We start from the raw sequence: 144,179 nt of genomic DNA on the forward strand, positions 1-144,179 counted from the left end.
AAGACCATTCTGTTTTGAAAATACAAGTGCTGTACCCCGCCCTCCCCCAAATCCATTGCATTAGGAAAAACTCAGGCATTGCATTTTGAGGAAAAAGATCTTTTGTGGAATGGATTTGCATTGACCCGAGAAGCAAGGTGGAGAAATCCTAAAAGCCCAACCTCATCATATGATCTGGGAATAAACCTGTGATAATCTCTTTATTCACCTAATTCCCACCAGTGTGTGGCAGAGAATTTCCCGCTGTTCTAAAGTGGAAGATTTCTTCTAACTTGTACCTGCACTTCAAAGTAGGGTTCAGCTGCCTCCGAAGCTGAATGGAGGGATATAAAAGCAATTCTCAAATAGTTTGAACTATGTTCTTACCTATTTGTCACAGAATGACTGTGGGTTCTTTTCAGTGGTGGGTTTTAATTTTTTTTAGAACCTCTTCTGTAGGTGTGGCCTGCTTTGTGGGAGTGGCTTGCTGGCCATGTGACCGGATGGGAGTGGCTTGCCAGCCATGCGACTGGATGGGCATGGCTAACTTGTAAAATGTGGTGAAACTCACTTAACAACGCTCTTGCTTAGCAACCAAAATGTTGGCTCAGAAACTCTGGCATTTGAAGCATGCAAGTCTTAAAGCTGTCAAGTTACAAGACCCTTGCACCCCTAACCCTTTAGAAAAAAACCCCAGGGGTGTTCAAACTTGACAGATTTAAGACTTGTGGACTTCAACTCCCAGAATTCCTCCTCCAGTCATGTTGGTTCAGGAACTATGGCATTGAAGTGTGCAAGTCTTAAAGCTGTCAAGTTACAAGACCCTTGCACCCCTAACCCTTTAGAAAAAAAAAACCAGGGGTGTTCAAACTTGACAACTTTAAGACTTGTGGACTTCAACTCCCAGAATTCCTCCTCTCACTCTTCATCTTGATGATGTGCAGACAGGTGGGGGGAGGGAGCTGGAACCGGTTCTAAATGGCACTGTAGATTTGTGGAACCTCTTCTGTAGAAGAGGTTAGAACTGGCAGGAACCCACCCCTGGTTCTTTTACAACTCTATGCGTGTATCATTAAGTAGGACAATGGTTTCACAGACAATGTGTCAACTCGCAATGCATCCCTTGCCTGCTCGTGAGTTGCCATAGAAAGGGGGATGGGAAACCGATGAAACACTGCAGCAAAAGACAGATGCACATTCCAGACTTCTCTCTCTCAAGGCTGTATCCCAGGATTAATTGAAGCAGCTGGAGGGAGTGATCTCTACAACCTGAGAAGTTGCCCCGTTGTCAAATGTGATTGATGATACACCCTGGGGGGGAAGGGGGAAACAGGGTCATGATTGGAGCTGTAAATTACATGGGGTCAGAGCTGGCTTCACTTGGGAACATGTAGACATGAAGCTCCTAATAAATAACTGGATTTCTTTTGAAGCTTGGCTTGAGGCTGATGATTTAATTAGTAGGAACTCTGACACAACGGTTTGACAGAGATAGAGGAGTCTTTTTTGGTGGGAGGGGTTGTTTCCTTTACTACATTCATCTATATTTTCAAAACCATGGCCAGCAGTGTCCAAGCTTTTCAGTTTTTACTTTTTGTAGCTCTTTCTCTCTCCACATGGTTCTTGCTAGCAAAGCTACCCCCATTTCTTCTTTTCATTCTCTCTCTGTGAGAGGGAGGGAGGAGGGGAATTGGCTGAGTCCAGTGTGGCTTCAAGCCTTTGACACTGGTCTCTCTGCTAGGATCTTGTGTGGAGCACCTCCCTCTTGACCTTCCCTAAATGCTCCAGATATCCGATTGCAGGCCTCTCTCCACCCCCTATCTGTCTTGGGTTTTGGGTGAAGCATGTCTGGGTCTTCACTGCCGAAGGAAGCCTCCAGCTGATGTCTTCATCCTCAGAGAGTCGGAATCTCCACTAAACCCTCAGCGTACAGCCAGCAGTCTGCCGCTTTGGTTTCTCCAAAGGCACATTTTACCTGCATGCCTCAATGTAGCACAGGCTCAAACACATCTCTCTATACCAGGACTCTCCAACCTTGGCAACTTTAAGCCTGGAGGATTTCAACTCCCAGAATTCCCCAGGAATTGAAGTTGAAGTCCGCCAAGCTTAAAGTTGCCAAGGTTAGAGACCCCTGCTCTTTACTACTTCCTTGCTCTCCTTTGTGGCTCAAACCAGCAGTCTCCCCCAGCAATTGAGGAGGTGGACATTTCCCCAGGGCTATAGTCCCCAGCTCCCTATGTACAAGGCTGAACTAATGGGAATATTGTCTCTGTCTCTCTGACCCCCAACAGCCCTGGCTAGCAGCTAAGTCAACCCATCAGCCCTTGGGAAAGGACATATCCCAAAGGGGAGTTCCCACTCCCATGTTACTAATAAAGGAGAATATTTGTAGCTCAGGGTTCAAATGATTCATTTCATTACCCAAACAAGGTAACATCATCAGTGCTAGTAAGAAGTGGAGTTTGCTCTTAGTTTATATTCTAGTGCCTTGTCCAGTCAGTGTTAATCAAAGAACCTCTAAGACTATCCTTACCAACACTGACAGGGCAAGTCACTAGAATATAAACTGTGAGCAAAACCCATTTCTTACTAGTACTGATGATGTTACCTAGTTTGGGTACTCAAAACATCTGCAAATAAACCACCAAACCCAGCAAGCACCAAGGACCAGAGGTGGTATTCCGCAGGTTCTGACCAGTTCTGAAGAACCGGTAGCGGAAATTTTGAGTAATTCGGACAACCGGCAAATGCCACCTCTGACTAGCCCCGCCCCCATCTATTCTCTGCCTCCAGAGTCCCAGCTGATCGGGAGGGAATGGGGATTTTGCAGTATCCTTCCCCTGCCATGCCCACTAAGCCACGGCCACAGAACTGGTAGTAGAAAAAATTGAATCCAACCACTGTCAAGGACCCTTCATTCCCCATGTTGCCGTCTCTCCTTCTGCTGACACGCACCACCACAGGGCACCACCACACCAACCTGGCCATAAAACCCATGTGCCACAGTATTTAGCAAGTAAAAAAAGAGCACTGCATTCACAAATCACACAGAGGACTATCTCCAAAAGTGATCAACACTGCATTTTAATACTATAAATAGGCCAGAATTTGGAGGGAGAGACAACAGCAAATTGCATATGATTTACATACATGTACCTATACATATTTGGCTAAACACATACTTACATGAAGATAATTGGTGTAGTAGTATAAAGGCAGTAAGGACCAGAGAGAAAGTTCACAAAAATTATAAATAGGATTCACTGAGCCAAAGGATCTCAATACATTAAGGCCACAAAGAGAACAAGCCACTTGGAATTTCCTTTCTTACAGGGAAAGGAATGGAAATCGACTTCTTTGCATCCCTCACGCGCTTCCAAACTAGGGAAGAGAGGAAGTAGTGCTATTAAGGATGCATCCAGGTACCAGTTGAAAGGTATGTCGGAAGGATTGCATGGTAAGAAATGAGAGAGAACGAGGGAAGGAGGGAGAGAGAGAGAGAGAGAGGAGAGGCTGGATGTAGCTATTTCCTTTTCCTGTATTAAGCACAGGTGCAACGACTTGAACTTTCCAGAGCAATCAAAGTCATTGGCTTCTCCCAACTTCACAGTGCAATTTTAGACCTTTGAGACATTACAGTGCAATTTGTAAAATAACCTAGAGGGACGTAGTGTACAAATCAAGAGATGTTTAGGCTCAAAACTTTAGTTAAGCCAGGCAGTTGCTTTGAATCTCCCAAACAATAAAATGGGGGGGGGGGAGGATCCAGATGTGCTTCTTGAAGGAAAGACAAGATCTGGCAAACGAAGAACATTTTTGCAAATCTCTACGTGTTTCTGTGACTGATCCATAAGAAAATTAAATAGAGCCTTTGTTGGATGAATCCAAAGCATCTCCCTAGTCCAAGGGTGGACAACCTTTTTTAAAAGCCTGGCAATTATGCTGTAGTGTCCTTCTGTCACTGGGGACCACAGAGAATTTGGTTAATGGTGTTGTAACCTCACCAGTGTCTATAGTGGTGGATTTTTTTTCATGATTTGGGGGAATTGGCAATTTAAGAAGGAAAGCCTTACAGCATCCATTTTGCCTTGTAAGGATCTCTCCAAAACAGGGACATTGGCTGGATCCTAGGAGAAGCCAAATTTGAAAGGATGCAAGAGGTACTTTAAACCTGTGCATTTGCCTCAAAAAAAAAACCAACAGCCAATTCCATCCCCACCACCCAAAAACCCCTTAAATATTGGCTCTGCCAATGCTGCAAAATTCTGTCCATCACCTCAGCAGTGTCCACAATTTGGGGGTGGCAAAATCTGCAAGATCCTTGCCATTTTGTATGTGAATGCACCAACCCATATGCAAAAGCGACAATATTTGGGTTGTGATACTACATCTGTCATCATGCGGTTTTTGACCTACATCGCCTCCATCCTTGCTTCCCAATGTTGCTAATCAAAAGAACCAACAAGGAAAACGGGAAGCAGGAAACGCCTCCCTCTTGTTTCAACCAGGTCTTGCTAACAAGGCAGCCTTGCCCAATGGATAAAGTGAAATGAGCATCTCACAGAAAGGTGTGGGTCTGATCCCATCTTTCTCTAATTAGAGTGGTTATAAAACTTCCTTTAATGTGTTTTCCATTCAGAAGGCAATTATTGAGATCAGTTCCAGTAAGCGGCTTTTCATGACATTCCAGTTACACAAGAGGGAAAAGGGAGCTTGACCTACTTTGGGCACTACAAAACGTATTTGTAGAAACCAGGGTTGCTGTGCTCCCATGTAAACCCTTTCTCAAGCTCTCGTCTGCTGAGGACTTTACGGTGAAGGAAGAAAATGACCAAAACCAGAATTACTTATTTATTTCAGAAATGGGCAACTTTTGCTGGCCAATATTATATTTAAGACTGTGATGAGGCTTAGGAGCAAAAAACGAGTGGGGTTATATATCTTAACTTTATCTTAACTTTATTCAATTTCTAGACCACCCCTCTCTCAAAAGAGACTGGAATCTCATGGAAGAGTAGGGAGATGTAGGGAAATATGCCTATTTTAGGGCTTGTATAGCAGTTTTTATGTATCCTGTATCAAATTGCAGGAGATTTTGTCTTCATGTTTAACCAACATGGCCAGGGAGCTCTAAGTCATAAACAAGAAATCAGGTGCCTGCAACTGTAGGTTGCCGATCCTGGGTTTAGGAAGAGGCCTATAACTGAAATGTGGAAATGAAATAATGCGCACTTCCCTAGAAGGCAGCATTTGTTAGAAAGGCATCATTGGCTGTAGTTTCTGCATGCTTTAAATACCCTTGCAAATCTGGGTATCCTGCCATGGATCCAACAGAAACCCATTTAAGAATTGCGTGTTGAAGTCTATTCCGGGACCGTTTGAATTAATGAAGCAAAGAAATACTTGCAAACTAAGCAATGGATGATGACATCCCCCAAAACCCAAAGGGAGCCTGAACAAAACATCCGGAAATAAGGAACTCTGTGCCATACACACCTCCTTTTCTCCTACTATGACTGAGCAAATTGTAATAATCATTGTCTAAGAACATGGAATTCTGGATGTTGATTTGGTAAGCCTGAATTCGGCTGAGCATTTTGGCATTTTCATGGGCAGAACTGAGGCAGATCCTTCAAAGTCCTTCACACAAACAACAGAACCCACCGGAGCTGCGCAGACTGTCCACTTCATGATCTAAATGTCTGATTTACCCTCCCGATGATGGGAACTCGCCAAGGGCCACAGGATGAGAGAGAGCAGTTGCTAACTCTGCCAAGGAAACAGACTCTATCATATTATCTAGTACCCAGGAGGGGATCAGGAAGGCGAAACTCTGGGTTTTTCCAGAGATCCTCGTTTCTTTTCTTTTTTTTTCTCCACCTAATTTTAACTTACAAAATCACTTCTGAACAGCAAAATGACAAATAGAAAAACTGAAGACAAATAAGGAATTGGCTGTTAAATACAGCTTTGCTGGCTGAGGAATTCTGAGAGTTGAAGTCCTCCAGGCTTAAAGTTGCCAAGACTGGAGATCCCTGCTCTGAAACAAGGAACAGGAATGAACGATTGCACAAACGAATGAATGCCTAATCATATGGGAAGGAAGTAACGCCCTCTCTTTAACATCTAGAATATGAAAAAGCCTCTAATTCCTTTGTCCGTCTTTCTTGACCTTGAAAAAGGATGAAGAAATTTGCTGGACATCAGGGCAAAGGGTTTCTCTGTCTCAGTGGGGATAAGTCCTTCAGCACTTCAGATGACTTTGACAAGAACAACCTGACTAAGCCCACACAAAAACACATAGCCACTGCATGACATTGGCCTTAAAACAGTCACATAACATAGAGTGAGAAAATATTTCCAGGACCTTTATGCTCCAATGACACAAGGAAACATATGAACAAAGAAACTACATGTTGGAACTTGCCACCAACACAGTAAAACTTCAGACATGTTAAAGTGACTGTTACTTTTCCAAAAAGAGAAGGAGCAACACAAACAGCAGAAGATTCAACATCAATGCTAGAGAAGACAGTCCAGGAAGGAAAATCGATGGCATGTTTTTAGCTACGGATGAGTGCCAAAAATTCTTCACGTGTCTTTGGGTCTTCTCGGAATACTCCAAGCATGGTGCTGGTTACAGTCTTACTGTTCATTTTCTGAACCCCTCGCATCACCATACACATGTGCCTGCAGAAGGAAAAGACAGAGAAAAAAAGTCCAGTGGAACTATTTTTGCTGGGAAAAAAACAGCCTGTCTCTTTCTGCTCCAAAAAACAGCAGAAGTAGGATAGAAAGCTTTAGTGACAGAATTGAAATCCGACTGTTAGATTGGGTAATGGATAGGCACACACAGGCTTAACAGTAACAACAGCTCTTTATTAAATACAAGTGAGAACAATCCAGCGAAGGTTGAGTCTGACAGCAGCCCTTTTATAGGGAGCTGTCAGATCCTTCGACTAATAGGATTAAACCTCTGTTCCCGCCGGAACAGAGGACCTTGGTGGAAACTACTGCAGTTAGAACAAGTATCTAACAGACTCGATCTTGATTTCAGTATAATAGCTTGCCAATTAATCTTTTTTTAAATCAAATCTTCAATATTTTCACTCTCATGTACACTTTTATTCATGATTAAGCCATGGCATTCACTGAGGTGATGAAACTATATATTCTCCATTAGTGGAGATGATATAGATCAGGGATGTCAAACTGAAGGCCCGGGGCCAGATCCAGCCTGCAGGGTCCTTAGATCTGGCCCATGGAGCCGCCCTGGAAACAGCAAAGGACCAGCCTGTGGTGCCTCTGCCAGCAAAAACTCTCCAAAGCTCTGTTTTCACTGCAGAGGGCTGCAGGAGGCTGTTGCAGCCAAAAGTGGGGCCGGAGGAGGCCGCATGCACCCCCCGAAGCTCCATTTTCAGTGGCAGAAGGCCAGCAAAACAAACTAAAAGCAAAATGAAATGAAAGGTGAAAAGACACAGAAGGCACAGAAAAGGAGAAAGGGAAAGAGGAAGACAAAGAAAAAGAAGGGAAGAGAGCAAGGAAGGAAGAATAAGGAAAGAAGGGAAGGAAGAAGAAAGGAGAATGAAGAGGGAAGGAAAAAGAAGAAAAGGAATGAATGAATGAATGAATGAATGAAGGAAGGAAGGAAGGAAGGAAGGAAGGAAGGAAGGAAGGAAGGAAGGAAGGTTATAATGAGAGAGAGAGAGAGAGAAGGTCTGAGGGAAGTCCTGCCTTAGCACTTGGCTACCACAGGCACCCTCGACAGGAGAGACATCGAGCTGGCCACGTCCACCCTGCCCACGCCCACCCCTGCCCCCCGAGGTCAAACACCTGATGCAGCCCCCAATGAAATCGAGTTTGACACCCCTGAGACAGATAGATGATAGATATAGGTAGATAGGTGGATAGATAGATAGATAGATAATTATATGTAGTTCTCAATTTACGCCAACAGTTGAGACCAACAGTTCAGTTGCTAAGCAAGACAATTGTGAGGTTTGTCCCTTTTTACAACCTTTCTTGTCACAATTGTTAATTGAACCACTGTAGCTGTAAAGTTAGTGACACCGGCTGTTAAGTGAATCTGGGTTCCCCATTGACTTTGCTTGTCGGAAGTTTACAAAAGGTGATCACATGACACCCCCCCCCCCAGGACATTGCAACTGTCATAAACACATGCCAGTTGCCAAGCTTCTGAATGTTGATCACATGACTGGGGGGGGATGCTGCAACAGTCATTAAACAAATGGACTACCTGTATAGAAACTGAACCCAGAAAATGCCCTCTCTCTCCCTCCCTCTCTCTCTCCCCTCCTCTCTCTCCCTCCCTCCCTCTCTCTATTCCTCCCTCTCCCTTCTCTCTCCCTTCCTCCCCCTCTCTCTCCCCTCTCTCCCCCTCCCTCTCTCTATTCCTCCCTCTCCCTTCTCTCTCCCTTCCTCCCCCCCTCTCTCCCCTCTCTCTCCCTTCCTCTCTCCCCCTCCCTCTCTCTATTCCTCCCTCTCCCTTCTCTCTCCCTTCCTCCCCCTCTCTCTCCCCTCTCTCCCCCTCCCTCTCTCTATTCCTCCCTCTCCCTTCTCTCTCCCTTCCTCCCCCCCTCTCTCCCCTCTCTCTCCCTTCCTCTCTCCCCCTCCCTCTCTCTATTCCTCCCTCTCCCTTCTCTCTCCCTTCCTCCCCCTCTCTCTCCCCCTCTCCCACTCGTTTCTTACCATACAATCCTTCTGTCCCTCCCCTCCTTTCAATTCCCTCACTCTTTGGACACATTACAAAGTTTGCGTCAACTTACGTTGCCTCAATCACCACTCCAACTCCAGCAGGCTGCAAGGCTTCTGTGATGGCAACAGCAATTTGTTTTGTAAGGCGCTCCTGAACTGCAATGAAAAAGGAGGGAGAAGAAAAATGAATGTCCTCTTCAGGAGAGAATTTCTTAAAGCCACAGCTCATTAAAAATCGTCAGTTTTAATCATATTTTCATGGCCCGCAAAGTCGACGGATGAAGAAAGCGCTGGAAGCCTGCTTAATGGAAGGAAGCCTGTCCAGAGAAGAAGCAACTCTTTCCCACTTACTCCTTTTAAAAGCAGGTGCTGACCTCGGTATATGGGATACCACAGCCCAGGTGGTCCTCGACTTACAACTGGGACAGGATTTGCAATCATACACCGTCGTTGTCAGGTGACCATGGGACACTGCAACCGGTTATAAAGACGAACCAGTTGCCAAGCAGCCGAAATGTGGTCACGTGATTGGGTGGATGGTGGTGGTACATCTTACAACAGCCAGGGAGTGCTTTACAAGCCATAAAGCATCTGTTCCAGGTCTGTCATAACGTCAAACAGTTGTTAAGCGATCGGTCATAACTTAAGGACTACCTACATCTGGAGACAGCCCTCCCTCCCTCTCCCCCCTCTCCCCTCCCGAAAAGCAAAGCAGAAAAAAATCCTGGAGAATGCAACGCCACCTTGTGGTGAGAGGTTGGTCAGCAGATTTGTTATTGGCTTCCATTCAGGCCTCTCCATCAATATTTACTCTGCTTGTATAATTATACATTATGAAATGCAGGGGAATATATTTATTGGCTGGCTGTGCTATCAAGTCAAAATATATATTTCTGTAGATAATGTATATTTACAAATTGTTCCACGTAGAAATTTAGCTTATCTAGAAGCTAGGATAGAATGCTCCTCATTGATGAACATGTAGGTATCCTGCATGGTTTTTATTCTCTTTGGTATTGTTTGCTGTCCAAAGTAACTTCCTGAGATGAGTAGCTGAATGAATGAATGAATGAATGAATGAATGAATGAATGAATGAATGAATGAATGAATGAATGAACGAACAAACTCCATGACTACGGAACTTCCTGTGTAGTGGGATAAATTGTTCACAGCACAAATCAATGCCTTCTTTTTTTAATTGCCACAGCTGATTAATAGCCCTTTGATATTGCATGGCAAATTCTATTAGAATGGCAAAACATACATTTCATTAGGTGAGGCACAAAAGATTGTTACTTGCCTTGTAATCGTCTACTGTATATTTCCACAATCCTAGAAGGAAAAAAAATAAATTCCATTAAGATTACTCTGGAAACAAATTAATGATAAGCCTAGGACAGTACTTTCAAATGTTTTCCTTTATTACCCAAAACCACATTTAGTGAACTTTGAGGACCAGCTGTAGATCCTTTCTTTCAGCACTGTTGGAACTCCAAATGGATACTGTACGAATGGTTGTAATTAGATGACACTCTGCATTATAAAAACAGTATCACTGAGTGATCTTTATGTCATTTGTACAAATTACTATTGGTAATTTCATCAATTTTCTTAATAGAAATATTTGGGAAGTTTTTTGAATATATTTTAGCATTCACAGCAACCCTTAAGTCAATTTAAATGTGCCTCTTGTGATGGGCATGCATTTGTGTATCATTACCCAAAGGGGAAAGCAACACATTTACTCAATTTTAGGTAATTCACCAACATTTTGAGTTAGCGAATCCCTGGTCTTCAACAGTGCATTTTAACACAGAGATGTAATCCTCCACTTTTCAAGCATCTTCTTTCATCGCTGTATCACTTCCTGGGATTTGCAGGGTTTAGCAACACAGGATGAGCCCCCTTACTCTGCTCTATTATACTGTTCAGTAGATGTTCTGGCCCTGTAGTTCTGAAAAGTACTTCTTAAGATGGAAATCTCTGAGAAGCCACTCCAATCACCAATTCAGCCTCTTTGATCTGCCACAATCCAGCCTGCATTTGCACAGAGAGATTCTGGGGTGACCCAAAAAAACAGGAGGATATGAAAATAAACAATACGTTTCACTGTTACAGTTTAAACAAATGGAATGGGCAAGATGCTGTTGTTTTATGCTAATGTTCACTCTTTTTTTCAAGACCTGCAAACTACACTATCGTTGTCATGAGACATTTTAGCACTAGTAGTAACGTATCCTGAGATAGAATGGCAGAACTGGCCATGCAAGTCTCAACATGGGGTGTGATGCTCCCAGACATAATCTCTTCTAAGTCCTGATTCTTGTAATAGAAGAATTAAGGTCATGCTTCAGGCCACCTGTGAAATACAGTAGATGCAATTGGCTTTCTTGATCTGGGAGATTATGTTTGGCCAACAGCCACAATAAGAAGTGCTCCTTGGTGGGTTGGCCAAGTTTGCTTCCAGAGCAATCTCTTCTAGCTTATTTGCCCATCTAGCAAAACAAGGCTATCAAAGAACAGTTCTTAACAACTAAGTGTGGGAAGACAACTGCTTTGCTCTAGGTTTCCAGTAGGCTTCACTTGCTTGGTGGTACAAACTTCTCAGAATAATTCTGTCCTGCTTTCTACAGCCCTTTAGATGTTAGGAAGATACCTATTATGGATATCATGGCTCCCTCCAGTCTTCACTTCTCTGAGCTAACTATACTCAATGCTTCCAAAAATTCCCATAAGCTTTTCTTATAAGCTTTTCTTATCGTCTTAGTTGCTGTCCTCTGGACACATTAGTTCATCAATATCCTTTCTAAAATACAGTGTCCAGAACTGAATACAATATTCTAGAGGCAAACGTACCAATACTGAATAGATAAAAATAATAACTTTTCATCTTGATATTACTTGTGTTGACGTAGCCTAATGTTGCTTCTGCTTCTTTCGCAGCTGGGTCATACTATTAGCTGGTGTAAGGCTTACGATCTGCGAAGTTACTCAAATGCCTTTCACATGTATGTCAGCCCAATAAAATCCCTACCAATTTATTTTACGCCCTGGACTACTAAAGCACTTAACTTTTGTTCCTGTTGAAATACTACAGGACCTCAATATCTACAGTATGCGCGCTTCCTTCACACGCAGTGTCACTTTTTGGTCTATTCTTATTCTATAACTTATACTCTTCAACTCTTGTATTTCATTCTTGAGTTTCATCTCCCCAAGAAAAAGTGCATTCTTCCAAAAAGCTGCTGATGCATAATCATTAATAACAACGAAATCCGAAAAGTGACAAAATCGGGATGGACCGTGTCCGTCTGTCCAACTTTATAGGAGACAGTCCTCAATATATAAGAAAAGTTAACAAAAATGCCTATCAATTGGTCACAACCCCTAGACTGAAGACTGAGCACACAGTGCAAAATTATTTCAACCCTGTTTTTCTCAGTTTGGTTAGATATATTGCTAATAAAATCAAAGCAATGGTTTCTAAATGAAAATTGTACACAAATCTTATCTTCTCGGTCTAGAGATAAAGTTTCTACCTTTTTGGCAATAGAATAAGTACAAACTTTATTTATATGCAAACGTTTAGCCTCCTCTACTGATACAAGATAAGCAGCTCCTCACAGAAATTCAACTTCCTTTACCATTAATTTCAGTAGTGCATTGATTTGTAAACAGGGAAAGGAAACGGTGCTTGCCGTGATTCACAGACAGAAAGAAAATCATCAGATGTGAATGACAAATCAACATGGAAGTCCTTACTCGGCTGCTACAATTTAGAGATAATTGGGGGGGGGGGGCACCCTAGCAATACTAATCCATTGATTTGTCCTGCCAAAGCTATCAAAAAAAAAAAGGCTGGTAACAGATTTCAAATAAATCCTCCCAGATGAAAAACAAATTAAGATGGATGAAGCACCATGTAATATTTTCAACATTTACTAACGCAGGCAGATAAAAGACGCCAATTATTACACAAGCAGCCCTTGTGTGTGTCAATAGATGTGAGGCAAGTGAATCACAAATGTCAAGAGTGCCAGGTTTCCATTGATGTAAGAAGCAGCAGATCTTCAACCGATCCCATGGTCAACATTCAGGTGGATGGCCACAGGCAGGTATTTACAATGGTTGCAACATTCTGGGGTCACATGATCGCCACTTCCAACCCTCCCAGGGGCTACCAACAAGCAAAGCCAATGGGATTAGCTGGATTTGTTTAACAACTGTGTGTTTGCTTAACAACAGTGGCAAAAAAAAAATGGTTGTAAAATCAGGTGCAACTCACTTAAAATCTTATTGCTTAATGAGGCAGCCTGGCTGGATCAGCCAATATAGTCCAAGTTCATCTTAACAACATGGTGATAAATGTAGCTCATTCTTTCTGTACTATATCATGGTCATACGTTGAGGACGTATTCATTTAGTGAAGTGGCAGTAAGTGATTGCTTTTTGCAGCATCTATGATGTCCAGAACTTGTTATTCGGGAGTCAAAAACTGTCACCCTCAAGGAATCTGTCTTGAACATTAAATCAGGGTTCAAAATAGATGGGATGATGAGATGGTCATGGGGAGATCTCTGTTTTTCTTATTAATAGAAAATGTGTGTGTGTACAAGGATAGGGGAAAATAAGATAGATTAGCCTCTTTTAGAATGGCTAAAAGAGTTCAGGGAGAAAAGGGAATCTGAGATTGTCCTTAAATCTGCTGCTTTTTCTTCTTTCTTATCAGAGGAGATGGGAGATTCACAACCAGCAAAAAGGAACTGCAAAATCCCTTGCCAAGTTTCTTACAATTGTATGGTAGCAAATGGGTGGATCATCCCTTGATAACCCACCTAGGTATACAAACTGCTCACTCCACAGTGGTGGATCTGCAACTTGTCTCTAAGACACGCACCAGTGTGGAGTTGTGATTAAGATGTTGGACTAGGAGCAAAGAGACCAAATTGTAGTTTACTTTCAGCCACAAAACCTCACTGTGTGACCTTGGAACTTCATCTCAACCCAATTATCGTAGTTATGGGAAGAAAATAGGTCTTGTAGTTAAGTACATTAGGGAACTTAATTTTCCAATAAAATGGCCCTTACAATACAATAGCAGAGTTGGAAGGGACCTTGGAGGTCTTCTAGTCCAACCCCCTGCCTAGGCAGAAAACCCTATACTGTTTCAGACAAATGGCTATCCAACATCTTCTTAAAGACTTCCGGCATTGGGGCATTCATAACTTCTGGAGGCAAGCTGTTCTAAAAACTATATTTTAATTATTACGATTAAAATGTAGTTTTTGCCTCCAAGCTACCGTGTATGTGATATTTATGAGACAGATAAATACTTCCAAAAAACTGAATCATAACTGCTTACGCTTGTCTAGTTCTTGATCCCTGCAGGATACCATGAAGCACATATGGTCAAATTTAACTGAGACGATTAAAACAGAAGGTCATTGTAGAGAGGAAACAAATTTTGTCAGACTAAACTGTGAATGGAAGATTTAGTATTTAAAAAATGACTTCCCCACTTATCATCTGGATGCTAAGAAACATGATTTTATATTCTTCTGTAAGAATTATCTTATTTTTACTCCCATGTTAAACCTGACCACCTAGCTTTATAAACAGAGAAGCTAAAATCATCTCTGAAATGCCCAAGAATTTCTGTAATTCAGTGTTATCAACATTGGACTAGGTAGTATGAATTGTAATAAGGAAGTTTCTTATTTTTATAAACTGATAAACAACCACGGAGAATGTTTTTAATTAGAACTTTTCCTGCTTGAGCAGGAACTGGGTATGTCTAGTTTAATAGAAAGAAGGACTAGGGGAGACATGATAGCAGTGTTCCAATATCTCAGGGGTTGCCATAAAGAAGAGGGAGTCAAACTATTTTTCAAGGCACCTGAGGGTAGGACAAGAAGCAATGGGTGGAAACTAATCAAGGAGAGAAGCAACTTAGAACTGAGGAGAAATTTCCTGACAGATAGAACAATTAATCAGTGGAACAGCTTGCCTCCAGAAGTTGTGAATGCCCCAACACTGGAAGTCTTTAAGAAGATGTTGGATAGCCATTTGTCTGAAATGGTATAGGATTTCCTGCCTAGGCAGGGGGTTGGACTAGAAGACCTCCAAGGTCCCTTCCAACTCTGCTATTGTATTGTATTGTATTGTATTGTATTGTATTGTATAATCATGGCATATTTAGCAAGGAGGTGAAGAAGTGATGGTTAGTTTAGCTCCATTTTAGATATCTGGACCAATTTAGCTGGGCTGTGGGGTCCTTAGTGCTCTCTGAGCTTGGTGGCTTCCTTGCAGCTGTTTCATTACCAAACTAACCAAAGCTAGAGCTGATTTACCCCAGACAAAGTTAAACATCAGATCTTGGATTGACAGGTTAAGGCTCTATTTCTTCCATTTCCAAGGCTTTAAGCAAATCACTGTCCCAAGGATTTTCATAAAGACTAGCAAAGCTCTGCTACCTCAAATGCGAACCCCCTCTGATATGAAGTCATTGTAATTGGCCCAAAATCACTCAGTTGATTTGTATGTGTAAGGCAGAAGTAGAACTCACAGCCTACACTTTCTAGCTTGCGTCCTTCAACCACTGCATCAAACTGACTCTTTAATGGTTATTACTTAGATCATTTCTATTTACTGGTATGGGCTGTCTAGACCAGGGGTGTCAAACTCAAGGCCCAGGGGCCAGATCTGGCCCACGGGGTGTTTAGATCTGGCCCGTGGAGCTGCCCTGGAAACAGTAAAGGACCAGCCTGTGGTGCCTCTGCCAGTGAAAATGTAGCTCAGGAGGATTGCGGGTGGCCTTCTCTAGCTCCGTTTTTGCTGGCAGAGGTTTGCAGGAGGCCGTTGCATCCAAAAATGGAACTCGGGAGCCTGTTTTCGCTGGCAGAGCGCTTGGGCCATCATAGGCACCCCTGACACAAGTGAAGGTGGGGCCACACCCACCTTCCCCCCCCCCCAAGCACCCCCCCCCCAGGTCAAACACAACCCTGATCCGGCCCTCAATGAAATCAGGTTTGACACCCCTGATCTAGACACATATTGTATATAGATAGATTACCATTGGCCCGAAGACACATCAGTATCACGTAGCATATTGGAGGCATTTTGTAAAATTAAATGGAACCAAGGCCCATTTTGGCAAGGAGTTTAAGAATGAAATTCTTCTTATTTACCTCTCTTCCCCTCCCCCCTCCCCCAGGCTTCTTCCTCAACTAGGTGCTAATCAAGGATTTTCTGCCTCTCCTCCTAAAGCTTCTATCTGTGGTGAGGAGATTCCTCCTCTCCAGGGTAAAACAGCAGTGGATCCACCTGCAGTTTATTACCAATCTTGGGAATCAAACATGAGGTTTGGGTTTTCTCATGTGAGGCCCTTAAAAGGTACTGGCCCTCAATTCACAATTCTAATAGAGCTGAAATCTAAAATCCCCACAATTACAGCTCTTTACCCAAAACCCAATTTGATTTGGTTTTTTTTAACATCTGTGTCAATCATCTTCAGCCATTGATGGTCCAAAACCCCAACCCCCCTCACTCTCTTTTAGATTATAACCCTTCCCCCTCACTTCTGGTGAGACTACCTTACTAGAACCTAAAGAACAACTGAATTAAATTGCTCAACATTTTGCATATAGTTGAATCTGGGAATCATTCCCCTTTTCTCTACCCTTTATCTCTACCTCTGTCTCTATATCTTTATCTCCTTCAAGTCAGTTTAGATTCCTGGTGACTATATGAGCAAAATCATGCCCTTTTCTTGGCAACACCATTGGAAGTGAATTGCTGTGGTCATTACCTAATTAATAATAGGGTTAAAAAATGACTCTCCCAAAATCACACAGCTGGCTTTGTGCCTAAAGCAAGATTAGAACTCACCACCTCCTGCTCTCTAGCCTAATGCTTTTAACCAGGCCAACCATGCCCTCTGCTTTTAACCATGCCATACTAGTTTTACTTTGGTTACCTGCAGTTAAATTTTTTAAGCATTTGTTTTTCTTACCTTGCAAGCTTGCTGAGCCCAAGGACTTGTTTGTTGGGAAGGTAACCTATATGCACCTAGACAGAAGGAGAACAAGTCATTAAACAAGGCTCAGGACTTACTGACCTGGGAGATTCATGCATGTGCACCCATGCCATGTCACGCATGACCCAGAAAGTGACTTTTTAAAAATTGGTGAGTAAGTGGAGCAAACATGCATGCAGTTGCATAAGTTTTAAAAGGTCAAGGATAAAAGAGAAATCCAACATGCTTGTGAACTCACTTCCCACTTTTTTCCTTTCTTTCCTGTAAAGAATAGAAGATGAAATCAGAAATCTTTTACAGTTTAGTATCTATTAAACTTATTGAAAAAAAACCAAGAATGGACTACGTAAGTCTGTGAAAGTATGGAAAGATTTCCTGACTTGATATCTATTTGTTGAAAATCTGCTAAATCAGAAATAAGTGGGATACATTACTATTCACTTCCTATCAAACGAGGCACGTCTGAGCTTGTAGCCCAGGAAAAGATGTTTTCTTTAGTAGTTCAGTACATTTATGGACATGTTAGCAAATCTGATAAAGGCAGGATGCAGAGATGGGCAATGCAGAAGGCAAACAAGCTCAGAAACAACAAATGAAGCAAAGAGATGGCTAAAGGCAGAATTGGGTAGCTTCTGACCTTAGAGCTACCTGCAACCTTTGGACTCTGTTTAGACTTCTAACAAGAACAATCTGTTCCACTGTTCAGCAACCAAGGGGAAAAAAAGATGACTTAAATAAGAGAGAAAGAAGAGTACGCCAAAAAGAGGAAAATGGGTGGCCTTATCCATTTTTGGTTGTGGCCCTAATATTTGTTCTGACTTAGGCTTCCCCAAAAAGCACAAGGCAGAGTCTTGACAAAACCCCTTTTATTAAATGAATGTGAATTCCTCTCATTCACATTCAGCAAGGCCTGACAAACAGTCGTTCAAAGAAATATTTATGACTACAGACCTTATCTATCTTGGAAAGCTGCCATGAAAATATTTTCCGAATGAGGGGCTGTGCAAGGAAAGACTAGGGACAGAGTCTCTGAGATTCACGGACAGATCTTCACACTCCTGAAATGAATCTAACAACCAAATGAATGAATTATTCCTGCAAAAGCCAATTCACCTTTCGCTCCTCTTTTATTTCCTGGGGGGGGGGGCAATCACCTTCCACCTGCGACTTTATTCCCAAGTCTACCCTAATTTCTGAGTTGTTCTTTTCTTCTGGGAACTCTGCACACGCACCCACTGGGGAACAGGCTCTAGCTGTTCCTCTGCCTCACTGCTGTCTAGTTCCGTAGGCACCTGATCGCTGCCAGACAGCCTTGGCCCCATCTCTGCATCTGGCGCAGAGCTCTTGTCCGAGCTTTCTCCAGCCTCCAGGACTGGCCCATACTCTTCCCCAACCTCCTCACTGTCCTGACTCTGCTGCCAACAATGGGGGGGGGCACAACAATACTATTGCTTTTGCCCTATCTGCTATATGATGTGGCCCTTTAATTCTGTAGCCCTGGATAACAAATGATGCTCACCAATAGCTTAGGGGCAAGGCTGATGATTCTCTCCATCTGGCTACAAAGGATTTCAGTTTGCTCAAAACACTGGTCATATATAAGAATAAAGATTCATGGATATCTGCAGCTACAATTAACCCTCCAGGAATTAGGGAGCAACAGAGCAATTTTGGCTGGTTTTAAGTCAGGGGCAAAAGGTCATATTTCTCCAATTTTCCCATATCTAATACCCTGAAACTTTGAGAGATTAACTTCCATTTTCTATGCTTCTCATGGCTAATAGGAAATCTTAGGGCTAAAAAACTGAAGACATTTGGACTTGGTATATGTTTTCCATTCTACCCAGTAAAGAGTATAACAACTTTGATCTATTTAACACAAGAATAAAACTAGAATCCTGTTTATACTTATTGAATTTCTATAGCTTCTTTGCAGGCTGGATCTGGGGAAAATGATGTTGAAAGGGTTAATCTCAGACCATGGTACACTTCTCTAATCCATGGCTGTTCATGTCTAGGGTCCGGACTCCCCAAATTACTAAGGAATTTGGGAATTGAAGCCCCAATTAAAGAGCACCAGTATAAAATCACTACTGTAGACTCCATAGAAATTACTAGTTGGTTTAGCAAAAAACAAGGACAAAGTCAGGTCCAGAAATATTGGGACATCGACACAATTCTAATATCTTTGGCTCTATACACCACCACAATGGAGTTGGAATGAAACAAACACAATGTGCTTTAACTGCAGACTGTCAGCTTTAATTTGAGGGTATGTACATCCAACTCAGGTGAACGGTGTAGGTCTTACAGCAGTTTGCATATGTGCCTCCCACTTGTTAAGGGACCAAACGAAATGGGACAATTGGCTTCTCAGCTGTTCCATGGCCAGGTGTGTGATATTCCCTCATTACCCCAATTACAATGTGCAAATAAAAGGCCCAGAGTTCATTTCAAGTGTGCTATTTGCATTTGGAATCTGTTGCTGTTAACTCTCAAGATGAGATCCAAAGAACTGTCACTATCAGTGAAGCAAGCCATCATTAGGCTGAAGAAACAAAACAAACCCATCAGAGAGATAGCAAGAACATTAGGCGTGGCCAAAACAACTGTTTGGAACAGTCTCAAAAAGAAGGAATGCACCGGTGAGCTCAGCAACACCAAAAGACCCGGGAGACCACGGAAAACAACTGTGGTGGATGACCGAAGAATTCTTTCCCTGGTGAAGAAAACACCCTTCACAACAGTTGGCCAGATCAAGAACACTCTCCAGGAGGTAGGTGTATGTGTGTCAAAGTCAACAATCAAGAGAAGACTTCACCAGAGTGAATACAGAGGGTTCACCACAAGATGTAAACCATTGGTGAATCTCAAAAACAGGAAGGCCAGATTAGAGTTTGCCAAACAACATCTAACAAAGCCTTCACAGTTCTGGAACAAGATCCTATGGACAGATGAGACCAAGATCAACTTGTACCAGAGTGATGGGAAGAGAAGAGTATGGAGAGGAACTGCTCATGATCCTAAGCATACCACCTCATCAGTGAAGCATGGTGGTGGTAGTGTCATGGCGTGGGCATGTATGGCTGCCAATGGAACTGGCTCTCTTGTATTTATTGATGATGTGGCTGCTGACAAAAGCAGCAGGATGAATTCTGAAGTGTTTCAGGCAATATTATCTGCTCACATTCAGCCAAATGCTGCAGAACTCATTGGACGGTGCTTTACAGTGCAGATGGACAATGACCCAAAGCATACTGCAAAAGCAACCAAAGAGTTTTTGAAGGGACAGAAGTGGAATGTTATGCAATGGCCAAGTCAATCACCTGACCTGAATCCCATTGAGCATGCATTTCACTTGCTGAAGACAAAACTGAAGGGAAAATGCCCCAAGGACAAGCAGGAACTGAAGACAGTTGCAGTAGAGGCCTGGCAGAGCATCTCCAGGGATGAAACCCAGCGTCTGGTGATGTCTATGCATTCCAGACTTCAGGTTGTGATTGACTGCAAAGGATTTGCAACCATGTATTAAGAAGGGAAAGTTTGATTTATGATTATTATTCTGTCCCATTACCTTTGGCTCCTTAACAAGTGGGAGGCACATATGCAAACTGCTGTAAGTCCTACACCGTTCACCTGAGTTGGATGTACATACCCTCAAATTAAAGCTGACAGTCTGCAGTTAAAGCACATTGTGTTTGTTTCATTCCAACTCCATTGTGGTGGTGAATAGAGCCAAAGATGTTAGAATTGTGTCGATGTCCCAATATTTCTGGACCCGACTGTATATAGAAGAGCCATATCATGTATTTAGAATGTAGAAAAGTAGATATTGTTAAATTTCATCTAATGAGGGAGGGAAAGTGAAGAGAAAGTGTTTCAGAGTTCGGTTTTGTGACCATTCAATTTAAAGAATGTAAGAAACACAGCCAAGTTTTTTTTTCATAGATTCTAGAATTTTCCCACATGATAACCAACGTGCAACCCAAGGCCACCATGAATCATTTTTCTAAGCAACTTTGAGGAACTCAAATTCAAAATTCCTCTAAATTTTTGGAACATCACAAAGAATTTTGGGAAAGGGTCTTTAGACTAGGAAAGAATTTTCTTCCCAGACCTCAAAATCTACTGGCTGATTTAGCAGATCACAGGAAGCAGCTGTTTAATGAGTATAGTTAAGAATGGATCCTAAGGAGGAGAAAAGCATGAAAGCAAGTTCCAGCACAAACACTGAGAATGACCTTCTCAACCCAAATATGCCAGAAGATACAATGTTGAGCCATTGTGCCAAGTCACACTAGCCCAAGGAAAACCACTGATTAGAAATCTGGCCTATAAATCATGTGTATTTCTTTTAAGTTGACTACCAGTGAGACTGCCTTTGTGATCCTAAAAAAGAGAAATAAGATGCCAAGAAATCAGTTACTTGAGGAGTTGGCATAGAAGGTTGGCATTGTCTGTCTCATAAGAATTCTTTGGAACAATACCAGGAACATCTGGTTTTCTGGAAAGAACAGACTATGTGAAAATAATATGTGAACAATAAATTCTAACACTGTAGGACTAGGATTTTAAGACCAATATCTCACTCAGCAGAATAACAGTAACATAGCAGAACTTATTCCATTTGAAAGAAAAGGAAACAAATCATCACACAATAAGATAATTAAGAAGTAATAATATATATACAGTAGGAGCATGATGGTTCAACAGTTAAGAAGCTGGCGTTGTCGGCTGGAAAGCTGACAGCTCAGATTCAAGACATGAGTGTTGCGTAACAAGGTGAGCTCCCATTACTTGCCCAAGCTCCTGCCAACCTAACAGTTCGAAAGCATGCAAATGCAAGTAGATAAATAGGTACCACTTCGGTGGGAAGATAACAGTGTTCCATGACCATGGAAGCGTCTTCGAACAACATTGGCTGCCTTGGATAAGAAATGAAGATGAGCACCACTCCTTAGAATCAGACATGACTGGACAGAAGAAACCTTTACCTTAATATACTGGTACATTAGTATGCACAGATACTAGTGGCTTTGAAGATCTTTAAATTCAGAATCTGAATTTAAGTGTATTGGCACTTTTTCTCTCTCAGGGCAAGCCACGCCTATGGAATATCTGCCTGTTAATGGCACAATATACAATGACTCGTCTGCACTTTCTATATTATATGCTTCATTTAATGTGTTCACAAATATTTCTCATTGTTTTTATTTAAGAAGGGGAAAAAGCCATTCACAGAATTTAATTTTCTCTACAGAGGAAAACTGGGAGAGAGCAGTATACACTAAAGATCTTATGAAATACAATGCAACAGAGAAAGGGAAACATCAGTTCAAGTCAGTGATGAATGTCTTGAGGTCTTGGACTATGTGGCCTTCAAAAGTCCCTTTGCAACTAGCCTTCAAAGTTTTCTAACTCTTAACTTTTCAGCTTGACTCCTGATACCTAAATGGACACTTGGAATTCCCCAGTAATCTCCCTTCCAAATATCAATCAGTCCCAACCCTGTTTAGCGTCTAAACTAAATTTTGCTGGAGCAAAGTCAGTACAGGAAATTGTTGAAATCCTTTCTGATTATAATTATAAAGAAATGGAACATGGTTTCCTGGCATTTATAAGGTTGGAAATCTATTAAAACTCTAGAGGAAGCTGTAAGATAAGCCAAGCATAATTTTTAAAATCAAAGATGATCTCCAACATCCTCTTCCAAAAAAGCCTGACCCATCCAAGGTGGCCTTTGCCCATTTAACAACTAGCTTCTCCTGGCTTAAAGCATACATACATATTTTTAAACAGTATTTTTAGTAATAAGTGGGGAAGGGACTCCGAGTCAATTCGATCAGACAGTATCAGCATTCAGAATTCTGCATAGCTAGGCTAGGTGGATATGAAAAGGTTCCCCTTTGAAAGGAATGGAGAGGAGAAATAGGGAAAGTAAAGGTAAGTAGTAAAATTGTTCTTACTGTGCTACGATTAAGCCAAGGGCATTTTCAAATGGGTCTCTTGTGACCCAGAAGAAGTCAAAGCTTATGTCTGTGATGATCAAATTTAATGCACGGATCTCTGCCCACAAGGCGTGCCGCCAGGGGTATTACACGAAGGGCTTTGAAATGAAATGTCAGAAACTATTAGGAGGGAAATCCTGGCGGGTGCCGGGTGATCGAAGCAAGAAGAAAACTGACAGGGCTCTTGCTAAAGAAAGGTGAACATTGCGCTTGGAAGGATTGCTGCGGAGGTTAGATAGCCTTGACCCCAGAGCACTCATTCACTAAAAGCCTATAGAGTCCAACAAGCAAGTTGGAGTCTGACTTCAATCCATCCTTGTTTCTCTTTTGTCAACTTCCTGAAAATCGTCCTGGCTCAGTTTCAAAATACTTCTTTTAACATTTCCCATGTCACTAACTGGGAGATCTCCTCATCCACTAAGGGTGAGCTGGAATCATCTAACACCAAGACCTGAGTTGTACCAGATCCAATGCCCAATGAATTCTCGCCCCGTTCTTTAGTCTTTCATAATCTCTGATGTCTGTGAAATACAACATAAAAACTCACTTTCATAAGCTGGTATTTACTTGCTTAAGCACACATTACATCATGTACTAAAAGCTGCTTTAATATCATGATGTAAAGTTTTATTGTAACATTTATTTTGCTACATGATTCATGTGTTTGCTTATTTTAACTAGAAGTATTATAGGCAAATTGAAATTGTAAATGATTATGGGCTCGTTTTGCTAGGAACATGCAAGCCAAAATTTGAAAAAATAAAAAATCCATTCATCCATTTTAAGTGATTCCTGCCATATGCAGCCCCCATTCCCATTTCAATCAGCTCAATAAAAGTAACGTTCTATCAGTTTGGAATTATGTTTTTATGGCCAACGTACTTTTCTTTATTAAGAAAATAAATATGATTGGAATTGGCACTATTTTAGTGCCACAACACAATGTAATTCTTCCAATTCAATTCTACTTTATTTTATTTTTACTTGTTGAAAGAACACAAGAAACCCAGCTTTGCTAAATCTTCCCACTTCCACTGAATAGACAGGCAGACAGTTAAATGAGAAGTTGAATGAGAAGAGCAGATATTGAGATAAAGCGAAGATGAGTGTAGCTATTAGCACTGAGTAATGATCTATAAAATGACTGTTCTAGAGGAGCAAACAAAGTGACATCAATTTTTTAACTAATTCATTCAGCCTTTGTTCCCAACAGCTGTGCTTCCCCCTTCTTTGAGTCACAGGATACAATCAAAATGACCAAAACACTCAATCTGCATTTATGACACAAAAACCCAGACACAATTAATTGACATATCTATTACATATCCATTCGTGGCTGTAAGCGGACTCTCTATTTATTAAACTGGGTAGCATATATGCTTAAAACATTTTGCTGCCTGAATGCAGTAGTAAATAATCCTTTGACGTCACCTCGGTCAAGGTACAGAGCTTTAATAACTGATTAGGGTATTTGGAGAGATGATGCACTAAATGCCAAGAACACCTGCTCCTTTATGAAATAAGGTTATTTATTTCATATAAGTATAAATGAAACATATTTAAAAATTAAATAGCAACAAATAAATTATGGACTGGGTTGCCTATTCACAACTCCCCAAAAGCTGCATTTTGAAACACTATCTTGTGATGTTAACAATTGGGCTTCTTTTGCCCACATACATTTTATACCTTGTTTAATGGCCCTAATATCTGATTTGCTTGCTCTGTATACAACATGTATTTCCTTTAAACATATTTTTGATGATTTTCAAAAGTTTGTCCCACATAGTTTTGCAAATCAAGCATTTAACAATGATTGGCCTATTGATTCTACTGCGGAGAAAAGGAAATTAAAAGTTTACCTTTCCGATAAATGGAACCAGGTGATGTTCACACATTGAAAACATATCAATATCCTTCACAATCACCATCTCATCATGGTCTTCATCAAATATGGCATCATTGAGTACATCTGAAATCAAGACAGGCATATACAATGCAACTATTACTTGTCGTTTTCCTTCTACATTGTTTTATTTGAATGTGTAGGCTATACCATTATCCAAACATGGATTTCAAAGAGGTGTACATTAAACATGGGAAATGAACAAAATTAAAAACATAAAGTGCAAATTCATCATCCAAATTACAATGTTACATTACTGAGAACCAACATTCTCAGGGCAGTTTTGAAGTGTTACTTAAACATTCTTACCCCCAACAACAATTTAAAGCTGTTTTGAAGCTCCTTCCTTCACAGTGACACTTGTGCAACAGGGACACAATATCTTGCACCATTTAATTGTTCTTCCATTGTTTTCTTTTTTGTTATTAAAAAACCTAATACCAGTGTTACAAGATGCTTTGTTGTTTTACACATAGAACATCTAGACATTGTCTTAACTGTAAATTTAACTATGTTTCATTCATTTCCACTTCCTTGGACCATTCTTTAAAATTCTACCACCTCCAAATTGTGGTGGAACATACACAAATATACACAGTTTTACAGTCTTGCTTAAATTTGTAAACCTTTTTGAATATTCAACATTTCTGCATCAATATGACCACAAATATGTAGCTTTGGATCTTTTTCCTTAATAAATAAATGAACAAATGTTATATTTAATGATTCATTGGCTTACATGGTTCTTTTTATCCAGTTTCAAGACTTTTGTGGAGAACAGGTCATAGGTATAAAGAAACACTGAAAATTGAAAAGGCACGAATGTTTAAGAAACACCATATGTATCCAATAGAATAAATTTCCCATTTTATATTTACATTCGTTTTTAAGGGCAAAACATATCCTATGAATCAGTAATTCTGTACAAGAAATATTTTTCAAACTGGCACAGGATTTACTCTTTGAAATTGCAGCTTTTGTTCCCAAATTCTAAAATATCTAGACTTAATTTATAGTAGCCAAACTGGCCCTGGAGTTAGTCAAACCATGTGCAAAGAAAACCAATTAACCACAATTTAAGGTTAAATTATAACGAAGGAGTTCATATGAAATTCATTTGGTCCAAACCAGAGGTGGGTTCCGGCAGGCACTTCTGCCGATTCACTCGTGGGTGCATTGCATGCACATGCGCAGTGCAATAAAAATTGTTCTGCGCATGCACAGAAGCGAAAAGTAAGATGGTGGCACCTATGGTGCTGCCCAGAGGACCGGTTCGGAGGCATGGCAGACCTGGGGCGCTGCCGGTTCCAGCGGCCCAGGCCACCAAACCACTACCAGTTCAGCCGAACTGGTCCGAACCGGTAGGAACCCACCACTGGTCCAAATTAATAACTTCATGGCTTAGTATGTGAACCCAGACTTAAGACATGGATCGTCAAATTTGGAACTCAACTTTGCAAGGATCTTGTTGACTATAATGTAAAGATATCTCTGTATCCATTCTCCTCTATTAAAAATTTGAACAATCATAGCCTATCTCACAAGTACCTTATGGAAACTGACACAACAGCAAGCTGGAAACCTAGTTAATATGGTAGTCATAACATAAAATGCTTCCTATAATTTGTTATATTACCAGTTTATTCATCCATAGCAGTTGGAATAAAAAAGAAAAGGGAATAGAAAGGAAGGCTATAAATAAAAGTGTAACTTGATCTCATGTTACCTTTTTTTTTTCAAACTTCTCAATATTTTAAAGAATTGATCTGAATAAAGGACAAGGGATTTGATGCCATGAAAAGTTTCCTTCTCATCTTCAGGTGACCAAAAAGCTAATATATAAACAAAATCAACATCCATGCCAGCCACTTTTCCTTTTCTGGCTTCTGCTGAGATATATCCCTTCCAGTTATGAACACAAAGACATATATACCAATGAACTGCCCTTTAGGCCAGGCGAGATATGCTATCAGGGGTGGTTTTAATTTCCTGTGTGCTGCCAGACAGACGCAGGTATCCCTGACAACCAGAGTTTAGAGGCACACAACTGTTTTGTTACGTACTGTCCATCATTGGCAAAGGTCTTAAGGAAGCCAGGCATGTAAACAGGGGATGAGGGCAGGGGGGAGAGGAAAGATAAAATATTGTTCCAACAAAGAGGCTCAAAAGAGCAACTGTGACTCAGTTGGCTTTTCAGCACTTCCCTTCCCATAAGTCATTTGCCTCCAGCAAAACCTCTGTGTATTAACAAGTTCTCCTCCAAAGTTCAGCCCAGGCAACAGACTGTGAGGCAACCACTAATCTCAGGAGAGATGCCAGTCCAAGTCATGGGTTGCATGCAACCCAGCAATAATCTGGTTTTTCGGGATAAAAAATAATCTAGTTCGGGATATGCATCTATTATTCCAATAGCACGTGCATGGAGGGATTATCTGGATTAGCTCACCCAACCCACCAAGCAGCTCTACTAATGTTTAGATTTGCTTCCCAGAATAATGCAATCTGTATTGGAGTCCTAGTGGACAACCATTTAAATATGAGCCAGCAGTGTGCAGCAGCTGCCAAAAAAGCCAACGCAGTCCTAGGCTGCATCAACAGAGGGATAGAATCAAGATCACGTGAAGTGTTGATGCCGCTTTATAATGCCTTGGTGAGGCCACACTTGGAATACTGCATTCAGTTCTGGTCGCCACGATGTGGAAAAGATGTGGAGACTCTAGAAAGAGTGCAGAGAAGAGCAACAAAGATGATTAGGGGACTGGAGGCTAAAACATATGAAGAACGGTTGCAGGAACTGGGTATGTCTAGTTTAATGAAAAGAAGGACTAGGGGAGATATGATAGCAGTGTTCCAATATCTCAGGGGTTGCCACAAAGAAGAGGGAGTCAAACTATTCTCCAAGGCACCTGAGGGTAGAACAAGAAGCAATGGGTGGAAACTAATCAAGGAGAGAAGCAACTTAGAACTGAGGAGAAATTTCCTGACAGTTAGAACAATTAATCAGTGGAACAGCTTGCCTCCAGAAGTTGTGAATGCCCCAACACTGGAAGTCTTTAAGAAGATGTTGGATAGTTATTTGTCTGAAACGGTATAGGGTTTCCTGCCTAGGCAGGGGTTGGACTAGAACACCTCCAAGGTCCCTTCCAACTCTACTATTGTATTATTGTATTCACCTGTTTATTCCCATTGCAATGGCTTGTTTCTAGGTTTTTGTAAATGCCTTTTTCAACTATGAGGAAAGGACAATATTGTCAATGCAATGGACCCTTTACGCATGCCAAAGGCTTTGTTTCAAGAATGAGGCTGCTATGGAAAAGTTTCATAGGTTTTAGGTAATAAAACATTTTGCCCCTAAATATTTAGGGGCAAAATGTTTTATTAACTAACACGTATGAAACATTTCAAGTTTGACCCCTGGTTGATTACATCCAGGCAGTTGTCTTGTCTATGTTGGCTGGATGACTATGGAAACTGATGTTCACCACATATGCAGGTAGAGGGAAGGCTGATATAGAGGATCACAGATGCTACAACTATACAACACTTTCCTGAGCATTAATCCCACTGAATTCAATTAGCTTTACACTTCTGAGTAGAAGTCAACAGAACCAGTTCCACTAACCATTGCTATGAGTCTCTATACCAAATTTTAAAAGGAACTGACATTCATCTACTGTATATTGTAAAAAAAAGGCAGTTAAAATATTTCAGATCACCCAGAATATTTGATCTGTTGATTAAATGTCAGCATTTGCCACTTCAAAAAATGATATAGGATCCTGCCTGTGCGGCATAGGTAGTTATGATATTCATGATGAGCTTTTTTCTAAGGCAGGGGTGTCGAACTCGCAGTGTCACGGTGATGTCACATGACATATCATGACTTTTCTCCCTTCACTAAACCGTGCGTGGGCGTGGCCAGCAAGTGACGCATCTGGCCTGTGGGCCACGAGTTTGACAACCCTGTTTTAAGGCGATCCATATCAATTCCCTACTTACTTGCAAACTTCTCCAATTATCTTTGAGCTAGTCATTCTGTCTCCAACCTCAAAACAACATTGAATCAAAGAATTAAAACTCCAGATGAATCAGTCTTCCATGAATTTATCTACCCTCATTTCAAAGCCCTCCAAACTAGCAACCATCTCCACAGCTTTTGGTAATAAATTCCATAGTAATAAGATGAGTTAGAGAGTTAGAGAGCCTCAAAGAACCCTTGGTCCTTTGATTTAAGGGAAGAAGAAAAATCTCTCTCCATTGTCGTTTTCCAAGCTAAAGAATTACAGACATTCCACCTTTTTTTACAAGGTGTTTCAATCCTTTGAGTGCTCTTCTTTGCTTGTTCCATATTCTTTTTCAAATCTGTAAACAGAATTGTACGTGGCACTCCAAATGCACCTTCTCAAACTTATAAAAGGGCATTACAGTGTTGGCATTTTTATTTTCAATTCCTTTCCTAATCATCCTCAGCACAAAAATGCCCTTTCACAACTGTTGTAACTACATCATCACCTTCCTAGTATTATGAACAATAATTCCTAGCTTACTGCTTATCCCTAAATCAAGATCATGTACGAACAAATTAAGAAGCACTGGTCCAAGCACACAGCTTTCAGGCAATTCACTACATATTTCCCATAAAATTGCCCATTTATGCATTGCTTTCTATTTTAACTAGATTGCAATCCACAGAAAGACAAATACTCCCTCATCCCACAACTATTATATATATATTCAAGATCCTTGAGGCAGAACTTAATGAACAGAAAATCCAAGTCTATATGATCAAGGGGATCTCCTCCATCCAGATGCCAGCTGACACTCTCTCTTTCAAAAAAAAAAGGAATTTATTTCCCAGAATCAAGCTGACTTTCCTTCAGCAAGATTTGTGTCTCTATATGATTACTTAATTTTCTTTTGCCATTTCTACCAATATTATGTGAACAGATGTTGGTCTAAGAAGATGACCATTTTGTATGTTGTTGCTACTGTCATTAAAGAAATTTGGCTTCATCTTACATAAAGTTAAGATTGACCAAATTATCACAGATTCAGTCTTTTGCCTTTAATTGCTACATTTACAATTTACTTTACAATCCAAATTTATAATGTATTTCGCAGGAGATTTACTTGTGCCTATGTCTAAGTCTGATAGATAAGGAGAAGAATTTGCCTATCTGACAAAATAGGTGTCACATCTAGGCCAATGGATTCCTCCCAAACCACACAAAAAAAAAACTTTTTTGAAGAGTCGCAAGTCCTTGCTGAGTGTTTAATCCACGTTCAAATCTTTGTAGGGACACAATCTCTTTTAACCCATAACTAAAGGGATGTGGAATCTCCACACCCAGTAATCATATCAGGTGTCTGTCCTTTTGAGTTGAAAGGTTCAGAAGATGCTGGTGGTGGAACATGGTTGCTTGTAGTCAAGGGAAGTGATGCTGGATAAAAGCAAGGAGCACAGCAAGCAAGAAAGAGAGAAAAGATAAAACCTAAATGAAGGGAAACACAGACTGCGTCAGAGATAAGGGAGCCTGTTGCTATAGAAACTATTTGCATGGCTTTAATGTCACTTGGGCAACCTCTCAAAAGCACCGTCGATTTGATACTCAAAAGGCAGGTCAACAAAATACAGAAGACATATTTAATGGTCTCTGAGCAACTGAGAATTTACTTCATTCCTAAAATAAACAGAATCATGAACCTTTTAAACCACAGAGAGGCCTGCAGTATATTAAAGGCTAACAAATTTATTTCAATGCTCAGGAACTAAATTTACTAGTCTTTAAAGTGCCACAAAACTCTTGACTGTCAGAATCAGCCACACAATTAAAAGGCTAAGATGATCACTTTAGGCACCAAATGCTGGGCAGTTGATAACAGCTCAATTCTTTCTTTCTTACCATTGGATAATGCATCATCTGTATCTACCAAATGGCTTTTTTACTGGAGGAGAACAGAGGAAGGATTGCCTGATATCCTACTGTCCATCTCTTGTCTTTATTTCTCTCTGTGTTATGTACGTAGGGCCTAAGGTTAAAGCTGTAATAGCCATTCACTTGTACCTGCTTTGTTGTCATCATTAGTACACCTTTTTAAGAGGGCTGTACTGCTTAATAATGCTTTATTATTATTATTATGTGGTTAATCTTTGGTGAGATTCACAGTCTTTGGGGCTGGTTGGTAGCCTAACAGCTCGAGTCCTAACCAAGGATCTAGGAACTGTTAAAGTAACATTGGAGGATACAAGTTTTCCAAGTAGGGTTGTTTTTTGTAGAGTCAGGATGTTCAAGTCACGTAAATTTAGATTTTTCAAATAGCAAGGTAAGCCCTTTAGGTATTGCTCCAAGGGCTCCAATTACAATTGGGACAACACATGATTTCTTTTTCCACAATCGCTGAACCTCAATTTGCAAGTCCCGGTATTTTGTGATTTTTTTTTCTTGCTGTTTATCTTCAATTCGTGCATCACCAGGTATTGCAATGTCAATGAACCATACTTTTTTCTTTTCAATTATTGTTATGTCAGGTGTGTTGTAGGCCAAGTGCCTGTCAGTCTGGATTCTGAAGTCCCATAAGATCTTGCCTTTCTCATTCTCTAAAACCTTCTCAACCTGATGGTCCCAGTGGTTTTTGCTGTACTCAAATCCAAACTTTTGGCACAATTTCCAGTGAATAATCTTAGCAACGCGGTCATGGCATTGTAGGTAGTCAGTTTGTGAAATTTTGCTGTACCCGCTGATCAAGTGGTCGACTGTCTCATCTTTCTCATTACAGAGGCAACATTTGCTGTTGGTGGTAACATGTTGAATTTTTGCCTTCATGCAGTTTGTGGCTAAGGCTTGTTCTTGAGCTGCAAAAATAAAGCCTTCTGTTTCTTTTTTCAGTACTCCTGATCTTAACCAGTTCCAAGTTACTTTTGGTCAGCTTTGCCTTCAATACTTTTCAAGTATTGGCAATGCATAGCTTTGCTTTTCCAATTTTCAGCTCGCTAAATAATAATAATAATAATAATAATAATAATAATAATAATAATAATAATAATAATAATAATAATAATAATAATAATAATTTGTCTCTGCTTAAAGTGTACATGTAAGAGATGTACTTAGAATGCCAAAGAGGGCTTGCGGGACAGAGAATTCATCAAAAGAGAATCAAATTGGTTTGTTTTTCACTCAACAGGCGATTCCAAGTTAACAAAAAGCAGTTGTGTTCATATAGTTGGGCATGCCCAAAAAAACATTATGGCTTAATCTGATGATTCATATTTCACACAATATGAAAAGACAATGTTTGGGTCCCCACAACAGCCTGAGCCAAAGCTATTTAGCCCCACTTGAATCAAGTCTACTGTGTGCGAATCCAACCCAACTGAAGGAGCTTTTCCCACTCTAGAGGAACCTTCAGATTGTGAACTTCAGCACTCAAAACAAGCAAGGCCATTGTTGAAAATTTTAGGAGTCACCCCCTATTTTCCAAACTTTGGAAGATCTGGGGGTAAATGCGGCTTAAAGTAAATCTGCTTTCTGCCTTATGAAGTTGGTGTAAGGCAAGGCTGTTGAGCAAAGGTTAGGATTTACAATACAATACAATACAATAGTAGAGTTGGAAGGGACCTTGGAGGTCTTCTAGTCCAACCCCCTGCCTAGGCAGGAAACCCTATACCGTTTCAGACAAATAGCTATCCAACATCTTCTTAAAGACTTCCAGTGTTGGGGCATTCACAACTTCTGGAGGCAATTTGTTCCACTGATTAATTGTTCTAACTGTCAGGAAATTTCTTCTCAGTTCTAAGTTGCTTCTCTCCTTGATTAGTTTCCACCCATTGCTTCTTGTTCTACCCTCAGGTGTCTTGGAGAATAGTTTGACTCCCTCTTCTTTGTGGCAACCCCTGAGATATTGGAACACTGCTATCATGTCTCCCCTAGTTCTTCTTTCTCTTAAGCTAGACATACCTAGTTCCTGCAACCGTTCTTCATATATTTTAGTCTCAAGTCCCCTAATCATCTTTGTTGCTCTTCTCTGCACTCTTTCTAGAGTCTCCGCATCTTTTTTACATCGTAGCGACCAGAACTGAATGCAGTATTCCAAGTGTGGCCTTACCAAGGCATTATAAAATGGTATTAACACTTCACGTGATCTTGATTCTATCCCTCTGTTGATGCAGCCTAGAACTGTGTTGGCTTTTTTGGCAGCTGCTGCACACTGCTGGCTCATATTTAAATGGTTGTCCACTAGGACTCCAAGATCCCTTTCACAGTTACTATTACTGAGCAAGGTATCACCTATACTGTACCTGTGCATTCCATTTTTGTCGCCTAAATGTAGAACCTTACTCTTTTCACCATTGAATTTCATTTTATTAGATAGTGCCCAATGTTCAAGTTTGTCAAGATCCTTCTGTATCTTAAGCCTATCTTCTGGAGTGTTGGCTATTCCTGCCAGCTTGGTGTCATCTGCAAATTTGATGAGTTCCCCATTTATTCCCTCATCCAAATCATTGATGAAGATGTTGAAGAGTACTGGGCCTAAAACAGAGCCTTGGGGTACTCCACTGCATACTTCCCTCGATGTAGATGCAGTTCCATTGAGGACTACACGTTGAGTGCGGTTGGTCTGTGTGTTTTGCCTGTGTGTTCTCCTCACCAATTTGGTATTTCCGTCCAGTAGATAAAAATAGTTTAGCAAACAAATAAAGATGCTAAACCACGTAATCTTCTCCAAAGCAATGGTTCCTAGGTATACTGAGACCGCAAAATTCCCTACCAGCATGGTTGACAACTCTGAAAATTGCAATTCACAAGGACCAAATTGGGGAAAGCTGCAATGGAAAGAAGAGATCTCTGAACCAATTGTGGTTCAAGAACCTTAAGCCAAACTCGAGATTGCTGTAACTAAAGTCTGCACTCTCCAACTTATATTTCATATTAATGCAAGACAGGTTTTGGTGTGGATAACTACACCCTAGTTTCATGTTGTATAGTATTAACTCCACTTTAAGATGCATAAGCACAATGACTATTGTGCTATTGCAAAATACTGTACCACAGCCAATATATTTTCACATTCATCTAGTTTACAATATAGTTACAATGACAACAGAAGTTAGGGGGAAGTGAGCGAACATGTACTGTAAATAACCCTGAATCGCTAAACATGAATGAAAGATGGGATAAAGATTTATTAATATATTTCTTAATGGCAAGTTATCTTTTCATTGGCATTGCACTCAGCGACTCCCAAAGAAAAAAATGGGCATATATCAAGAAGTTGAATTAAATTGGCAATATTTCTGAGTTATCACTTGAAATAAAATACTTCTTTGCACCTTTCCTACAGTACCAGAGTCTTCACATGTCAATTTCCTGCTTGTTCATAGTGGAAGAGAACATTTACTGAGGCATTAACATCTTGCATTTTCCACAGTATTCTAACATCCAGAAGAGTGCTTACTATTTATATCAAAAAATTTAAATTCCAAATTTCAAAAATAAGGAATGCGGTTTCAAAAAGAAGCAATTTTTGGAATACAAAATTTTCAGAGATAACATAGGATCCATAAGTGACTTGGTATCAAAATTATTTCTTCATTGCAATTGAATAAACATGGAAACTAAATAAAACAAAATACTATGTGACAACAAGTCCAAGTTGCCGCATCTGTGAAAACAGTATTTCTAAGAGTGACAAATAAAGAGCAACAAAATTTGGCTCTGTAATCACAATCTCTAATTGTCAGATACATCCCTGCCATTCCTAATGATGTAGAATGGAGGAAGGATCGCCTGGTATCCTACTTTCCATCTCCATTGTGTTATTGATATGTACATAAAATGGTTATGGCTGGAAAAACTTAAAGCCACTCCCTTTGAGTTTTTTCCTGCTAATTAGTCTTACTAGAAAGTTCTGTGCATTTTAGTAGAGGTAAAAATGTACATTATTGTCCATTTTTCATGTCTGTCTGCCTTTGCCTGCTTTTCATCCCATTTTGCCAATTAACTGGGGATTTTTAAAAATATTTATTGCTGTTTAATAAATACAAACCAACCAATATATTTGCTCACTGCATGGAATGGCTCTGCTTCTTTGCTCTAATCCGGATGCATGGTATGAATGGGAATGTGCTGGGTGGAAACTAAATAGGAAATTACCCACAGTAATTTTCCAACACTAACAAGGTCTGCAAACGCGTATTGTCTCTTCTCGTCCAAGTGGAATCAATTGTTTGGAAAATATCTAGTAATTTCGTCACCAACAGCAATGAAAAAAAAGGATGATAATTTAACGCATACTATGTTACCAAGGAAAATTCAGACTGAAAGCAGGGGAGGGGTGGAACCTTAGCTTAATTTTGCCACTTTTAAAATGGATTCAGACCAAGCAGTTTTAAAACTATGCAAAACATTTAACACAAGAACAGCCATTAAACGAGAGACAATGGCAGCCTTGCAAAGTTTATAAACCAATGTACTGTACTGAAAACAGCCTGCCCCTCATACAATGACTGTAGCCCGTAGATTCTTTAGATGAGAGGTGTCAAACTCAATTTCATTAAGGGCCGCATCAGGGTTGTGTTTGACCTTGGGGGGAGGAGACAGGGTGTGTGTGGCAGGGTGGGCATGGCCAGCTCGAAGTCACTCATGTTGGGGGCGCCTGTGGTGGCCTGAGCGCTCTGCCAGCGGAACCAGACTCCCAAGTTCCGTTTTTGGTTGCAACAGCCTCCTGCAACCCTCTACTAGCAAAAACGGAGCTCGGGGGGGAGGGATGTACATGGCCCTCACGTGCTCCATTTTCACTGGTAGAGGAACCGCGGGCAGGTCCATCACTGTTTCCAGGGTGGCCCCACGGGCCAGATCTAAGTACCATGCGGGCCGGATGCGGCGCATGGGCCTTGAGTTTGACACCCCTGCTTTAGATTTAGAAAGTTCTGAAGGTAGGAGATACAGAGGGCCAAGATCAATGACATATCAAAGAATGAGTGGAAGGCCAGGCAGAGTTGCTCAGCTTAATAGGTCACTAGTAACTTTTCTGAAGAGACAACAGCTCAATGGAGGAGGTAGGCAGAGCTTTGAAAAGTCCCCATTTTAAGAGATTAGTTGGATGCTCATGGGAGAAAATTGCTGGATAAGATGCAAATTTAATATAATAAGCCAACTCTCAACATGAACTTTAAAAAAAAACTTAAAGAAAAGGTTCCTTCTAGACTAGAGCATGGTAAACTGGTAAGTCCCAGTCTCCACTTCTCTGAATTTGCAATCTGAAGATGGACAATCCTCGCAAATGCATCTCTCCTGCTCTCCTCTTGAGTTTCAAGAACAAATACGATCCCTTTACACTCTTGGACTGCTACAAGGCCCACTTTGGATTTAATAATCGTCTCTTCACAAATAGACATGGGACCCAGGGAAGAAGGTTGTTGTCACAACTGATGGAGTTAAGTGAAAGGATAACACAAAGCTTTGTACTGAGGTTGATGACATTTTATATGTTCAGAAAAGATTTGGAGTTAATAAAGCTTAACCGTTGTATAGTGCTTTTCCGCGTTCAAAGTATTTCCCTTGTTGGCCAGTTATAATATTGCAATAACACTACAAGGTAAGTTAATACAATTGAGACAGACTGAGAGGTGAAATAGCATGTCAGGAAGGAGACTTGCCTGAAGCTGTTTAGCTGCTAGATTCACACTCAGCTAATGTGAACTTATTGTTCAGTATGTTGGCGGTGCCCAATATTAACTTGTGTAGTGTGTTACGTGAACTCAGCCAGCAAGCTCTGTCCAGCTGCCTTTTCCCTAAACCTCATCTCCATCCAGGTTCATTAAATACTTTATCATCTCTACCAGAGGACATCTACTCTTTCTCCATATCCTAGGATTTTTCCTCAATGGAAAATGTGTGTGTGTGTTTAAAAAAAATGCTTGGTGTATTAATAGAGAGGAGCTGAATTACTTCTATAAATGAGATACTTTATTATACAAGTAATTATTATGAAACAATTATTATTGCATTCATTCAGTTCAAATAATTTTTGTTTCCTAGTTCTATCATTTTGGAGGGGACGAGAGAAATACATACACATAACATACATATATAAAATGCAAGTATGTCACACATTCTTCCTAAAATAACTGAATAATGTATGTATACAGTTCAAGTATATTTTGATCATATATTTTTTATGCAATGAATTAGAAGTATGCAAAGAGCTGGAACATCCTATTTTAGCAAAACAATGCAGAAAGGTTTTTAAAATGTTAGAAATGTGTCTCTGGTCTTAAAATGCATTTAACACAACAAAATATTGGGTTTTTAAAATTCTGTTGAACACCTCAAAGGATTTTTAAAGACTGGCTGACAACTTCAGTATGTTGGAAATGTAAATGGTGGAGGAGATATTGATACCTATTTTGGAAATAGTTGTCCTGTTTTGGAGTAATACATGGAAAAAGTTAATATGAAATTGGAAAAAGAAATAAGGATGAAAGATGTTAATGTCATGTTAACATATATTATCAAAAACGTGGGATTTAATGATGTATAAAGAACTCTGGATTTATCGTATATGGACTGTCACTCAAAAAATGGCTTTACCTTGAACCCAAAATCATGGAATTTAAAGATCATTCTTCATCTGGTTTCTTAAAATTTTCCTGACTTTAGCAAATCTTTCCCAAGTTGGTATCCACCAGATTGTAATTCCTATTTTCCTTATTCTGGCTGGGATGACAGTTTATTAAACACACATGAAGGTATCACATGGGAATATTGGCTCTAAGGAAGTGATACCCATAGTCCCTTCATTCTGCCTCAGGATCGCCAATTTATTTATTTATTTTATTAAATTTATGATGGTCGGCCACTCCAATAGATTCCTATATTTATCTTCATATTATTGCTATAGTGCCGGGGTGTCAAACTCGATTTCATTGAGGGCCACATCAGGGTTGACCTTGGAGAGCCAGGTGGTCATGGCCAAATTCGCATCATTCATGTTGGGGGTGCCTGCAGTGGCCCAGGCGGGGCTGGGGGGGGGATCCATTGTCTCCAGCGGAGGAAGGCGAGAGCAGGGAAAGCACCAAACTCTTGTCCTCCAGAGGAGCTTCCCCATCCCTCTCAGGCCACACGGTGATCCCTGGAAGGCAGTGCAGGCACTCCACTGCCCTAGAAAGTAGAGGGCAAGCAAGTTTGTTTTGGTAGTACTCTCCCAACGAAAATGGAGCTTGGGAGGAAATTGGAACTTGCCCCTCATGAGCTCTATTTTCGGTTTCGACGGCCTCCTGCAGCACTCTTCCAACAAAAACAGCTGCCACTTGGTTGTAACCCAAGCACCTGGTCAGCCTGGGCTGGGCTGAGACACCGCAGGCCGGTCCTTCGCTGTTTCCAGGACGGCCCTGCAGGCCAGATTTAAGCACCGGATTCGCCCGCCTTACGTTAGGTACCCCTGCTATAGTGCTTGAATAAAAACGTAAGTCATCCTAAATGCTGGGGGGGAAATGCAGTGCTACATAAGACACGCTATTGTAGCAGCCACTGCATATGAACTTTAAAGAAAATGGAATGGAAACCATCCTTCCAGGCCTGTTGAACTGCAACTCCCACAATTCCTGTGAACCAAATCTCAATGGCTGAATGTGATGGGGGCTGTAGTCCAGTCACCCTGGACTGCAGAATGGGGAAAGCTATCTTCACATTGTTCCTACAAGGCAAATGCTAGAAGTCTGCTACATAAAGATGCAATGGGGGAAGCTTTATCTAAATGATTTCAACCTAGTAAAGCTGCACAACTTTGCATAAACGTCTTGCTCATTTTATGTCTGCAACAGCTTCTGATCACAGGAACTGCTGGACAGAAACTGGCCACCCCATTCTTGTTCTATTGAGATGCTAATTACATGGGAGTTAAAAATACTCAGACATGCTTTTCCATGGAAAAACACCATACACCAATAATAATCAGTGGCATAAAGTCCCTGTTTGATCTAGGACAATCAATCTTGAAATGGATACATCAATTGCAATCTTTTATGTAGAGTTAATGGTATGTCCCTACTCTCCCACAAGGATTGTGAACATGACTGAGACAGAGATAACAAAGCCAACGAAAAGTCTTTGACTCTGTGATTTTCCAGCCGTTCATATCACTATGCCCTGCAATTAATCAGTGGTGAAATACTGCAGGTTGAGACATTTCCTTTAGCGTTTCTGCCTCAAAACTCTTGGTTAAGGGAGAGGGAGCCTAATCTTGTCAACCTAATAGAATAATTCAATGTTTCTGGTTCAAGGTTTCTGAACCTTGGCAACTTTAATATGTGTGGACTTCAACTCCCAGAATTCCCCAGCATACTGGCTGGGGACTTCTGGGAGTTGAAGTCTACACATCATAAAGTTGCCAAAGCTGAGAAAAACTAGAATAGATGACAGGTAGATTCCTTTTCCTAGGCCTGGATATACTGTTAACTATTAGACGGATTGAAATTTTAGCTCAGAACATAAATTTCTTGTCTTTGGTCACATAGAAAAGAGTTTGAGACCTAGTGTCTGTTCATTAAATATGTAAAGTCTTATTTGCTAAGGTAGGAGGACTTTTGTTTCATTCTCAAGAAGGCAGTTTGGTGGAGTGATTAAACTATTAGCCTAAGACCAAAGGGATGCAGATTCAGGTTGACCCTCACTCATGGAAACTCACTGGCTGGCTGAGTTGAGTAAGAATTGGCCCAACCTACCTTCATCAGGCTTCTGTTGTGCAGGAAATATAGGAATACATCAGACATTGTCCATCCCTACAGAAAAGACAGGATCTAAATCTAGAGCTAAATTTAAATCTAAGTGATGTGAGAGAAAGGGAAATAATTAGAGTACTGGTAATTGGAGATGCTAATGAATGCTTTTCTACAGCTGATATTCCTTCTGTTGTACTGGATTATGACTTCTATCATCTCACTATATTTGAAAGCATTAATGCTATTTTTGTGAAGTATCCAGTATTATGAATGCTTTGGCTATGTTCGTACTAGGCAGTAAGCTATGTTTTTGTTTAATCATGTTTAATGTTTATTAGGCAAAGCATCGTTTATTTATAGGAATGCGGTGGCTCAGTGGCTAAGACACTGAACTTGTCAATCAGAAAGGTGTGCAGTTCGGCGGTTCGAATCCCTAGTGCCGCGTAACGGATGGAGCTCCCGTTACTACAGCTTCTGCCAACCTAGCAGTTCGAAAGCATGTAAAAAATGAAAGTGGAAAAATAGGAACCACCTTTGGTGGGAAGGTAACAGTGTTCCATGCGCTTTCGGCATTTAGTCATGCCGGCCACATGACCACGGAGACATCTTTGGACAGCGGTGGCTCTTCGGCTTTGAAACAGAGATGAGCACTGCCCCCTAGAGTCAGAAACAACCAGCACATATGTGCAAGGGAAACCTTTACCGTTTACCTTTATTTATTAGATTGTTATCCTACCTTTATTACTTCATAAGTAACTCAAGGTGGCAAACATATATAATATTCCTTCCCCCTATGCAACATGCTAACCACTGAATAATGCTTTGCATATCACAGGGACTCAGATCATTCAGTACTAAGCCATAAAAAAGCAAATCACACTTTGGGCTAAGGCAAAGGTGCAGCCCAGCCCTTCAGTACTGCTCTATTGGTCAGGATTATGAAAAGCAGAGACACACGTACTATTTATGATGCAACTGAGAGAAAGGATCCTGCTGGTACTCCACCCTTGTTGTTGGTAAAGAGTTAATATTAACATCTAGTGACTACATGGGCAGGTCCACGCAGTTTTCTTGGCAAGATTTTTAAAGGGATTTGCCATGCAAAAGTCCCGATATTTCTTAATTTTCCAGTCTAGGGCTCAGAGCAAATAACCAGCCCGAAATCACTCAGCTGGCTTCTCAGAAGATGAGAACTCTTAGCTTGTCTGCCAGCTCTTAATCCACCACCTTCGAGTATCGTTTATGAAGCAACTGGGCGAAAGCCTTCTGCTGGCATGGCCCCACCTCTTTCAGCTTTGAAAAAGACTACAAAAAAGTTAACATCTAGATGGACAGGAATACTTTTACGTCTTTTACGTCACGTGATTTCACTTGGAAGGAAGCTGGGGGCACCAGCCTCCAACAAGCCTTTGTCCTCCCCAAAATTTCTGACTTCTCTCACAACCATTATCTCCCATAGGCAAAGTGTAGGCATTAGCTAGCTGCCTTGCAAGCAAAGTTGTTAAACTTCTTAACACTCTGTATACCTTAAATGTAAGCAGGGCTCCAGAAACTGTGATCATTGATTCGAACCCCACTGTAAACACCAGCTCATCCTGAGTATCTGCAATAACTGGCCTACCCCACAGGACTGCTGTGAAGATTCCCTATTTCAATGCCTTATAAAACCACGGGTCATGGGTAACCCACCTGTAATGGTCTCCTGATAGCCTTTGGTGAAGTACTGCATGGCCGTGGCCGCCCTCCAGGGCGTCTTGAGCAGCCCCTGGCGCTGCGGGTCCTCGCCCAAGGCCCGCAGGATGGTGGTGTAAGCGGCGGCCAGGCCGGGCAAGTTCATTTCGTTGTCCTCTTCGCTGCGGGTCCGCTCTTCCTTCCAGCTCTCTAAGGGATGCCCGCCAGGCGCGCTCTTCCAGCTACGGGACGGCGCTTCTCCCGAGCGACTCCGCTGAAGGGCCGGCTCCTTCTCGGCCAGCGCGTACCCATTGCAGCTGGCGGTTCGCAGGGGCTGATCCAGCGCGGCCGGCGGCTTCCTTTTCTCCATCTGGTCAAGGCGTGCGCCCAGCCCTGGAGAGCCGGTGCTGCCGGACAGATTCCCGGGCTACGCTGGAAAGGGAGCAGAGGCCAAATGCGGTCAGGAGTTGAAAGTGGGGCTCGGTCACCCACTCCCAAGAAACTATTCGAGCAATAGGGAAGGGTGAGAGAGGTTGGTGTGGGAAGGGGCGTTTCCCACGTGCGCCCAGCCTGGAGCCAAAGGAAACGTCTGGCGGCCTCACTCGCGCGGGTCCCCTGGACGACGTGGGAACTGATAAGACAAGTTTAAAAAAAAACACGTGTCTAAATGCACCGACCTCCGTGTCTGCCGCGCTGTCCGCGGCCAAAAGGCTTCCTGCCCCCTCTGACAAGCAGGGAAATGAGGAGGGAAAGACCGCCGGCGCCGCACCGAGACCCTCGCGATGCGCTCTGGCTCCTTCTTTGCAGGCGGCGCGCCTCACTTTATACATCGCCTGGTTTCGATCCCGGCCACGGCGCGCCTCTTCCATTGGGCACCTCTGCCCGTGCGTCACCCAGCCCGGCAGCCTCTCAGAGGCTCGAGCGCCGGAAGCCGCAGGCGGCGGAAAACTGGACGAGGAGCGCTTCTCTCTGTGGCGAGAACTCGCCGATGGCCGGGAGAAGGAGACGCCCAGTTCTCCCAGCCGCCGCTGCCGCCGGCCGAAGGGGGGTGGGGGTGTTGATGGCAGACGGTTGCCAGAGCTGCTTTAAATTGGCCGGGTTATAGGAAAGCGTGACCGTCGAGCACTTTCCCTTCTGGGAAAGTCCTTAAATAATTACTCAAGCCTTGGGACCGTGTTGTGATGTGACAACACTGGCCCCAACTATTTTGTGAAGAGAAGGACCAGGGGAGACATGGTAGCAGTGTTCCAATAGTTGAGGGGCTGCCACAGAGAGGAAGGGGCTTAAGCTATTTTCCAAAGCACCCGTAGGCCAGACAAGGAACAATGGATGGAATCTGAACAAGGAGAGATTCAACCTGGAAATAAGGAGAATTTTTCTGACAGTGACAACAATCAATGGAACAGAAGCTGCCTTCGGAAATTGTGGGAGCTTAGTCACTGAAAGCTTTTCAAGAAGAGATTGAACTGCCATTTGTCAGAAATGGTGTAAGGTCTCCTGCTTGGGCCGGTTGGACTAGATGACCTACCAGGTCCCTTTCAACTCTGTTAATCTGTAATTGTGTTTGTGGTTTAGTAGGGTGGGTAAATGGAAGCATTAGTTATGCCACTCATACACTGGCATAATTTTGTCTTTACTCTTTTGATTGCTGCCACAGGACACTTGAGGATTCCTTCATCCTATCTATCATTTCTTTCCTATGTGGCTGTAAATTCAGATGTCACCCATTGTATACCTATAATGTAGATTGCAAAACAGTACATATACTGGTATTATTCTATTTACTCATTTTTAGGACCTTCTGACCATTAATCCTGTTCTTAACATCTTAGCTTCTCTCTACTCAAGTGTGGAGCCAACTGCAGATTGAATGAGCATCCCTCTGTATATATAATTTTTAAATAAGTTACAACAGAAAATAACTTCATAGAACCTTCAGTTGTTCTCCCAGTTGACAAAGAGAGAGAGAGAGAGGAGATGGGGGGGAGAGAGAGAGAGAGAGAGAGGAGTGAGAGAGAGAGGACAGAGAAAGAGGGGGGAGAGGGGGGGAGAGAGAGAGAGAGAGAGAGAGAGCTTCCAAAATCTTAACATGAAAACTGCCAGGATTTGTCTAGGCAGTTGTCAGGAGTCAAAATTGAATGGGAGGGACTCAACATTTGTTTTTTTTTAAAGTGCCTTAGCCAAACCTTAACCTGGCAATTGCCACTTAATTGCAATTTTTTTGTAAGAAGTTGCAATTACACTTTCAGTTGAGGTGTCCAGTCTAATTACAGATAGAAAGAAATGCATGTGTAATGTGTACCTGAGATATACTGATTTACCTATATTAGAATAATGAACATACTTTTAAAAATTCTTTTATTTGTAAAATGGTTCTAGATAAATACTTACGCATTTATTTTTTGGGGAAAAAAAGTTCTCTCAGCTGAGGATAGTATGTCAATTACTATTCTGTTTTTATCACATACTCTTTGGCGCACCCAAATTTCATTCTGTGAGAATGCAGGTAGCCCTTGACTTATGACTGGATGCTTAGCAACCATTTGAAATTACAACATACTCCCCAAAATGGACTTACAACCTGATTCAATGTCCCAATGTCCTTTCTCCCCTCCATCATCACATGAACTGCATTTTGGGTCCTCAGGGTTCAATTTGCCTTTACAGTGACTGCAATTTGTGAAAATTTTGCAGAAAACTGGCATTTACTTCTAATTTTATTTGCTTAACGATTGCTGCAAAAAAGGTCATAAAATCAGCGTGGTCACCTGATAACCTGCTTTACGACTGTCATGACTTACGACCAAAATTGTGGGCTCAAATATGGTCATGTCAAAGACGATCTGTATATATACCTTCGCTAAAAACTTTGGAATGGAATGGAATGTGAATTCCACTTGAATGGAAATGTGATGACTCACACTAAAGTTCATTAATATAGTAAATTATAAGCCAAGCAAATCCTAATCTCTTACATCAATATTTCAACTTTAAGATGCTGGTTGAGGAATCCTGAGAATTTAAATCCACACATCTTTAAATTGCTGATGCTTGGGAACACTAACGTACATATCCTATGTCCTGTGAGGACCATTGGAAAAATACCATTGCAAATTATCATCATCATCAATCAACTTGCCTTAGACGGATGTTAGTTTCAGCTGAATGAAATCTAATAATGTTTACAACCTGTTGACATTCTTGGAACTCAACTTATTTCTCCATTGGTCATTTCAATTTTGATGGAATTTACAGACCTTTATTTCTTCTGCTTCTGAGATGACTTCACTTTTTTGCATACAGAATAACAGAGTTGGAAGTGACCTTGGATATCTACTCCAGCCTCCTGCTGGAGATCCTATATTATTCCAGACAAATGACTGTCCAATTTCTTCTTAAAATCCTCCAGTGTTTAAACAGCCACAACTTCTGAAGGCAAGCCATTCCACTGATTAATTGTTCTCACTGACGAGGAAATTTCTTTTTAATTCTTGGTTGTATTTCTCTTTGATAAATTTCAATCTGTTACTTCTTGTCTTGACCTCAGATGCTTTGTCTCCCTCTTTGTGACAGCTTCTCAAATATGTCACAAATCATGTCACCTCTAGTTCTCCTCTTTGTCCATTCTTCAGTACTGGCTTTTCACCAGTTAGTGCCAATATGGTGTATCTAAATAAATGTCTACTTTGAGAGAACAGAATGCCTTGGAGTTCAATTTGTGATGGATGCATTACTTGGTACCTGATACATTGTATCTGATCACATTAGAATTATAATCATCACATTCCTCAGAAACGATAATCACCAATTCAGATAGCTTTAAAAAGAGCAAAAAATCATAGAGAGCATAAGACAATGAATGGGAAATATTCAAAATGATACTAACTTCTATGATCAAAGGAACAAGAACAACCGCACAATTGGACTCATATCCTATTTGTGGGCTTGCCATAAATGTCTAATTGGCCATTATAGCAAATAGGAGTCATTGGATCATCTGTGGATAATAGTTTAATCTAGGGGTGTCCAAACTTGGGAACTTAAAGACTTGTGGACTTCAACTCCCAGAATTTCTGGGAGTTGAAGTCCACAAGTCTTAAAGTTCCCAAGTTTGGACACCCCTGGTTTAATCCAATGTAGAACACTTTCTGTGGCATTAGGGAGGAGGGATGGTGGGTGGGAAGGTTTAAAAAAGTTGAGTTGGTGATTATGGCTGGACGATCAATGCCCCACCACTTTTGAACGTGCATATACAAAAAGACTGAATCACACTGCCACAATCCCTATCTTGCCTTTTTTTTAAAATTTCCCCTACAAATGCCACTAAATACTTTCTCACTACTTAATTTTGAAATATTTTTTCAGTGTTATGTATATCAGAACCCCACAACTTTGATGCATGACTGGATTGTTTTTCACAGAAGCATCATACAAACTTAAAAGAAATAATGACACCTTTAAAAAAAACAACAGTAGAGGATCCTTCTCTCTTTAGCTCCTGCCCATCAATCATGGCCAGCATTATGGGCTGCCACATGGAAGAGCTGAAATTGTAGGCTGTCAAAAAGGCAGAATCAATGAAATGTCACAAATGCATATGAGTGCCCAAGGCTGGTGAGGAAATGAGTCACTAATAGAATTTAAAAAGAAAAAAAAAGAAAATAGCAGCAACTGGCCAGCTTGAGATTCAGGGAAGTTTGTAATCATTCTGCAGCTGAAGTCAATGGTGCTGCAAAGGAATAACAGCTAAGAGAGAGAAAAAGAGTAAAATAATAAGAGCTAGGAATCAAATTGTACATAGAGCTAAGAATCAGACTGTGCATAGTCAAGTTAACAGTCAGAATACCATTGGCTGGCTAAATTATTTTTGCAGGGAAGAAGCAACAGTAATAATGATAACAATGATCACAGTAACAAGCGATTTGATGTCCTACTACCAATGCTCTAAGCCAGAGAGAAACTATATATTTACCTGCTGACTGCCCTCCATCACCAACCTCCAAACTCTCCATTTAAAACTCAGTTCTGCTGCTATCATATTTTTTCCTAGGGGGGAAAAATAGCAAAGTGGACTTAAAAAAAAACATACATGACATGTTCTAGATCAGTGGTTCTCAACCTTCCCAATGCTGCGACCCTTTAATACTGTTCCTCATGTTGTGGTGACCCACAACCATAAAATTGGTGTCTCGGTTCTTAAGACCATCGAAAGTATGTGTTTTCCAATGGTCTTAGGCGGCCCCTGTGAAAGGGCCGTTCGACCAACAGGTTGAGAACCGCTGTTCTAGATGTAAGGGGAAGGATAGCAGAGATAGTACTCCTCGACTTAACAATTAGGCCCAAAATTTCCATTATTCAGCAAGACAATTGTTAATTGAGTTTTGCCCCCTTTGCTTACCTTTCTTGCCACAGTTGTTAAGTGAATCACTGCAGTTGTTAAGCTAGTTACATGGTTGTTAAGTGAATCTGACTTCCCCATTGACTTTGCTGGTCAGAAGGTAGCAAAAGGTGATCACGTGACTCCGGGACACCTCAACCTAACCAATCAATCATAATATTGCCTGTCTCATTCTCCAATCCATGAATGATGAGTCAGGCTGAAATCCCCTTCAGCTGCATTGCTATTAAAGTACTGCTCCTTCTCCTTAATCTCACACTATACTAAAATAGCTTCAAGACTGGTAAACCTCGTCAGCTGGAGAAGTCAAGTGACTGAAAATGACTACAAATTGGACGCAGGGGTGGGATTCTACTGGTTCAGACCGGTTCTGGTGAACCAGTAGCTCCAAACGTCAGCTGGGAGCAAACCAGTTCGCTCCCACGAGTAAGTGGGCCAGCCAGCCCGCCTCTGTGTTTTACCTTATCTTCTCAGCTGAGTCACGCGGCAGAGTGGATTGCTGCGCCTCAGCAGTTTTCCTTCCCAAGCAGCAATCCAGAAGGTAGGTCTTCTCTATACTGCACGCGCTCAGAGAACCAGTTGTTAAACCAGTAGGATCCCACCCCTGAAGAGGAGGCAATAGAAGCAGATTAGGAAATGTCAATGTGGACAACAATTTTCATGCCAGTAGAATTTTCTACTAACTCAGGGGTGTCAGGATGTCCCACATGAATATGTGAACTACGAAGCTTTTAGCCAGAGATTCAAAGGCACATCTCTGATAAGCAACTTCTAATGCAGATACTAGGGAAGTCCTTAATCATGAAGAAAAGCAGCCACTTTGAATTCTGGAATTTAAGGCCTGCATAGAGCAGTCCCCAAGTTAAAAGTCTGCATTACTTTCATCTGCCTTCCTGTCATGAGAGATTGACAGGTTCATTTGTCAGTGGGAGAAGGGGTTGTGACCTGGGCATTGTTATTGTAAGGGACTAGTCTGTTCTCTAGTCCTTTGCTTCTAACCTTGCCAGCACTTGCCCAATAATGGGAAAGTCAATAAGAACTGCAGCTAGATTTCCTCTGAGAAGTATACGTATAGGATTCTAAATAATCTCATTTTTAAAATTAAGCATGTTCTCTCTCCGTCCTCCTCTCACAATGCAGAGAAAGAATGTTCTACAGCAGGAACTGTTGTAGAAATAATTAAAATTGTCCTCGCCCATGATTCTTGTTAGTGATAACATACAATAGCAAAACCCAGCCTGTTCTTCAAAGTTAAAAGGTGTTTGATTACTTTTGCCCTTTTTCTTTCCATCTTCCCCAAATCAAAACTGACTTCTCTCAGCTGTTTTCCCGTTTTCCTAATTGCATTTTCTGTAGTCACAGCTAGTAAGTATGCTAGCTAAAATTTAGAAACAAATTTGGTAGGGGGCCTTAGTAAATTTCCCACCGAAATATCAGTACCTTTATGACTAATTCAGTAAATCTGCAGCATTTATTATTCCCAGGTCATTTACTGAGGTATGGGTTCGGTAAGAATTTTGATATCAATCCTAGATATGTATTTAATTCATTTGTTTCTTAGTTTTTTATCCTACATTTATTGTTTTGTAAGTCAGTCAAGGCAGCAAATATACTTAACACTTCTTTGTTCACGTATTTTCCTCACAATAACAACCCTATGAGGTGGATTGGGCTGGCCCCAAATCTCCCAGCAGACTTTCATGCCTCTGGAAATCATAATCTCCTGGTTTCTAGGCCAGCATCTTAACCACCATATCAACCCAGTGTACTACACTACACCACACTTTTCCTTTTAACTGTTATTTCAAATTGTGAGTTTGACTGCATTATACATTTCTTTATTGATTTATGGGAAACTTGGCATGTTGTGATGTAATAAGATTTTTGACCTTGGGCTGCTTTAAGGTCAAATATTGCTGAACCTTGTTTAATCAATAAACAGAAGGCTCCAGTCCCCAAATATTGAACTTCTCCAAACATTGAGCTTTGCTTTATTTTGAACTTTCCCTCTCCCCCCCCCCCCCTGGAATGGGGAGGGCTACAACTGCTTCTAGCATTCTCAGCCAGCATTGGTCAATAATACCTTTCTCCATGGCCAAATTTCTCCTATAATGTTTATCCAAGGCAAAGGTCATTATCTATTGTTAAAGACTTTTGTTTCTAGATCCAGTGTATCTTATTGCTTCAAGGAAGGAAAATTCCTGATGATCAAATGCTATTCAGAGGGCTGTTGAATTACTAATATCTATTGGTTAAATATAGTCAGTTATAAAAATAGAACATCAATAACCAAATCCAAATTAAACATATATTCTTAAATCCCTCCCCTTAAATGTTGACATCTTACAGGGCCTAGGAAGGGTGTCTTCTATCCCATGGAACTCCCTTTTCTTTGGATTCATCTGGAAAAATAATGATTGTATACTAACAGATGCAAAATATTTATATAGTTTTAATTAAGATCAGAATTTCACTCCCAAAATTAAGACCAGAATTCCACTCCCAACTGAATATTTCAGTTGGCTATAAAATGTTTATATTTGTATAACAAAGTATTCAGCTGCAATCATCCCTGTAACTTTTACATTATCGACGTGAGATATTTTATACCGAGAACTTGCAGCAGGCACAATAGTGGCCTTAAGCGAGTCATTTACAGTGCAGGGGAAATTGGAACTTAACATTTCTGGCATCTGGCAACAGAATCTGTTCAGTTTCACTAAACTGTCAAAGGAGTCCTGCTTTTTTTCAAACAACCGTCTTCTGAAAATTCCTCTGAATAAAGAAAAAAAAAGGAAAGAAATATATATATAAAAAGAAAGGCCTGCTTTGCAATTTATGGATCAATGCAGCTGTGTTCATGCATTTCCCTATTTGTTTATATTTGGACATATTATTTTGGTATTGATGAAGTGATTTATACTTCAATACAGTTTATAACAAATGCCTAGATTACTTCAGTCCAGCTGAAATTGCTGTTAGATATTATCGATTAGGTGAAAGTGATGTTCCATAAGATTGGAGCCTTTCAGCATTAAAAAATATGAGACTAAGGTGTTAAGTCAGGAAGAAAAAGGATGTTAATTTCCATCCTACCTTTAAAGCCTATCTAGATTGGCAGAATTACCAATTAAGGCTCAGACAGAAATCCATATTCCCACATGCTAAAGGTAATACCATACACCAGTGTGATATAGTGGTTTAGATGTTGGCCTAGAAACCAGAAGACTGTCAATTCTAGTTTTTCCTTAGGCACGAAAACTGGCTGGGTGACACTGGGCCAACCACCAGAAAAATGTGAGTTCTAGTCCTCCCTCAGGCATAAAAGCTAGCTGGCTGGGTGACTTTGGGCCAGTCACTCTCTCAGCCTAAGCCACTTCAAAGAGTTGTTTTTTGTGGGGGGAAAGGAGAATATGTATATTCATGACCTTGAGTTACTTATAAAGTAACAAAAGGCAGGATAATATAATAATAAATAAATCTTTTACATATATGCTACTCATTATTCATTTGCCCTAATATGCATCTCCCGTTTTGATGATGCAAAGAATAAACAGAATATTCCCAAACTACTTCTTAAAAGGAACTCATAAAGCTATATTGGTTGCGGTTCATGTGTCAGTTGAAAACTGCCTTCTGTTGAGTTGAAGCACGGATTAATACATGTACTCCACCTTGACTTGGCTGTGGCTGTCCAATACTTAAGGGAATCTTTCCAGTTCCTGCTTGAAAAATCCAAAAATGCTTTTTTCATACATACGTTGCTGAACTCTTTTACTGCAGGCTATTTGCTCTGTATTTCTATTTGGTTAAATTCAAGCCTTCCCAATTAGCTTTATTTAAAAGATGTATATGTCCGCCTAATCTTAAGAAGCCCTGGGAAGTTTACAACCATATAACCAATAAATAAAACAAAGAAATAAGCAAAAACCTTGTGCCATAATTGTGATTCATATGAAACTATTGATTTGAGAGCATTGCACATTCACAGGTGGCATTTTCACTCTTTCGAGCACACGCACTGCTAAATTCCCATGTTTTCCACTCTGTGCAGCCCATCTGATGTTTTTTCCAGTCAGTTCTAGCATAGCTGAAATTATAAAAATGGATGCTCTACAGGCTTGTTGACCGATTATTTCCACATTGATAAACGTTTTTGCCTCATTCTGTCTTCTGTTGCTTGAACTTGTAGATTTCACAATCTTATTTATATAAGGTTTAGATGGCCCAAACCTTAAGCAACTCTGAGATTCACAATCTTGTCATTAAATCCCATGTTAACCCTTCGTCAGTTTCTATACCTATTCATATTTCCTTTTTTAAAACTTGCCAAGGATGAGGGTTGTTATGTGTTTAAGTAGTGAGTAAGTACTGGAATCTTGCCTCAGCCCAGTCACTGAACTGTTTTTATACTATTCTTTGGGTCAGGTGGAGGGACCACCTGGCATTCTCAGCGTTCTCAGGTGGCTAGAAGTAAAGACAATTATATGACTGGTTTAAAAGGTTTTAGAGGAATTTTGAGATTTCAAAGTTTTTGCAACTGTTTTCTTAGTGAGAGAAGGGATACCACTTGAGCACTTTTTCAGTGACAATTATTCTGGGAAAAAATGACTATCTTGTTCCTGACCTCAAAAATGACAATGGTACAATTACTTCTAGCAATGTAGGAAAAAGAAATAAATTACATAAGCTAGCACCTTAGTTCTCTGGAGCAGTCGCAATGCAAGTAGTCCTTGTTCACCAACTGGCTTAATGACCATTTGAAGTTGGAACAGTATAAAAAAAATTGCACCCAATCCCTCACATTTATGAGTCAGGGTCCCTGTTGCATGGTTGCCATTTGGACACTTCACAATTTGCACACATTTACAACCGGCAGTGTCCCACAGACACGTGACTGCCATTTTTGTTCTTCCCAACTGGCTTGTGACAAGCAGAGTTAATGAAGAATATAGAAATAAAGTCATAACTTGTCGTCATGGGATGTTTTTCTTAATGACTGCGCTCACCTACCTAACAACTAAATGGAAAGTGATATTTTAAGTCCATTGCAGCCACTGCACTTATTGAAAAGTGATTTTCAACAAAAAAAGGTTCTTGCTTTATTTAAAATCACCAGTAACATAAAAATAAAACATTATAAGATGTGGAGAACAATGGCATAATAGTCTGAGCCTGGGATTTTTCAGTTTACTACACAGAATTAAAGGATACCTTTTAATGCCCAGGGATTAGGATCCTCCCCCAAACTGGGCTTTGATTTAGCTTCTAGAAAACAATGTTGATTGGGAGTGAAATATGAATAAGGCAGATATCAGTCTGGCGGGAGTCTGAACCAAGGTAACTAAAATCCATTCTTTATGGATTTTTCAAGAATGGAAGTTGAATGACACAAACCACTGGTGGTTTTAACTTGAATGGCAAGGAAATAATGAGCTGGCTCCATTATTAAGTTCAGCTGACAACGAGGCAGAAAAAATATCAATCCTTGTTGTATGCTGGGCATGGAGAAAAGAAATTGGAATTGGAAGTTAGGATGCATTTCAACTCCTGAGTCACAGGTCTCCTTCTCTCCGTAGTCCATTCTGCCTTCTCTTGCTTTAGTATCCAATAAAGCACTACCCACGTGTGGTGTCTGAAGGAGCAATTTAGAGAATACCTGGCTTTAGATCACAAACATACATCAGTTGGAACCCATTCTACAATCACAACGGTAACACCTTGAGACCTATAAAGGCAAATTAGGTTACTAACTATCCTACACAATGTAGATAAGCTACAACTTCAGCCATACAGCCATCAGGGATGTGCTTGCACAGGAACAGAATGTTTCAACTTGCTCGAGTATTGCTGAGCCTCCATTCCTAAATCCATGTATTCTGCATATCTTCACAGCCATGTTTCCACAAATGTCCTTTTCTTGAATGTTCAAAACAGAAGCACATTTCCTTAGGGGAACAGTCTTCATCCATATGTTGGAAAAGTTTTAATATTACAGGCTAATGTCAGCAAGTAAAGTATTTGTTTAACTCCGCTTATATGCAAACGCTGACAGTTTTGCAAAGGTAGACTGGTCAAATCCTTTAGATTTTTTAGCAGAGCCCACATCCTCTTCTGAGTTTTGCTCTTGGCCTTCTTGCTCTTTATTGTTAGCGTCCTCTGGGCGCTTTCGCTTTTTCCCTTCAGATGGATCACTGGTTTCTCTACCTTTCGCTTTCTCCGTCCAAGCCTTATGTTAATAGAAACAAAAACAGAACAGAACAGTAAAACTTCTACAATCACTATTAAATTATAATATTGTCATTAATTAATGTAGTTTCCCCATAAATATTAAGCTCCTATATACACTATATTGCCAAAAGTATTTGCTCACCTGCCTTTACTTGCATATGAACTTACTGTAAGTGACATCCCATTCCTAATCCATAGGGTCCAATATGACGTCGGTCCACCCTTTGCAGCTATAACAGCTTCAACTCTTCTGGGAATGCTGTCCACAAGGTTTAGGAGTGTGTTTATGGGAATTTTTGACCATTCTTCCAGGAGCGCATTTGTGAGATCACACACTGATGTTGGACGGGTTTACGTGGCCTACCACTTCGTGGCTGAGTTGCTGTCGTTCCCAAACACTTCCATGTTTTTATAACACAGCTGACAGTTGACTGTGTAATATTTAGGAGGGAGGAAATTTCACGACTGGATTTGTTGCACAGGTGGCATCCTATCACAGTTCCACGCTGGAATTCACTGAGCTCCTGAGAGCGACCCATTCTTTCACAAATGTGTGTAAAAACAGTCTGCATGCCTAGGTACTTGATTTTATACACCTGTGGCCATGGAAGTGATTGGAACACCTGATTCTGATTATTTGGATGGGTGAGCGAATACTTTTGGCAATATAGTGTATGTGCATAGTGGTGACTATAATTTTGAAGGTCCTTCGTGGATCACTGCCTTGTTGTGGCAAAGGGGCATGAGCAGCTCAAAGAAGTTATGAGCTAAGCTGTGCACTGGGCCACCCAAGATAGACAAGTCAGAGTGGAGACGTCTGACAAAATGTGGTCCATTGGCAAACTATTTTCAGTATCCTTGCCAAGAAAACCCCATGGATAGTATCAGAAGGCTAGTGGAAGACAGGATAGCCAGGCGTGTTATGGTCCATAAGATCGCAAAGAGTCAGAGATGACTTCGTGATTGAACAAAAATAATAATAATTTTGAAGACGCTAGCAATGGAACTACACTGGAATTTGTCAGTTTTGAATCTTTACAAGGGTGACAAAGTTATAATTTCTCAGAAATCAATTATAGAAAGAATAAGACCATGCGGCTGAATGATCTGGCACTAAACAATGGCACAAGACGGCCTTGCACATTTTCATTGCAACATGTTCAAGTACTTCAGCTGAGTGTGATTTCAAAGTTAGTACTAAAGTAGTGTCCTGTTTCCCTGAAAATAAGACCCAACTGGAAAATAAGCCCTAGCATGATTTTTCAGGATGCTTGTAATATAATCCCTTCCCTAAAAATAAGCTCCAGTTAAGATTGTCAGGCAGACAGACGCATTTAGTACCATATTTCCCCCAAAATAAGACCCAACTGGAAAATAAGCCCTAATGTGTCTTTTGGAGGAAAAATTAATATAAGACCTAGCCTTATTTTCAGGGAAACGTGGGTGTTAGAAATAATCAGATTCAATCTTCATTCAGCCATAAATCTCAATGAATTATTTTGGCCAATCACTTCTTTGCTGAATTTCTACGTAGGATCATTGCATTATTGCAATGGGCAAGAAGAAGAAAATTATTGGAGAAGAGGCAAGATAATGTATGAAATGGATTATTAGTCAAACATGCATCCAGAGGAGGAACTCCACACATTATCTCTGCAAAAAAAGAAAAGAAAAAAAAGGACTACATTCTACTTCTTGCTTTTTACCTGCAAAATTGGGTGACTTCCAGAAAAGTGAAACAAAGAATTCATGCAGTCTTCAACTTACAACCACAATTGGGACCAGAATTTCTGTTGATAAGCAAGGCAATAAATACGTCGTGCCTGATTTTATGATATATTTTTTTGGCCACAATTGCTAAGCCAATCACTGCAGTTTTCAAATGAAGCATTCAGTCATTAAGTGAATCTGACTTCCTCACTGACTTTGCTTGTTGGAAGCTGGCTGGGAAAGTCGCAAAGAGCAATCGTGTGAACCCGGGATCATGCAACTGTCATAAATCCATGCTAGCTGCCAACATCCAAATTCTGAACATGTGTCTGTGGGGATGCTACAACAGTTGTTAAGTGTGAGGAGCAGTCATAAGTCACTTCTTCCAGTGATGTCGTAACTTTGAACAATTGTTAAATGAATGGTTGTAAGTTGAGGACTACCTGTACGTTTTTATATGGTAAGCAAAGGCATAATCCTCCAAAAGAAGATCCCATTACCATCCTTTCCTCAGCAGATAGACCTCTGTATCGGGCCATGCCTTCTTTTATTATTTCTGTTTCTTCAAAATGAGGATTATCTGATAAGATACTGCTTCTGTTCTCTTCTAGCCACACCTGGAACCCAGTCTTTGGCCTAAATATGGTACAAGCGAGAACAAGATTTTGAAATAAAACCTTTATGCTACCTGTGAACGCTTTTATTCCCAAAAGGCAGAGTCATCTCACAATAGCAACGTGAGACTCTCTGGCACACTGACCTTTTGTTATCTTTGTTCTCAGTCACAGTTTGAAGTTCAGATGGTACAGTGTCATTTTTGTCCTCTCTATCTTCTCTGGCTTTCTTTTCAGTAGTAAGGGCTCGGGGTTGGAAAAATGCACTTGCTGCAGGCTGAGCAAATATATATATATATATTTCAGTAATTCATTGCAAATGGCTGCTTTATGTATCACATTTCATACTTAGAGAAGCCCTAATTTTGGTAAGCATCCACTTAACTCCCAAGGGAAAATATTTTTGCAGTAATTTTTTACTCAATAGTTTTGGAAGCAGTAATATTAATTACAATGGCAGGAGATAGTGAGATAAAGAAATACATAAAGATTTAAGCAGTGCAACGAACTATGATTTAAATGGAAAGTAAGCATGTTAACTGAATTCTAATTTAATTTAAAATAAAGCAAATGTAATTTTTGCTCTGGGTCCACCCATTTTCTTAATTGCCAACTGTTTAGAGTGCAGCTTCTGTAAAGTCTCTAGGACTAGAATAGATGAGGTCTATTTCTCAATAGACTTCAGATGAGAAATGTAGTAGTTTTAGCTGTTGTGTACCACCTTTATTATTTTTACATATAACTCAAGGTGGCAAACACATCCAACACACCTTCCTCTTCCTATTGTTCCCACAACAACCCTGTGAGGTGGATCGGGCTGAGAGAATGACTGGCCCAAAGTCACCCAGTTGGCTTTCATGACTATGGTGGGACAAGAATTCAGTCTCTCACTTTCTAGCCTGGTGCCCCCCCTACCCCCATTAGACCAAACGGGCTCTAGTAAATATAAGCAGTATATAAGCAGTAGTTGAAAAGCAAAAAATGTATGCTATTCAGAGTGCTTGCATCAGTGGTGAGTTCCAGATCCTGTCGCAACCGGTACGCTGTGATGGGGCTGGGCATCCACCTCGGGTACGGGCGCTGCGCATGCATGTACCCCCACTGCCCTGCGACGCTCCAGCTGCTCCGCGGAGATCGCGCAGGCGCCATACGCTGTGCATGAGTGCGCAAATGGACCGGTTGGCTTAAAAGCAGGTAAGGAACGCGGGCAGGTGGGTGGGCACACCAAAACACTGTTCCGGTACGGTGGCCGCAGCTCCCAGAACCTACCACTGGTTTGCATATACTTAGAATAATCCTGGGGACTGGGGCTGCGGATGGGGGTGATGATCAGGATGAACGAGCCCCAACCCCATTAAATGCCCCAAGTTAAATTATTAAACATCATGTCTGGGCCATTTCCAGCTGTACTATTTCACTCTCTTGACCACCTTTCTTATTCAGCCACTGCATGACAGGAAAAGAAAGGGGGGGGGGAAGAAACACCTTGGCCATCTTATAAACATTTCCTGAGTGGCCATCAAGAGGAAATTTCCTTTTACTACTTAAATACTACGACCATCTATTTTCAACTTGATAGAGAAACGAAAAGAGAGACCTCCATTTGATACCAGCCCCACCTTTTCCAATCTTTTTTCCTGCCAATCAGTCTTTCTGTTTTCATTACATTCCTAAGACCTGCTACACCCGATAACAATAACTTTGCCAAGCTCTGTTTCTACAAAATAAGATAAAGGTCCAGTCCATCACCTGCTTTGACTTGGGTTTGGGAATCAATGGCTTGATGATTTGACTCTTCTTATTTGGAGCTCCTTGACCATTCACTGTGGGATTTTTCTTAGGCAGCCTCGTCAGATTGTCCAGAATATTGGGCGAATGAACAAATGCATCTTTTTGGCTACTTGATACCTACAGCAGCAAGAGATTGAAGAACTCATTTTTCCCCTGCAGGACTTCAACAATATCTTACTTAAAAGTAAAGTAAATTAAAGCCATCCGTTCTCACCTTAAAAGGATTTACTCGTATTGAGTTGCTAGATGCAGGGACAGCTTTCATTAACAAACAAACAAACAAACAAAAAGGAGGGGGGAACAAGAGAAAAAGATTATCAGTGCAAATCTTCCCAAACACTTAATATACTGCCTGCATATTAAGAAATTATACTGAACAATTTTTATTTTATAAGAATTAAGCAGGGCTGTTCATATAGCCCTGCCTCTAATCCTTAAGGCACGAACAGAAACTTGTCTCTAGATGTGAATTTAGCATTCTGACATTTTCAGCTTAAGAAAAGATATTTCCAGATAAAATCTAGCATTGGTTCTTCAGTCTCCCTTCACAATTGCTGCTACTCCAGTGGATCGTGGTGCTCCAGTCCTTCCCATGATTCCCATGGAATCAAAGTGCTTCCTTTTGAACGGTAGTTGAGTTGGAGTCCATGGACGCTCCCAAGTGAGTTGATATCATATCCGCATACGGAAGGTGTTTTGAGTTATGCCCAGGCATTAACATTTATGCTTTATGATTTTTATTTTATTTTTATTTCCCCCCCCCTTTTTTAATTGTGTTGTAAATCTTGATACATTATTTCATGTCAAATGATATAATTACAATTGTTTTTTACATTCTGTTAATTAAATAACTTGAAAATTGGAAATTAAAGGGGAAAAGTAGATATATAAATATAAGCTAAGATTTAAGCTATCAATGTTATGAGCATTAACATTATTTGGCTTTTTCATTTAAATATATTGGAAAGGAAAAAATTAAAAAATGAACACACTGTGACTTGCATTAAGCTATTTATTAGTGGTAGTGCTTGATTTACAACCATTCATTCATTTGAAGCTATAGCACTGAAGAAAATGACTTACAACTGTTTTTTTACATCGATGACTACTGCAGCATCCCCATGGTCACATGATCAAAATCTGAGCACTTTGCAACTTGCAGGTATTCGTGAGTTACGCTGTTCCCAGGGTCATGTGATCACTGCTTGCAATCTTCCCAGATAGCTTCTGACAAGCAAAGTCAGTGGGGAAAGCCAGAGTTGCTTAACGACCACATGATTCACTTAACAACTGTAATGATTTGCTTAACAACTGTGGCAAAAAGGTGGTAAAATGAGGTGCAATTCGGTTAATAACTGCCTTGCTTAACAATGGAAATGTTGGGCTCAATTATGGTCGTAAGTCAAGGACTACCTATAAAGGTTTTGGTCTTAACCTGAATTATTTAATATGTCTCTGTTGCCCTGGTGTTTGTGTGTGTGTGTGTGTGTGTGTGTGTGTGTGTGTGTGTGTGTGAGAGAGAGAGAGAGAGAGAGAGAATATGTGATACACACAACAGACAATAAAAGGAAAAAGTGAGTAAAGAACTTTTAAAAAAAGAATTATGACTTTTTCCTTTTTATACAATCTGCTGATTTGTAATATTTGTACAATTTACGTTACTTTTTGTATCACTAAATACTATGGTCTCTCAGCAATTTACATAACCTTATTACAATGTTGCAAGGAAAAACCTGGTTCTAATGAGGGGCATAAGATTATGCTAAAAGTCACCAAACTAGCATTCTTTTGCATGATAAAAAGTGTTCTGGATAAAAAAAAAAGTCCCTGGGAAAGGGCAGCCCTTGATTTGTGAAACTGAACTGATGCATCACAGTCCAACGGTAAACTATACAACAGCAACATTGGAAGTAATAGAGCTCTCTATTAATCAGGCAGCAAGATTTCAATGGAGGAACTATTGAAGAAAAATGTGAACGATGCATAAATGTTTCCAACTTATTTCATCAGCTTAAAAGATGTTCATGAGAAGAAAAGCATTTAACAAATTGTGTAGGAGTATGGTTGCATAGCTGAAATCTAATATTTGGACAAATGTTTAACAATTAAGGGGTTTTTCCTTGCTTAAAATAAATTCAGTTTGACTCACCAGACTTCAAAGCAGATGCATTTCCATGCAGCGTGGGAGAGCCTTCAGAAGAATTAAAGTAGAGGAAATATTAATATTCCAGTGGAAATACTTAAAACATTCTGCAGTTTAATGGAGTATGACTATTTGTGGTAAATATTGAAACAGAAAGGATGTACAATAGGGCTGCAAATGCATTAGCACAGGGGTGTCCAAACTTGGCAACTTTAAGACTTGTGGACTTCAACTCCCAGAATTCCCCAGCCAGCTCTGCTGGCTGGGGAATTCTGGGAGTTGAAGTCCACAAGTCTTAAAGTTGCCAAGTTTGGACACCCCTGCATTAGCACTTTTGAACTTCTCACTCCACTCTTACCCATTCCTCCTCTTCCTCCTCCTCCTAGCATTTTTACCGCAGGTGCAGGGTCCACTTTTTGGGTCAACAAGCGCCATTTTGTGTGATCAAACACAGCATCCAGATCCAACTGGGCATTTTTCATGTCTGCATTTATTGTATCTTGATTCAGCCTTCCATGTGAGGGCTTCCCTACTCCCCATAACTAGTCATAAACATTTTCACTCTCCTCTTCCAGTGTCCTCACTGTGCTTCCTAAGGGACCCTCCTTTAGCTTGGAAGTCTGAGAAGCTCCCAACTTCTCACAAATTGCCCATCTCTGTTCCATGGGGTGATCCTTCTCTCAAGGGACTACCCGGTATTTAGAGTCTGAATGTATAACCATGAAGCCTTCTGCTTTAATATTCATGGATGAATGCTAAGCTTACTAGATTTCGCCTCATGAAGGACATTCACATTTTCCTCATCCTCGTCGTGGGTCTCCTTAGTTTGCTGGCGTTGAATGTTCTTTTCTCGAGCATCACTCCATTCGGTGGGGCTGTTACTGTATCTGCATAGAGATAAACCAAGTCAGCCAATGACTTCTATTCCTTTGCTTAAACTATCAAGAAAAGGGCAATTGCCAAACATCCCCTACAACAGGGATGGCTAACCTTTTTCTCCTCACGTGCCGAAATCGCATGCATGTGCACAACAGCATGCATGCCCACACCTATGATGCAATGCGTCCCACTCCCCTGTGCATGTGCGCACCACCCCCCGCCCCTGCCCTCTGTGCATGCACGTGACCCCCCGTGCCCCGTTTTGAAGGCCTCCCTGAAGCCTCCTAGAACCAAAAATGGGGCGAGGGGGGGTGTCGTACCCCCAACACTCCCCCACCCACGCATGCACAACCACCTCCCCCCCGTGCATGCGCACGTGTCTCCTGCATGCACGGCAGAGACCTAAAAATCAGCTGGCCGGCGGGACGTGTGCCACATGCGCGGGGGAGCTGAGCTGGGCAAGGTCTTGTGTGCCTGCAGAGAGAGCTCCGCGTGCCATAGGTTCGCTATTATACAGACTATCCTGGTCCTCATGGAATCAATTACTAAGTCATTCCCAATAAAATAATTAGTACTTTTTTACTTTTCGGCAAACTGAAAATGTGATCATCTGTGAAGAGTCACTTCATTACAGGCTACTGTACTTTGTTTCCTTCAATGGCAATAACCACAGTGGGTTTGTCCAGAGCCTTCCTCCTTTCTTAATTTCATCTGTCCCTTTCTCCCATTCTGCTTACAAAGTTTCCTCTTTCCATTTGCCTACAGGCCTTTTAAAGGGCTGGATTGCTGATTTCCCCCATTCTGTCTCCAGCGCAGTTGCACGAGGGCATTGCCTTGGGTTGAAAGTACGCTACTGAATCCAGGTCTTGGGTTTTTGATATTATACAGGAAGTTCTCAACTTATTTATTTATTTATTTATTTATTTATTTATTTATTTGATTTCTAGACCGCCCCCTCTCCCCGAAGGGACTCGGGGCGGTGTACAGGTACCAAATTAAAAACCCTACAGATAACAATAAATATAATTAAAACCGGATTAAACTTTAAACCCCTGTACAAATTTATAAAAATTAAAAACTTAGCTTTAAGACCAACCCGTAAAATTTAAAAATACAGACTGAGGTGGGAGAGCTGGGGTTAAGCCAAGCCGGCTAGATTAAACAGGTGGGTTTTGAGCTTCTTGCGGAAGGAGCGGAGGTCCGTGGTTGTTCTAATATCGAGGGGAAGGTCATTCCAGGGGGTCGGGCCCATCACAGAGAAGGCCCTTCCCCTGGGCGTTTCCTGCTGGCACAGCCTAGTGGACGGTACCCGGAGGAGTCCCTCTCTGTGTGAGCGGATCGGCCGAAGGGATGTGTGGGGCAGGATACGATCCCGCAAGTAACTCGGTCCTGTGCCATGGAGCGCTTTGAAGATGATAATCAGCACCTTGAAACGCACCCGAAAAGTTACAGGTAGCCAGTGCAGCCCGCGCAGGAGAGGTGTTACGTGGGAGTATCTGGTGACTCCCGAAACTGCCCGCGCGGCCGCATTCTGAACCAACTGCAGTCTTCGGGTGCATCTCAAGGGAAGCCCCATGTAGAGAGCATTGCAGTAGTCTAGCCGGGACGTCACAAGCGCATGGGTGACTGTGCGAAGGGCGTTTCGGTCCAATAGGGGATGCAATTGGCGCACCAGGCGAACCTGGTGAAACGCCCCCCTTGCCACGGCTGTCACATGGTCGTCCATTGACAGCCGGGCATCTAGGAGGACGCCCAAATTGCGTACCCGATCCACGGGGGCCAGATGTTCGCCCCCAATGGCCAGTGATGGAATCAGCTGGTTGAACCGGGGTGCTGGTAGCCACAGCCACTCAGTCTTTGACGGGTTGAGCCTGAGTCTGTTACTTCCCATCCAGATCCGTACGGCTTCCAGACATCGGGACATCACTTTGACGGCATCGTTGGGGTGGTTTGGGGTAGAGATGTACAGCTGGGTATCATCCACGTACAGATGGTAGTCTACCCCGAACCCACGAATGATCTCGCCCAGCGGCTTCATATATGTGTTGAACAGGAGAGGCGAGAGGACCGACCCCTGTGGCACCTCACAAGTGAGCGGCCTCGAGGTCGACCTCTGCCCCCCTGCCAACACAAATTGCACTCGGCCAGAGAGGTAGGAGGAGAACCACCGTAGAATGGTGCCCCTCACCCCCAGCCCCTCCAGTCGATGCACTAGGATACCATGGTCGATGGTATCAAAAGCCGCCGAGAGGTCTAATAGGACCAGGATGGAGGAAAAACCCCCATCTCTGGCCCTCCAGAGATCATCCATCAGCGCGACCAATGCTGTCTCCGTTCTGTGACCGGGCCGGAAACCGGACTGGCGCGGGTCCAGATAATCAGTTTCCTCCAAGTGGCGTGGAAACTGTTGTGCCACCACACTCTCTACAACCTTCGCCAGAAAGCAAAGGTTGGAGACAGGACGGTAGTTGGCTAACACAGCTGGGTCCAGGGAAGGCTTCTTGAGTAGGGGCCTCACCACCGCCTCTTTCAGGACGGCTGGCAAGAACCCCTCACTCAAAGAAGCGTTGACTGGAGCCAGCCTCATGTAACCTCCCAGGATGCCAGTACAAGCCAGGAGGGACACGGTTCCAGTAAGCATGTGGTGGCTCGCAGTCGTCTATGCAACCTGTCCATATCGTCGGAAGCAACAGAGTCAAACTCCTCCCAGAGAGGAACCTCAAGACCCACCTCCGACGTCTCCTCCAGACCACCGGTAGGGACCAACTCGCTTCGAATCTGAGCGATTTTGTCCTGCAGATACTCCCCAAATTCCTCTGCTCTACCCTGCAAAGGGGCTTCCCGCGGCCTCTGTTGAAGAAGGGAGCGGGTTACCCCAAACAGGGTGGCAGGGCGGTTATCTGCGGACGCAATAAGAGTGGCACAATACTGACGCTTGGCCACTCTTAACGCCACAAGGTAAGTCCGTAAATGGGCTCTCACCTGTGATCGGTCAGATTCAGAGCGTGACGATCTCCATCTGCCCTCTAGGCGTTTCTTGCGGCGCTTCATCACCCTCAGCTCCTCGGTAAACCAAGGGGCCTGGGTGGTTCGCTGCCGCAAGAGAGGTCGCAAAGGCGCAACCCGGTCCAAGGCCCCGGTGGCCGCACTGTTCCATGCAGCCACTAGGTCCTCCATCCGGGTGCGGGTCAGGGCTACAGGAAATGGCCCAAGCTCCGTCTGGAACCTATCAGGTTCCATCAGGCATCTGGGGCGGAACCATCTTGGACATTTCGGTTCCGCCTCCCCGCGATGGAGAGTAGCGGCTGGGAAGTCGAGCCGGAGAAGTGAGTGATCTGACCATGACAGGGGTGTAATAGCTAAGTCCCCTACTCCCAGATCACTCCTCCACCGGCCAGAGACAAAGATAAGATCCAGTGTGTGACCTCCCTCGTGTGTGGGGCCCTGAATTACTTGGGTCAGGTCCATGGCTGTCATGGAGGCCATGAACTCCTGAGCTACCTCGGATGTCTCCCCTACCGATGGCAAGTTAAAGTCCCCCATGACCAACAGCCTGGGGGTCTCAACTGCCATCTCGGCGATCACCTCGACTTATGACTATTGGAATGAGGCTTTTTGTTGCTATGCATGGCGGTTGTTAAGAGAGTCGCACCCAATTTTATGAACTTTCTGCCACGGTTGTTAAGAAAACCATTGTGATTGCTAAGTGAATCAGGCGGCTGTTAAGCAAATGCTGCTTCCCCCACTGATTTTGCTTCTTGGAAGCTCGCTGGGAAGGTTTCAGATGGTGACCATGTGACCCTGGGATTCTGCAACCATTGTAAATAATGCCCGTTGCCAAGATCCCAAATTTTGATCACATGACCATGGGAATGATAAGCGCGAGGACCAGCTAGTTGTAAGTCACTTTTTTCAGCACTATTGTAACTGAAGTCACTAAATGAATGGTTGTAAGTCGAGCACTATCTGCAATTGAGAGCCTTTGTATAGTTAATCTGACCCAATAGGACAACTGAAACATTTTCCTCCACAGTGACTTAGAAGCACCTGCCTGACTTCAAACACAAACGAAATTATAACAATTTGCTGTGTGTTTGTGTCCCTTTTCAGAGTTCACTTTTACCCAGCATTCAGGTGGTTTCTAAAATCCGGCTGCTGCTTCTCTTCTTCCTCTTCCTGCTCAGCATATTCTTCAGCAGATGCCAGCTCTGAGACCTTCTCAGCGGCAAGTTCACTGAGTTTCTGGGCAAGAATTAGCCTCCGCGAGCGAGAGGCATATTTGATAGCTAAGCTGGTGGCATTTTGTGTCATGAGTTCAGCAAGCTCCATACAGCGAAATTCACGTTCCAGTGTGCAAGATAACTATTTTTAAAGCAAGGGGGGAAAAAGTTTTAACATTTATCAGAGAAATATTTGTCGGGGGAGGAGGGGGAGAGGATAAAAAATGTTCTCTAAGAGACTAGAATATTCAGTTCTCATTCATTCTTTACTAGACAGAAATTCAAGGAATCCTAATACATCCATGATAGAACAGAATGAGTCTCAGCTATTTTCTTATAAAGCCATTTCGTTGCTGTGAAAATAACTCCAATTATGATGCAACAGTTAAAGTGAGAAACCTCAGGAAAACTGCATATGAAACGCCCCCTGAAGAAAAACTATACTTAAGAGAGACAGAGAACATCCCTTATTGTATAGTAGTTTTTTTAATTAAAAAATAGTGAGTTCAAGAGGTCCATGTATCTTTTCTGCTTTTCAAACATCTATTTCATGATGAGCCTTGTTTCCAGTTAGCTATAATATAGTGTGGGTAAGGACTAAACTCTTCACCTGTCTAATAATTAACCTGCACAGTACATAAAAGCCTGAATAAATAGAAATATAGGCTGAAGAAAATTCTCTTAAGGGACTTTCTCTTTCACAGGTTCCTCTCCAAAAATGGTCTCTCCTTTATATTTCAAGGAAGTTGAAACAGGCTTATCTTGAAAAACAAATGGGTTTGGCCAGGATAGGCCATTTTTATTAGGATCCTGGAAAGTACAGATAAGTGTTAAATTCTCAGCCTTCACCCCATAGTTACAAGAATACTCAAGCTTCCTGGGGCTATTTATAAAACATGATAGGATAGCCACACAATTAATTAACTTCATTTCTAGGTTGGCACTAAGAGCCTGGGCTTTGAACATAAATTGCTGGTCAAGGCGACTCATTTCCTGAGCCTGGTTTTCCTTTATCTCTGGATCTGGCCTTTTGCTTCCCAAAGCTCTTGCTGCTCCTGACACAAACGCTTAGGCCCATTCATCTCCTCTAGTTCAAGTTTCTCCTGCCTTAGAGCCTCTCCTTATCTGCGCCTTGCTGCCAGCTTTATGCCAGCGCTTTGGTTCCTCTCTTGCAGCAGCAGCTCAAATTATCTAGGGCCAAGGGAGGAAGGCAAACAATGAAGCAGTATCATGACACAAAACTCACAAAAAGATGCACATTTCACCTCTTAGATGTCATTTCAATGTGCACTTGCAATATTTTTTTCTGTCGACTGGCAAATGTCTACTTATTGTCCAGGATGACTATCTAAATGCCTAGGGAGATTCTCAGTCATCTAGTCATGGTGTCCCTAAAGGGCTTTTTCAAGAGGCCACTGGACAAGAAAGTTCAGTTTCCTCTTGAAAAAGTACCTTTGGGACGATGACTATCTAACTTGCACTGTACAGTAGAACCTCTGGTCACGACCATAATTTGTTCCATAACTTTGGTCATAACCCGATTTGGTCATGACCTGAACCTAATTTTGGAAACTTGGCGCTTACAAAAAAAATGGCACAGAAGGGGAAATCGGCTGCAAAAACATTTTGTTTGCGGTAATTTTTTTGGTCAGAACCAGATTTGGTTGTGGTCAGAAACGTTTGTGACCAGAGGTTCTACTGTATGTACATTAACAAGTTACATTTTGCCTAGTTTTGTGCTTTAAACATTCCTCGTGCATTTCAGAGTTAATAAAAGACAACAACTAGTCACATGAAATAAATGATTGTGTGGAACAGACCATTCAAAAAATGACAAGGAAAAAAAAATAGGATCTTTTAATTAAGCGATATAATAATCAACCGTCTAAGAAATTTTACTCTGATAAATTTGAAATAATTGTCCCCAATGTGGTGCCCTTCTAATGTTTCACCATAACTCCTGTATCAGCTTGGTGGGCTGAGGCTTAATAGAAGCTGATATCTAGTACAACTGGAAGGCATGAGATCACAGAAGACAGAATTATAACTTTATCCACTTACTGCAAACATTTTCATCAGGAGATTCTGCTGCTCTTGGACTGCCTGGCCTTTCACACTTTCATCATATTCATATCCATTTTGGGATAAATAGTCTGAATAGTTGTGGAACAAGACTGAGCGCCAGAATTGCTCCTACGACATGCAGAGAAAGAAAAGAAAAACATAGTTCATAACAACTATTTTATCATGGCTGCAAGGTACATACTGTAATATAAAATTTGGTACTAAACAAGGACAAGTTTATAAATTACTCTGAAATTGTGATAGTTAAAATTCCAAAGGACTGGAAATAGGCAAACAAAATAGACCACATTAACTAGAATCTGAATTAATTTGAAAATGTAAAGGAAACTTTATAAATTCAAAATAATGTAGAGCAAAGCATCCTTTCAATGATGCATGCACTTAAATACATAGCATCAAAAGCTTTGTTCTTAACTATTTTGAGAGATTATTCATTTTCACCTCCTTTTGCTTTCAAGATTTCAGTAGGTGGCATCCATGTGCTTCCAACTGTAACTTTACAATTTTAATGTTTAAAAACTTGCTTGTTTGCTTTATTGGGGAGAAGGGGAACAGCTGAGAAATTAATACATAATGAACACTATGTTTTGTGTAAATACCACAGAATGCATACTATCTTCCTAAAGCAGAGACATACATACACAAATAGGGCTACTACTATATGGTGTGTGTGTGTGTGTTTGTGTGTGTGTGTTTGTGTGGGTGTTTGTGTGTGTGTATACAGATAGTCCTCAACTTACTATCACAATTGAGCCCAAAATTTATGTTGTTAAATAAGAAATTTGTTAAGTGAGTTTTGCTCCATTTTATGTCTTTCCTTGCCGCATTTGTTAAGTGAATCACTGCAGTTATTAAATTAGTAACACGGCTGTTAACTGGATCTGGTTTCCCCACTGGCTTGTCAGAAGGTTGCAAAGGAGATCACATGACTCTGGGACACAGCAGCCGTCATGTGAGTCAGCTATCAAGCATCTGAATATAAATCATGTGACCATGGGGATTCTACAATGGTCATAAGTATCGAAATAAAAGGTAAAAAGATAAGTATGAAAAATTGTCATATCACTTTTTTTAAAGTGCAATTTAACTTCAAACAGTCATTCATACATCCCTGCGGCCAATTCGCTCACACAGGGAGGGGCTTCTCCTGGTGCCGTCCACTAGGCAATGCCAGCGGGCGACACCTGGGAGTAGGGCCTTCTCTGTGATGGGCCCAACCCTCTGGAATGACCTCCCCCCCGACATTAGAACCACCACTGACTTCCGCTCCTTCCGGCAAAAATTGAAGACTCACCTGTTCCGATTAGCGGGCCTGGCATAATTACAACTGTTACCTCCTGGTAGACGTATTATTAACTGGTTATTTTAGGGCTATTGTTTTTAATTTAATTTGTATGTTTCTTAGGGGTTTTAAAATTATATTTATATATACTGGCTAACTGTACAGTTCTTTTTAACTCTATTTTAACCTCCTCCATATTTAACTGTACATATTTAATTTTTCTATTTATTGTATTTTGATGTATTCTTTGCATGGACTGTACACCGCCCCGAGTCCCTTTTGGGAGAGGGGGCGGTCTAGAAGCACAGTAAATAAATAAATTAATTAATTAATTAAACAAACTGCAGTGAGTCCAGGACTACATATAGGGAACTGCAGCTAAATTGCACAAATGATCTTAATTTAATAGGTGACAAACATTTTATCTACATGCATGATATTTAGTACATACTTAATGGGAATGTAAGATAAATTTACTAGATATCTTACATGCAGGGCAGAACTTGCAACCCCTTATTAAGTTTTTCAGAATAGATATAAAAAACTAAATTATAAATTCTGATTACCCACCTCCATTTGACCCTTCTCTGTTGCAGTTTGACAAAAAGGGAGCTTAAATGGAAGCACTGATACCGCAGGACGGGGAAGCGTAGCTGGAAAACGCGCTCCTTTACAAAGAATGCATCTATTCAAGAAAAATACAGAATCAAAAGTGCAATCCTGTTCTCCTTCACAGACCTACCATAGCATAAACAAGTTGTTTACACATTCAGCAGTATACATGTCAAGAAAAGGAAGTTTGCATTTTTCTCATTTTTAAAAAATATCAGGCTAAAAATTAATACGTTTTAGGGGAAAAACCCTAAAGTTTTCTCTAAGCTTTGAATATCTAAATAGTTTATTTGGCATCCAAAGGAGATTTCTCTAAAAATAGCAGATTTATTCATCACTTTAATTCATTTAATATAAGAAGTCATGTTGTTTTATAATTACTTAGCAGAGCTTTTAGTAAAGTGAAAGACACGGAAAGATTCCTCATACAGAGGGCATAATAATGTCACAGTCATCTTAACCATGTACTGGCCTAATTATATGCTGCCACTTTAGGCAAACCAGTGAGTAACTTAAATCAGCTTCTTTGCAAGGCTGAGCCAAGATAAAACTTTGCTTTATCAAGATGCCAAATTCTCTGAAGTGCATCAAATGAGACTAGAAGCTTGTGAGCATAAATGCGGTAAAAATGGTATTTCTTACCATTTCTTACAAGTCTACTAGTGCCATTCTACTAATTATATTTCATTGTCTAATGTTTTGAAATATATTGCATTAGGGATTAAAGGAATGAAGCCAAATAAATATTATAAAGTAAATGCATCATTCTGATTCAATTAATTAATTAAAAATATTAGCCGGAAAGTGTTTTCACAATCTAAACATCTAACCTCATCAGCCATTCTTTTAAAACCAAGCCTTCAATCAAGGTAACACTTTTGTAGACATCGTTTTTTAACTGTGTTTAAATTATATGTTTTCTGTCTTCATTTATCTTGGATGAGCGAGAGGGGGGGAAAAGCCACAATGACTTTCATTCATATTCATCTTCCCAGGCTGACATGTTCTGAGGCTTTAATGAATTTCCTAGAAAAGAGCTACTTGAAAGGGGAATTGGAAAAACACAATATTTTGTGCATATGGCATGCTAGTTCGCCTCTTTCTAGTAAAAAAAAACCCAACAACCTGGAAGGCAGGCCCTAGTTTAAATGAAATAAGGCAGTGGGAAGCTGACAAAAGAGGATAATTGAGAAAATGACCTTTCAACAGATGTTTGAATATTTCTGTGTTGAGCACTGTTCTAAAGAACAACAGGGATTATTTTATTATTTTTGTACCTGAGCTGCTGAGGGTTTTCATGAATGCCAACAATCCAGTAATGGTCTGACTTCCCTTTGCAGTGCTCCCTTGTATTACAGACTGGGGTCCAAATATTACCATGCTTTCGGTTCAGCATTCGCACGATACCCTCAGAATCCACATAACAAGGAGTACCTAGTCATTCATTAGAAAAGCACATAGTTCTGGTTTCGACAATCAGTTCTCTTTGAAACAGCTGCATAGATTCATGAATGAATGTGACGTTAAATGCTACATCTCATCATCATCATTTATATTAAAAAGAACAAAACATTTGTAGCTATCTTTGGCAATTGCTCCCTCTTCTGGTAACCCAAAGTAAAAATCCATGGACATTCGGTGCAGTCCGCCCATTTCCTTTTCCCTCTTTCCTCTTAGATATTAATAACATTATTTTAACATTGATAACGGTTGCAGAATTTTTAGTCAACTAAGCATGTGATGTCTTCCATTCCTGATGTTTGGGTTGAGGACTACAAATGTACAAAGGATTTGATCACATTCATCTTCCTTCACTATTATTCCACTAATGAAATAATAAATTAGGATTTAACTATGTCTTAAATGAACCATCTTACCTTCTGCTGAAAATCCTACCCATGCTAAATAGGATTTCCTGGAAAGAGGAAGAGATTCACCATGTAAAATTTGTCTTTTCTTTTTCCCAAGTTCTAGAAGCTGAATTCCGAGACACTGATCCCCTTCAAATCCAGTGCCTACAAGTAAGGGTAGGGCGGGAGAGTACAGTGTTAATTCTAACTAAAATAAGTCACACTGAAAAGTTGTGGAGAAGTGTAAAGAAAAGGAAGGGACTTAGCTGCGCAGATGCAAATTCCTCTTTGTGCTACTGAATGATTGTGATGGATTTCTATTCACTGAGTAATTTTAAACATTGTCAATATGATTATAATTTGGGACTTAAATTATTTTAGGAACATAAAATTATATTCATGAAATGAGGTCTAAAATATTTGTCCAAATGAAATAATAATAATAATAATAATAATAATAATAATAATAATAATTCATTCTACTTTTACAGAAATCACTGTGAGATATAGAATAATGTTTGCTATGTTTTGAATCCTTAAGTTCTACCTTTACCAATACTGCATCTTTTAAAAAAAATAAAAACAAAACAATCAAAAACTAGAGTGAATTATGGCTGAATGACAGTATAGTATAATATAAATCTTCATTACGGTCAAAGACCAGCAATACACGTTACTTTTTACAATATGTTAAAAAGTACTGACATTAAAATATAATTTAAAAATATTGACGTTAAAAGTGGATAATAACCTATTTGTTCTCAAATTGTTCGGGTCACTCCCTGGTTTACCTGGGTGAAAAGCCGATAAGTATGGGAGTAAATACAATGGTTCAAAAATTGTTAAGACATGTCCAAATAATTGGTACAAGATGACAACTATACTTCTGTAACCATTTTTTTTTCTTGTGGACATTGCAGCAACACAATACTTTGCCACTGCATACGTGGTAGCCGGGTTTGTGTCCTGGAGGAGAAACCCTACATAAAAATTGTCTGCCCTCCCTGGCAATCTCTCTAATAAGGGGAGAATATGTGCAAACCTACAAACTCTGTATAGCTCACAGTGTTAATAGAACATGTGAGATATCTTCAACTTCTCCTTTACCACATATACAAACCTGGGTTCTCTTATACCTGCCCTGGAGGAGTGCTAAAGGAAGAATGTTAAATCTGGCTCTGAAGAAAGCTATTCTTTGTTTTGGGAAGCTCAGGTCATTTAGATATCTTGCCGATTCCCAGATTGTTTGAATCTGTCTCTACTGTGGAGAGGTAACCTATTTAGTTCTTCTTGGAACTCCATGTCCTTCATTCTATTGATTACTATGTGCTTTGCTTGATCAAAGCCTAGAGACATTAAGAATACTGGTGAGAGCCCATAAGAGCCCAGCTTGTAATCAATTGCCTGTTTCCAGGGGGAGGGAAAGTTGTCAGTCAACACTAGTTGGGACAGTCCCTCTGGAAAAAAATGCATTTTAAGCCAATGAATGATCATCATCTTCCAGGCTCTTACCTGAATTTGAGGCATGCCTGTCTCAATTCTTAACTGGGCATTTGAAGTTCCTTTGGGTGCAGCTAAGATGACTCGCAGGAATTTGGTTTGTATGGTTTCTAGCAAGTCTTTCTTTGCAAGGATTCCTGTTTGTGCCCCATATAGAATTTGTGCCAATGTTTTGGCCTCGGAAAGTTCCCTTGCGAGTGGAAAACCACCCCAAGGTATCTAAATGTTCTAACCTGTTCCAAATTATGTCCTTCTATTTTCCAGGGGTATTGCTAGGTCTTTTAGCAAAAACTAAGACTTTTGATTTATCAAAGTTAAGGACCAGCTTGTTTTGCCTGCAATAGCTGAGTGTTGCCCTAATTAAGTGGTTCTCAACCTGTGGGTCGGGACCCCTTTGGGGGTCTAACGACCCTTTCACAGGGGTCGCCTAAGACCATTGGAAAACACATATTTTCGATGGTCTTAGGAACCGAGACACCAATTTTATGGTTGGGGGTCACCAGAACATGAGGAACTGTATTAAAGGGTCGCGGCATTGGGAAGGTTGAGAACCACTGCCCTAATTGCTCTCTTCGGTCCTACAGGATAGGGCATCAGCAGCCTATAAGAGAATTGGCACTTTGTGTTGTGCTAGGTTAGGAGGATAGAAATCAGGGTTCTGTAAGAGATCAATCAGGGGATTAATATAGAAGTTAAAGAGGGAGGGGGACAGGATGCAACCCTGCTGTACCCCTTTTTGTACCCTTACTGGGCCAGTTAAACTCCCTTGGGGATTGCACCTCACTTTCAAAGTGGAATTGGCATACATGTTTTGTATGAGGGAGGCGTTTATCGATAGTGGTGCATTTTAATTTCTCCCAGAAGATGATCCTGGATACTGAATTAAAGACCTGCTTAAAATCAAGGAAGGCCACAAAAAGAGAGGATTTTTTAATATGTATATATTTGTACTAAATGGTGGAGTACCAAGAGAATGACAGAGCAGACACTTAACATGTAGCTCACGGGTGGCAAACTCGCAGCGTCACGTTGCTGTCACATGACATTTCGTGACTTTTTTGCCTTTGCGGAGCTGGGGTAGGCGTGTCCTGCATGTGATGCATCTGGCATGCGGGCCTCCAGTTTAACACCCCTGATGTACATGGTTACATGCTCAATATCTCCACCCAGAAGGAAGGAAAGCAGCAACACAGCATAGAGTCTCCTGGTTTTACATTACTGCTACAGGAAGACTTGACAGCACTGAACTAATTAACAACTGATTTTACTTAATTTTTTTTTTAGCCCAAGATTTCCTAAATGCAAGCACTAGAACTAGGTGGCAATTCTAGTTTTGGATAAAAGTAGCAGAAAGTGATGGATGCAGTTCTTAAATACTTCAAGACAGCTTCGCCATGGGTTTAAAATTAAATTTTCAATTCTGTGTGGAAATGGGGTGACTTAATAAATTCAAAGCTATAACGGCATAGTCTTTAAAAAAATTAAAGAGGGAATTATGTAGAATGACCAAATGTTTGAAGTGCTCATTTGAACATCAAACTTTTTCTAAGGTCAAAAGTTTTGGAAATTCCTGGTCTTGGAAAACACTGTGCATCTAACCAGCCACATTCCTTTCCACAATTGTACAAGGACACCTGAAAGAGATTTGAAAATCAACATTTTAAACAACTAAACAACAAATAGAAGAATACAGTAAGCACCTTTATGAAAGACCACCAGCAACTGCTCTCCATGTCCTGCCATCGACACCACAGGTCCAGGAAAACTGAAAATCTCTTTCTGAAGTCCGCCAATGGTGAACACACGAAGCAGAAGAGAACTGGTGGCGCATGCAGCCCAGCCCTGGCCCAAACAAACAGCTTCAATGTCTTCATCCTGCAGCATATCAACAGTCCATTCCTTATTAGAATCCCAGGAGTTGAAATGGATGCAATGTAGTTTGCTAAAGATGAAAGAGGGAAATGAATGTAAGTAAAATATGAATACGGGGACGTCCAGATACACACCTCTGGCCTTGCATTTTTTAGCATTATAAAGCAAAACGCTTGTGGATTAACTGATGCTTTTGAATTAATATTAAATAGCTCCAATTTGGAGATCTGCAGTTATTGGTTTCACTTTTTCTTCATTCTCCATGTGATTTTAAAAAAAAAAGGAAAATAGGAAGCAAATAGAACAAAACAGCAGCTCTAAAGTGCACTGATCCTATCCTCATTACTCTCACTCCTTTGCGAGTTCGTGGAATACAAAGGTTAGTTTTATTGGCTACAATTCACAATTAAGTTGTCTTTTTTTTTACCTTGCTAGTTCCTCTGTGCTCTCACAGGCCAATAAAATAGCTTCACTGGAAAGGTCTGCCATTGTGTGATTCAAATTATTTGGCAAATGCATTGCATGATGTATTGCGGTATCATGGAATTCGACATCAATAGCATTGTCTTGTTCATCATTATAGCAGCGAATAATACCCAGAGAGTTCCATACCTATAAGGGGGACATTAAGGCTTGTTAAGAAGATAGAAATATTTCTGCAAGGTTGACTTTAGATCTGCCATATGTACATACTGTATGTATGTATGTATGTATGTATGTATGTATGTATGTATGTGTATGTGTGTCATATACACATGCCATATGATAACACACAGCTCATTCATAATCTCTGGATATGTTCAATCAGCAAGTGAAGTTTGAGATGGAGGGAATGAGGGATGACAGCACCATCAGTGGAGGACTATAAACCAAGATGGATGCATTATATTAATTGCAACACGAATTTGCCATTGAAGTAAACTCAGAATAGGCAAGTAGCAAAACACAGGATCAACATCTTAGAGATAAACTAAATTCCTAACTTCTGAAACAAATTGCCATTCTCTCTGGATGCAGCAGCAATAGATTCTAACCCTAACCTTATCTAAATATACTTAAAATACATTTCTCTTTTCTTCCTACTTATGAAGAAATTTATATTACTTTAGTCATAGTTAGAAATTCAAAGACACCTACCTCTATTTTTGAAAGGGGTTTTCCCCTTTACTTTATTCAAAGCTTTAAAACTAAAAGATTGCACAAAAATGAACAGTCAAAAATGTTATGGGGACCAACTGATGATACTTATCCTGTTTTTATAGGAGCTTATAGTCAATAGCTATAGTTATAATAGTTAGCTACTACCAGTACATAGTTATAGGTATTATGAAATGAACTTGCTTTTGAAGTTCTTTGTGACAATTGCAGCCCTTTATCAATTTAGGCTGATAAAGCTTAACAGTTTGAAGGTGATCCCAACATCACCCACACACATGTTAATAGCCATTCAGTTTTGTACTAAGTAAAACTGCTTATGTAGACTATTTAGAAGCTTCTTCTTCATCATCATCATTATTATTACAACAACTACTGTTTTCATTACTTTATTTAAATTTATATGCTGCCTTATTCCTATCAGTTCTGGGCTGTTCTTACAAATTATTAAAAATATTAACAATTAAAAAAAACAACCTTATTGTTTAAAAGATCGGCTAATGAAGCAATTTAAAACCTGAAATTAACCATGAAGCGGTGAGTGAGATGTGTTGGGGTAGAACCAGACTGGAATGGCTTTTGCCGAGGAGTTGGCAGTGGCCCACTGTAGACCGGCCTCTGGTCAGATGGCAGTGGCTGAACTGGGAAATTGTCCAAATCATCCTCGTCTTCCTCCTTATCAAGGGCAGAATTAGCTTTCAGCAATCCAGTATCTACAAAAGGCAGATAGATCAAATCAAGACATTTTATAGCATCTTCAGAATGCTGGCAGCCAAACTGACAATATTACATTATCATAGATTTATATTCATGGTTTGCAAGGGGTGGCAACTAACATAGCAATAGCATTCAACTAGAGGGGATAATATGAATATAATGTGTTTTCTTTTTTGATGATTATAGATTTATAGTTGCCCCAACATTCAGCCCCACCCTCTGCTCCAAAACTCCTACTTTGGGAAATTCTAACCTAGAGAGTTTTCATCATCTTCTATTATTGCGCCTCGGTTTCTGGGACGTCCCGATGCCATCTTAAAGCCATCTTCATCTTCATCATTTGTTGCTGCCTTAGTGCCCCAGTCATCCTCACTGAAATCCCTATTCAGAAAGTCCTCTTTGTCATCCTCATCAAAAAGATCATCGTAGCTTTTGATAGAAGAATTAGGTGCCTGAAGTCAGGATGTAACAGTTAATAAATATATGTATACCAAATGAACAAACATTTTTAAAAAGGAAATTACCTTCCGGTCAATAAATGTCAGATTCATATGATTAGGTTCATAATCACGAGGTTAATTTTAAAATAATCCCAAGGAAACTTCCAGTTTGCATTACCTTGTGGATTGATTTCTTTCTTTCTACATCACAGACATTTTCAAGTAGTCCAAGATTGCCTTCTGTATCTGTATAAGCAAGCTGGCCACCTTTGGGATGCCATGCCAGACCACAGACAGTGTAACCTTTTTCATGTTTCACCCTAAAAAAGGCAATAATAAAAGATGCATCTGAAATCATTCTGACAGAAAAACGTTTGCTAAGCAGCTGCTCAGGCCTTATGATCTTATACCTATATCATGCTAAACCAAAACCAAACAATTAACTTTATCCTACTTGATCAAGCCATGTGAATGCAGAAAGTCTCAAAATTTGCCAGTTTTGATTTTATGATATAGGTTATCCAAACCTTTTATGTTATACATTAGTAGCTCCCATCAGTTTTCTCTTTGCAAAAACCCATCTTTGTAAGAGATACTGAAACCATCTGGTACCTTTCCAGGCATTCTTGGGTTTCCACTTTCCAAATGACCATATAGCCACCGATACTTCCAGCTGCCAAATATTGTCCACATGGAGACCAGGCCACAACATTTAGCGGCTAACATGAAAAAAAAGAAAAAAATTATTATAAATTCTGTGGCTTTGACTAAGATTGTGTTTGATGTATCCATCCTTTGAACAGTGTGTGAAATATGTTTTGGGGGGGGAAAGGGGGCTGATGTCGTGACGGCACAACGTGCGATCTTGGTGCTCCAAGATCACAGTCGATATTTCTGCCGTTGGACGGTCCATTCGGACCTAAACCGTCCCGCAGAGATGGTGATTGAGAAGGGCACCTCCTGCTGATCTCAGGGAGACTGCTAAGTTCCTGAAAGATCCAGGAACAGCCTTTCTTTCTGGCGACAGAAATGCAGCTAATGAAGCTGCTGAAGTTGAGACAGCTCCGGAACGGGAAGAAAGCGAAAAGAGAAAGTGTATCGAAAAAATGAGCAAAGAGATAAGAAAACTGTGGATACTGACAACAAAGTGAGCGTGGTTGGTAATGGCATGAGCGGAATATGGAAAGTGGAGATAGATGGATTGGAACTCTACCCTAGACTTCAAAGCACAGAAGAAGAAAAGAGAGAAAAATTGACGGAGATACGGAGAGAAATCTTGACAGAAGCACCAGTGATAACCAAAGATAAGCTGATGGAAAGAGCAGATGCTGGGTTTCAAGCTTTTATGAGATGCGAAAGGAACAACATGTTGCAAAGAGAAGTTCATACAAGATTTATTAAGAAAGTAACTAGAATATTAATGCTACAAATGGCAAGAGATATAAGACTGCACTATTACTGGAAAGATACAAGTTGATGCAATGAAAATGTATAATAAAAAATAAGCTAAATTTAGTTTACTAGTAGTATGTATAAAATGAAGTGACAATCGCTATAGTTAAATAATGATTAATAATGATAACAATACATATAGATATATTAGTTTGATAATATGAAATTTTATATAAACAACACATGGAGAATATGAGAGGAGGTTTAAAAGCTTTATCTAGAACAGTGGTTCTCAACCTTCCTAATGCCGCGACCCTTTAATACAGTTCCTCATGTTGTGGTGACCCCCAACCGTAAAGTTGGGCTCTATCGTTCCCTTCGTTGCCACGTTCCTTTATTTTATTTTATTTTATTTTCCCCGCCTTGTTTTACACCTCAGAAATGGTACCTCTTGGCTTCTGTAGCTCCGCCCATCAGCCTCTGTTGCTCGGAGCGAGCTGTTTTCCCAGCGTCCTCTGCGCTGCCTGTGTCCCTCTCCATTCCGGCTCCTACTTTCCCTCCACCCACCCGCACACGCACACTCCGACTTTGGGTGCTCGGCAGCCTTTGGTAAGAGGAGCAGCAGAGGCCCCTCTCCTATCGGCAAGAGGTTTGGTCTTTCATCCTCCAGCTGGGTGCGCGGTGATCCCACCTCGAAGACTTCCGACCAGTAACCCCCTCCTCTCCCTCCCGTGTCCCTGGTCCAGTCTCCCTTCCCTTCTTCTCTGTTCGGTTTCCAGCTAACGGTCTCCCCCTCGGACCCCGGCCAACTAAGCAGAGCCAGACCTGGCATGTATAACTGAGATCTGGCTGGCCAAAGGCAGGCATACCAGCTTCTTAGTGATCTGCTCAATTGAGCTTTGGATCTTAGATCTGTAGCTCCCTAATAATCATCTATTTATAAATGTACACAGTCAATGTTAGGAGGAAAACACGCTTCTATAACAGGCAGAACAACTGTTGCTATTGCAATTTTTACACAGCTCATAAAACAAAGGAACTTTAACTTCTGATTAGTACTATTGATCATAGGTCTCTGCTTTTACTCTGACATACATACATACATAAGCCAAATATCAAACAGACTTCCCATTTGGCACCAAACTCTTTCGCAAACAGACTGACTCACTAACAATCAATCAGCTTGAGAAAATATGGTTTTCTCTTCCCTGATACCAAGTAAACATTACTTAGGACAAGAGCAGATTAAAAAGCAGCTACCTAAAAGGATACCAACCTGTATGATAAAATTATCTGATAGGTCCAGCTCATGAGCCCATGTATCTCTTCTATATAGTTTGATTGTTTTTTCTACTGGAATGGCTAGTAGCTATTTAGGGAGAAAAAGATGTTATTAAGATGGACATGACTTTTAAATGCTATTTTAAATAAGTTCTATCCTGGTTTCGTTTACAAAACAAACTCATACAAACTAAAGACGTGCTCTGCACACATCTGGGTAAGCTATAAATGGGACTGGTTTTTAGTTTAGTGTGATTTGTGAACATAGATATCGGACACGGCCAATACATTTTATAAATAAATAAATAGTTATATATCTTGGTTTCAACTCAAGGAACTGTGGAATACATTTGAACCACCTAGAAATATAAAATAGAGTTGGAAGGGACTTTGGAGGTCTTCTAGTCCAACCTCCTGCTCGAGCAAGGGACCCTACATCATTTCATACAAATGGTTGTCCATTTTGAAAGGCTTCAGTGAAGGAGCACCCACAACTTCTGAAGGCAAGCTGTTCCATTGATGGATTGCTCTCACCGTTAGGAAATTTCTCCTTAGTTCTAGTTGGCTTCTCTCCTTAGTTAGTTTCCAACCATTGTTTCTTGTCTTGCCTACTGGTGCTTTGGAAAACAGTTTGATGGTCTTGTTTTTGCAGGAGCCCCTCAAATATTGGAACAATGCTATCATATCCTCCCAAGTTCTTCAGTAGACATACCAAATCTCAAGAGATAATAAACGTCAAGCAATCACAGATGTTACGCTGAGTTAGAATAGAGCAGGATTTTAAAAGTTCTAACAAATGTCCTATTTCAATCAAACTACTGCATGATGTAACATACCAAGCATCAGCAACTTAATTTATCAAGCCTACTTTAATGAGAATCCTCGAGCCCATTCTAGTTCAACCACCGATATGACTACAGTTAGCCTAGATGAGAAATTTTGGGATTCTCACCAAAATTATTAAGACTTCACTTTCTCTCAATCCTCACAATCCAGGGCAACCATGGTATGCAGACAAGTTTGCTTTGAGCTCCTCTGCATGCTCACTTCTTTTATGACTGCTGAAACACTTTTCTAAATGCAGTCTAAATACAAAGGGCTTTGCAGGGAAATGCTATTAGTTTCATAGTGCCATTCATAAGGTATTCGAGTCCCTTCGGGGAGAGGGAGCGGTTTATAAATGTAATAAATAAATAAATAAATAAATTTATTAGATACAACTCTCATCTCCTCTGATATATTTTTTGTTTCCACTTGCTTTATCCAGGTGACTATTTCTTGTTCTCCAGTTCTTTATGACTTTTCTGATGCTTTTCAAAAATGAATTGAATTTTCCTTCTAACTCCTCCCTCCAGTGCTGCTAGTTTTTCTCTCTTCTCACTACAACGCTTCCTGCAAGTGAGCAAAGTTCTCAGAAAATGGGCAAAAGGAATGATGAGTCATGCAAGAAAGCCTGCAGCTTTCAGGATCTTGAGATTTCTTGGCATAAAGAACAGGAAGGACATCTTTCCTCCTCATAGTTTCTCCCATTATTTTCCTTGATTCTTGAAAAGCAGCAAAGAGGATTACCTGGACTTCCAGTGTCTTTTCACTTTTTTTTGCTACTCTGCAGATAGCTTTCACAAGCAAGGAAACCAATAATGAAGCTTTGGTGTTGCCATCTACTCACCTATGTAAATCAGCATGTGTGTGCACACAAGCCACCAGAAGCTTCCATATAAAACAGAAGTGACACCCAAATTATGACCTGTTTCATCAGTACCATTTCTTGCAGACCTATGTGCATGCCTGTGTGCACCCAGGCATGCACATACACTAAAACAACGATAGGCGACTTATTACCTTTCCTATTTTCGGTTGCCAGGCCAGTCTACATAGGGATTTTGCATTTATCACATCATTACATTTTTGCAGCAGCGGCCAGCTTATTTCACAATTCTGGAAGTAAAATAAGTTAACGGTCATTAATTAGTTTGATATAAACCTTTCTGAAATATACAATACTTTGCAAGTTGTAAGAAGTAGGGGTAGGGTTATCCTTATCAGCAGCCATATTGATTTGTTTTAGCATAGAATACTTACTCTGCCATTCCTGGAATGTTAGAAGTTTAAGGCCATCCAGACACAAAAGTCCTTAGATAGTTTTAACAAGTTTATCAATCTAATTCATGTGTGACAGCCCTGGTTTTCAGTCAATTGCTTTAAAAGGGGTTCCTCTTCCAATGTAAATAAAAAATAATTACAGCTTCTCACATTATGATTTTCTTACTATATCCTAGGGTTTCTTAAATTATTAAGCGTTCTCCACTGACAAGCCAAGTAACATCATGCATTTTCCGTAAAAAGAGCTGGACTATCACAATCGATTTTCAAGACAAAACATTCCTAAATGTAGTATTTAACTCACTATATATGTTAAGATTTGTGTTCCAAGCCTCACTGAACCCAAAAAGGTTTATTCCAAATTGCTAAAATAATTATAGTCTGCAAGTTTAGTTCCACATGGATATTCCAATCTTGCATTAGGATTTAAATCAAGATTTAAAATGGGAAACAGAAAATATTATTTACCTGTTCTGAAATTTTCCACACTCTGACAGATCCATCACAGCTAGCCGATGCCTGAAAAAGGAATATTTTTAAAGATAATAGCACCTGGCATTACTTATGGCTTAGTATTTACATTTAAAATGGCAGAGTTCAGTATTATGTCACTATAAGAAAACCACATCTTTGCTGACATACTTTTCCTGAAACATCCCACTCTGGAGAATGCTTTAAGCCAAAAGGAAAGGCAGGATGTAATTTTAATACATAAATTACTAATTATTAATTAATTAATTCACCTGACTGGGATTTCCTTGTCTATAGGAACCAGCTGGGTGAAATCTGAAACAGGTATTTAAGAACCTTTATTATCCTATTCTAAAAAAGTAATACAGTAAGTAAATACAACATATTGTAAATGTTGGTAGTAAAAACTCTAAAAACTGGGTACTTTTAAACAATCATGTAGTCCAACAAATATACCTTTTCACCTCTTTCTGCTATCTATGTATTTGTGATGAAATATATTACAATACAATACAATATAATACAATAGCAGAGTTGGAAGGGACTTTGGAGGTCTTCTAGTCCAACCCCCTGCCTAGGCAGGAAACCCTATACCTTCCAGACAATTGGCTATCCAGCATCTTCTTAAAGATTTCCAGGGTTGGGGCATTCACAACTTCTGGAGACAAGCTGATCCACTGATTAATTGTTCTAACTGTCAGGAAATTTCTCCTCAGTTCTAAGTTGCTTCTCTCCTTGATTAGTTTCCACCCATTGCTTCTTATTCTATCCTCAGGTGCCTTGGAGAATAGTTTGACTCCCTCTTCTTTGTGGCAACCCCTGAGATATTGGAAGACTGCTATCATGTCTCCCCTAGTCTTTCTTTTCATTAAACTAGACATACCCAGTTCCTGCAACCGTTCTTCATATGTTTTAGGGGCCTGGAGACTAAAATATTTTTAAAAAGTGAATCCCCAAGAGGGTGAGGGATGCATTCCAGAGAAGCAAGTGGCAACTCAGCCCTAAGACAGCTGTCCCTATTGGTTCACAGAGTATACTATAGATCAGGGGTCCCCAACCCCCAGGTTGTGGCCCACTACCAGGCCTTGAGTCATTCAGAAATGGGCCATGGAAGTGGTGGGCAAGGGTGCCCGCGCACCTCCCCCATTGTGCAAGTGGCAGGAGCGAGTGTCCGTTGCTCCTGCAAATGTAGTTGTGCGTGTGCGTCAGTCTGCCAAGCTAGGAAGGTTGGGGAATTCTGCTGTAGATGCAAATAGCAGTCCTAAGTCTGGCAAGGTTTTGTCTATAAGTGTGAAAACAATAAAGAAATCAGCTTGGAAGATGTGTCATTTTTGTTTTGTGTCTGACAGTATTTTTATTTATACAAGATACAAATGATATCTTGGTACAATAATATCTCCATCTAAGTATGGACCACCACCCCTTCAAAACTATATTAATATTTCTTAGGTAAAAGATAATTGTTACATCACTTTAACAGTATAATTCTACGGAAATGTATTCATGCATATAGGTTCACACATCATCCACAAATTTGATTTTGACCCGATACTACTACTTTGATTTATCATTTAATCTTTTTTGGACATAGCCTTAACAAAGACAAATAAATAAATAAGTTCCTTTCATTAAGTAAATATGAGATTAACTCATAAAGCATAAGTTAATAAATTGATATGCGCAAATTCTTGCAACAGAATCTGTAAATAAAATGTTGCGTTGGAGAAATACGATAATGCAAAACCATAGAATTATAGAATATGTTATTAAAAAGCAATTAAAAGAAAGTCTATAGGACATACCAGAAATGTATCAGTTGGATCTAATGACACACTCAAAACAGGTGCATCATGTCCTCGAAATGTCTTTTGTTGGCTGCTGTCAGTTACATCCACTATTTTCACCAGAAAATCACTAGAGATAATTATAATAAAAAAGCAAGAGTATTTTTAAATTGAATAAACAGGTACTGTACCACTATTCTAAACAGTATTTTAACTACCTTTTTAGAATCACACACATACATATATAAGTTTTAGCAAAGCACTCTGTAGAAGTAAATTCTCGCACATTATTTATTCTAAACTTTTTGGTGTGTCTGTCTTTGAATCATTTTTAACTTCTGGCAACTGGCTGACTAGATCCTGCAGTTTTCTTGGCAAGGTTTTTCAGGTGTGATTTGCCACTGTCTGTTTCCCAGGCTGAGAGAAAGTGATGGGCCTAAGAGTCACCAAAGTGGCTTCGTGCCTAAAGTGGAACCAAAATTCACTCTCCCGATTTCTAGTCTGATCCCTTAACCATTACATCAAACAGGTTTAATTTTAAAATTAAATCATGTTAATTATTGATTAAAATAAACAATTATTTAAAGGAACTTCTACCACAAACACACTTTATTCATAAGAAATCAAAAAATCTGAACAAACCCTGAAACAATTTCCATAAATAAAACCATACAACCCATTTATAACAGCAAGAACTAAAGAGAATGGCTGTGGCAGTTTAAAACCAACTTTCTGAAACTTATTAATCTCCCATAGCAAATGCTATTGTCTTGCTTATGTGAAACACTCAACATCAAAATTCCCTTTTACATATTCAGGTAACTACAAATCACAGTAAGAGTGCAAAAATAATTTCTTATGAGCAAGACAGCTTTTCACATCCCACAAAATAGATGACTAATGTAAACTGCTGATATGTCTCTATAAAATGTTAAAAATCTGAGGCAACCTCTCTATCCTAAAGCTTCCAGATATTGTTGGGCTGCAAATTCCATTAGTTTGGTCTGCCGCTGGCTTCTTGACTTATAAAGTGGAAAATGTAAAATCACCCATCTGGAGGACAGCAGATAGAGGAAGGATGAGTTAAATTCTGTCCCAGAAGATCAATGAGCAGAACCTACAAAGTTGTTTGCATAGGCGGCTTATGTCTTAGTTAAAAGAATACTTCTTTCCCAGCTAATTCAGGTAGGAATTAGGAATTTCAATTCCCAAATATATTTACCTAGATCCAACAGCTACTTTGCTCCCATCAGCGCTGAAAACAACATGGTTTGCATTTGTGGTAAAACGGGTCAAGATACCATCTGGAAGACCTTCTGGGAACGTATGGATTTGGACAGTGTTGTTAGATACTGCAGTAATCAATCTCCCATTCTACAAATAAAGCAGTATTAGCATTACAGACTAGTCCATCCTTCATTGCCTTGGACAGAATAATATTTCATGTAATTTGACAGATACAAAAGGAAAATTCTGGGGGGAAAAACTCGTGATTTTTCTCCAACTGCTTTTTCAAATATTAAAGACACTGATTACACCAAGCAACTGTAGGTGGACTTACATGTACATGCATTGAGATAAAAATAAGGAATCCAACCTCATTTCTGTCTCAGAATATTCATGCAGACTGGAGAGATCTCTGCCAAGCTAAACCTTGTATTTAACTACTGCCTTAGTCTATTATTTTTATCTACAAATGCTATTCTCAAGTTTAGTCAATTATTTTCTATACATAGCTCCAAAGTTGAAAACTATAGGACAATATTTGAGGTGCAGAATCAGTAGATATTATTAAGGCTGACATATTTACTTAAGATTATGTTTTAAAACAAGAATCAGCTACCACTTTGCAGTGCAGGCATGTATGATTTCGCCCAATATCACATGTTCTTCACAAAATCAAAAAAGTTTCAAAAGTCAGATACTTTGTATATTTTGCCTATTTTAGAATATTTCAGAAATTTTGGTGGTTTAATTTAATTTTTTCTTTTAAACATCCCTTTTAATTGATTTTTTAAAAAAACCAGGATGACCAAGATTGATGGTTTGCTTTACAAATTATAATGATTCATGTATGTGTATGCAAATATAAAGTTAAGGAACAAACATGAAAACGGTATTCTGAAAATATGTGGATGAATGGCAAGAAAGAACCGACTCCATACTTATATTTGAAAGACTAGGAACTAACTACTGAACAAGATCAATAGTGAACAAAGTCTTGGGAGAAAACTGCAAAACTGTGGTGAAGGAAAAAAATAGAAGACTGATTGCATTCATAATATTAACAGCAATTAGATAAATACATAGCACATTAATCATACATAAACATACAAAAATAACCAGATTTTAAATTTGACTCAATCTTTGGGACTGAGTCTTCCAAAGGATGTGGGGTCAATACATTTTAATTTGAGGGTTTATTTTAAGGGGGGAAATAGAAGCTTTAGGTTTTGCAGAGGCTTAAAGCTGATGCAACATCTGTTAAATTTCCCTATGTCTACAGGTGAAACTCAAAAAATTAGAATATCATGCATTTATTTATTCCATATTACATTTATTTATTTCATATTACAACTTAAAAGGTGAAACTAATATATAAGATAGTCTCATTATATGCAAAGCAAGATAGTTCAAGCCGTGATTTGTCATAATTGTGATGATTATTGCGTACAGCTCATGAAAACCCCAAATCCACAATCTCAGAAAATTAGAATATTACTTGCAATCAATAAAACAAGGATTGTATATAGAACAATATCGGACCTCTGAAAAGTATAAGCATGCATATGTACTCAGTACTTGGTTTGGGCCCCTTTTGCAGCAATTACTGCCTCAATGCGGCGTGGCATGGAAGCTATCAGCCTGTGACACTGCTGAGGTGTTATGAAAGACCAGGATGCTTCAATAGCGGCCTTCAACTCTTCTGCATTGTTCGGTCTCATGTCTCTCATCTTTCTCTTGGCAATGCCCCATAGATTCTCTATGGGGTTCAGGTCAGGCGAGTTTGCTGGCCAATCAAGCACAGTAATCCCACAGTCATTGAACCAGGTTTTCGTGCTTTTGGCAGTGTGGGCAGGTGCCAAGTCCTGCTGGAAAATGAAGTCAGCATCCCCATAAAGCTCGTCTGCAGAAGGAAGCATGAAGTAATTCAAAATCTCCTGGTAGAGGCCACGTTGACCCTAGACTTAATGAAGCACAGTGGACCAACACCAGCAGATGACATGGCTGCCCAAATCAACAGAGACTATGGAAACTTCACACTGGATTTCAAGCATCTTGCAGTGTGTGCCTCTCCATTCTTCTTCCATACTCTGGGTCCTTGGTTTCCAAATGAGATGCAAAAGTTGCTCTCATCAGAAAAAGATGACTTTGGACCACTGAGCAACAGACCAGATCTGTTTTTCTTTAGCCCAGGTAAGATGCTTCTGACATTGTTTGTTGTTCAGGAGCGGCTTGACAAGAGGAATACGACATTTGAAGCCCATGTCCAGAATCCGTCTGTGTGTGGTGGCTCTTGATGCACTGACTCCAGCCTCAGTCCACTCCTTGTGAAAGTCCCCAACACTTTTGAATGGCCTTTTCCTGACAATCCTCTCCAGGCTGCGGTCATCCCTGCTGCTTGTGCACCTTTTTCTTCCACACTTTTCCCTTCCACATAACTTTCTATTAATGTGCTTTGATACAACACATTGGGAACATCCCACTTCTTTTGCAATTATCTTTTGAGGCTTTCCCTCCTTATGGAGGATATCAATGATGGTTTTCTGCACAACTGCCAGGTCAGCAGTCTTTCCCATGATTGTGATTCCTACTGAACCTGACTGAGAGGCCATTTAAAGGCTCAGGAACCCTTTGCAGGTGTTATGGCTTAATTAGCTGATTAGAGTGGGACACTTTGAGCCTAGAATATTGCACCTTTTCACAATATTCTAATTTTCTGAGATTGTGGATTTGGGGTTTTCATGAGCTGTAAGACATAATCATCACAATTATGACAAATCACAGCTTGAACTATCTTGCTTTGCATGTAATGAGTTTATCTCATATATTAGTTTCACCTTTTAAGTTGCATTACTGAAACAAATGAACTTTTGCACGATATTCTAATTTTTCGAGTTTCACCTGTAACAGATGATAACTTCAAAACATTCAACCCAGATCAACAGGACAAAAAAGAAAGTGCAGTTTCCACTTGTGATATAAAACTTGGATGTCTTATAGAAAGCATTAGATTTGCTTTGTCATGCCATATTCACCAGGGGGCAGACTTCATCCAATACTGAATAATGTACGGAAATTCTCTTAGGAATTTTGATCTAGACACCAACAGAAAGCCAAACTTAAAGCTTAGAGATACATAGTAATTCAGGGAAAAACTGTAATTTCTATACATTTGACTTTTTGCATCTGAGCAAGAAGCTTAATATTTTTTTTAAAAAATGCAGACATTTCTATTATCACTTCACAATAAAATGTAGGTGGTAACACAAATAAAGTAATTAAATTCCATTCAATGAATAAATAAATAAATATATCTATTCTATGAAATCCCCACAATTAAGCATTTGAGGTACATGGGATCAGAAAAATAGAAAGGGATGGATGAAAAAGGATAATTTATTTCATTTTATAAGAGTTTACAAAAATTTGTGAATGTGATAATTCTATTCTTAGTTGAACAGCTTGACTTGTTTTCAAACCCAATTTAATAACATGTTTTTATGAACTCAAGACCAGAATCATATACCTATGAGAAATTGAAAATTAACACTAAATAATTATCTATCAAGTTTTGGATGCAATGGTTTTGAATCTGAGCCAGGTGATATTTACTGTTTTGATCATTTTGGAAGTATTTCAGTTTCAAAATAACACTACTGAATTAAAAATGCTACATTTGGAATTCAAAACCCCTCTAAAATAAAGAAAGCAACTTTTTACATGAAAAATAGGATTAGTTCACCATTATATACAAGTCTATTCAATGGCTTGGTTCACAATATAAACATGTGTTTTGTTTGGATTTTGTTTTGTTTCAGGAGTACCTTGAGAGCAAATGAGTAGGCTTTTTCGCCAACATTAATGGACTTTGGATCATCATCATCCAGGCTTTCCCAAATTCTTACATCTCCATCACTGCCACAAGTTACAATACAACTAAAGAAACAAAATCAAAATACAGGGATACAGTAACAATATGCATAACTATTTCATACACATACATTCAGATCTCATTAAAATCTATTGTAACAAAAGATACATTATCCAAAGGTATTTTTTCTTGAAATAATCTTTAAAGAATAAATAATGATACAAGCAAAGATGCTGGTCTCAAGCAATGGCATTTATAGGATTGATGTTTCCTAAGTAATTCCCTGGGTTAATTAATCTCAGGTATACATATACATATACATATTAAACTCCTACTGTTTTCCCACAATGATTCATTTAATGATTCATTTAAGGATGACAACTGGGAGTACTGGAATCACATCCCTAAGCAGCGTGATCACACAATGCAACACTTTATGACCATATTGCTTAGTGACAGCAATTAGGGTCCCAGGTGCCATTGCTAACAATATATATATTGTTACCCTTACACAGGTATCCCCTTACACGGGAAAAGACCCGAATACAACAAAACCAGCATATATATATATATGTGTGTGTGTGTGTGTGTGTGTGTGTGTTTTCGTAGATTTTCACGGGTGTAGGTATGCTGGTTTTGTTGTATTCAGGTCTTTTCCCGTGTAAAGTTGAGATTGTCTTTGCAACGTTTCGGCAGGATCTCACCTGCCATATATATATGCTGGTTTTGTTGTATTCGGGTCTTTTCCCGTGTAAGGTTGAGATTGTCTTTGCAACGTTTCGGCAGGATCTCACCTGCCATCTTCAAGCGTTGGCTCTCTCTCTCTCTCTCTCTCTCTCTCTCTCTCTCTCTCTCTCTCTCTCTCTCTCTCTCTCTCTCTCTCTCTCTCTCTCTCTCTATCTATATATATATATATATATATATATAAATTATTTTGGTTATTTATTTTAATTGGTATATTGACAAATAACTTTGGCATGGCTTACATGGTGCGGTGGGAGGGGTGTTCAAATCTAATCACTTTGAAAAGAGACTAATAAACTATAATGTGTTGTCATGATTCCAACACCAGTTTCTCTTAATTCCTTTGCTGCTTATTATTCGGTCAGAAACACATTTCAAAAATATCTGTATATTTCTGAATTAAATCACTAGATAAGCATAGATAAGCTTCAATCACTCACCTTCCAGTATCATTGAAACAGACATCTGTCTGGCCTTCCGTATGTCCATATCTCATTGGTTTTTGTGAGGACATTTTCTTCCTCTTTTTGCCTATTTAAACAGTATAAAAGGCTTCAGCCTTAATCTATGACAAAAGCAACATTTTTACATCCTTCAATAAAAACTCTGAGTCTAGCAGCAATAGAATGCAAATAAATAAATAAAAATAAAAGCTGCAAAATACGGTGCAGGCCTCTCCCAGTGAAGCATGATCCATAGGATCCTTTTTTAGATTAGTTCAGTTTACTTTATTGTCATTGTACATGGGACAATGAAATTAAATGCCGTCTTCAGTGTACATTATAACTATAAAAAAAACACACAGATCCTTTACTTTCTATATAATTGAAATTGAAAACCCGATATTGCACTATACCATAGAATTCAAAATGGGTTCTGCCCTGGGATAGCAGCTGTTTTTCAGCCTATTTGTCCTTGTTTTTATTGTCCTGTACTGTCTGCCAGATGGTAATAGTTCAAAAAAAGGGTGCCCAGGATGAGATGGATTTTTAAGAATGTTTTGAACTTTCTTAAGGCAGCGGGAGCTCTGAAGCTCTTCCAAAGAGGGGAGAGGGCAACCAATGATCCTTTGGGCAATGATGTTGACTCTCTGGAGTGCTGTCCTATCTGCCACTGTGCAATTGGCAAACCATACACAGATGCAGTGAAGTTAAAATACTCCCTATGGTGCAGCAGTAGAAGATCACCAGGAGTTTTTCATTCAGTTGTTGTTTTCTGAGAAGTCTCAGGTGGCATAATCTCTGCTGGGCACTTTTGACCAGGGCTGCAATGTGAGTGCCACAGGTCAGGTCCTCTTTTATGATAACACCCAGAAACTTAAAACTGGCCACTTGCTCCATTTGGTCTCCATTGATAAGCAAAGGCTGGATGTCTGATCTATTCCTTCTACAGTCCACTATAAGCTTCTTTTACTGTTGGGGGTCATGCAATCCAGAATTGTATCAATTATACGATCATTAGGGCTGCAATTTCAGGATCAGCAACCCTAAAGGTTATATTTTATTTCAAACGTTCTCAACCAGATGCCCTTCCAAGTACACTTCATGACCTCTCTCAAACCATTCTGGATTAGGATGATGGGGCATGTCGTCCAATACACCAAGAGAGGGAAAGGCTGTCTACAGCTAATAGAACACGCTTTATTCCCTTCCCCGTTGAGGTCACCCAAGAAACGGCGAGAGGACCGTCCCTCACCGGGTCCTGAGGACGTGCGTGGGAATAGGTACAGGGGGCGGAGGGAGGACGCTCGTTTCCCCAAGCACAGCCCCAAAGAGCGGCTCACAGCAGCCCCTCACCGGCAAAACTACGCCACCCCGCCGCTCTCACTCACCCGCCGTCCTTCGAGCTTTCCCGCGCTTCGCTTCCGAGTGACATCATCAGCGCCGGAGGCCGGGCCGTGCTTTTTCTTGGCCTTCTCATTGGGCCGTTACGCTTTCCGTCTCACACTCGGTCCCGCCTCCAGCCTCATCTCCCCACCCCGGGAAGCCGGCTGGATCCTGTCAGGGACGCCGCGGGGGGCGGGGCGGGGGGGGCGGGGGGGGCGGGGCTGCGCCTGCGCCTTCATAACCACCGGGAAGGCGGAGAGGAAAATCAGCGCCTTTGGGCAGCGCGGCTGAGGGACGGACTGACGGCGGCAAGGGTGGGGTTAGAAGGAGGGCGGTCAAGCCGCCGGCGTCCTTCTTTAGCCCCCTTTTTCCTGGAAATCGTAGGGGTTGCTGCTCCGTTCCCTCTGCCGCCCTCCTTTCTCCTTCCTTGTCCTGTCCCGTTCTTTTAACGCTTCTTTTGGGACACAGATTTTAGGGGGGAGGGAGGGAGGGAGAGAGAAAACACGCTCCTGTTTTGCAAGAGCAGCAGCTTTCTTGGCCATCGGTCCTCTTTCCCCTTTTACTGTCCGTCCCCCCCTCTCCATATATCGAGACTTCTGGAGCTTTTCCAGACCTTCTCCCCCGTCCCACCCCCAGCCTTCTCTCCTTTGCAGTCTAATTGCAACCATATGTAACCTAACCACAAATAACTTTCCATGTATCATAAAGGGATTTCCTCCCAAAAGAATGCAGCTTCTGCTTCTCTTTTTTAACTTCCCTCCACCTTCAGCCACTTTTTCCTAGGATACTTTGCCTTTCAGTTTCCCCCATTTCTTTATTTTCTCAATCTTCATCCTCCAATTTACTTTCTTTCTTTCCCTCCCTCCCTCCCCTCCCCTCCCCCTTCTCTCTCTCTCACACACACACACCAACAGAAGGTTTGAAGATCCTCCCCTTCAGTTCAGACATCTTCCCTTCTCTCCTCCTTTCTCATCTTTAGACCCCCCTTAGCCCCAATCCTTCCTCCTCCAGCTGTGCAGTTGTTCCGTCATCCTTTGTATCTGATGGCGAGCAGTGGTGCCTGTCAGTGCCACGATATTTGGACGAGGTTTCTCTTTCTTTCCTGCTTTTTGGCATCCCTTCAAAATGTTTCTTGGGTGAGCAGCAGGTGAGCATGTACATGCATGGGGAAAGAAGGGGCGGTGGGAGATGGAAAGAACTGGCATCTGTTCATTCTGACAAAGTTATCCCTCTCCGGTAAACCCAACTTTTATTAGCAACCACGATGTTGGTGAAATGTTTCTTTAAAAATCCTGGGGAGAAAAACTGAATTTGAGATAGATATCCATTGTTGGTGGTTGGCGGAAAAGGAGCAAACAGAAAATTAGTTTCAGTGTTAATTTCATAGCCACAGCCATCATTTCAGCAGCATAATTTTTTAAAAAAACAGTTAAAGGAAAGTTTTTTCCCTTTAAAAAATAAAATTTTATGCTAGAATCAAGTTGTTGTTTTAAAAGTTTCTTTTAAAATTCTGGAGGTGCATATTATAAAATGTTCATAACCTGTGGCAAACAGCTAGGTTGCTGATTGTTTGAAGGGCAAGATTTCATGGGAAATATTTACTGTGTTTAGTTCGGCATTTGCATCATGGTGATTGCATCCACCTTCTAAGTTTAACCAAGGAATGGTAGGTCTTAAGGTTAGAAGATGTCATCTTTAGAACAAGCACCTGTTTTGTTTTAAAGAGCTTTGACTTGCCTACTTGTAGTTCTAAAAAGTTAGAAATTTATTTCTCTTCATCATCTGACAGTTCTTTCTCAATATGTTTTTAAAGTTACATGGAAATGTCAGTAAAACTAATTGAAATTGACAATATTCCAAAAGCGATTTGTTCATGTTTTCGTCCTGAGGCTGCTGCTTTTAGAATAAAAACTAAAAATTGGAGAAATCATATGGCGTGTGAATTCTTGTTCCTGCCCACTTAAATTGTGAAGTTAGTTTGGCTGTTACTGACTGTTAGCTGACAAAATATATAAATAGTTTTGGATAGCTTATTTGGCCATGTTTACACTACATAGGAAAATATTTCTGGTCTCATGCTGTGCTTTGTTAATCAGGCAGATCATTTTGGGGACACATAGAGAAATTTATTTTTTTAAAAGGTCAGTGCCTATTTTCTTCCTAGGAAAACAGGTATTATTTTAACTGGTTTTAATTAGAATATGTTCTAATCATTTAATCATCAAATATCTAATCAAATATTTTGGTGCAATGTCATGTTCTTACATGCATTAAATTATGATATTATACCAAAATATCTGAACACAATTAACTCTTGGTTTATTTTAGAAAATGTTCTGAATGCTCTTTGCATTTTCTCTGCCATTTCATATATATTTAGAATATCTGGGGCTTTAGGAGAATTGTGAGAAATTACTTTTGAGGATCTTAATCCTTTTCGAATTAAGCTGAGAATATTTATCTAAGTGGAACCATTCTAGGAGGCCTGAGAGGAGTTAAAGTAGACAATTTCCTGTGAGCCCGTTCTCTTTATGCATTCCACTCTTATTGAGTGGTTTTGGGGGGGGGGGGGTTGGACACTGTTCTGCTGTTTGATTTTGCAAGTCCTTTAGCTTGACACAACTGTCTCTTTTCTCATCTCAGTTGCCTCATGGATTTTCAGGACTAAACATCAAGATAATTTACTGATTTTAGCTCCCACTGGAGCTAAACTGATCCCAATGTTATTGGGAAGTTCTTCTCGTAAAAACTTCTGCTGTATACATGATCTTACCCAGCTCTCATTCATTTAGGAAAGGTTGAAATATGAGACATTCAGAATTACTGGTAATTGTGTTCCTTATCAACAAGCTGTTTTGGATTTTTCTTCTCTGAATCCAAAATGTATTGGCAAGTCCAATCCAATATATTATTCCTTATATCAAACATAAGTGAATGTTCAAGATAAAATCATTTGGGCAGCTTTTATTTTAAAGAAAAAGCATTTGGTAATATGTGTTAACAACTTATGAGAGGGAGTAAACTCTGAAGTGATATAATATCCTCTTTTTCTTATGTAAAGTTCCCTGCAGAATGGCCAACTGTAGTATTTTTCAAGTGAATAATAATATCCTTTCATTTTCAGTCAATATATTTGTAAAATGATGCAGAAATCCTTTATGTGGTCCGGATAATATGCGAAAAGCCATTATGCAAAAAGCCATTACGCAACTTCTGTTCTAATCAAAATTTGGTATCAGAAAAGAGATGATGTGCACTTGAAAAGAACTAGGACATGGCTTCTAGCAATATTCTGTCTTCCTGATTTGATGTAGGAAAAGATCAGTCAAATATCTTGTGTGTTCTCCCTTCAGGATAAAATCTATATCAAGCTTTAAGTAAACTTAAAGTGACTGCATCAATTTCCATGCTCTCTTTCAGATTAGATATGACATTATAGTCGGAGAGGCAATCGTGTTGAGGAACAATGGCTAAAACTCTTCAGTGATTTTCATGCTATGATGAGTTTGTGGTAGCCAAAAATCATATGACTCAAAAGAATTCTTTGCTCTATTGTTTCTGTGAGAGCTAGCTTCACATTTAAATGTTTTTCAAGTGCAATTACAAATGGAAGACGCAAGCCTACTTTTTACTGAGATGACCTGTATCACCCCTGCTAATTTTCTGTTAAAATAAAGCAGATGCCATATCTTGACTTACCAAATGGCTCGTTCCATTAATACTGCCCTCCGGGTGAAAATATATTTAATAACTAGACTGCCATTTACTTTAATTTGTTTTGTTGACATTAGCTGATATGAAGTTATGTGTATTTAGTTTAAATACATGTCTATATGTTATAAAGCGGGGAGGGTGACATTGATGAGAAGGAGAAGAATGAAATACGGACTTTAGTAAATCTATATGAATACAATTTATGTGAGTGCTTATTTTTAATTGGATTTGTGTTTGTTTTTTGTCATCAGATTATCAAAATGTAATTGGCCTTTATGTTGATAAAGTTATAGACCCAATTTGTGCTAATAGTATTTTGTATTCGCATGCATAAGATTTTTTTAACTGTGTATTGTAGATTTAGGTATTGCTTTAAATCTATCATTATGTTCAGCATGGTGCTTGTTAATATAACATTTAATGAAAATTCCTTTTGTCTTCCTCAATCACTGACTGAGTGATCATATATAAACCCTAAAGGGATAAATCAGGGAATCTCTGGGTGACAATATTATGATTGGTAAAGACATAAAATGATAATAGATTAATTAAATAGAGGGTAGGAGTGACAACTTTGTTCTTTTATCATCTCAATTAGTGTATTAAAAGAAGATTATTAGGGCTGAGAGAGTGTGGAATGTAGAAAGGAAAATTATCTGTACAATTGGAATCACAGATTTCTTTTTTCCCAGAGTAAGAAAACAAGTTTGTCAATATTTTAGAAAAACAGTGGGTTCAAAAGACACTCTTTTTCTTAAAACTTCGACAAGCTTATTTCTTACTCTGGGAAAAAAACAAATTGCGATTTCAATTATGTAAAGACTTTTTAAAATTTCTCTAAAAACCAAAAGAGGTGTTCTTGAACTCTGTAATACTGCATTATCTTTTAAGTAATGAATGAATTTGTGTGATTTCCCCCAAATAAAGCTAATGATTTCATTGCAGTTAGGGCTAGATAAGAAATAAATATACCAATTACTCTTAATAATTAAATGTTAATATATTAAATAAAACCATGACATAATCTTCCAGCTTTGTAAAATATATCAAACTTTGTATGTCACTAACATACATTTTATAGACACTCCAAGATCTATAGCTTTACTACTATAAACCATATGAGCAGAAATGCCCGAAACATATAAATATTTCTAGGAGAAGCCAAACCCAAATTAATGCTTAGATTAATTCTTGCAATTTTCTTGGCAAGATTTTGGAAATGGTTTGCCATTGCCTTCTTAGAGCTGAGAAAGGAGAGTGACTGGCCTAAAGCCACCTTCATGGCTTCATGCCTAAGGTAGAAATAAAACTCGTGGTCTCCCAGATTTTATCATGGTGCCTTAACCACTACATCTATGCTATTATTATAATCACAAATGCATTTTATTTTCACCAAAGGCAAGTACAAAAAAATTGACAAGTTTGATTTAACAAGGATTTTAATTGATTAAACATTTTGTAAAATAAACAGATACGAAAATATGAAAAAAAAAACTTTATTTCAAAGTAATGTTCTTTTACATGAATAATACTTTTAAGAATACAATATTGCTGTTGATTCATAAGAAAAGAAAGGTGAAAGCCAATTCATAAGCTTGATAATATTCAAAAGCCTAAACTTGATTACCATACCATTGTCAATTTTTTTAGTTGTGACTATTTCTAAAATAGTGACAACTCCCTGAGAGATCACAGCTTACCTTTTGAGAATCATTGAACTTATATAAGAGCATTAATAGTTGAGACAGGATGCTTGTATTTCTTTTGCTTTAAGGTTTCTCTTACCCCCCCCCAAAAAAATTGAGGTGTTTGGTTTCAATAAGTCTGCAGTAGTATAGGTAGTGCAGTCCAAAGCTTTATTCAAAGCATCCCTCCTACCAAGAAAAAGATATTATAAAGTTAAGTGTGATTGTGAAACACAATAATTGGGGGGTGATTCTCTCTGTTCTAACTCTGAATAGCTTAGTATTTTGGAATTAGATTGTTTTAAGTTTAAAAGGGGAAAAGGGGGTACATATCAGAAGTGGAAAGAGGTCCAGTCATATAGGGAGAGTATTGACAGGTAATCTAATACTATAATTGTAGACAATGAAAGCCTCAACTAAGCTGATTTAGCAAAGGATGTTAAGAAATACAAAAAGAGCATTTTGGTACTTGTTCAAAATAACTGGAAAAAAACCAGTACGCCAGCTAATGAATGAAGGTAATAGATGATGAGAAATAGCAAAGAAGATGCAGCAGTACTGAACTTCTGATATGTTTTTTTTAAGTATATGTACTACCAGCAAGTTATGAAGAGCAAGATAAAGGGACAGGATTGAAGTTTGAGAGTGATAGAACCATGGTCAAATAATAGTTCTTTAACGTGAGAATTTAAATCTCCAGGACTAAGTTAATTGCATTCGAAGGAACTGAGGGAATTCTTGGTTGAGCTGAATCTTAGGAAGACTACCAGTTACTATCTAGACCAACCTATCCCACAGGACTGCTGTTTTGAGGATAGAAATTAGGAAACCCACACCATGTACTCCACCTTAATCTTGAAGAATCTGATGAGAGCTATGATAAGAGGCTTTCGAAGGATATTTAAAATATTGAGTAGGGCACAATACGGTTAACCAGGAGATTTGTAAGAAGACATCAGGCACAAATGAAACTGCTTCCATGCTACATTACACTACTGATCAACATGCCGAATCCATTCAAATTCCTTGGTTCATATGTATTCTACTTGGTGCCCCTGCAACTTCAAATGTGCTTCAAGGGGTTGGGATGAGCCTCCAATGGATTTGAAAAGAACTCAGGACAAAGGTACATGTCTAGTTTACTTGACTTTGGCCTTTTATACACTTTCTTTACATATATTCCATCTATAGCAGGGGCTCCCAACCTTTTCTATACCCCCGCACTCCTAGAGCACTTCTGACATATTTCCGCACCCCTTACAAAAGTAAATAATTATGTACATATAATTATGCATATACGCCAGTGATGGCGAACCTGTGGCACGTGTGCCACAAGTGGCACGCGGAGCCATTTGTCAGGGCACGCGAGGCGCTGCCCTGTCAGCTGGCCAGACCGCATGCGTGCGCTGGCCAGCTGAGTTCACCTTTTTAAAAGCTATTTTTTGCCTTCCACAGGCTCCAGAGGCTTTATAGGAGCCTGGGGAGGGCGAAAACAGCCCCCCCGGAGGCTTCAGGGATCGTCCGGAGGCTTCCCTGATGCTTTCAGAATGCTTAAAACGACCCTCCGAGCAACCCGGAAGTCACTTCCGGTTTGCTCGGACGGTGGTTTTAAGCTTTCCGAAGGCTTCAGGGAAGCCTCCGGACGGTCCCTGAAGCCTCCGGGGGGCCTCTGGGGGGGCAGGCTCTTTTCGCCCTCCCCAGGCTCCTATAAAGCCTCTGGAGCCTGGGGAGGGCGAAAAAAGCATGTAAAAATGGGCGGGGGCGCACATTGTGCACGCATGCGCACTGGGGGATCGCGCGTTGCATTATGGGTGCGGCACGCCCGCACACGACCCCCCCGCGCTCCCCCCACTTGTGGCACGCGAGCCAAAAAAGGTTCGCCATCGCTGATATACGCTATAATTTTGAAACTTCCAACCCAAGTTTCTGCACCCCCTGGAATATCGTCTCACACCCCCAGTTGGAAACCCCTGATCTATAGAGTTTCCATAGCTTGCAAACTGTGAGGAATATTCTGATTTTTCAGGCAAGAGTGTAGCTTCTTCCGTTGTGGTTTTCTTCCTGTGGATTTAGTAATGTCATAATAAACTTACATTTAAAGATGCTTTTTAAAATTGCGATCTTCATAAAGTGGCCTAGCTGATCCAGATTCTATTATGATGCACTTCAAAAAATATTGTGTCCCTAAATTCTCTTTTGAAAATATAATACACAAAAGAATATGGCCAATAAAGGCATGTACTGTGCATGAATTAGACCTTGAGGGAGTCTTACTTTAGGTAATGTCATTTCTTTCCTCTGCGGTTCCTTAAAAGCATTTCCATATGTCAGGATTTTATAAAATTGCTTTTAGTGAAACAAGTTATTTTTATAATCCTTTTCAGGACATAAAGCCTAGGTGCTTCAGATGCCTTGAGGATACTCTTCTAAAAACTCATTTTGAAAATCAAATGACTAGAATACCCGCTCTGTGACATATTTTAATTAGTTTCTGTTTTAAAAATGACCTGAAAGTGTCAGCAGCACAGAATAGCATCTCTTAACATCATGTTTGTGTGAACTTGTAAGAAGTGTTAGATGAATTTTTGACTATGTTTTATTTGTTGACCTACTTCATCTCTCATTTGGGTTTTTGTTTTTATTTTTGCTGTTGAATGGTGGCATTTGTCCAAAGGCAAGCAGAGAATGTGGGGAAATGGTCTTTTCCCAAGAATGGAAGTTAAATTAATCTATAGTTTGTTTGTCTTAACTTGATAATGGAGGAAGCTCTGGAATGCTAATTAGATTTGAATTCCATTAGAAGTGATTCAGAACATCATCACTCACAGATCCATTTATCTGAAAGCCCTAAGAGATGAGTAGTGACTCCAAGGATCTACTGATGTTTTATTAAGGAATTAAAATAGTGGCTATGAATGCTTCAAACGAGAAATCTTAAGCTCTAATTTTTACCATTCCATAGAGATAGGATCTACCAATTAGTATGCTGTCCATATGAGCAAAATTTTATTTCCGTTTGGACAGCTTCTCTGCATGTATATTCCCCCATCTAATTAAAAATGGAGCTTCCTGTTTCTAGTTCTTAAATCCTTCAAAACAAAGATGAACACTGGTATTACAGCTGAGTGTTCAGAAAAGTCTGATATTCAAAGACTTTGTGCATATACGGTATACGTATTTCCTAGAGAAATCATTACTGAATGTGAAATGCATAGTACTGTACTGCAAGTCTCAATTCATAGATTATTGAGGGAAATTAAAATTTTTATATAAGTCTGAACACTAATATAATTTGGAGGGGGGGGAACCTCTGAAATCAAAGGCATAACTTTGGGGAAAACAAAATTAAAATGGTGGTCTAAATTGTGTAGTATTGAACTGCTGCCTGCTTTCTCTGGCACACATATTGTCTTCAGTACTGTTATCACTGTAAGAGATGAATGAAATTGGAGAATAAGCAAATAATGGTGAAGGAAAATTATCTCTAGTACACATTTGAATTTAATTGACCAAATTCAATCTTATTTGTCCTACTGTAGTTGTCAACTTACAAGTTACAACACTGAAAAAAGTGACTTATGACAGTTCAGTAACGGAAAATTTGGGCTCAATTGTGATCATAAATCAAGGACTACCTGTATTAAACTTTTACTCTATGTAGTTTTTCCTTTTCTACAGAATCCCTCACACACTGCTAGATTCACACACAACATTGCAGCTACCGTAGTTGTTCACTTTGAAGCTGTCCTTCAAAATCTCTCCCAAAATTTCCTTTTCTGTGAAGTAAATTGAAGCTTGGGGTAGGATAGGCTACCAGATTTTCCTTATGTTGGGCTAGAATATTCCTTGGAATAGAGCTATAATCTGGCTGCAATGTATATACTTGTAATGTCCTATCAGTGTACAGGAAGCAGGATCGTCTGCTCGGTCTCGTAAACATTTTGATAAGTGATTAATGATGAATTTAACTAAGCATAGGTAAGAGCTCATGTTCAATCCTGTACCATGATGATAAAGGGCGGTGAAGCATTCTCACTTCTCCACCCTTATTCCATCATCAGACTGTTGTCCAGATGTCTAGTTTAAAGTTGCTAATATCTTGTTGCAGAGGGAATAAGGAGCATTTACTGTCTGCCTGTTTAAGGATGTTGTACAATTCTTTCCCGATAAAGTTGCTCAAATTCACCAGAGTCTTGATTCCACATCAGTGAGGTTTGAAATGATGACTGGTTAACATCTTATATTACTTGGAATTCATTCTAGCTTATAGACTTAATGAAACAAATAAAAGGCTTGGGGCATGAGCTCGGCTACCTACAGATCCATGCCCTTCCTGAGTTTTTCAGATAGCCAGAGCAGAAGAGAATAGTTGTGAACAGGAGATTCATAACTGTTCTTCGGTGGATGAAGTTATCCCAGTTGCCTGTAACAAGACATTAATGTGCCCCTTCTGAAGGGGGCTCCCCTGGACCCCAAAATCTGGGTGATTATTGTCTAGTCCCCAATATTGCTATTCCAATTAAGGTGGTTGAAAAAGAAGTTATGTCTCCAATTGTAGACTGCTTGAGGAGAAGAAGCTTGTTGGGATCCATTTTAATTGGTTAAGTATATGCCAGGCTAGGTATTGGACTGAAATAACAGTAATCACTCTAGTAGAAAAGATTTGTCACAACCTGGGTGACAGGAATGCGTTTGATCCTTTCAGTGACCTTTGGTGTCATTGACAAGGCTGAGTAGTTTGAGGGTTGGTGCCACTATTTCACAATGATTTTCCTCCTCATAAGTGAGTAATTACAATCAGTGGTAGTGGAGGAGAAAAGTTGGTTCTGAGAATTTTTGATTCTCTCACTCCTGTTGCTTAGCATCTCTGTGAGGCTGCTGGATAAATTTTCCATCAGTCTGTGTTGAGGTACTATCTGTATGCTTATGATACCCAATTATATCACTGAGCCAGAGATGCTGTTGAGGTCTTTGTTAGTGGCTGGAGGCTTTCAGAGGCTAAATGGGATGAAAAAAGTTGAGGCTTTATCCAAACAAGAAGGGCTTACTGTTTGTTCAGAGATCATCTGTTTTCTTATCTACTTTGTTGATTACTCTAGGTAGGGTACCAGGTGAGCCTGTGGCTTAGTGGCTAAGACTCCTGCCTAAGATATAATACAGCCCAGGTTCAAATCCCAGTAAGGGTATGGCTAGCTGATGAGAGCTAATTAGCTCGAAATAGATCTATACTAGTCTCCCTTTATTTATTTATCAGTACAAATACAACATATATATATAGATATATATATAGATAGATAGATAGATAGATAGAGAGAGAGAGAGAGAGAGAGAGAGAGAGAGAGAGAATTGCAATGTACTATAGTTAGCTGTAATCTCTGCCCTGTATTTTGCATTCTGATAGCAAAAGCTGCTAAGTTACACCAATATTTCAGACTTTGTTCTAGTTGCCAGTAAGCCTCAGAGTTACTGACAATAGAGTGTTGGGTTCAATATTCAGAATGTTGGATTAACCCTTAAAATTCTAAATGTGTTGGCTCACATTTAGAGGTACTGCCAAGACCATCTTCTTTAGGTAAAATTGACCCATGACATACACTCATTCCATGTCACAATATTGTGGGTCCCCCACTCCACGTGAAATAAATTCACCAGTGGCCTGGGAATAAGGTTGTTTGATGATGCCCTTCCCCAATGAAATAGCCTGTTCTCTCAAAACATGACATCAGTGACAATCCTGACTTCGTTCCAGAAGGGGGTCAGATTTGTCTGAGTGGTTAAAGGTTCGCACTGTGTTTTTAATCTTTTTTATGTCCTTTTTAGTCTTATAAACAGTGTTCAAATTCTAATTACGTAGAAATGTAAGGAATATATATGTTGAATACTTTCTTTTCCATTTTCATAGGCATAGCCTCAGAACACTTGAGGAGTGCTTTCTGTGAAGAATTTGGGCGACGTTAGTTCTGGAATCTTTATGAAGCATTTAACTTTAAAGCATGGCAGAAAATAAAGAAAGGAAACCTAAAAATGCAGATGTGAGACCCAAAACCAGCCGGAGTAGAAGTGCAGACAGAAAGGACGGATACGTATGGAGTGGAAAGAAACTTTCCTGGACAAAAAAGAATGAGAACAGTTCTAATGCCGAAATGGCAAACGCCTCAGGAATACCTACATTAAGCCTAAGGAACCAGGAGAGAAAACAGAGCTGTTCTTCAGCTGAGATGGAGTTGGAACATGTATGTGGTCACAGGTTCCTAAGCCGTTCTTTTAAACAGAAATTGCAGGATGCGATGGGACAATGTTTTCCCATAAAGAGTTGTAACACTCGGCATTCTTCAGGGCTGTCACCAAAGAGGAAAATACATATTAGTGAGCTTATGCTGGACAAATGCCCTTTCCCACCACGATCTGAGCTAGCGTTCCGATGGCACTTAATCAAGCAGCACACTGCCCCTGTAAGACAAAAATCTGAAAGCTGGCTAAGTGTGGGTTCATCCAAAGGTGAAAGGAAAGATGAAGACCTGAGAGAGATTGAGGGGGCAGAGGAGCCAGACTCCGATGTATTGCAGGAAAGTAACATTATTGACTCCTATCCGTGTGATCCTCAAGAGGAATCTGCCATGGGTGACAAGCAGCTAAAGAGCAGCAGAGAGGAAAGTGACATGGACTCTGATGATGAAGTAGTGACACTCTGCACCAGCTCCAGGAAGAGAAACAAACCACGGTGGGAAATAGAGGATGACCTGCTGCAGCTGCAGATGCCACTCAGATATCACACCCAGATTGATTATGTTCATTGTCTGGTTCCTGACCTCTTTCAGATCAATAATAACCCATGTTACTGGGGAGTGATGGATAAATACGCTGCAGAAGCACTTTTAGATGGAAAGCCAGAAGGGACTTTTTTATTACGTGATTCTGCCCAGGAGGATTACTTATTTTCCGTTAGTTTCAGGCGTTATAGTCGTTCTCTTCATGCCAGGATCGAACAGTGGAATCATAACTTCAGCTTTGATGCTCATGATCCATGCGTCTTCCATTCTCGTGACATTACTGGGCTTTTAGAACATTATAAAGATCCAAGCTCTTGTATGTTCTTTGAGCCACTTCTCTCGACTCCCTTACACAGAACTTTCCCTTTTTCCCTTCAACATCTATGCAGGACAGTTATTTGTAACTCTACAACGTACGATGGCATAAATGCACTTCCTGTTCCTCCATCTGTAAAGCTGTATTTGAAAGAATATCATTATAAATCAAAAGTAAGAGTCCTCAGGATTGATGTACCAGATCAACATGCCTAGAAAGACATTCTGGAAATTATTTATAATTATTCTGGGAGATTTTGTTTTTATTTCTCTCTCTTATTAACAAAATTTTCATGCAAAAATATCTACAGATCACATTTAACTTTGCCTGAGCCTTATGTCCAAATAGATTTTTACTTCTTGCCCCAATGAACAGGTTTCTGTAAAAATAACACGAAAATTGGTATTAATATTCTATAAAGCTTTGTGGAATTTCAAGGAAGCTATTTTTAAGTTTTCATTCAAGCTTAACTTTTTAGATACGAAGCTAAGTCAAGATTAAATTTGACTTACCTTTTATAAACTAGTTTATATGCACTCCAGGCATGCTTGAAAAACTGAATATAGTAGTTCTTCCAGAATTGCCATTTTGTATAGTTTTTTTAAAATTATCCTGTCCTTGCTATAAAAATAAAATTAATAAGATTGTGATGCTCCTATCACTCTGGGTACTGGTGGTTTTAAATTTCATATAGATTGCTTAAATTTTGAGATTAAATGTCACAACCATATGCTGTTTGTCAGAACATGATTTGGAGTTTTTATCATTTTTAATAAATGTTGACTATATATGTCTTAATTTTCTGGGCATCTTACTAAGAATCCTAAAACTATTGCAGAGCTTCTTAAAAAGATTTTGATACGAAGTTAGTACATGTTTTAAAAAGCACTATGTGTTGAAGCTATTACCAGCTATTAACTATTACCAGAAACTAATAGCCATAAATGTTAAACGAAATGCATGAAAATAGTCTGATGGGTGTTTATCTAACTACCTCAAATCATACTCCCCTGTCCTACACTCTTATGTCAGGGAGCCTTGGATCTTTTTCTCAGTCTGCTGACTGTCCTTTGGTGCTATTTGTTTATTTGTTTTGCAATTTAACTATTACATAGGCAATTTCTAAGGGCAACTATGGCTAGAGAAGAAAGAATTAACTATCCATGTTCCTCTTCACTTAAAATGTATTGTCTTGGTATATCCAATTCTCTATGTGGCATTTAAAGTGGAGAAAAAAGATTTCACAGAGGCCAGTAGAAGTATAGAGAATCAATAGAATCAATCAGAATAGAGCTGGAAGGGACCTTGGAGGTCTTCTAGTCCAACCCACTGCTCAAGCAGGACACCCTATACCAGTGGTGGGCAACCTTTTTTTTCAACTGAGCCAAATCTCGCCAAAACCACGATTGAAATTTATTTTGAGAGCCACATTTTTAAAACCGAAAATACATAGGATGGTACACTGTTTTTAGTTTCAATAAACTCTGGCATTTGAAGCACGCAAGTTTTAAAGCTGTCAAGTTACAAGATCCTTGCATCCCTAACCCTTTAGGAAAAAAACCCCAAGGGGTCTTCAAACCTGACAGCTTTAAGACTTGTGGACTTCAACTCCCAGAATTCCTCCTCCAGTCATGTTGGCTCAGGAACTCTGGCATTGAAGCATGCAAGTCTTAAAGCTGTCAAGAACCCTCGCACCCCCAACCCTTTAGAAAAAAAAACCCAGGGTCTTCAAACCTGACAGCTTGAAGACTTGTGGACTTCAACTCCCAGAATTCTGAGAATTGAAGTCCACCAAGGGCATCAATCATATTAGCCCAGGGATCTGCAAAATTGGCTCTTAAGACTGGTGGACTTCAACTCCCAGAATTCTGAGAATTGAAGTCTACCAGTCTTAAAACAGCCAACTTTGCAGACCTCTGTGTTAGCCCAAAGCCTGGCGCTGGGCGGGCCTTGCTCCCCCATTGGTGGAGCCCCAAGAAGCGAGGAGGGAGAAAAAGAGACGGAGGCCAAGGAGCTTCCCCCCCCCGCCCGCTCCCAGCAAAAATCTAACCGGGGAGCCGGGCGGGCAGTAGCAAATTAACCTCAAAACGTATCAACGCTTGGAAGGACGTTGTGAACAAAAACCAGCGTGCAACATGGAAGGATCCCAAATGACTTAACGTTTGTAATGCTGAACTGTCCAAGAATGCTAAACCAATTTGTGATTGCAACTTCCTCGAAAGCCTTTTGAGCGCACCTGGATTAAGGTTCCCTTCCCACAACTTTGTTACCAAATCCCATGGCCACCAAATTAACTCACCCATTTCCACATATACCCAATCATAAAGTAATCAAGACTGACTGGAATGGCACACACACACACACAAATTAAAAATCATAAAGCTGAAGGTGAGCCTGTTTCTCAACCTTACAACTTTAAGTGGTGTGGACTCCAATTCCCAGAATTCCCTAGCCAGCCATACTCCAATTGTAATTTCTTCTTAAAATAGGATAGAAAGGCTCATGGCAAGAAACTCCAGGCATCCAAACAACTAAAAGGTCAAGGCTGTGTGTTAATTCTGTTTCCCACTTATTTCACAAAGTGGGCTGATTTATTTATCCCACTCATTTATGCCATGCTGTCTTTAGTTTTTGAAACATTTTACAGACTAAGCCTTTTTTTTTTTAAATGCCATCAATGTATACACAATTTATTGAGCTGGTATAGGTTCTCCTTGAGCAGGCGGCTGAATTAGAAAACCTCCAAAGTCCCTTCCAGCTCTGTTCTATTCTAAAGACTCTCTTGTGCTCAGCTCCATTCCAAACAATACTGACACGGTCAGTACTAGTTTTCCTGATTTCCTGATTAGGGAGGATCCTGAAGTCGGGCGGGGACGAGAAGCGAGGAGGCAGAAAAAGAAACAGAGGCTAAGGAGCTTCCCCCCCGCCCCCTCCCAGCAAAAATCTAACCGGGGAGCGGAGGGGGCAGGGGGGAAGCTCCTTAGCCTCCGTTTCTTTTTCTGCCTCCTCGCTTCTCGTCCCCGCCCGACTTCAGGATCCTCCCTAATCATTGTGGGTCGAAAAAAGGGAAAGCGGCGCTTGTTTTGAAGTGCCCGAGAGGAGGGAGGGGAGGGGGCGCCCGGCACACAGAAGAGCCGCATTAAAATGTGTAAAGAGCCGCGTGTGGCTCGCGAGCCGCGGCTTGCCGACCACTGCCCTATACCCATGATGACGAACCTATGGCACGCATGCCAGAGGTGGCACGCAGAGCCTTCTATGTGAGTACATGCGCCATCGCCAGCTGCTCTTCTGGTTTTTGGCAGCTGGTCTTCGCGGGCACCAGCTGGAAAACGGCCCCAAAAATGGCAAAAAGACTGACCTTTTTTCAGGCTGTTTTCAGGACATTTTTGAGACATTTCTGGGATACTTGCGGGCCAAAAATGGCCCTAAAAATGGCCACAAAACAGGCATCCGCATGCCAGCCAGCTGGTCTTCGAGTTTCAGGTGCTCCAGTGCGCATGCATGCACGTTCCAGTTTGGCACACTGCCGAAAAGGTTCACCATCACTGCCCTATATACCATTTCAAATAATGGCTCTCCAGCCTTTTCTTAAAAACCGCCTTCTGTACTTACATACTCAGTGTAATTATATATAAGAATACATACTTATACTGAGAATCTCTACAGACATATAGATGGAGATGTGGAGGAGAGGATGGTGCAGTATAATGGCAGTTATAATTACAACAATGGTAGGAAAAGGAAAAAGATTTATAGTTCATTATCAAACAAGATACTGTGAGACTAGAAATATTTTCCCAAGGTAATGTACTTTGGGGAGGGAAGATAAATGAAACTCTTTAAAAAGAACAATGCTTCCATGGCATATGGATGTTGTTTGGAGTGAATCTCCTGAGTGTGCTTGCAATGTTATTGCTTCTGAAACTGCTTCCCAAAGTTCTGAAACAAGAGGTGGCAAAATTATTCTTCTAAATCTGTCTCATGCCCACAAAATCATACATTTGTGCCTAGAACTCCAAAGCCAAGAGTTACTCTTGGTACGCTTGAAAAAAGGGAAGGGAGAAAAGATCCAGGGATGAGATGGATAAAAACCTGCCCTTGGAACCTGTGCATCTTCAAAACCAGTTCATGCATTCATGAGCTTTTTGTTTTGTTTTGTTTTAAATGATGCTTGGAAGATACAATAACCCAGGAAGCTGAGCCTGGATCAATGGGTGGAGTGCCATAAAAATATTGTTCACACCTAGCAACCACATAGATTTTCTCTACGATGATCTCTCCCAAGCCTGGTCTTTCAGGTCTTCCAACAGAGCATCTGTTGCAACTGTAACTGAGTTCATCCACCTTCCTTTTTTGCAGTTGTGCTTTAGGGTCCAAAGTATGTCACAGTTCCCCAAACCCCTTTCAATACAGTGTTCAAGAATGAACATTGACTGCAGGTGAAAGAATTCCCTTTGTTTGTTTGTTAAACTTGGCATACCCATATGTAAATTGCTACCTACTGAATACAGATTTGTGTCCATGTGTCTGGGCCACCATGTTTTTAATACCTTTCAGCACTCTGCTTGTTTCCTTACCTTATCCCTAAATAAAGCTGTTCCCTTATGCACACTCAGACACACAACCTATCTACTTTTCAAATTGTTGCCATTCCTTTCTTACCATGCCACTCCAGTGTTTACCAAGCACATACTTTGGTTACTCCTGTCATGCAGTGTTGTTATTGCAGATGATCACAATCACCAAGAATAGAGAAAAGAGTGTCCTTAAGATAAAGGTTAGAACAATGTTACCCTCCCCTTTCAGGCATCAATCTCTTGCTGGGGGGAGGCACAAAGTGAACTAGATATACAATTTATCTGCATCCTCAAGGATAGGACTTTGTCCCCCTAGGAATAAAAATAACTTGGTTTTTCCACAATTTTAAAACTCAAGGTTACAAATATCTGATTCTATTTTAGCAATAATATTTCATTTCACTTAGAAACAAATTATTCTTGATTTCTTAATCAGATTCTATTTGTTTGGGCCCCATATTGCTATTAGAACTTATGCTTCTTTATTTATTTGAACAGTGATTCTTCAGACACTGTTGCAAAGCATTTCTTTGGAAGAATTTGCAAAGCCCTTGAAAATGTCGTTAATATCACCTTTCTGTTTAGGTACACATGAGTTATTAACAAAATAAAAGGGTTTTATATACAAAAAACTCCACCAGGATTTATCATGTGTTATAAAGCAGCTAAAGAAAAATAAAAGTGTAACATGAATATTTTTGAAATATATATTTACTAAGATCTGCTACTCAGTTCTGTAATTTTTTTTGCCTTGAAATGATGTATCAATTGAGGCAATATAAGTATAGCTACATAGACTATGAAATGCATGCAATATATTCATGGTGAAGACATAATTTGAAGGTCAAAAGCTTTGCATGGGAGACATTGATGTGGACAGGTAATAAGACGTATCCTTAGGAAAAATTACTAGACTTTCAATTAGGAGCCAAGAGTGGGACTTCTGATGAACATGACTGGAAGGAAGAAAACCAGTACAATAAATACAGTTCAGGCCACCTCAACCCGTAGAGCTTGTCCATAAGGATATTATGGTTGATGGTATCAAAAGCAACTGATAAATCAAGTGGAGCAAGGATGGATGTACCACCCCAATTGTGTTCTTGCTATATATCATATAACAGCCAACCAATGCAGTTTCCATCACGTATCCAGGACTGAAGCATAATAGAAAGGGGGTTCTGATAATCTGCTTCATCCGGGACCTGCTGAAGCTGTTGCATACCGCCTTTTAAATGAAAATTATCCAGTCTGGTTGGGTCTAACAGGGCTCTTGAGGAAGGTGTGTGTGTGAATCAACACCTCTATACGAAACAGAAAAAATGATCCATAAGGAACAGTTCATCACTGCTATAATCCAGCCACATATCACCTAGGAGGCGTTTGGCAGCCAGGAAGGACATGAATCTAATAAGCAGGTGGTTTCTCTCATAGTTATAAGGGCTCGGTCTGCTTCCTAAGGCCCAACAGGTTCAGACTCGTATGCGCCGTCCAGAGTGGCTCTGTGAGGAAGATGGGTGGTTTCTAAATATGATATCTAAAAATAAATAAATTAATAAGTCTAGGTCCTGGGCTGCAGCTACCAATTATAAAGATGATGTTGGGGAGAGGGATCGGTGATCATTTGCAATTTCAATGTAAATAGCAGCAAATTAAAAACAACGAATGTATAAGCAAGGTATGGAATTCACTTCTGTGGAATATAATAATGGACACCAGCTTGGATAGCTTTAAGAAGATATTAGATGGATTCAAGTATAATGCGGCTGGAATGCAATGATTAGACAGCAGCATTGCTTGGTTCATCAGGATGAATATAAGATCAAAAACAGCAGCCCACCCCTGGTTCAGACATTGTACTGATCCATATTTTGCTTTCTTGTGCCTTACTGAATACATCTCGAATGGCTGGATTTTTTTTCCACACATTAAATTGTATATCATATTTCCCAAAATTGCAGTGGCTGGATTCATAATGGTCTAAACAAAATGGTCTAAACAAAAGCCAAATATATTACATTCTGGCTTAGCGCTATTTGTGAACGTAGTAAGTATTATTTTACATGGTGCAGTTGCTTTAAAGTGGTATACCTCTTTAAAAACATTTCTCTACTTTCCATTGAGGAAAAAAATCATTCTTGCAGGATGCACTCATAGCAGATTTCACTGTACAGCTGACATGCTATTAAATAATTGAAAACTGGAAGAGGAAGTCTAGAAAAATACATCCTGGAATGAAGGGAGAAGAACGAAGAAAACGAAGGAGGTTAAGGAAGCTTTTAGTCTGTCCTTTGGCCAAGTATATTGATGGTCTGGTCATCAGGACTCTGCTCTTTCCAGGATATAATGCTAATGGGAAGTGAATGGCTTTTAGTTAAGCTTTCTGGTGTCTTAGAAACAAAGCCAAACATTATCTCCTAAATAAAGAGAAATAAGTTATTCCCTTAACCCTTTTAAGCAAACTAAACGTGAGGAAGGCTCAGAATATAATTCTTGTCACCATATATTAGAGGAATGGCTGAGATGTCCCCGGCCTTTAAACATTTTACTAGAGACAACATTAACCGTCCTCTATTATTTATTCATGAAGTGCAGCCATTAAGATGATAAATCAAATTATCAGCTTCCTGTCTCACTTCAGTTTTAATCATTTTTTATAGCTGGCATAATACAAAGACAGTTTCCTTCCTTTGGAACAGAAGACCTTTGATGATCTATTTATTAGGAATCCACATTTCCTTTCCATTTTTATGTCTACCTTTGTTATTTCTGTGTCAGTTCCAGCTGTAATAAAAACCCAATAAGGAACCTGAACACCAATTAACTGAAGAAAAATTACCTTTGATATTAATGGACTTCATAATCTTTAGGTTATATAATTGGATTATGGCAATGTGCTCTAGATGTGGATACCCTTGACGAGTATTTGGAAGCTACAACTGGTACAGAACGCAGCGGTACAGGCAGTTTTAAAGGCCCCGAGGGTGCCATATGTGACACCATTGTTACGTGAGCTTCACTGGCTGCCAGTTTGCTTCCAGGTCCAATTCAAGATGTTGGTCATTATTTTTAAAGCCCTTTATGGCATGGGTCCAGATATTTGAGGAACTGTCTCACTCCGATGGGACTAGCCCAACCCACTCATTCCAGCAGACAAGGTCTACTCCGTATCCCATTAGCCGAACAATTTTGGCCAGTAGGGTCTGGGAGAAGAGCCTTTTCTGCTGGGCCCCTGCTGTTATGTATTGAATGTATATAGTTGTGTTAACTGTGCTAAAGTGAAACTAACCTTTAGATGACCCTAAATGTTAACTGTGCTAAAGTGAAACTAACCTTTAGATGACCACCAACTGTTTTGGAGGGAAATGTAGAATGTGGTGGGTTTTTTCTAGATCTATGATTGGTGGGCCTAGATTATAAATCACAGGCATTTGCCTGCAGTTCTCCAGTTCCATTTTGAGTCAATAAAAAGCTGTTGTAGCTATGCTGGTCTGGTTCTTGCCTACTGAAACTCACTACACAATACCTGCCCTATGGAATATTTTCCTGTAGGAGGTCCACCACCACGCTGGCCTTCCAGGAAAGCCAAAAAGCTTGAGTTTGCCACTTGGCTTAGTGCCCTGATGGGGGCCTACTACATTGGGGATGACTGACCGGGAGAGAAGAGCCCTATTCCCATCTCTTAAGTATTCATTATTTCAAGATAATAACCTTCAAATTATGCCTGGTTGGTTTTTAGGTTTTTAGCTTTTCTATTCAGCTTTTCTAATTTTAATTGTTTTCTAGTCTTTTAATGTTTTTATTATATTGTAAGCTGCCCAAAGGATCGTGATGGCTTAGTGGTGAATACTCTGAGCTTGTCATCAGAAAGGTCGGCAGTTCGGTGGTTCGAATCCCTAGCGCTGCATTAACAGAGTGAGCTCCCGTTACTTGGCCCAGCTTCTACCAACCTAGCAGTTCAAAAGCACGTAAAAATACAAGTAGAAAAATAGGAACCACCTTTGGTGGGAAGGTAACAGTGTTCCGTGCGCCTTTGGCGTTTAGTCATGCTGGCCACATGACCACAGAAGTGTCTTTTGGCAGTGCTGGCTCTTTGGCTTTGAAATGGAGATGAGTACCACCCCCTATGGTTGGGAACGACTAGCACATATGTGCGATGGGAAACGTTATCTTCACCTTTAATTTTAAGGTGCCCAGAGCCCTGTATCAGTGAGATGGCCAGCATAGAAATTTATTGAATAAGTAAATAATACTAATAAGCTAACTCATTTAGTCAGTGCAGAAATATGTGCCCGGCAGTGAAGAAATTTAACTTCTGTGATTCTATGTGAACAGCAACATAAAATTAAAGCATGGTACAAAAGCAGCGTTGCAGTGAGATTTGCTGTTTGTCTTGCTGTTCTCTTTACAAAACATTTCAGCAACCCTTAAACAGCTGCTTGTAGTGCACACACATTTCTTTCCTGGCATAATTTAAAAGATAATTTCTTGAAGTAATAAACAATTAGAGATTTGGTTCATTGAAGGAACATTTTTTCTGGAGTGATACGATCTTTCCAAAGCTCTGGGGATTTTCTCCTGCTCATCCAAAGACCAGGCTTTGTGGAACATGGTACATTTCATATGAAATGGCCTCCCCAGCTAAGTTCTCTAGATCAGCGGTTCCCAATCTTTCCAACTTGGAGGTCTAGCCCGGAGCAGGGAGACGGGTGGTGCACAGGTCCATTGGTGTGAGCAACAAGTCCATGCGTCCTCCACTCACGGGAATGAAGCTTTGTGCATGAGTGGAGGGTGTTTGTGCTTGCACATGAAGCTCTGCTTGCATGAGTGGTGGGCATTTGCGCTTGCGCATGAAGCTCCACATGTAAGCAGAGAGTGCTGGAGCGTGAACCTCCATTTATGGGAATGGAGTTTTGCACGAGAACACAAGCATCCTTCGTTCAAGCGCCCTCCACCTACATGAGCTTTTCCATCACTCCTGTGAGTGGAGGTTCTCACTTGCATGTGCTTGTTTGAAACAGCCCGCTGCCCAATAGTGGCCTGCAGCCTGGGGGTTGGGGACCCCTGTTCTAGATCCAACTTTGATATACTGAATTTCTGGCAGACCTAGTGATGTTTTTGTAATTTGCTCACGTTTTATCATCTTTGCACAGTTGGCTTCCAAGTTCCATTTGATGTTGTTTTATATTGCTTCTCTGTTATATTTATTATTTTCTCAACTTTTATTGTATTTGTTATTTAACCTATATGCTTCCATGGGAGCATTTTGCTCCAGGAGATTTATGAACGAAGTATTTTTCAAATGATAAATGTTGAGCTGAAAGATTAATATACCTTTGGCTCCACTTTTATTTTTAATCTTTGTATCTTTCTTTGTTTAAAGACCTCAGAGCCATAAACTTGGGTCATTCCGAATGTGTGTAAGAAAGAGAGCTTCCAAGCAGTCGGCTGAATTGTGAGCATTTTGGGACAGATAAAAGTGCACAGCTTAACTACAGAATTAGGTATCATAAAATGTGAAGACAGCTACCAGCTCAGATGGTCTTTAAAAGGGATTAAGGGAAAAAAAGTGCATCGGTAACTAAATTCCTTGGGCTACCAGAGGAAAGCTGCAGATGTCAAGATCACTAGTATCACTAGACATACAATTGTGTATCTTCTGACCCATCCAATGTGATTATCAATTTTGCAGATGATACCACCTTACTGGGCTTTACTACAGGAGGTGACGAATTAGCATACAGGGAAGAGGTCCAGAGGTTATCCATATGATGCTCAGAAAACAACTTGCGCCTAAATATCAGCAAGACCAAGGAGATGGTGCTATACTTCTAGAAGAAGGTAGTAGAAGAAGGTAGTAAAACCAAGAAGAACCAGTCCCACTTTATATCAATGGGGGCTGTGTGGAGAGGGTCCCCTCTTTCAAATTCCTGGGAGTCCATCTTAGTGAAGATCTCACCTTGATCCAGGTGATCAAGAAGGCTCAACGGAGACACCATTTCCTCAGGATCTCGCAGAAAAACAAGGTGGAACAATGACTGATGAACTCTTTCTACCGGTCTATGATAGAAAACGTCCTCACATATTGCATTGCGGTATGGTATGCTGGCTTGACAGCTGCGGATAGAAAGACATTACAAAGGGTGATGAGTACAGCACAAAATATCATGGGCTGTCCCCTGACCTGATTAGATGAAATTGCTAGGACTCGATGTCATAGCAGGGTGAGGAAAATCCTTAGAGATGATTCACACCCTGGTCAGCACTTCTTTACTCTCCTACCACCGGGCAGGAGATACAGAAGCATAGCCAGTCGAATGAACAGGCTGAAAAACAGCTTCTATCTGTGGGCTGTCAGACTTCTGAATGCAGCATAACATCATAACTATTTAGCATGGTAGACTTGCCAGGCCAGCAAAACATACAACATGTCTACACTGGTGCAATATAATATAATGTTATGTTATACACATATATGTACAGAATATAGCATTGTGTGTCTGTTAGTATGATCTATTGCAGCGATGGTGAATCTTTTTTGGCTCACGTGCCATAAGTGGGGGGAGCACAGGGGGGTCGTGTGCGGGCATGCCACACCCATAATGCAATGCGCGACACCCCCCCAGTGTGCATGCGCGCACAACAGGCGCAACCCCCCATTTCTGCATGCTTTTTTCACCCTCCCCAGGCTCCAGAGGCTTTATAGGAGCCTGGGGAGGGCGAAAAGAGCCTCCCCCGCCCCCCGGAGGCCCTCCGGAGGCTTCAGGGGCCGTCCGGAGGCTTCTCTGAAGCCTTCTGAATGCTTAAAATGACCCTCCGAGCAAACTGGAAGTGACTTCCGATTTGCTCGGAGGGTTGTTTTAAGCGTTCCAAAGGCTTCAGGGACGGTCCAGAGGCTTCCCTGACGCCTTCGGAGCATTTAAAACGACCCTCTGAGCAAACCGGAAGTCATTTCCGGTTTGCTCGGAGGGTCATTTTAAGCTTTCTGAAGGCTTCAGGGAAGCCTCCGGACGGTTCCTGAAGCCTCCGGGGGGTCGAAGGAGGCTCTTTTCACCCTCCCCAGGCTCCTATAAAGCCTCTGGAGCCTGGGGAGGGCGAAAAAATGGCTTTTAAAAATGGTGAACTCGTGTACCCTGACAAATGGCTCCGTGTGCCACCTGTGGCACACGTGCCATAGGTTCGCCATCACTGATCTATTGGGTTAGTATTTTTTTTCTATCTTTCACTTACGAGATATTGAGATGTATTTTGTGTTTGCGGGGTGGGGGGCTGCACTAAGGGAGGCTCATCCAATCTAATTGTACACATGTTGTGCATTGACAATAAAGGTTTGAATTTGAATTCAATTGAATAGACCAGATTGCAGCAATGAAATTCAGAAAAATCTAATTCCTTGTGATTGTTATGTGGCCATCCAAAGTTTTGCAACATAAATCTGGTTTTGCAACATAAATCTGACTAGAATGGTCTTTGAGGTTCCTTATACAGTGTCACCCATGATTCTTTGACAGAAGAATTAGCCACCAAAACCAGGCCATCCTAGCTGCACAATTTCCGCCCCTCCCCCCCAAAAAACCCTCACAATTGTTTTTGTACCAAGAGGAACAACCTAAACTGAAGAATTTACTGCACAAAGGCCAGGAAATTTGTGATGGGGCAGCTATGTGAGGGTAGAGAGGAGATCAACTCTCTTGTTTTGTACATATGAGATATCTAGATCAACAGACCTGACAATCCAATGTGCCATCACCTGACTTGACAATAACAATTTTTGAGGTTTGCTTTTGAAGAAAATAACATTGCTTCAGGCTCTGAGCTTGTTTTGAAACAGCAGCAGGGTCTGGCCTCTCCCTCTTCTGAGAGGTAAACAAGCTGCCCAAGGAAGAGATGAAGCAGTCACGTATTCTCAAGCATATCATGACATTTCGGCAGATCCAAGAACTAGACGCGTGCCCCAAGGGGATACGAGTGACCCATCCCACCTTTAGAGAGCCAAATCATGTAGAAAGATATTGTTGGCAGTTGTACAGTACGTTGTTTCCCATTCTCCTGATGTGAAAAACAAAATTTATTCTACCATTCTTCTCTACAGTTTAAACAACAACTTCAACTATGCTCTAAATCAATGTTTCTCAAGCTCAGAAACTTTTAAGATATTACTAGACTGGCAAGAAAATCATTTTTGTTTTGTTTTGTTGGCAATATGTTCCCATGAAAATGAAATGCATGGACAGATTTCTCTCCATACCTTTTTCATAATACCTAAAAGGTTTGAAACGCTAACAGCACAGGTAGTCCTCCACTTACGACTGGTCACTTAGCAACCATTTGAAATTACCACAGACGGTGAAAACTCATTTAACAAATGTCTCACCTAGCAACATAAATTCTGGGGGTTGATTGTGGTCTTAAGTCGAGGATGTTGTGGTCTGCTGATAGCCTGCGGAGCTAGTAGCAGAGTCGCACAGTGAGGAGGTTGGGGAGGAATATGGGCCAGTCCTGGAGTCTGGGTAGGGCTCGGACAGGGGCTTTGCGTCAGAGGAGGGGAGGCTGTGGCCATCTGGTAGTTATGTGCTGCCTCCGGAGCCTCCAGAGCAGTGGTGGGTTTCAGCCAGTTCGCACCAATTCAGTCGAACCGGTTGTTAGCTTTCTCAGCAGCTTAGTGAACTGGCTGTTAGAAGAAATCATTAGGGCAGAGAACCGGTTGTTAAATTATTTGAATCCCATCACTGCTCCAGAGTCTGACATCAGCGAGGCAGAAAAACAGTGTGAGCCTGTTCCCACTGTGCACATGCGCAGAGCTTCCAGAAGGCAAGAACAATTAAGACAAAAAAGGCGACTCAGGAGTAAGGCTTGGAGATGATTGGCCCCTTCCATAAGACATAAAAGAGGAGCAAACAGACGTGAGCCTTTGCAGGAAGCAATTTTGTTCATTCTGGTTGGTTCAAACTCTAAGAAACTCCATTTGACTCTGTGCTCCGTTTGACCTTGCAAAACTAATTGGCAATTAGGTCTTTGGCAATGTTTCAAGGGAGATAAAGATGGGTGCTTATCAGCCTTACCCTGAAAGACTGTGGCAGACTTCTGTCGGACTCTTCACAGACTGTTTGTGAATCATTACGGGCTGTGAATAAACAAAATAAATAAAATAAAAATAGGGTTTTTGTGACTTATTGTGTGATTCTTACTGTCTCAGGAAGCCTAGGTCAAAACAGAGGACTACCTATATAGAAGACACCATTGTATAAATTTGGGCTGCTATCAATACTCCAGCCTATATTTTTTTTACACATGGGCAGAATTACTAAAAATGACCATGTTCTGGAGCCATCTTTCAAAAGAAACTAAACCTGGATAAATCACCGTCCCGTCAAAGGTGCCTTGCTTTCAGAACTGAGGGCATTCCGTGAGTTTATTAGCTTTCATTTGGAAACCATTTACTAACAAATGAATTTCCAGTGACATACAATTCCCCTTCCCCACCCCAACCGGCTAGCAAGGGGAAAAAATGTTGATAAAGCAGCCATACCGTGCCTTGTCAGAGACAGGCAGCCTACAAGTCTCAGAAATTAATGAATATATTGATATTTAGGAACACAATCCTCTTGCATTAGTTCCATGCTGCTGTACTGCTGTTATCTATGGAGCCCTATTGATTTTTTTCACTTGCCTGCAGCTTGTTGGATCAACTTGTCAGGGTTTCAATATCATTGTGGGGGGGGGGACAATCTTTTCCCCCTCACAACAGGCTTTCTGTCCTACTCCCTGCCTCTCCTTCAAAAAATAATAATGAACTATTTAATGCCCAAGAGACCATTTCAAATTATCTAACACAATGAGGGGGCACCAGCGGACTCACTGACGGTTGCACCCTTGTTTGATCTTCTGCTAAATGTGATACTGTGATCGACTGACAGCTTGGATTCCAGAAATGTCTTTTATGTCATTTTCTTTTGGCAGGGAATTTGTTAACAAGCACACCAAAATATGGCATAACCATTATTATTATACGAGCCAAGGTGGCGCAGTGGTTAGAGTGCAGTACTGCAGGCTACTACAGCTGACTGCTAGCTGCAGTTCAGCAGTTCAAATCTCACTGGCTCAAGGTTGACTCAGCCTTCCATCCTTCCAAGGTGGGTAAATGAGGACCCAGGTTGTTGGGGGCAATAGGTTGACTCTGTAAACTGCTTAGAGTGGGGTGTAAAAGCACTATGAAGCGGTATATAAGTCAGTGCTGTTGCTATTAACCTACCAGCTAAGCCAATTGCTGCTTCTTATTTAGAAACAAAAGTGGAATTAGGCTATTTCCAGCAGCACTAAAACTTTTTAATACAACTTACAACAACTTCATTTAGTGATTGCTCAAAGTTACAATGACATTGAAAAAGTATCATCATAACGTAGGTGACTTTTTAATGACCGTTTTTGCACTAACAACTGCTGCAACATCCCCGTGGTAACATGATCAAAATTCAGATGCTTGGCTACTGACTCATACTTATGATGGTTACAGCATCCCGGGGTCATGGGATCCCCCTTTTGCGACCTTCTGCCAAGCAAAGTCAATGGGGAAGCCAAGTTCATTTAACAATCGTGTCACTAACTTAGTTGCAGTGATTTATTTAACAATGGTGGCAAGAAAGGTCATAAAAAGGGGCAGAATTCATCGGACAACCGTCTCGCTTAACAACAGAAATTGTGGGTTCAATTCAGAGGAGGTATTCAGCTGGTTTTCTCTGGTTCAGGCGAGCTCGTAGCGCGGCTTCAGGAAACGCCCCCCCTCCCGCCACAATGTAATGTGCGAGCACTACGCATGTGCAGAAGGCGGTTCACATGTGCAGAAGGGCACGTGAACTCACATTTGCGAACCAGTAGGGAAGGTAAGTGAATTCCATCACTGGTTCAATTGTGGTTGTAAGTCAATGACTATCTGTATAGTATCGTTTCTCAGATATACTGGAAAAATCCATGAAAATCTGTAGTAGGTTGGAGGGGGACCTGGATCGTAATACATTTCCAAGTGAGTCATATTTTTCCTGGCCCTTCTTTCCTTCTTTCCCTGTGTCTATGCACACATTCTCTCAAAGATGACTTCCCCCTTTTCTGGATAAGTAACTTATTTGGGATATTTGTTTCTGTGATGAATGCAGTTTCACTGTGATGAATGGAGTACAGTGTTAACCTTCGGTCTTTCTACAGTGTCTATTTATTTATTATACACTTATTCTTCCCTCCCTCAAAGGACAGCATTCACGTCACCTTGTAAAATACAGTCCCCACCCTTCGTGTAGATTCGGCTGGCAGAAAGTCTGTCCCAAGCTATACTGCTAAACCAGCTCTCTTAAACCTGTGTTTTTTCTTCTTGTTGGATTACAGCTTCCATCTGCTGACAATGGACAGGAGAAACCAACTGAGATTATGGGTTTGGGGAATTCAGCATCCTAAGGAGCAACCTGGATCTCCCATCAAGTTCGACTATTGGATTGAACTGGGGACAGTGAAGTTTAAATCTCTACTCAGACATGAAACTCAGTGAATGGTTTTGTGTTATTTAAGATAAAGCCTCTTTGTTTATGAAACTGCACACAAAGTGCAGAGCCAGTTTGATCTAGGGCAGTGATGGCTAACCTTTTTTCCCTCCGGTGCCAAAAGCATATGCATGTGTGTGCCAACACCTATAATCCCATGCCCCCCGCAGCCTCCCCCTGCCTGCACGTGTGATCCCCCTGCACTCTCCCCACCCTCGGCACATGCATGCACGACCCCCATTTTGGTGCTCGCAGGCCTCCCTGAAGCCTCCTGGGACCAAAAACAGTGGTTGAGGGGGCGCACCGCATTCCCTCCCACCCCCCACCCGTGCATGTGCATGCTTCTCCCAGCAGAGACCCGAAAACCAACTGGTCGGCAGGAGGCACATGCGCACGTGCAGTGGAACTGACTGAGCGATGGCTCGCATGCCGGCAGAGATGGCTCTGTGTGCTACCTGTGGCACAGGTTCGCCATCACGGGTCTAGGGGTTAAGGTACTAGGTTAGGAAGCAGGAGATGGTGAGTTCTAGTCCTTAGACATGAAAGCCGGCTGGGTCATTTGGGGCCCTTCACTAGACGATTGTGAGTTCTAGTCCTGCCTTTAACATGATAGGCACATGGGTATACAATACAATACAATAGCAGAGTTGGTAGGGACCAATACAATACAATAGTAGAGTTGGAAGGTAATTTTGGAGCAGACTCTCTCTCTCAGCCTAAGTCATCTCACAGGGTTGTCATTGTGAGGAAAATAGGAGAAGGAGTATTGCATATCCCAAAGGTGCTTTTTCAAGAGGCAACTGGACTTTCTCTTTTTTCCCTTGAAGACTTTTCGCTTCTCCAAGAAGCTTCTTGAAGAAATGTTTTCAAGGAAAAACAAAGAAAGTCCAGTTAGCTCTTGAAAGAGCTCCTTTGGGACAACCGAGACCTGGATGTTTGAGAATCTCCATAGACATGAACATTGTATGTGTTCGCTGCCTTGAGTCATTCATAACAATAATAAAGGCAAGATATAAATAAATAGGTAAATAAAGATCATCTGAGAAGATTGCACACATTGCCATGAGGCATCTGACAGCAACCAAGATCAAGCTTTCTCTACTGCCACTTCAACTGTCTGGAACGTATTCCCAGCAGAGATCGGAGACGGGCATCTTTATTAATTTATTCAAAAGTCCATAAAATACCTATCTTTGTACAAAACTAACTTCCATTTTAACTGACAGCTATATATATAACTGTAAAAGTTTGGGGGAAAGTGGATAAAATATAATAAATAACAACATACGATATGTGATTCCAATATACATGTGTTGGAAGAAATGTCCTTTTGGGTTCAGTTCCAAATGGGGGAAAAAAGCACTGGAAACATGGAAGCTGCTTGGAAAAATGGTTTAATGATGGACAGGATCACATGGCTTGAGATCCTGAACAGAAAAGGTGATCACATGCTTCAAGATGTTGGGTGAAGAAGAAAAGAGATGATGAAAGTTCCTGGCTTTATGCCCTCTCTGGCCTTTGATCTTGATCTTGTATTCTGATTGGTTGTCAGACTCTCATGGGGCCATGCAGGGGCAACTCTTTAGGTTGTGCTTTGAGTCCAAGTTTGGTTGACTGTTGCTTCTTCCCAGGTGCCCTGTGGTGAGTTTCTGTAGAAGGCTAATCCTGTCTTTGTTATGTAGAGTAGACTAGCTCAGGGCCCCTAATGGCCCATTGACAAAAGTGGGGGCTACTAAGAGTGAGTCTGTTTCCTGCCTAAAAACATGTTTCTCCATTTCTGATCCAGGGAAATATAATATTCTGCCTTTTCAATATTTCCCAGGATATTTTCATTTTTCTAGGAGAGGGGTAAGTGCTAACTTCCTATACATGATTGCTATCTAGAGAATTCCAGTTATTTTATTGTCCCAGGGTTTATGGTAGGGCCTGATATTCTTTCTCATTTTTTAATCTTCTTTTATGGTACAAAATGCACATATGAGCAGAACATCAGGTGTCAATTTTTCTCTCACATCTTTTTCCTTTCTCCTTTGTTTTCTATTATATCTGATGGAGAATGCCCGAGACTGCAAAACTTCCATGCTGGTTGGTCATCTTGAGTTGGCCTAATAAAAAAAATGGCCTTGCTGTGGATTTTGTAGCATTGAGTGGCTGAACCTTAGGCTTAAGCCGGTGTTCAGCAGAAGAATGGGGCCTGCATTCATCATAAAAAGAGTGCAGTGACAGAGAAGAATAATGGTGGGGATGAATATAACAGTACAGCTGTCTCCTTTAGAGACCTGAGGAAAAGATTGATGGCTTCAACTATACATTTGATTTCCTCAGATGTTGCCTAAAGCCACAGGAGCATTTCCAGTTTTCTTCTTTTATTCACAGAGTGGGAAAGCTTCTTTTCCGGGCACTGCCTGATTCTAAAGCAGGGCAGGGGGCCAGTTCTATCCCTCCCCCTTTCCCCTTTAGCTAGCTAGCAGGCACTTGAGTGAGCTAATTTGGACCAACTGACTACTCTTAAAACACTCCAGCCTCTTGCGATACTTGTAACAGGGCTCATGTGCAGGAAGCCGGTAAGCTCCTTCTTTCAATTTATCACTGAAATGTCCATCAAACTCCCCAAGGGACACTGGCTGCTATTTTGCAAAGACTCTTTTCCAACTTCTCTTCACAGATGGGAAGAGGAACTGGTAGGCATTGCATTAATAGCCCTGAGAACTGGAAGAATTAGAGGACTAATGAATCTGTTACCCTTATCAGAAGCAGCCTGAAGGGCAGGCGGGAAAATGGTGGGGGGTGGGTGGGAGATTTCAGCTATTTATATTATGCTACCAAAGGTGATAAGAATGAAAAACAGTTTGGGGGAGATTAACAGTCTTCATTAGCAGTGCTTGTTATTAAAGCAGTGTTTCTCAGCCTCTGCCACTTTAAAATGTGTGGACATCAACTCCCAGAATTCCCCTGCCAGAAACATTTTATTAGGAATAAAAATAGAATAGAATAACAGAGTTGGAAGGGACCTTGGAGGTCTTCTAGTCTACCCCCCTGCCTAGGCAGGAAACCCTACACCACTTCAGACAAATAGTTATCCAATATCTTCTTAAAAACTTCCAGTGTTGGAGCATTTACAACTTCTGGAGCCAAGTTGTTCCACTGATTAATTGTTCTAACTGTCAGGAAATTTCTCCTTAGTTCTAAGTTGCTTCTCTCCTTGATTAGTTTCCACCCATTCCTTCTTGTTCTATCTTGAAGTGCTTTGGAGAATAGTTTGACTCCTTCTTTGTGGCTGCCCCCATGATTGGAACACTGCTATCATGTCTCCCTAGTCCCTCTTCTTTAAACTAGACATACCCAGTTCCTGCAACTGTTCTTCGTATGAGATAGATTATGAAGATTATGCTACAGAGATTATGAAATATAAGCACAATATAATTAGGGACACTGCTTGCAAAGGTAGCAGCATTTAGCTGACCTTGAATACCATGGAAATTGTTCGATTCGGGCAACGAGAGAACAGACTCCGGACAAGTAGTGACTTAACAGCTCTTTATTAGTAGAAGTAGTGATCCAGCTTGCTCTGTGGTCCGAGGGTTCCCCTTTTATAGGGATCGGGTACGCCTCTCAACCAATCAGAATGATACCTAGTTCCCGCTCTAGCGGCGGACCTGAGTGGAGACTTACAGCGATATATGTTAATATCTAACACCCCTCCCTTCTTAGATGGAGTGTTCCTGTTAGTTACAAAGTCCTTCAAGTATGTTGGTTTCTGTCTCACACGGGTGGATCGTCGTAGCTCGGGTTGAGTTGGAGCTTCAGGGGGTGCTGGTCTAGACTCTTGGCACGGATCACAAATGGCCACCCATTCCTCTATCTCTTTGTCCATGTTTGGCCACCAAACGTAACTCCTAGCTAACGCCTTCATTCTAACGATCCCCGGATGCCCAACATGTAATGCTTCCAAAACATTTCTACGCAACGCATAAGGAATAACAACTCGATCCCCCCACAATAAACAACCTTGTAACACTGATAGTTCATCGCGTTTCGACCAAAACAGTTTGAATTCCGGTCCCACGTTTCCCTTGGGCCACCCCCTCCATACCCAAGTTTGCACTTGTTTTATTACATTGTCCCTAGAAGAGAATCTGGCAACGTCGAAGGAAGAAACAGGTCCTGAGTCCAAACAGTCAATTAATAAAACCGGTACCTCGGGGGTGGGGTCTGATAATAGTTCTGGAAGTGGGCAACGGCTGAGTGCGTCTGCATGCCCCAGAGTGGAGCCCGGTCGATGTATCAAGTTGTAGGAGTACGCAGCCAGGAAAACAGTCCACCTGGTCATGCGCGGAGAAAGTGAGACTGGTGTGGGGCGGTTTCCCGCCAAAAGTCCCAGCAGCGGTTTATGGTCCGTGATGAGTTCGAAATTGCGGCCGTAGAGGTACTCGTGGAAACGTTTGACTCCAGCCACAGCGGCTAACGCTTCCCTGTCCATCTGGCTGTAGTTTCTCTCGGCTGATGAAAGAGTCCTTGAGTAGAACGCTATGGGTGCTTTGTTCCCGTTTGGCATTCTATGGCTGAGAACTGCGCCGACGACGAATGGTGATGCATCACAGGTCAATACCAGTGGTAGTGTCTGGCTGTATTGAACGAGTAGCGAGTCGGTGGTTAGTAGACGCTTGACTGCGGCGAAGGCTGCTGCTTCGGAACGTCCCCATCTCCATGTCGCGTTCTTGGCGAGGAGTCGATGTAGTGGCTCAGCAACGGTTGCTTTCTGTCTCAGAAAAACGCTGTAGAAGTTAAGTAGTCCGAGGAATGCCTGCAGCTCGGTCTGATTTCGTGGTGTGGGGGCGTCCTGGATCGCCTTAATTTTTTTCGATGTGGGGTGTATGCCCAAACCATCGATTCTATATCCCAGGAATTCTACGCTAGGCACGTTAATTTGGCATTTTTCCTTTTTCAGGCGGAGACCCTTTTCTCTGATCCTGGCCAAAACAGTTCTAACTCTTTTCAATAGTTGCTCCTCGTTTGCAGCTGACACCAAGATGTCGTCGAAATAAGGGACGACCCCGGGTATTCCCTGCAAAAGCCGTTCCATGACGCTTTGGAACAGACCGGGAGCGATGCTTACACCGAATTGTAACCGGTTGCATTTGAAAGCACCCCTATGCGTCACTATAGTTTGGGCCTCCGCGGTGGTGCTATCCACAGGCAGCTGCTGGTACGCTTGTGCCATGTCTAGTTTAGCGAATATTTTACCTGGCCCCAACGAGTGCAATAGGTGCTGCACTACTGGCACAGGATATGCGCTTTGTTGTAGGGCGACATTAATTGTGCATTTATAGTCCGCGCAGATGCGGACTGACCCATCTGGTTTAACTGGGGTCACAATGGGAGTTTCCCAGCGCGCGTGATCCACCGGTTCAAGGATCCCTTGTTCTACAAGTTTATCTATTTCCTTGTCTATTTTGGGACGGAGTGCAAAAGGCACTCTTCTTGGTTTGAGTCGGATTGGCGCCACTTTTGGGTCTAGATTGAATGCTATAGGTTTACCCACATACTTACCAAGACCGGGGCTGAACACATCCTCGAATGCCCTAAAAATCTGTTCAGCGCTGCTGTTCTCCATGGCGTTGATTCCGGTAACTTCTAACCCCAGGGCTTCAAACCAATCCAATCCCAGAAGGCTCTGTAATGGTGCGCTGGCTACGGTTACTGACAGCTGGGCTACGATGTCTTTGAACTGTACCCGGAATGTGCCTTGACCCACGATGGGGACCCTGTTCCCCTGGTAGTCTCGTAGCAGGATGTCTGGTGTACGCAGTTGGCTCTTTTTGAGGCTAGGGATAGCTTTTTTCATGGCGGACCATGAAATGATCGTCAGGGACGATCCTGTGTCAACTTCCAGCTCGCAAGGGGAGTCCTCCAGGAGGACCGTGACTTTCAGCTTTTTAGGCCCCTTGGTGCGGACCTGACCTATCATTGTGAGATAGGTTCGCAATTGCTCTCTCTGGGTCAACTCTATCTCGGCATCGGTATCCTGGAGATACTCTCTCTCGGCGCTCTGGTAATATGCTCGTTCAGCTCTTTGTGTGTAATCTCTCTGGGAATACGCCCTTTCAGCTCTTTGTGTGTAATCTCTCTCGGCAAACTCTCTCGGATTTCTCTCTGGGCGCCCTTTTTGCTTTCGCCAAGCCCCTGGGTTGGGCTTCTGTTGGCGGTACATAGGAGGCTGCCGTTGTGAGGCAGGGACTTCGCTCTGGCACACTCTTGCGATGTGCCCAAGTTTGTCGCAGTGCGAACAAACAACATTTCTGAACCGACAGGTAGACCGGGGGTGGTTCCCTCCGCAGCTTGCACAGGGTGGCAAACGGAATTCGGGTTTACCCACCGGTCTCATGTGACTGCTCCGCATGCGGTGACTGTCCTCGAATTCGGAGTCCTCAAATTCTGGATCTGTGTCCTCATGGTGAACTCTGGCGTGTCTGGATCCGGGCTGCATCGCGCTGAATCCGCGTTGTATGGTTTCGGAAGATCTGTCTGCCGATTCGGACGCCCTTGCTTCATTGAGTGCAATCTGTAGGGTTAAGTTTGGATTGGCCAACAACCGTTTCTGTAGAGAAATGTCTCTTAACCCACAAACGAGTCTTGCCAGGATTTGCTCGTCCAGATCCCTGAACTCGCAGTGTGTCGCCGCTTTCCGTAGCGCTGCAACATATTGGTTGATTGATTCTCCCGCCTTCTGGTTCCTCGTGTTGAATTCCTGGCGGCGAACGTGGCGGGAAGGTTTTGGCGCGTAGTGTGTTTGTAAGGTCTGTTGTAGCGCCGTCCATGATACCGCTTGTATAGGCGTTGGTTCAGAGAGATCTCTGGCCGTCTCGAAAACCTCTCGCCCACAGTAACTCAGGAAAATGTTCTTCTTACGGGAGTCTGGTATTCCCGTGTATTCGTTAGCTTCGAGAAAACACTCGAAACGGATCATGTAGGACTCCCAATGGTCGTTCGTTGGGTCGAACAGAGCTGGAGGAGTGTGCATCGCCATCTTATCTGCGTTTGAATTTGCCGCGCTGCGATGGCGTGAGATGGCTGCCGGAATTTCTGCCGAATTCCTGGGCTGGATCGAATCCTGGGATTCTGGAGGTAGCTTTCTTCGTCCTATCTGTCTCTCGATCCCACCTTCGTCGCCAATGTTCGATTCGGGCAACGAGAGAACAGACTCCGGACAAGTAGTGACTTAACAGCTCTTTATTAGTAGAAGTAGTGATCCAGCTTGCTCTGTGGTCCGAGGGTTCCCCTTTTATAGGGATCGGGTACGCCTCTCGACCAATCAGAATGATACCTAGTTCCCGCTCTAGCGGCGGACCTGAGTGGAGACTTACAGCGATATATGTTAATATCTAACAGAAATTACTGTAAAAGAATCCACCTCCCACCACACACAATAGTACTTGGTTGAGATAACTTAGAAATTCTAGAATTGTTGACTAGCAGAGGACATCAAGAAAGTATTTCAGAAATAAGCAGTGGGAAATCACTCCCATAAGGCATCAAAAATTGCATGAATGGACCAAAACCTCCCACTAGTGCCACCTTCTAGAAAATTATCAATTAACACTTCAATTTTTCATGGAGGCAGGATGACAGAAGGATATTTTTGCAATTAGCAGCTAATGACCAGTAAGGATGATCCACAGTCTTGCTAGTGATGAAACCAATAGAATGAGTCAGGGGGAAAAAAAGGCCCTCCCCTTCAGTGAATAATTGATCACAATCCCACAATACATGACTGATAGTTTCCACAATGCCACAATCAAGGTGTGGAGTATCTGTCTTCCCAATAATAAACAACTTGTCCTTTGCCCAGACAACACCCTCAGGAGGGAAACTTGGCAAGCTGTGCTAAGAGCATCAAAACAGCAAAAGTCACTAAGCTTCTGACAATAGACTCCTGATCAGCAACATAACCACGAATTCCCAAGTCAGACAAATCTTTGCTGCCCTCCGATGGAGTGATAACCACTAATTTATCTCTGTGCTTTATTCTTGCCTACTATATATTTTAATATTGGTGTTATTTTCATTGTCTTTTTAATTTTTTTCATGTTTTATTCACCATCCACAGAAATGGATGATCATTCAAAATAAATACATTTAAATAGTTTTAAAAGTGTACTTAGAGAAATTCCTAAAGCAGCATGCTTCAAATCCCTCGCGCTAAACAGAAATAATGAAAGATGCTAATTGGTCTCTTGCTGACCATGTTGGCTGGCAACTGAGTAGCACAGTAAGGCTAAATTAGATGCCTCTGAGTGACCAGATCCTGCAAGATTTGGATGGCCACCTAAAGCAGGGGTGTCAAACCCGTGTCGTCACTTCTCGTCACGTGATGTATCGCGACTTTTCCCCCTTTGCTAAAATGAGGGGGGTGGGCGTGGCCAGTGCATGACGCATGTGGCCCGCGGGCCGTAAGTTTGACACTCCTAACCTATAGTATAGCAAATCTTTCCCTCTCATGACATAGTGTTTTACCCAACTACAGGTAGTCCTTGACTTATGACAATAATTGAGCCCAAAATTTCTGTTGCTAAGTGAGATAGTTAAGTGAGGTTTGCCCTATTTTGCAACTTATCTTACCACAGTTGTTAAGTAAATCACTGCATTTGTTAAATGAACAACATGGATGTTAGGTGAATCTGGCTTTCCCATTGATTTTGCTTGTCAGAAAATCGCAAAAGATGGTCACATGTCCCTGGGACACTGCAGCCGTCATAAATATGAGTCAGGTGCCAAGCAGGAGAAATAGTAGAATATGCATGTATTTGTTTATAGAAGGGCTGTGGAACATGCATAATATATGTGTGGAGACTGGATCTGTCTGACACTTGGATGCATGCCATTATTATTCCCCTATGTAAAACACAAAGTAGCAAGAATCAATGCTCCAGTTTGGGTTATATTTCTTTTTTTCCCCTTTTGTCATGCTTAAATTCTGTAGTTTAGTTGTTCTGCTGAAAGAAATGTCTTTCTGGGTTTGGCTCCAAGTGGGGAAAAAGACACTGGAGGCATGGAGGTTGCTTGGAAAGATGGTTTTAATGGTGGACAGGACCACATAGCCTGAGTCCTGAACAGAAAAGGTGATCACATGCTTCAATGTTGGTGGAGAAGAAGAGAAGGAAGGGCTGAGATGCTGAAAGACCCTGGTTTTATGCCCTCTCTGGCCTTTGATCTTGAGCTTGTATTCTGATTGGTTGTCAGACTCCCATGGGGCCATGCAGGGGCAACTCTCTAGGCTGCATTTTGAATCCAGGTTTGGTTGAGTTCTCAGATGCCATGTGGTGAGTGGGTGAAGGCTAGTCATGCCTGAAGGGGAGCTAGGCAGAAGGGGAGAACTCTTTATTATGTAAAGGGACTGGCCTGGGCATCTTAATGGCCCATTGACAAAGGGCTGGGTGATAACTTTCCACAGATCAATATTGATCTTGTTCTCAGATTGATACATTTTAGGACAATGGAGCCTACAATATAAATGATTTAGAGGAAAGTTTTACTTATTTATTCATCACATTTTATAAGTGCTCATTATACACACATTGACAACCTGCTCAATATGATTTGTGTGTTACTTTTCTGCATCCTTTTAAAAAAAAATCTTGCTGCGTTTGTACAACAATGTCATCAGGTCAATCATATCTACCTTTAATGTATTGCCTGAATTCAGATCATGTATGTCCTGCAAACAGATTCTGTAAACCATGAGTAAAATATAGGTGGCCTTAAACCACTTGCTAAAAGAATGCAAATGACCAGCTGTAAGCAAGGAGTATAAATCCTTCCATTCCCCCCCCCCCCATCCAGTCAGAGTTGAAGAAGCTTCTTGGATGAGAAGTGAAACGTCTTCAAAGAAAAACCAGAAAGTTCAGTTGCCTCTTGAAAAAAAAAAGCACCTTTGGGAACCCAAACGTGTAGTTTTCCCCTCCCACCACTAGGAGATGCTGTGGGGGGGAGAGAAAGACACCGCCTTTTAAGGAGGAGGAAGAAGGGCCACGCATCTGACGAAAGGATAAGGGATCGTCGCGTGCACAACCGCACGCCTATTTGGGCCGCGGGAAGAACTAAGGCTCGGGAATGGAAGATTGAGATCACGTGCCCTCTCGAGCCAGCCAATAGAGGAATACCTTGTCACGTGATCAGGGTCCCCACCCCCAATTCTGTCTCCCCTCCCTCTCCCCGGGAAAGCGGATGTAGTGATAAAGTGACAACAACGGTCACTTCCGTTTGGTTGAGGTGGGAAAGAGAGAGAGAGAGAGAGAGAGAGAGAGGAGGGAGGGACAAGTGAGCGAGCACGGAAGGAAGGATCGGCGGCTGTAATCGCCGTGGTGGTGTCCCTTCTTGTCGTCTAGCTCCCTCAGCGTAGCCAGGTAAGTCGACGCGGCCTGGGCTGGCCTCTTCCTTCCTTTTGTCGGGTTGAGGGAGGAGAAGGAGGCCTCGCTCTCCTTTTAACCCTCCTGGCCTCTGGTGCGGCGGGGCCTCCTCTGAACGGACCGTTTGCCCATTTTTCCTCCCCTCCGGTTTACGCGGGAACGCCCGTGGGTTCCCCGAGGGATTCGCTTCAGGTAAGTTGCAGCGTTAGAGCGACTACCGAAAGGGGCCTCGAAAGGCGTTAAGTTGAACGGTCAGAGAGCTTCATGTCCACACCTGGCTAACAAACACACTGCGCTCCCTCAGAGGAGCTTCTTCTTCTGTGTATTAATTCGCCCGTAACGTGGGGAGGAAACTGAGTGAGGAGGGCGATTGTTTTGCTGGCTAGGCGTGAGACTCGTATAGGCCCATCTAAAGCTTGTATGGTTCGACTTTTGCAGCAGTGACTTGGTTCAACGCACCATCCTACACTTTTAGGTGTATAAGTAACTGGGATATTGCACTTTGTAAGGTATGGTGGCTCAGTTTATTTTTATTTATTTTCATTTTATTTATTTGTCAACATGTACAAGGTAGCAGGTATTAGTGTCCATAGACTTGGACATTATCACATGAGATTGGTACAAATAGATGGATATAAATAAGTATAACATGGCCATGAACATATAAAATGAGTACATATCAATGGGGACAGTAGGACAGGGACATTAGGCACCCTGGTGCGCTTATGCACGCCCCCTTAGGGAAATGGAGTTGGCTCCCAAACACTTCCTTTGTGCTGCCTTTAAGCACTTTGAGATTGCTGGTTCTGTGCAACGTGACTTTCTTTTGATTCTGGGGTTTGAAAATGTAAGTCTTTGGCTATTCAGAGGCCCAATAATCTCATTTAGATTCTTAAGGAGCCCTAAAAGATGCTCATCCAAATAGAGGGTATTTATGATGTCCTCAGTAAAGGAAATAAATTATATCTGGGAATTTCCTGATATCTTGTCAAAGATGACAAAATCATGGAACACCACTACTTGCAGAACACAAAACCACATTCCTGAAGTTCGAGTATTAGGCAAAGGTGTACATTGCTTGACCTTGCCATTCTGAATGTACAAATTGGAAAAAAAATATTTTGGATGGAAAATGGAACATTTTTAGCATCGATCAAAAAGAGAAAATGTTGCCAAGTGTAATTTAATACTCCATAAAATAAGGATTATTTGGGTTCACACCATGTACAGTATTATTATGCAGTGTATTGTACAAATCCAGGGTATTAGGCAAATTCAGTAAATTATGGTTCTCTTAACTGGGATAGAATATTGTGCAAATATGGTCTTCCTATTGTGAAAAGTATATTTTAATGTTCTGGCTACAGTTGAAAGTGATTTACTAAATGATGTTTGTTCAAATTAGGTATTTTAGCAAGAAAGGTGGATTTTGGCTCTGAAATATGGGGCTGTCATATCTGGATCACAAAATTCCAAATGGCTGCTAAATAGCAGCAGAGATTGTTCTATATCTCTCCTATATCTTGTAATTTGTCTGGATATTTTAAACCATGCTTTAACAGCTCTGGTGAAGTTCAGAGAAATTCTTTTTCACATTCTTCTGCGGTGTTTTTAAAAGAACAGCTTTACTTTGTAAGAGTAAACCTAGTTCTGAGTAGATTGAGAAAACAGGGAACATATACATATTTTCAACAGACTGAACCATCTGGTATCTCTACATTATATATTCCAGCTTTAGAGAAGGGAGTGTATTTTAGAATCAGAGTTGGAAGAGACCATCAGATCTGCCCAGTGTAACCATTTGAATCACAGCATCCGGAATTGTCCAGCTTCCACTTGAGAGAACCTCACTCTTCTGGGCAATTTTATTCCATTATTGAGCTACTCTTACTATTAGAAAGGGGTTTTTTGTCTGACATTCAATTGGAATCAGTGTTCTGTGACTTAAATCCACTTTTATCTATTCTTTAGTTTGGAATGAAAGTGAACAAATCTTGACTTTCTCATTGAAATCCTGCCAGGAATGTAAGAGTGCCATCCTCCTCAATTGTCTTTTTCCAAAAATAAGAACAGTATGCCAGCTTCTTCAACCTCTTTTTACAGGGTTTAGTTCTACTCCTCTAATAATCATTGTTCTCTGCCTGAACCTGTTTCAATTTCTTTGAAACCTTTTTAAAAGCGTCATTCCCAAAATTGCACACACTTAAGATAGGCCTGACTAAAGTCAAATAAACTAGATCATTAGCTTCCAGTGATTTTGAAATTATCATCAGCATCTTTTGTTCCTTTTATATACAGCGATTATACTTAAGTTGAAACAGCCTAAAACTGATTGCCAAGAACTGCTGGAACTTTATTGCAGGATATATTACACATGATCCTCAGTTACTGACCACTCATTCACAATTGTTCAAACTTACAATGGATATAAACAAGTGGTACTTACAACTGGTCCTTGAAGTTCCAGCCATTGCAGTGCCCCCAACAGTCACGAAATTGCAGTTGGGGTGCTTGGCAGCCAGCTCACATTTCCAACTGTTGCAATATCTTACAGTCATTTGATAGCTATTGCTATTGTTGGTCACACCAGAAATTGTTTTTGTATAATTCAAAATCTTTATTCTGTGACTTTTGCAAAAATATTGTTCTTTTATGTGACACTCTTCAGTGTTTGAAAAGTGCTATCATATCTCCCCTAAGCCGTTTCTTTTAAATTCTAAGTATGTACCCAATTCTTTCAGCATCTTCTGATAAAGGAAAACTAAAAAGGCAGATATCAGGAAATGATCCTTTCTTCATTAAACACAGTTTCTGGGTATATGATCATGCCTTTTGTACCTGGCACTTGTTCCAGTTTCTTTTCATTCTTCTGAATTTTCTTTTGCTAGTATTGTTAGTAAGACATTTCCCCATTTAACATCCATGCATTTGATTTTTAAACCAAACAACTCTGGACTTGTCTCTTTTAAAATTCATGATAACAGTGTAATTGTTTTATTTTATTTGAATTTTATTTTATTATAATAATCTTGTTTCTGCTTATTTCTTATGCATTCCTTGTACCTTTCAGCTTTCCTGCTAATATTTTTCCATATTTTAGTACCCATCTCCTTAAGCAAAAGGATGCTGCCTACTCTTTAAGAATATAAGCCAGAGGGCAGTTGATCCTGCTTAACTGTGTGCTCTTTGAATTACATGGGATTTTGTCAGCTAATCAGTTAGCTAATGAGTCCCTACGGGGAGAGGGGGCGGTCTATAAATTAAATAAACCAAACCAAACCAATGAGAAGAATGGTATAAGATTTAGGAATAGTTTTCTTAGTTGTCTTTTGTCAATCATTGGGAAAATAAAAATATGTTCTAGAACAGCTGTCCCCAACCTTTTCATCTTGGCAGCATGGTGTGTGTGTGAGAGAGAGTGTGGGGGTGTACACATCCTCCACTTGTGTGAATGGAGGCGGAGGGCACTTAAGCTCACGCGGACAGGTTTTGAACAAGCCATGGCCCAATATGGGCCACAGCCCAGTGGTTGGGGACCTCTGCTCTAGGAGTTCTGATTACATCAGAGGTTTTGTGGTTGTTAGATATGGTGCCACTTTGATCTGAGAAAAATCAATATTTATTATAATAGTAACCTTTAAGGCAGGGGTCTCCAAACTTGGCAACTTTAAGACTTGTGGACTTCAATTCCCAGAATTCTGGCTGGAGAATTCTGGGAGTTGAAGTCCACAAGTCTTAAAGTTGCCAAGTTTGGAGACTCCTGCTTTAAGGGATCTATAGGACATTGGACTTCCAAGGGGAAAAATGGAGGACTGAAGACAGCTTTGTTTTTAGTGGAGCCAATAATCGCAGCAGAACAAGGTGCCAGCAACTAGGTTGACATCTTGAAATTCCTTTCTGGATAAAGATGAGGTCCTGGCATTTCCCACAAGTACTCCGCACAGAAGCACCCTGTGAAGAGACCCTAAAACAGCAGCCTCTGGCAAGTTTTATTGCTCTCGAAACTAAGGGAAAATCAGCTTTGCCTAAGCCCTGGTTTGGAACCTTCAAATGGACATTGTGTTTACCCACTTTTCTGGAAATTGCTTGTTAGCTTTTTTTTAATATTAAGAACTTCAGAACAGGTTTCATTACAATGGGTGATTCTCCTTCATTACTCAGCTAAAGAAATTCCATATGCATTTAATGACTTAACTTTCTTTTTACTTTGAAACAAAGAGCAAAAGGGTGATTAAACAGTAATATTTGGAAAATTATAAACAAACTGAGCGCCATATGGATAGGAAATAAGTTATTAAAATTAATTATAAGACTCCTTCCTGTGGGCTATTTAAAATCCCATTAAATATATATATGAAGATTTTGAATCTAAAAGGTAAGAAATCTTACTATGGGAATTTTTCTCTCTGCATTTTTTCTTTTATATTTTCCTTAGTTTGTATTTGTTATCTCTATATCTGCCAATTTTAATATAAATTATTAAAATAAAGTGTTTAAAGAACATTAATTGTATAGTGTGTTAAAGATTGAGTTTAGGTGTTTAATATGTTTAATAGAGCTGAGCTACTTGTGGGATTGTCTTCTCCCAAGAACACCTGCCTCTCCCACAGATTCCCATAGGTCAGGCATGTTCCAGGTTCCCACATTTAAACATTATCATCTTATGGAAATTAGGAAACATGTTTGCAATGGCTACCCTTGTATTCTGGAACAATCTACCTGTAATATATGAACTCTATTTGCCTTTAGGAAAAAGCCTATTTTTCATAATGAAATAATCAAAAGAGATTCCACTAAACACCATTCAAGTGTTAATAGGATGGTTTTTAGTGGAATCTCTCTTGGTTATTTCATTGTCACATTTGGCTGCCATTTTATATGCTACAATGTAGTAAGTTGTTCTTTTTTAAATGTTGCATTTAATGTTGTTACTGTATACTTTTGTTTACACTAACTAGAATGTAGAATCCCAGTTTGAGTTGGGTGGCCTTACAAATGCATGAAATAAATAAGTAAAATGTTTTTATATTGATGTAAGCTACCTTGAGCCACCGTGTGTGAATAGGAGGCAATATACATTTTCTAAAATAAATAAATATATAAAATAAAATAGTATTGATATTGGAACAGATATTTTAAAGAGATAACTGGTTCCATCAATTGAGAGAATTCAGTTTATGGTCATATTATACTGTCCTCACATGTTTGTATATCCTTGCCTAATGCAAACTGTTCCTTCAGATTCCTGTTACGTTTTGCCATAAAATAGTATATTCAGAGAAATTATGCAGGCAGTATAGTATGATGGCTCTCCATATACCTCTTGATCCGTTACTTGAGTTTCAATGTTGCTGTCTTCTCAGAGGTTATAGTTTCTAGGCTTCCCCCTGAGGGTGAGATGAGCAAGAACCTTAGTGCCACTTTTGGTCACAGCTAAATCTAACCTAGGTTTAATAAGCAGCAAGCAAGAACAATCTGGTTATATTTATCTTTCCCCATTCCTAGCTTAGGTGTGGGGCCAACAATGATGATTAGTTACTGAGTAGCAGCTATTGCCCTGAAAAATTTCTATTTTTAGCTTTTCTATAACTGTGTAGCAAAGTATTATTATTTTTTTGCCAGCATGTGTTCTTTTAGAATGATACAGTTGAGGCCATTGGTTTCTTCTTTCAGCAGAGATAGCCAAAGCCAGTTTTGTTAAAATTCCTAAGTGCATATTGAAATTGGGGAGAGAGGAGTTTCTCTCATGCCGAAAATGACAGAAGCAGTTACTGCTTCTGTCATTACTGACTAACCTTGATATTTGGCATGTGGTTTGTGTGGCTGAACTGCAGGTAGCCTTCAACTTACTACCACAATTGGAACCGGAATCTTCACTGCTAAGTCATGCAGCCATTAAATGAGCATGCCTGATTTTATGACATTTTTTGCAAGAGTCATTAAGTGAATCCTGCTTTCCCACTGACTTTGCCAAAGCCCTCTGAGAAGATCACAAATGGTGATCATATGACTCTGGGACTCGGCAACCATCATAAATACATGCTGGTTGCCAGGTTTTGATTACATGGCTCCTGGGATGCTATTAACAGTCATAAGTGTGAGGACCAGTCATAAGTCACTTTTCCAGCACCATTTTAACATTGAACAGTCATTAAATTAATGGTTGTAAGTCGAGACCTACCTGTAACACATTTGAGATTTAATAACTAAAGTTGGGAAAATGTGAATAATGGCAGCTGCAATAAAGATATCTGAGGACAACATTTTTCTGTGAGGGCCCTTCTTTATGTATGTTTCATTATGCTGTCAGTTAATGTTAGCTCAGAGGCTTGATACAGGCAGGCAGATCTTTGAGTTGGAGAGCCATTCAGGAAGATCAAAACAGAATGTCTGATGGTTCTCCAAAACAGGTTTTTGAGACATCCAGCAGGTTATGCTAATGTTTCATGTCGCATTTTATTGCTCACTTAAGAAAATGGAATCTCCATTGAACAGGCAAAATTCTTGTGTTTGGCAGACGAAGGTTCGTTCTTTGACAAGCTCTTTCTTTTCCTCTTTTATCAAGTTCTGTCATGACCTCCAACTTCAGTCAGAATCCTTCATCTAAGCTCTAAAGTGGTATCTCTCTCTGTTTTATTGTGGCTATGGTCTTTGTTCCTAAATTGTAGCCTATGCATGTTTCTTTAAAGGCAGACTTAAAGATATGTAACTCAGGAGTTCCAAATAGAGCCTGCAATCAGACCAAGAAATTTTATTTTATTTTTGTATATTGCAGCCAGTAATTTATTTAATTATTGTTTTTCTTTTTCAGGAAAAATGTTAGCTGCTGATGAATTTTCGGTGAGTGGTTCATTCTGTCAGCCTCATAAAGTGTAAACAGTTTGTAATAAGAAATGAAAAGAATTAAAGTGTAAACAGTTTGTAATAAGAAATGAAAAGAATTGAGATGTTTTTTATGGGAAAGTCTCACTAGTATGCTAAATAGGTGAAAAGTAAGTTTTTATGAGTTTTCATAAAGTGAGTTTTCATAAGCACTAAATAAGCAAGGATGTACCCAAAGTGGAAAATATGCTTTGGTTCAAATCAGAAACAAATCATCACATTTAGGAAATTCTGCTGAAGCTGTAGGTCAGCTTAGTGCAAAGAAAATTTGGAATACAGGTAGTCCTTGGTTAATGACTACTTATTCAGGTAATCAAAAGAGTAATAGATTGATTCCTCACACACACACACATATCCTTTCCAGCATCTATCCTTCTCTGTCTCCCTCCCTGTCCCCTCCACATAGATTTATTTATTTATATTTCCTATTTCTGAACTGCCCATCCCCCTCAGTAGATGCTACTGATGTTCCAGCACAGTATACAGTATCTCACCAACTTGCCTTTCTGGCTCACTTCTGAACTTCTCATTGCCTTCCATCCCTGCCTTCAACCACTGCTGCCACTGAACTAGCCTATGTAGCTGTTCGTTACTGAGATGGTTTCAGGCTCCCAGCCTGGCATATTCCACAGGCCTGTTCATATACATACCTCCACACACACATATTGTTCCTCTTTCATTGTCTCCAATTTAAATAGTAGATAAGTAAGAAGTTATCATTGGTCAGGCATTAGTCACAGGATCCCGCTGATATTTTGTTTTCCCAGCTGGCCGATGCTCTACCAGAGAGTTCTCCTGCCAAGAGTTCCTCAGTGGGCAATACGAAGCCACCTCAACAGCCCAGCCAGCCTCCACAAGCCTGGCCAACCTCCAGTCCCTGGAATAATGCACCAAGTGCTCCTCCTGCAGCTCCATCTGGTTTGCCTCCTAACTCATCGACTTCCAACGTGCCTTTTGGACCGCCACCAACAGGAATGTATCCTTCCCTCCCACCCGGGGCACCAGTTCCTTTTCCTCCTCCTGGTTCTACTTGTCCTCCAGGTGCTCCATATCCACCCCCTGGTCCTGCCCCACCAGGGCAATATCCACCACCAAGCATGCCCTTTCCAGAGATTCCACGGCCATATGGGGGTCCCACCGAACCAGGGGCTCCCCCTGCTGCTGTTGGAGCATGGGGATCCATGCCCACTGGAGGGTGGGGAGCCTCAGTTGGGGGACAGTATCCTGCACCTAGTGTGCCATATCCACCTCCAGGGCCATATTCCACTCCCACTCAGACTCCAGGGGCTGCTCCTACAGTGCCATGGGGAGCTGTTCCCCCAGGACCATGGGGACCTTCGCCTCCTTCCCCATTTCCTCCACCAACAGGATCCTATCCAGCTCCAGGGTTGTACCCAACGCCACCTAATCCTTACCAAGTGCCACCTGCGCCTGCTGGAGCACCATCCATACCTGGTGGCCCTCATGTAAGTAAGGTTTTTCTCAGTTATGGTGTAGCTAAACTTCAGATAATTGGTCTTACCATCCAATTTAGCAAACTCTTAAATCATGAGAATATTACATTCATCCCCTTGGAAAAGGAGGAATAATAGGGCACTGTATAAACATATGTTTAAAATAAATTATTTAAAATAAATCATTAATCTCATTGCATCTCTACCAACAATAACTTACTCAAGCCTTTCCTACTATATAAGTGTAGTAAAGCCCAGTTAGTTCGCAATAACACCTTTTGTTAATAAAATGTCATGTAAGATACTCTTGGTATTGATACTTCTACCCACTGTCCAGGTAAACTTGCAAGCACAAATTCTTTGTGCAGTTGACTGTAAACCTTAGCGTTTGTGTGTAAAATATCTGTTGGTTTAGGGAAAAAAATGGAAAAAGATCAGGCACAACTCTTGTTGATAAGAAGGTTGGGATTTCCATACTGATTCCAGTTTTTTCACATGGTGTGTTATCTGGCAAGGAGACAGTGTATTCCACAGAGAATGCCACTCTATGAGACAGTGGCATTCTCTGGCCAACAGATGCCATGTGAAAGCATGCCATTTTATTGGCTTAGTATAGGTAGTCCTTGACTTACGGCCACAATTGAGCCCAACATTTCCATTGCTGAACAACACAGTTGTTTACTAAACGAATGGTTGTAAGTCGATGAGTACCTGTGCCCGTTTTCCACAAGCCATTCTGTCACAAGGGAGGTGTGGTGGCTCAGCAGTTAAGATGCTGGGCTTGTCAGCTGGAAAGCTAGCAGCCCAGGTTCGAGACCCAAGTACCACATGACAGGGGTAAGCTCCCGTCGTCTCCCCAACTCCTGCCAATCTAGCAGTTCGAAAGCATGCAAATGTGAGTAGACAAATAGGTATCACTTTGGTGGGAAGGTAACAGTGCTCCATGACATCATGCGGCAGGAATGTCTTTGGATAGCACTGGCTCAATGACCTTGAAACAGAGATGAGCACCGCCACCTATAGTCAGCAACGACTACCAGGTGGTTCATGTAAAATGGCAATACATATCTGACAAATTCTAACTTTTCTGTTTCATTATTTTTAACTAAAAATATTTGCTCTTGGAACAATAGAAACTGATTATTTTCATGTTTATCTCTTTTTTTCAGCCCTACCGTTGAACTTGTGGCGGGCTGATGAGGTACTGCCTCCCTACCTATTTACACAGAAAAGTTTTTAGTAATCTTTTGGGAGTCTTGAAGAGCCTACCTGTGTTCTGCCAGCCCATTTGTGGTGTGAGGGAGCACTCCTCCAACGCTTATTTTGTGTGAGATGGATTAGGATAAACAAGTTGACTGCCCCAGCTCTCTAATCCTTACTCTAGTCAAGATTTTATCAAGTGACATTAGCCTAATGAGTAAGGACTAACCCTGGATCAATACTACAACTGTTTCTTAATTGCGGATTTAGAGGATTGACCTGATTGACCGACCACATCTTAATTTAAATAATTTCAGTTATTTGGAGAAGCTTCTGAAGAAATGAGCTAGACATCTTTCATCAAATTGAAGAGAAGCAAAGAACATTAATTTAAAGCAGTTCTCAGTATCGGACTTGATTTGTTCTATTTGAGAAACCTTTGAAGAGATGAACATCTGATATTTGATGCTTAGTTCATACAACAGACAACCTTGGGGAGCATCAGTTTGGCTTAGATGTTCAGGTAGTACAAATAGATATTTCTGACATGAAGTTTTCCAGCTCTTTTAGCCATCATATTTGTTGTGAGCCATCTAAAAATAATCTGCTTTTGAGTCTGAAGCTAAAACATTTTGGCTTGAGTTTGAGCGAGCCTCAAAACCATTCGAAAAGTTTTGTGTGCTTCACTTCTGCAAAGCAAAATTTATTTTAAAAAGTTCTTGTAAAACATGGTGGGAATGTAATCTGTATAATCTCTTCTCTGGCAGCTCCAGAGTCTTTGAAAATTAATTTGGAAATTTTACTTTCATGTGAACATCTGGTCTCGGGATAACAAACTAAACAGGAAAGTTTCTCTACTTGAGGATGTCTCTTAATGCTCATGATTAGATTATTGCAATGTAATTAGTTAAAATGTACTTGATGAATATTGGCAGTAGATGCAACAATCTAAATGTACAGTTTCTCACTTCAGTTTTGGGATGAACACCAAAAAGCCAATCCCTTGTGGAATTTTCCATGGAGGAAATATGTTGGACTAATTTATCACAGTTCACAAAGAATGCAACATTTCATCACTGTCTGACTGATAAGTCCATATTCTAACAGTTGACAACTTCCTTCTGTTGTCTCCAGAAGTTTGCTTAACAAAGGTGTCTAGCATTTATCATAAATTGGCTTATTTCCAAGCTTTCTTTAGAAAATAACATTGCAGGAGAGATTTTTAGGGAATCTATATTCTTCCTAAGAAATAATGGACTAGCTTAATTTAGTAAGAATGGATATAACTTAGGCATGTGTCCTGTAGTGTTTGTGGAAATATTTATTTCCTCAAATCAAATGAATTTGAAAAGGCTCATTTTCTTCCCCATCTCTTCTTTTCCTAGTTTAGTAAGCATTCCCCACCCCCCACCCACATTGGTTCATGTTATCTTCCTGTCTTTCCTCAATGGTCAGCTTCTCTTGAAGAATATTGCATCTTCCCATTAGCTTTAAACCACAGAAATTTGTATGAGTGATGAGTTTAGCATTCCAGTGATCTTTGGCAATATCAGATAATTTAGCTTAATGGTGGGAACTGCAGCTTGGCAAGTTTCACAAGTAAGCTAAATTATTAGTTATTTTCAGGTAGCATTGATTGAGAGCTCCAGTGCTAATGAACTTTGAAGTGACATCCCATTTAATTTTGTATTATCTAAAGCAGTTATTTGAGGATAGGTGTGTTTTTCTTCATTGTAGTACACGGTTATAAACGTGTCTGTCTCTGATGACATCATCTTCCTCCATATGTTCCAGCTTATACCGCATGATTGGCTTTAAAAAGGGATCAGCTATAATGTAGAAATATTAAAGCGAAATATTGAGAAGTTTTGATTGTAGAAAGAAACTAAGAAGCTTTGTCAGAATTCCAGTTCAGATTTGAAAATGTTAGATATTTCCTATATTGGCTTACAGTGAGGGAGACTAAATATGACTGACAATAAAAGTATATAAGTTTGTGATACTCTTGAGGTGAATGCAATTATATGAAATAAGAAATGTGGATCAAAATATAGAATAGGTTAGTATTAATTCTTCAGTGTTCTGCCTACTCTATAGAAATATTAAATTTTACAAACCCCTGAAGAATGCTGAAAGACGTTTTGCAAAGTTTTTCTAAGATGACAGAATACTTTTTTTTGCTAAATCTTAAAATCAAGCTCATTGAATAGATTTGCCCTAATACATGTTGATTTCTCTCCATCCTAAACCCAAATGATGATAAAGACACGATTTTGTGTTACTAGCTATCAGTGCAACCCCAATACAAACCTACTCAGAAGGAAGTCCTATTCCCTTCAGCGACTTTTATGTAAGCGGTTGTAGGGTTGGAGCTATGTCAGTCAGACTGAGGCCCTGCTTAAACTAGAAGTAAATGCATTCTGGCAGGACTTCCTCCATGTTAGATCGGCTGGTGGGATTGGCTGAGATTCTGGGCCGTGCGCACCTGAGAAAGGTGGTCAGCCATTGCTCCAAACAAGGGATTGTAGCATAAGAAAACTGTAATGCAGCATTTTATATAGTTATAAAACTCTAAATGTTACCTGTGCATATCATTCAGATTCTGCTGCGTAAGGGTTAGGAAGGCAGCAAAGGCTCCATGGATAGGCCTGCAGCCGCATTTGTGCCGTCCTTCATCGCTGGAAGTTTTGCGAGCCTATTAGCTGCTTGCTTGATTTTTCTTGTGCATAATTCCACATTCAATGCCTTGGCCCCCTTTCCACAGAAATACTCCACAAGGGCCTTTTCTGCCTACAAAAGACTCTGTCAGCCTTTAATTTACCTTTGATGCATCACTTAGATGCTGGAGGCAAAGAGGGACTGTAAGAAACTGCAGAGGCAGCAAAACAATGATATGCAGCTGACACCGTTCTGTCCTTGTATCGGCATTTGAGGCTAGCCTGCAAGTTGCATATGAGTGTGATGACAACATCCTGTGCACGTTATTTGCCTTCCCACACCCCTATAACCTTGCTGGAAATCCTTTAGTGTATTGTCCAAGAGAATATATCTACATAGGAAGAAAGGACAAGATACAATCAGATTTTAAAAACGGACAAGCTCTGCGATTCAAAACCCAACTAAAACAAAGCTTGCAAGTCTTGATGGGGGTTCAGCATCTCTGCTTATCTTATTCCTTCGTGTTAAGAAGTTTTTTCCTTGCCATATGGAGGTACTATTCCTCCAACAATGGAAGAAGACTCCCTTTCAGAAAGCAATTGTAGTTTGACGCTGTGTAGTAAAACCTTTTTAACCCTTCTGTCTCATGTGTGAGTGATTTGGGGCATGATGCTTGTTATGCAATGAAATTTGTATTGTTTCTCTATTGTGTTCCTTGTGAGCTAAAACTGCTGAGAAGTTTGGGGTGGGTTGTTCGGCTTGTGTTTCTGAGATGTTTATTTAACTGCTTTTGTTTATGGAATTATTAAGCAATCACACTTTTGAAGTATAGACCATATCACCTGCTGCTGTATTTTTTTCTTTATAGATGACAAATATTTGCTGTATGATGGTAGCGAAGAGGCTTTAAATACAGGATTTGATATTTTTTGAAAACAGTGTTACTTTTTGTATACACTTACACATTTAGCATATTTCAAGATAACATTGTACACGCAGTACACTTCATAAAAGTTTTATTTCAGCTACTTGCCTCTATAACAAGGACTTTTACTTACAAAGCGATTTTAATAGACTCTGATTGTTGACACATCACAAAAGATTCTCGGTAATTTATTTTGGTTAGATGCTAAGAGAATTGTAAGATCTTTACTACCTCTCTTACTTTAATTCATTATGTTTCAGAGGGTAGAGGAGACAGAGATAGGTAATAGGGGCATCCAATTCAAATTGACAAATGCAATTTTCCCAATTCAATAAAAGATGTAACTTTGGACTATAAAATGGGGGAACACCAAAACATTTGAAGCTGTTTTAGTTTTTGACAGCTGAAGGACAAATAACAGATCCTTTAGAGAAAATTAGTCAGCAAAATTTCATGGGTGTTTCTACTATTTCTAGAAATATTCTCTCTATACTACATCTTTTTAGGGAAGAAATAATGGGAATAAATTCAGTTCCAGATTATCTCTCAATCCTATAGTAAATTTGTGCTGTACCAATACAAAAAAAATTAAACACTTTCTCTGACCCCTAACAAAGTTTCTAGTAAAGATTAAAAAGTGGGCTATGCCCTCTCCTAGTTCAAACAGTTCTGCAAATTACTGGCCCTCTCTGGGATAGCATGATCTGGATCGGTGAATTTGCATACTGTAGAATAATTCTTAAATCAGAATATGGACTATAACTGAATGAAAAAGAAATCTCTTGAATTAGTCATAATCTGATCCCACAACTTCTCATAGAAAAAAAGAGATCAGGATGAGTCAGAACCAGCATTCAAGAAAGGTAAAGCCCGACCTTAACTGAGGATCTCCTCCACCAAAGCATCAGCATTAAAGAGGCAGCAACCAAAAGCACAATGTTGATGGCCTACAGCCAACTAGAGTCAGTAGAGTTAATCTTAAAGAAGGTCAGGGCATATGAGAAACAGCTGTGCTTGCGTGGAGTTTGAAGCTCAGGCTGTTTAGGAAACAACAGACAGAGGTACTTTTTGAATATTGGAAATATTTCACTGACTTTCTGAAATCATGACCTTTGAGCAGTCTCAGACCACAGCCTGCTTGGTATGTCTAACAGGTTATAAGAGGGAGAAGCCTGATAATTTGACATTTCTTGTCAATAACAGACAAGCATCTCTGGGAAGCCTGAACGTGCAGGATGAAAAAAATGCTGCTGTGAAGACAGATCTGTGCTGGGAGCCCCACCTGGTTGGCTGTCAGGATTTATAATAGCACCCTGGTTTTAATTGGTACATTATTTATTCTATGTGTAGTACAAGACTTATTTCTCCCGCACAAAAGCAAACTTAAGGATAGTTGAACTAAGCATGACTGGCTTAACATCCCCCAATGAGTTTCTATGTTTAATGGTGGACTCAAGTAGCATCTCAACATCAGTAGCATATAGAACAAAAGTAATTAGGAGTCCTGTGGACATCAATAATAATAATAATATTTAATGCTTCTAGACCGCCCCCTCTCCCGAAAGGGACTCGGGGCGGTGTACAGTTCATACAAAATATAACAAGATACAATAAAATTAAATATGTACAGTTGACAGTTGACATGGAGGAGGTTAAAATGCAGTTAAAAGAACTGTACAAAGCAAATATAAAATAAGTTCAAACCCCTAAAAACAAATACAGTAAATTTAAAAACCCCTAAAATAACCAGATGTAATACATTTGCCAGGAGGGACAGTTGGATTATGCCAGGCCTGCTAATCAGAACAGGTGGGTCTTCAGTTTTTGCCGGA

The 144,179-nt window shown here is 40.7% G+C and overlaps 4 protein-coding genes across 7 annotated transcripts; 2 read left to right on the forward strand and 2 right to left on the reverse strand.

Annotated features, from left to right (window-relative positions):
* Positions 1–3,042: 3,042 nt before the first annotated feature.
* Positions 3,043–41,842, reverse strand: GCH1 (GTP cyclohydrolase 1). Of its 3 annotated transcripts, none has more exons than XM_081933913.1 (7): positions 41,715–41,833; positions 41,056–41,469; positions 24,601–24,710; positions 16,707–16,762; positions 9,996–10,027; positions 8,766–8,850; positions 3,043–6,669 (listed from the first exon to the last, which is right to left on the reverse strand). In XM_081933913.1, the coding sequence occupies exons 2-7, from the start codon at positions 41,405–41,407 to the stop codon at positions 6,543–6,545; spliced, it is 762 nt and encodes a 253-aa protein (XP_081790039.1). In that variant the 5' UTR covers positions 41,408–41,469; positions 41,715–41,833; the 3' UTR covers positions 3,043–6,542. The 3 variants fall into 3 exon arrangements, with proteins under 3 accessions (XP_081790039.1, XP_081790040.1, XP_081790038.1); XM_081933914.1 differs by having other exon boundaries at positions 41,711–41,817; XM_081933912.1 differs by having other exon boundaries at positions 41,056–41,842.
* Positions 41,843–51,522: 9,680 nt separating this feature from the next.
* Positions 51,523–90,374, reverse strand: WDHD1 (WD repeat and HMG-box DNA binding protein 1). 2 transcript variants are annotated; one of them, XM_081946108.1, is made up of 26 exons: positions 90,238–90,374; positions 88,847–88,937; positions 87,616–87,727; positions 83,790–83,941; positions 82,586–82,697; positions 80,781–80,831; positions 80,052–80,147; positions 78,205–78,297; positions 76,149–76,255; positions 75,715–75,856; positions 75,350–75,548; positions 74,908–75,092; positions 73,652–73,836; positions 73,053–73,294; positions 69,880–70,017; positions 69,280–69,436; positions 67,961–68,075; positions 66,085–66,216; positions 63,927–64,165; positions 59,690–59,811; positions 58,931–58,972; positions 56,996–57,039; positions 56,740–56,898; positions 55,137–55,267; positions 54,877–55,012; positions 51,523–52,664 (listed from the first exon to the last, which is right to left on the reverse strand). In XM_081946108.1, the coding sequence occupies exons 2-26, from the start codon at positions 88,918–88,920 to the stop codon at positions 52,461–52,463; spliced, it is 3,369 nt and encodes a 1,122-aa protein (XP_081802234.1). In that variant the 5' UTR covers positions 88,921–88,937; positions 90,238–90,374; the 3' UTR covers positions 51,523–52,460. The 2 variants fall into 2 exon arrangements, with proteins under 2 accessions (XP_081802234.1, XP_081802235.1); XM_081946109.1 differs by lacking the exon at positions 90,238–90,374 and adding an exon at positions 90,102–90,150.
* Positions 90,375–90,489: 115 nt separating this feature from the next.
* Positions 90,490–103,515, forward strand: SOCS4 (suppressor of cytokine signaling 4). The gene is made up of 2 exons (XM_081933908.1): positions 90,490–91,379; positions 101,534–103,515. The coding sequence occupies exon 2, from the start codon at positions 101,625–101,627 to the stop codon at positions 102,930–102,932; it is 1,308 nt and encodes a 435-aa protein (XP_081790034.1). The 5' UTR covers positions 90,490–91,379; positions 101,534–101,624; the 3' UTR covers positions 102,933–103,515.
* Positions 103,516–129,000: 25,485 nt separating this feature from the next.
* Positions 129,001–142,358, forward strand: MAPK1IP1L (mitogen-activated protein kinase 1 interacting protein 1 like). The gene is made up of 4 exons (XM_081938305.1): positions 129,001–129,225; positions 136,040–136,068; positions 136,878–137,576; positions 138,734–142,358. Exons 2-4 carry the CDS (start codon positions 136,045–136,047, stop codon positions 138,743–138,745), a joined length of 735 nt encoding a protein of 244 aa, XP_081794431.1. The 5' UTR covers positions 129,001–129,225; positions 136,040–136,044; the 3' UTR covers positions 138,746–142,358.
* The last annotated feature ends 1,821 nt before the right edge of the window (positions 142,359–144,179 follow it).

The sequence above is a fragment of the Natrix helvetica genome, assembly GCF_964273705.1.
Source record: "Natrix helvetica genome assembly, chromosome: 1".
NCBI classification, from domain to species: domain Eukaryota; kingdom Metazoa; phylum Chordata; class Lepidosauria; order Squamata; family Natricidae; genus Natrix; species Natrix helvetica.

Excerpts from the sequence above, each read along its gene's own strand:
- GCH1 (XM_081933912.1), bottom strand. The coding sequence starts at position 41,407 with ATGGAGAAAAGGAAGCCGCCGGCCGCGCTGGATCAGCCCCTGCGAACC. Across the intron at positions 8,851-9,995 it reads ATACAGTAGACGATTACAAG|TTCAGGAGCGCCTTACAAAA; the intron begins GCAAGTAACAAT and ends TTTTCATTGCAG. Across the intron at positions 6,670-8,765 it reads GGAGTGGTGATTGAGGCAAC|GCACATGTGTATGGTGATGC; the intron begins GTAAGTTGACGC and ends TTCCTTCTGCAG.
- WDHD1 (XM_081946108.1), bottom strand. The coding sequence starts at position 88,920 with ATGTCCTCACAAAAACCAATGAGATATGGACATACGGAAGGCCAGACA. Across the intron at positions 80,832-82,585 it reads ATCCAACTGATACATTTCTG|GCATCGGCTAGCTGTGATGG; the intron begins GTATGTCCTATA and ends TTCCTTTTTCAG. Across the intron at positions 78,298-80,051 it reads GGCAACCGAAAATAGGAAAG|CTACTAGCCATTCCAGTAGA; the intron begins GTAATAAGTCGC and ends CTCCCTAAATAG.
- SOCS4 (XM_081933908.1), top strand. The coding sequence starts at position 101,625 with ATGGCAGAAAATAAAGAAAGGAAACCTAAAAATGCAGATGTGAGACCC.
- MAPK1IP1L (XM_081938305.1), top strand. The coding sequence starts at position 136,045 with ATGTTAGCTGCTGATGAATTTTCG. Across the intron at positions 136,069-136,877 it reads TAGCTGCTGATGAATTTTCG|CTGGCCGATGCTCTACCAGA; the intron begins GTGAGTGGTTCA and ends TTGTTTTCCCAG.